This window comes from Trachinotus anak, unplaced genomic scaffold (assembly GCF_046630095.1).
Source record: "Trachinotus anak isolate AG129_WGS33_773 ecotype Australia unplaced genomic scaffold, CSIRO_AGI_Tana_v1 ptg000002l, whole genome shotgun sequence".
In the NCBI taxonomy this organism is placed as follows: Eukaryota; Metazoa; Chordata; class Actinopteri; order Carangiformes; family Carangidae; genus Trachinotus; species Trachinotus anak.
The window spans coordinates 21,074,153-21,180,000 of record NW_027273853.1 but is presented as its reverse complement, the minus strand read 5'-3'; the positions used below and the strand labels follow the sequence as shown (position 1 = coordinate 21,180,000).

At 40.3% G+C, this 105,848-nt stretch overlaps 12 protein-coding genes and 1 pseudogene across 14 annotated transcripts; 9 read left to right on the top strand and 4 right to left on the bottom strand.

Annotated features, from left to right (window-relative positions):
* The first annotated feature begins 916 nt into the window (after positions 1-916).
* On the top strand, positions 917-7,602 carry pllp (plasmolipin). Its single transcript, XM_071505621.1, has 4 exons — positions 917-1,539; positions 3,952-4,125; positions 4,692-4,808; positions 5,850-7,602. Exons 1-4 carry the CDS (start codon positions 1,375-1,377, stop codon positions 5,955-5,957), a joined length of 564 nt encoding a protein of 187 aa, XP_071361722.1. The 5' UTR covers positions 917-1,374; the 3' UTR covers positions 5,958-7,602.
* On the bottom strand, positions 7,596-11,438 carry arl2bp (ADP-ribosylation factor-like 2 binding protein). Of its 2 annotated transcripts, none has more exons than XM_071505645.1 (7): positions 11,368-11,438; positions 10,869-10,938; positions 10,216-10,277; positions 9,777-9,883; positions 9,455-9,540; positions 9,112-9,208; positions 7,596-8,555 (listed from the first exon to the last, which is right to left on the bottom strand). In XM_071505645.1, exons 2-7 carry the CDS (start codon positions 10,904-10,906, stop codon positions 8,457-8,459), a joined length of 489 nt encoding a protein of 162 aa, XP_071361746.1. In that variant the 5' UTR covers positions 10,907-10,938; positions 11,368-11,438; the 3' UTR covers positions 7,596-8,456. The 2 variants fall into 2 exon arrangements, with proteins under 2 accessions (XP_071361746.1, XP_071361735.1); XM_071505634.1 differs by having other exon boundaries at positions 11,294-11,406.
* A 358-nt stretch (positions 11,439-11,796) lies between these two features.
* rspry1 (ring finger and SPRY domain containing 1) lies at positions 11,797-26,719 on the bottom strand. Its single transcript, XM_071505590.1, has 15 exons — positions 26,306-26,719; positions 25,247-25,845; positions 22,084-22,136; positions 19,232-19,344; positions 18,181-18,307; positions 17,630-17,688; positions 17,454-17,520; positions 16,902-17,033; positions 16,634-16,749; positions 16,332-16,475; positions 16,128-16,239; positions 15,714-15,816; positions 15,334-15,486; positions 14,204-14,308; positions 11,797-14,099 (listed from the first exon to the last, which is right to left on the bottom strand). Exons 2-15 carry the CDS (start codon positions 25,642-25,644, stop codon positions 14,003-14,005), a joined length of 1,779 nt encoding a protein of 592 aa, XP_071361691.1. The 5' UTR covers positions 25,645-25,845; positions 26,306-26,719; the 3' UTR covers positions 11,797-14,002.
* A 908-nt stretch (positions 26,720-27,627) lies between these two features.
* Positions 27,628-28,502, bottom strand: LOC139637105 (piercer of microtubule wall 2 protein-like). The gene is made up of 2 exons (XM_071505658.1): positions 28,321-28,502; positions 27,628-28,103 (listed from the first exon to the last, which is right to left on the bottom strand). The coding sequence occupies exons 1-2, from the start codon at positions 28,427-28,429 to the stop codon at positions 27,763-27,765; spliced, it is 450 nt and encodes a 149-aa protein (XP_071361759.1). The 5' UTR covers positions 28,430-28,502; the 3' UTR covers positions 27,628-27,762.
* A 327-nt stretch (positions 28,503-28,829) lies between these two features.
* anapc13 (anaphase promoting complex subunit 13) lies at positions 28,830-29,890 on the top strand. Its single transcript, XM_071505666.1, has 2 exons — positions 28,830-29,076; positions 29,616-29,890. Exons 1-2 carry the CDS (start codon positions 28,978-28,980, stop codon positions 29,739-29,741), a joined length of 225 nt encoding a protein of 74 aa, XP_071361767.1. The 5' UTR covers positions 28,830-28,977; the 3' UTR covers positions 29,742-29,890.
* On the bottom strand, positions 29,221-34,106 carry LOC139637078 (lathosterol oxidase-like). 2 transcript variants are annotated; one of them, XM_071505611.1, is made up of 6 exons: positions 33,997-34,106; positions 32,063-32,280; positions 31,743-31,875; positions 31,407-31,507; positions 30,686-30,814; positions 29,221-30,419 (listed from the first exon to the last, which is right to left on the bottom strand). In XM_071505611.1, the coding sequence occupies exons 2-6, from the start codon at positions 32,270-32,272 to the stop codon at positions 30,156-30,158; spliced, it is 837 nt and encodes a 278-aa protein (XP_071361712.1). In that variant the 5' UTR covers positions 32,273-32,280; positions 33,997-34,106; the 3' UTR covers positions 29,221-30,155. The 2 variants fall into 2 exon arrangements, with proteins under 2 accessions (XP_071361712.1, XP_071361704.1); XM_071505603.1 differs by lacking the exon at positions 33,997-34,106 and adding an exon at positions 33,824-33,948 and having other exon boundaries at positions 30,023-30,419.
* Positions 34,107-38,078: 3,972 nt separating this feature from the next.
* On the top strand, positions 38,079-38,916 carry LOC139637208 (metallothionein A). Its single transcript, XM_071505783.1, has 3 exons — positions 38,079-38,199; positions 38,312-38,377; positions 38,682-38,916. The coding sequence occupies exons 1-3, from the start codon at positions 38,175-38,177 to the stop codon at positions 38,771-38,773; spliced, it is 183 nt and encodes a 60-aa protein (XP_071361884.1). The 5' UTR covers positions 38,079-38,174; the 3' UTR covers positions 38,774-38,916.
* Positions 38,917-41,682: 2,766 nt separating this feature from the next.
* On the top strand, positions 41,683-42,558 carry LOC139637070 (metallothionein A). Its single transcript, XM_071505574.1, has 3 exons — positions 41,683-41,844; positions 41,957-42,022; positions 42,324-42,558. Exons 1-3 carry the CDS (start codon positions 41,820-41,822, stop codon positions 42,413-42,415), a joined length of 183 nt encoding a protein of 60 aa, XP_071361675.1. The 5' UTR covers positions 41,683-41,819; the 3' UTR covers positions 42,416-42,558.
* Positions 42,559-45,470: 2,912 nt separating this feature from the next.
* Positions 45,471-46,346, top strand: mt2 (metallothionein 2). The gene is made up of 3 exons (XM_071505564.1): positions 45,471-45,631; positions 45,744-45,809; positions 46,113-46,346. Exons 1-3 carry the CDS (start codon positions 45,607-45,609, stop codon positions 46,202-46,204), a joined length of 183 nt encoding a protein of 60 aa, XP_071361665.1. The 5' UTR covers positions 45,471-45,606; the 3' UTR covers positions 46,205-46,346.
* A 1,088-nt stretch (positions 46,347-47,434) lies between these two features.
* steep1 (STING1 ER exit protein 1) lies at positions 47,435-48,578 on the top strand. The gene has a single exon (XM_071505550.1). The coding sequence runs from the start codon at positions 47,569-47,571 to the stop codon at positions 48,244-48,246; it is 678 nt and encodes a 225-aa protein (XP_071361651.1). The 5' UTR covers positions 47,435-47,568; the 3' UTR covers positions 48,247-48,578.
* Positions 48,579-51,174: 2,596 nt separating this feature from the next.
* nup93 (nucleoporin 93) lies at positions 51,175-80,710 on the top strand. Its single transcript, XM_071505536.1, has 22 exons — positions 51,175-51,335; positions 52,599-52,781; positions 54,182-54,299; positions 65,828-65,890; positions 67,497-67,625; positions 68,330-68,404; positions 69,542-69,634; positions 69,761-69,900; positions 70,069-70,201; positions 71,256-71,413; positions 71,516-71,681; positions 71,921-72,014; positions 75,473-75,664; positions 75,759-75,885; positions 76,070-76,142; positions 77,083-77,127; positions 78,692-78,808; positions 78,932-79,050; positions 79,144-79,261; positions 79,420-79,503; positions 79,606-79,734; positions 80,316-80,710. Exons 2-22 carry the CDS (start codon positions 52,603-52,605, stop codon positions 80,424-80,426), a joined length of 2,463 nt encoding a protein of 820 aa, XP_071361637.1. The 5' UTR covers positions 51,175-51,335; positions 52,599-52,602; the 3' UTR covers positions 80,427-80,710.
* Positions 80,711-84,739: 4,029 nt separating this feature from the next.
* LOC139637047 (pancreatic secretory granule membrane major glycoprotein GP2-like) lies at positions 84,740-87,989 on the top strand (annotated as a pseudogene).
* A 758-nt stretch (positions 87,990-88,747) lies between these two features.
* On the top strand, positions 88,748-103,649 carry LOC139637042 (matrix metalloproteinase-15-like). The gene is made up of 10 exons (XM_071505513.1): positions 88,748-89,561; positions 91,178-91,326; positions 92,336-92,458; positions 92,543-92,865; positions 93,452-93,613; positions 96,466-96,890; positions 97,174-97,312; positions 98,822-98,972; positions 99,080-99,195; positions 100,789-103,649. The coding sequence occupies exons 1-10, from the start codon at positions 89,439-89,441 to the stop codon at positions 101,268-101,270; spliced, it is 2,193 nt and encodes a 730-aa protein (XP_071361614.1). The 5' UTR covers positions 88,748-89,438; the 3' UTR covers positions 101,271-103,649.
* The last annotated feature ends 2,199 nt before the right edge of the window (positions 103,650-105,848 follow it).

The window sequence follows — 105,848 nt, the reverse complement described above, 5'->3', positions numbered from 1 at the left end:
TATCTGTTTGTAAATGTTTTACAGGGTTTGAAAAAGCATACACATACACATGTAATACAGAATGTTTCATGGTAGTTAAACTTTTGATACTAAGTCATATTTTATGAACTGATAATTCATTTGAGTGTTATATCTTAGTCTGAAAAGTTACTACAGCTGTGAAATAAATGCAGTGGCATAAAAGTACCTTATTTGCCACTGAAATGTAGTAAAATTGAAGTATAAATGAACGTAAAATGGAAATACTCAAAAAAAGTACAAATATTTCAAGATTGTACTTAAAGTACAGTATTTAAGTAAATATACCAAGTTACTTTCAACTACTGACGTTTGTTATGTATGCTATATGCACTATAAATGCTTTACTACAAGTTTAGGACATAATACAAGACATATTGTGTGTTTAATAAATGTGATGGGGGAATGATGGTTGTTGTTATTTTCATTTACAATTTAAATGTTTTGTTATTATTCTATTTTTAACTTTCAGTGTTTGAAATTGGAATGAAAAACAACATTTGTGCTTAAAAGTTTCCGCCTCCTGAGAGCAGTGTAATAGCATCTTTCTCCTTTTGTTATTCTGGGTTACTTAACGAATCAAGTGTAACAGTGAACTTGTTTTACTTTGACACAGCAGCACACAAACCTTTCCCTCACTGACTGTTTGCACCAGTTCTTTTGTAGGTTTCTGCTTTTGAGTTAAACATTTACAGCATCCTCTCAGATCCTACATGTCATTTATTAAACCCGCTGCAGCAGGACATCACCCCTTTGTCTTATCAAGACACCTGTGAAGGACAGGTATGCATGTACTGAGCCCTTTATTACTCCCTCCACCTCCTTCCTCCTCCCACTTTTCAAACATGTTAATGAGCCACTCAGGTAAAAGACCTCAGAGCCACATGGGAGGTGCCAGGGGGAGATAGAGGTAAAAGAGGGAGAGAAACATCCACTGCGTGTGTGTGTGTGAGAGAGAGAGAGAGAGAGTGAGAGAGTGAGAGAGCAAGGTGTCGAGAGACTCACACACCACCACCATTAGACACCTGTCAGTGCAGGTGGAGACAACAGAATATCAGAACCTGGAGATTTTGCTGGAGGGCTCCTCTTCGTTTCTTTGTACTGTTTAAATGAAGATTTTGTACATTTTTGCTTTTGAAATGGAACTTTAATTTGAAGATTCACTCTTTGCTTTTGCCACCAGTGGATGCACTCATTGTTTACTGAATCCCAACATTGAGGTATGTTCTGAAGAGGAAAACTGAGAAAAATTTTCTATTGAAAACTTTTGTTCTAAGGCTTCATCACCGCCGGAAGGAGTTTGTTGTCCAGCACGGCTGTTTCTGAGACACCCAACTTCAAATAAGCTGCGAGATCATGGCAGACTTCCCGTCCAAAGTTACCACAGAGACGAGCCCCCCCAACTCCCACAGCTCTCAGCACGGGGGCAACAGCCTCCGAGGGCTGACCACTAATGTCACCAACATGATGGACAGGTCTTTTATCCGAAGCATCCCAGCCATCCTCATGATTGCTGAAATAGTACGTAACAGATCCAGAGCTGCTCTGTTTTTACTCTATTCAGGACAAACTAGTTTTCAGTTCTACTCTGTTCTGTGGACCAAACTTCTACTCTGTTCTTTTCTATTCTTTCTGTTGAGCCCATGTTCATTATAATGAAGGAATGGGTTCCCCAGTGTATCAATGTAGCTCACTGAAGTGTTTTTAATAGTTTTTGAACAACAGTGAAACTCTATGGCACAGAGGAATGAGATATATCAGGTTTTGGTCACACTTTTTCAGTTTTTTTCCTTTTTTATTTGTTGACAGTAAAAATATTGACTTATAATTTAACTCTTTGATGGCAGTATTTGCTTGCTATCTTGTGCATTTGTACTGATTTCATACCAATAGCCTTTAGCATTTGTCATATTTTACTCTCACGTAAGAGCAATACCAGTATGTTTAAAAAAATAAAATAAAATAAAAATTGAGTAGATAGAGTATGGGTAATCTAGATTCAGTCATAGACCAGTTTGCTTAATACACATCATGTTACATTCATTATCAAGGACAAGTTGAAGGCAAACCACACTGTGATAAACTCATGGCACTGCAGTCAACATTACAGAAGCACCAGATAAAGATATCTGTATATTTGCATTCTTAATCTCGTGCCACAGGAATTTGAATTTGAACAAGCTTCAGTCTGTGCATAAATGTCACCGGTTATCCACCAACAAAAACACGCCTGTCACTGGTCAGTGCCTCTGCCTTTTTGCTCTGCTGTGTCCGCACAGCCATGTCTGGCCGGTCCAGGGACTGGCATGGAGCTAAAAGCTGAAAATGAAATTTGACCATGAGATTCAGCAGGGCAGGTTTGTGATGTTTGCTCTGATACTTGGTTGTTGGATTGAATGTAGTACTGAGTACTGTGGTACAGAGCTTTTTTCCCCCTTCAGTCATGTATTTGCACTAGACTGTCCACGCAGAGGGCATGTGACTGGCTGAGTGACAGGTGCAGATGACCTTTGCCCCTGAAGACCCTGTCCCTTCCTGACTATCCCATTATAAACTGAAACTATACAGCCTTCAAGCACAGAGGGACTGCTGTTAATGGTTATTCTGTATATATCTGTTAAACATTTGCCACCCAGTCATGCTTTATGAGTTGCAAGCTTTATTGGCTTTTGATGGTGTTGTAGTAGTATGGCCAGCTCGGTGAAAGTCAGTAATAATGTACTCCTGTTGTATTCAAAAGGGTTATAAAATCTTTTAGTGTTGATGAAGTGTGGCAGGTAAAGCTCAAGAATAAAACAATGATTTACCTCCTTTTTTAAAGAAGCTATTCGTAGGTTTTGCTATTGCTACATAGCTAGCGTTAGCACGAACAGGTGTTTACTTACCAGTCAAAAAAAAAAAACAGTTCAGCATCAAACTTAAATGGCTTTAAACTTGTCTCACATAAACTAAAAGTCATAAACCACAACACAGGTCTTGTTTAATTTTTGTCTGATGCAACCACCGAAAAAGAAAGAATGGAGAAAAGTCACTAAGCTTAGTTAGTTATATACACAATATTTTTTATTGCATTATCTGAAGTTTGCTAATTTTAGTTAACCTTAGCCACCATACACTGCAAGTCATACCAGACAAAGTAAGGCTGTAGCAACAAAACCTCTGGGAGTATTGATGGAGCAAGACCGCAGTCTGAGTGGCTGTTACTATTATCATTATTTATGCTTATTGAGATTGAATCAGATAAATAAATAAAGGTTGAAAACCATACTGTGCCTCTGGCTCTCATTAGGGCTCTTTTGTGTTTCAGTTTGATGTCTGACTGTTTTGTGCAGATTTGGTTCTGGTGGTAGTGTTAGAAATGTCTTACCCTGCTCATCAGTCAAACTTAATTCCAAGCAAAGTCTTATCCGAAGTGATTGAGAGGACTGTTTCATTTCAATTACACAATAACAGTTTAGTAAATAAAACTCTATAGCAATTGTGAAAAATGGGCAACACACATCAGCTTTCCTTCCATGATATTAAACTTCAAACATAACTGTGCTGAAAACAATCAAGGCCTCCACTGACAATATTGTTCATCTCTAAATTTAACACTTTATAGGAAGTGCAGTTTTGTTTAAAGGATTCAAAGGAGGAATCTCACCTGGTGGAGTGTGTACCATTAAGGTTTAGTCCTAACCGCAGTGGCCCAGGGTTCGAATCCGACTCACGGCCCCTTGCTGTATGTCACCCCCTCTCTCTCTCTCTCCTCAACTTTGCTGTCTCTCTCTCACTGTAACCATAAACAAAGACATAAAAAGACTGAAAAGAAAAAAAAATGATTGGTATGATTTTTTTTTTTTTTTTTTTTTTTTACCTCCAGCACCTGTAAGTGGCTTCCTCATTTCACCATTGATGGTGTTTTCTGTTTTCTCTCTGTCACCTCTGTAGTTTTTTGGGCTGCTCCAGTGGGCATTGATTGCCAGCGCCCCTTACATGGTGCTGCCTGCATACGGCTGGGTGTTGTTTGTGGCTGTCACCCTGTGGATCCTCACCACCATCCTCTTCTTCGTGATCCTGTTCAGCGTCCAGCGAAAACTCACTGCTGTCCCCTGGCCTCTGACGGTAGGGTCGGGGGTGGGGAGTGAGATTTGTTGTTTATTTTATTTGTTTATTTCAGGATATGCATAAAGAAGATTCAATGTGCCCTCAATTTCTGGCCTTTAGGTCCCTGTATAAACATGATTTCAGGGACTAAGTCTTAAAGTATAGCAACAATCAAAGTTTGTAAAAGATATCCTTGGCATCCATTATTATTTATGAAGATTTTGATACTTTGAAAATTCTTACCCCTTCAAAGCTGTGAGAATAACAATGACAAAGCAGCACAAACACAAATTTGCTATGTGCAAAAATGCTCTCAAAAAACATGTTCACATTGCAGCTCATCATAGTAAAAATCTATGTTTTCAGGGCCTGATGCTTTTCCCTTCGTGTTTTCCTGTGCAGTTGATATTAGTTGTATCCAGGTGCAGACACACTGATTAGACATAAACTCTCTGCTGTTTCGAGAAGGGAAGGTTGAGCAAAAGTGCAAGCGAAAGATAGGGAACAATTAACAAGGACGCCAGGATAGAAAGGAAAAGCTCTGAGGAAATGTGGCTAATGTAATGTTTCTCCCCTTGTGCTAGGTGATGGTGTATAATGGCGTAGCCGCAGTCCTCTATCTAACTGCCTTCCTGACCAACGCAGCATCTGTCCATCCTTTCCGCCTCTCCTATTTCTACGGACATATGGCAGCCGCTGCAGTAAGACGCCCGACACTGGTCACACTGACTCACATACAAAGAACTGGTTAGGGATGCAAGAAACACTCTAAGATCACACTCTGATATGTCTGCTGATACAGTATGTATGTTGTCAACAGACAAAAATGTAGGCCTGGACAGTCATCTATTCATATATTCACTCAATCAGCCAGTGTTTGAACACTGGGTGCATTTTATATGTTTTACCCTCCCTTTTTCTCTCTCACTGCTCTCACTGTTTGGCTAGGTCTATTTCTGCATGTTTACTTATCAGGCTGTGGCAAGTACAAACACCCAGAACTTGGGTGTTTGTACTTGAAGTGGGAGAAGCTTGGAGGAGGAGGTTGAGGCTTTCTTATCATTAAAATTCCTTATCATCTAATTTCTCACATGGCTGGAAAGTATGTCATGTGCCTTTGTTACCTTTGTACCACAGTCGCCACTCCTCCCTGCTGCTGTTTAAAGGTGTCAGTGTTCAATTAAAAATAGTATTTGAGGTGTGAAGTCGATGCACAGGAGTAATGTGTGTGTGTGTGTGTGTGTGTGTGTGTGTGTGTGTGTGTGTGTGTGTGTGTGTGTGTGTGAGAACGAAAATCACATACTATAGAATCTACAGTATCTGACACCGACCATCTATAGTACAGATCATGCAGGCTGAATATGCTGTTTTATAGTCTCTTCCACAGGCTAAAGTCCATGCTTGTTTACAGCTACAGTAGCATTTACCACATGATTTCACACACACACACACAGCCCTGCCCTGTCCTATAACACACTCTTATCAGTTGCATTTTACTGCCTTTGAGGCACACCAGTCTAGATGCATTTACCATGGATAATGCTCCATTAGTGCATTGTTAAGGCTGTTCAAATCACAACTACCTGGAATCTTTATAGATGTGAACAGATAAAGATGTAAATTGATATTTGATTTATGTCAACTACATAAGATATCACACCTTTGCTGTGCTTCATGAAGTCATTTAAGAGGTGTAATTGTCTCTCCTCTCCCCTTTTGTCTCTTTCTGTCTGTTTGCCCAGTTCTTTGGTGCTTTGGTGACCCTGGCGTACGGTGCCAGTGCTTTCTTCTCCTATTTGGACTGGAAGGGAGATGGAGGAAACGCTGCCACCAGCACAGTGCCGACCTAGGACTCAAACATGTGATGCTGCTCCAGGGAGCAGTTTGTTTCCTTTCCCTAGAGATACTGTAGTTGTTTGGATAGTGTCGACACTGTTGCTTGACTATTACTGCTGACTCTGGTAACCCAAACCCTGACCTCAGCCTAACCCCAGTATTAACAATAAGATGAAATCTAATCCAGACAGAAGATATCCACACATTGCTTTTCAGTCTAACTCAATAGACTTCTACCTTCACATTTCAAAAATAGGTTAAATATCAACACTGGATTATCTGCATAAATATGAATATTGATACTGTATCTCAGCAACACAATATCAACACAATATTTCTTCGAAGGGGCTCTGAAGGACTGCACTGAGGCCTCTAATCCAGGCCTTCCTAAAATAATATATTTGATACCACTATTGTAAATAGTATTAATAATAGCAATTAGTAATAGTATTAGTATCAGTATATTAGTAATAGTTTCATATTCTGAGAACATATTAACATATAACATTGTTAATACTGGAGAATGTTGTAAAATATACAAATGCTTTACACTATGGTACCAACTTTTATATGACATTAGTTTGGCAAAATTACCTCATTTCTATAAGCAGGAAAGAACATGCGTGCAAGGACTTTTCATATGTCTGAGTGTAAAAGTCACATAATAATTTCTGTGTTACTTGCTTAAAATAGGACTTAGCTTAAAATTGCAATGTTAAGCATTTTTGAATATATATAGGTTTCAAAGATTTAAATTTTAAGCCAGCGGATAATGTCAAAATTACTAAAGGGAAAACAGATTCATCAGGGACAAACTTTGTAACTGCTAACGTCATGACAACAACTATTTTTGGGTCACTGCCGCAAAAGGGGAAGAAAACATGATGCGTGCGTGGATAGTCTGTGACATATAAATCAGATTTGCACCATGAAATGGAAAATGATTCTGTTCCCTTTTGAATGTGGGGTTTGAAAGGACAATCCAACAAGATGCTGGTTACAAGAACTTACAGCAAACTTGACAGCCCAAACTCTGATACCAAAGACTTTGATTCTAAACATTTCTAGTGTGGACTCCTCAGTAGTGTATTATGTCTAGGATTGGTTATCCATCAAGGAGATACACAAAGAAACTACATTATTAATTATTAAAGGTTAGTTTGCATTTTTTTGTTTACAGAGTATGGAGTTGCTCTCTCAAACTGACATTTCAGTGGAGGAAAGTGTGAAGAATGTAGTTTCTGTAGTGTCTGTTTTGATTTTCCCTACTGAATATACAGACTATAATTATGCGCTCAGATAGAACCTTAATAATTTCATAGAGGAAACCAAAAATACAAAAAGAAACACACATAATGTTGTACATAGCAAAATATACAGTATGAATCAAATATTTCCCAAAGTCGATATTCTGAAGATGCAGTGTTACTGCAGGACATTAATGCATTTGCTCCTTTAATGACTCAAGTGTTATCCCACTAGTGAAAGTGTGCAACATATTTTTTTTGATTCATATTACACACTGCTCAGCTCATATTGTACTGTATGTACCTTTATGAAATATGTTGTGTTTTTGTACCAAGAATTTGAATGCTAGTGAAATCCGGTGGTTAGTGCTGGGACTCAAGCACTTGTTCTAATACAACACTTGATTTGTGATTTCGGTGAACGGATTTTACCTGTTTATTTGGAAATATCTTTTTACTAACAAATGGGACATCAACAGTACTTCAGCAGTAACATGAATATACTCTTACAGTTAGATCTGTCATGTTAAGACAAGTAGAAAACACTTTGAAATTGTACTGAAAGCTATACTGTAGATCTTATTTCTGATTGCCGACACATAAACACTCACACACGCACACACACACAATCACTATGTACATTAAAAATCACTTTCACAGACACAAAACTTGAACCAATGAGTCTTCAAAAACATATTAGTTCTGCTATATTCTTTCCTTATGAAAAAAATAAACATACTATGCAAAGAGAGCAGAATAACATTGGCCTGGTACAAGCACCAGAATTCTGGGTTGCTACTCCCCAATCAGGCAGGACTCATAAATGCTTCATCTTAGTAAAAATGCATGTGAATAAGAGGATGGTTGTGAAATTAGGATTAGGCCTCAATCACTTGCAAATCCCACTTCAAGAGATGTGAATATTTCAAGTAGTCATTATGTCCAGTGCAATTGTTGGGGAGTAGAAAGAAGCCAAAATCTTCCATCTTCACTCTTTAACTATGGAGAGGCTCTTGAACACATATACCATGCCACCCACCACATAAAACAGAGGAATGCATATATGAATTTGCCATTAGGGGCTGCTTGTGCAGAGACTGCTGACTTAGATTTCGGCGAAGAATGTATCCTGAAGCTCGCCATCAGAGTAAAAAAGTCACAAACACAGCTGATCACAAGCTAACAACTTTCTGAAGGCCCAAAACTTTACATGAACACATGAAGGAAGAGGCAACGCCAGTGTTTGACTTTTTGATTGTGTGAGTGTCACTGTGATTCAGTGGAGCTGGTGTGTTTGGAGCCTGCAGGAATCAGAGATGTGACCACCAGGCCCTGACTCAGGTCCAGACCTCGGCCCTCCTTCTCCTAGAAACACACAGATGCATAGAGCTGGTATTAAAACAAAGCACTACACACAAACACACACACACACACAGTGGGCTTAATTTTAAATGACATATCTGAGAGAGTAAATTGCCATTAGGGTTAAACGCCCAGGAAGCGTAAAACATAAATTGTTTATGTTGTACAGTACAGTACATATATTTTTCTTACAATGACAAGTGATTGTGCCTTAAGGTGGTCTGGTGCTCGTGTGGTGTAAAAAAGTTTAGGACATCATCATCAAATCAAATCATCAATCAATATAAAGTAATTCACTGCCATTGTTGTCTTTGCCTCCTGGACCTGTAAGTACATTGGTTTAATCCACGAGCACATTGTATGTTATTAGTCAAAACTAAGACCCCACAGAGACTAGTTCAAAATTCTGAAATATTGCATCAACTGTTAATATCCCGATTTGATGTGAGAGAAAATTCTATTTAATACATTTTAAAATCTGTTGCTGCTGCGCATAAATTATGTTGGGATGCTCAGCAAAATGAGGTCTAAAGATTTTCCAAACTTCCAGACAACTCACAGCTCTGTATTCCAGAAACATCTCTTTGAAGGCCATGAAGTCAGTGAATGTCAGCAGCATGTCAAAGATGTCACCTGGGACCTCCTCTTTGTGCTGCCTGCAGATGAAACAGAGACATACTGTGAATCTCAACATGTGCACTGGTTTGCCACCTAGTGGCCTGCTGCAAAACAATATTTGTAAAGACCAACATGTGCATCAAACAAACTACTGTGTGAGCTGACTGGTTCCTGTCAGTGACATCGTTAATGGCACCGACTGAATTTAAGTGACTGAGCTGCTTTGAGGGGAAAACACACAGAATGAAATGGCTTCAGGAGAGAGTTGTGATGTAACATCTTACATGAGCAGCTCTATGAAAGTGTTCATGTTAAAGCCGGGGATCCTCTCTATCAGCTGATGCTCCAGGTGTTTCTCCAGCAAGTTGACCTATACAACATACATGAGTTATTATGAATTTAACTTAGTTCATCTCCCCCAGTATTACAGATTTTCATTAAAAAGTTATAATCTTGGACAGAGTAGTTGAATTATGTTTGAGATGATATACTGTCATACTGCTGAGGGTAACTGTGTACTATACTTAGACAAGGATATGTAAATCAGATAATCATAGGTCATAGTCCTTGAAGACAAGTATGTTACATTAGGTCACAGGGACGCACATATTCATTGAAGATGGGTGTGTAACTGAGTTTGTTCTCATCAGAGTCATCAAACTCAAGGTAGTGTTTCTCCATGAAGCTCTGCTGAAGCTGCTGAAACTCCTCCTCTAAAAAAGTAATGGACAGGTAGAGCATCACATATCTTCACTATTAACTGGTGAAACACTGGCCTAGCATACTGGCCTTTAAAAAATTCCAGGATCAAATTTTTAAATGTTTTACCTTGATAGTGCACTTTTATGTCATACCCACATAAAATAAATACTGTATATCATAGTTTGAGACATGTTTTACAAAATAAGACGATGACAATCCCAATTTTTCAGGTTGCTGAGAAATTTAAATCAAAACTACGACTCAAACTCTGTATAACTGTTTAGAAAAGACTTACAAAATACAATAAAACATAAAAAAAGAGTAGTTTCATATCTAGTCCTACCCATGATGATGTCCTCTATGCAGCCAATAACAGCATCAAAAGCGGCATCTGCAGCTGAGGAACTGAAGGGATAAATTCGAGATAAAGATCATATCACTTAAAAGTAGAATCCATGCATTTGACTCACAGCAGCAGTAAGAATTGTTATTACATTAACAAAGAGCCAAGGTGGATATGTTGCACTCAAAAGCTAAACTCTTTATGGTTAACAGCACCACAAACTGGTGTTTAGTATATGCTATAAGACATACGATCACAGCTATGGATTCATTCTGCTTTCTCCTGCTGTTGACAGGAGACCTGGACTTCAGTCTCAAAAACGAGAACTTGAGACTTGACTTGGACTTGACTGCCATAAGATTTCTCTTGGGCCTTGAAAGCACAGACTCTAGTCTCAACGTTTGACATAGTACAGTCAAAAAATAAATAAAAAATAAAGTAATTGTTGTGCTTTAACCTCAAACCCTCTGGTCCATTCAAATGATGCACCAGCGTTAGGAATTCCAAAAGATTTGAAATGAACCTTGAATTGCAATATGCTTATGAAAGCTAGTCACTTACACTTGCCCTATAGCACTCTGGACCTGACTTGAGACTTGTTTTGACAGATTTACGACTCGACACAGGCTTCAGAGAATATTTCGACAACCCACCTGGAAAGAGCAAAGTTTTCTTCGTCCATGTCAACCATTTCTACGATGTTCTCTCCACAGCTCCGGACATCTGGAGAACGAGGGGAAGTAACATCTGAACACGCATGTTTTAGTAGCGTCGCCGTTAAACAAAACCATCGACTATATAGAAAACAAAACAGCTACATTTGACAACAGGCGTTATACTGATGTTCAGTGACAAAGCTGCCCTTGAGACATCACAAGTTTTGGTTGTTACTGAACAATAACTTTAGTTAGCTGAGTGGTGAAGTAAATGTTAGCTAACATTAGCTAAACACATTAGGCGTTAAATGACTACGGACTGTGCAGTATTAGCTACATTTCGTATTTTTCCTCGTAAAAGTATTAATTTACACATTTCTTAAGCTGCATCAATGTTAGTTAGTTAAATCTAATCTCATTACTTCGTTCCTGGATGTCCATGTTGTCCAAATGAATCGTTAACGCCGATGGTAAATAGTGCACGTAATGTTGTTACCAAGGAAACAGTGAACGTGTGTGCGCCTTTCCGTCCCATCCGGTAGAACAAATTCTGTGCCCGTTGGTTCCTATCTAAGGAAAGATTTTAGGAATTGAATGAGACAAAGTACTTTGTAGACCAATTACTCAAGTTCCATTGGTTTTTGTGCTAGAGCTTCACTCAACGGGGAGGGAACAATTTAACTAGTACCAGTGTAAGGTGATATTTAAAGGTCTGTGTAGATATAGTCAAATAGTCAAGTAAAAACAATAGTGCACAGAACAAAGAGATTTAAGGATTTATGTAGGTTATAAAAGGATATTTGAGATGTAAATAAGCACAACTCAGTCATTCAAAAAAAAAAAAAAAATCACATGACCATACATTTATTACAAATATCACAATCCAGGAAACAACAATTCTTCAATAAATCACATCTTTGGGAACTCTGGGGCAAAATTCCTTTATAGATGTTTTAAATACAGCTCACAACTTATTCTTTACAATCATGAAGCTCATCTCCAACCATAGGGACAACCATATAATGTCTCTCACCTAAATGTATAAGGTGCTCCAGGAAATACAAGGTAGCAAAGGGGAAACAGACCAGTCATTTGTCATTCTGAGAGATGCATGTTATCTTTAATAAATTATTCCAGCATAGTCTGAATGATTTTACAGATCTTGTTCATGCAGTTTAAGAACTCTTTCATAAACAATTTGGCCAAAACAAATTCAAAATTGTTGTCATTGTTTTGTTTTGGGGTTTTTTTTCATTGTGCAAATATAATTTTCTCTTGAATTGCAATCTCTCATATGTTCATTTTGTCACCTGTTTCCAATAGACAAATATCATTCATTCAACCCAGAGATGCTTCAAGTAAAGGATAGACAGAGAGACAGGTGGAAAACACAAGGTTGAAGACATAGGGAGAAAGATGGAGAAAGGGCAACATGAGTGCAGAGGGATGTGCTGTGTTAAATAAGCACAGAAGGAAACCACATTTCTCAGTCTGAACCAATTATCTAGATGGTACACCTTCAACCTGACAAACTCGTTTTGACATGATCAATACTGTGTCCAATAAATCTCAATAAGAATGCTGTGATTTGTTTTAAATGAAATATAAACCCTTTTTCTGTACTGAAGCCCACACGGGTCATGTCATTGTGCTGTGGGTAGTTTCTCTGCTTATTTGTGTCAAATATTTAATTGCCAAAATAGACCCAAAATGGCATCATCTTAAGAGAGCCCCTGGGATATTTAGTAAACCGATACTGAAGAACATTTCGCATATGTTTTAAAAGATTTACTGATCAGCTGATGAAACAATGTTAATCAACAAAAGCTGTGGTACTTCCCAGCCAAGTTTCTATATCAGTGTTCACCATCATTTACAATGCATAATTAAATCACATCTTGTGGATTGAAAATAGGTATCTTAATACAGACGTGTGTGTTTGTACTCACAAACAAAAATTAAGACTTAATTTTACTGCTGTAATCAAGCAATCCAAAATAGACTCAAGAAATTGTGTTGTATACTTCCCCCTCACTGGTTCCTCAAAGATAAGCACTTCCAATAAATTTTCATGTAAATCTTAATCCCTGTGTATTTGTTACATACATGACTGAGACTGAGGAAAGATCAACATCTGAGCAAAGACAATACAGCACAAAAAGCAGCAGGGTTGGCCATGCTGAAAATCAGTTAGTCCTAATACAGATTCAAGTATGTCATTTTTTAATGGTTCTGAAACAAGAATTGTCATTAACTTTCTCTCCTGAATGGCATTCAATTTTATTTTTAGCATCTTTTGTAAATCGAATCAGAAAACTAAACTCTAGGAATAATCCAGCAATTTTTAAGTTCTCTGACACCAAGAGCAAACTCTGGCATCTTTTTCTGATGGCAAATCCTACCACTGGGCGATCAATCAGTACAGACTGTGAAGCTGATCAAAGTATAGGTTTTGATACAACCTTGAGAAAAGAGAATGAAAATGCTACCTCAAGAACAACAATTCATATATCTATACCCGAAAACATGACAGTGTGATACATTTCAAATTTATCTGTACCTTGAGTTTAATACTGTACTACAGGCTGTGTTCTCTTCAGCTACCCAGCCCTTTTAAATCTGCAGACATTTGCATGAAAGTGATGGGATTAAATAGTAGAAGCCTCTGGGCTGAAAGCACAGTGGGATCCTCTTTTCTGAAAGGACGTTTGATAACTCTACGCAGGGGCTTGCAGATAAGAAGCTGGTTCTGTCTGTAATCGGGTAACATTTTTCCTGCTCCTCACATCTGCTCCTTTTGTCTGAAAAACACACTGTCTGTAGAAAGTTGATGATTCTTGGCCCAGCTTCTGCAGTGAGTTGTCAGAAGGATACAAAAGAGGAGATATAGGTAAATGAGGGAATGCTCCTGGGGATCAAGCTGTGGTTTGATTCCCCTCCTCTCATTTCCTCTCTTTCTTCTCTCCACCCCTCCATCGTCGCCTCTTCCGACCAGAACTCACACTTCTGGCATCATCACAGCATTGTGGCACTGTCCTCACAGCCCTGCTGGGTGAGAGGGGATTAGAGGAGGAGGAAGAGGCTGTAGGGCTTGTGTGTCTCTCCTTACTAGAGGAGGGGCAGGAAGTGTGTCAGGAGACATGTGCAATGAGTCTGACTCGGGTCTGGATGTCCTGGCGGCACAGGGGGCACGTCTCTAACTGTAAGGCACACTCCATACACATACCACTGGAAGAAGATGGATGAAAACACAACATATAGAAAGATTTTATTATCCATTCATAGAAAATGCTGGACTAATTTCTAAAAACATAAATCTGCTGCACACGTACCCATGTCCACAGGGCCGCAGCTCCGTGTCAGCCATGACGTCACAACACAGTGTGCAGCAGTTGTCTCGGATGCTAACCTGCTTTAGTAAGGCCAGACGCCGGTGTCTGGGAAACATACACATTTAAAAAAAAAAAAGAATACACACAAAAACATAAATATATTTCAATTTGTAGACATGTATTTAAATCGTGTTTTCTTCTCTGTACAGAAATGACAGGATGTACTTGTACTGTGGCAAGTCCATACTTAATGAGTTTTGTTGAAAACTTCAACATATCACACTGGTTTCTGATTTCTAGAAAGTAAAGTTAGTTTTTATACCTAGTAAAACTATGACAAAGCCTTGACTGCTTTACAAGGTTCACTCATATGTCACACAATTCAAATTTTTATACTGTATGTCATAATTTTATAGTTCAATGACTACCTTTCAATAAGTAAATAAATATCAGGAATCGAGATTCAAAAGCCAGGATGCATGTGCATGATGTTCAGCAGTAACTTTTCTGTCAGTGCCAGTTCACTGCACACGAACAAGTGCACGTTTTCTGAAGTACAAACAACACTGCAATATTTTCTTTCTTTGTCAAAAATTATATTCATTAATTTTGTCTTGTTAAACACAGGTATGATGAGTAACATTAATAGGTGCAATTCATGTTGGTAGAGTATTGTGGATGCTGGGTCACTGCCGTGGTTTAATGGAAACTCTAAACTGAAAGGACATCACCGAGTGTCTCCGACAAGAAAGGTTTGTGGCATAGTAGGTAATAAGACTATAAAGGTGATACACGTACCCCAATGCATATTAGTCTGTTGATCCTAACACATCTAACTGTTCTAAAAAATTCTTTTAACTGGTCATTACATTTACAAAAAGGCTAAAGAGCTGCTTTAATGTAGCCAAAAAAAACTAAGAGGCATTGTACTCTAGGTACACTGAAGTAACCCCAGCAATGAGTCATCTTTGTGTAATGTCATACCTACGTGTTGAACACTTTGTGCAAACAAATGATTCACTGCTCAGAGGACAATTGGGTAGGACAACGCATTACCTACGACCTTCCCAGTGTTGGCTATTTTAGACACGGTCATTAAAGTCACGTCAAGGACTAGTTTCACTTCATACCTGGGTAGGATGATTTTTTCACTGGGCAGCAGTGAAGCAAAGTCATTGAAGGTGCTGAACTTGACAGAGGGTGGGTGACGGAAAGGCTTGGCCCCGAAGTTAAACTCACACTGCTGGTATGACATGAAGCTGGCTGCAGCGAAGAAACCCGACCTGCCAGAGACATAGGTGAAGAAAAAATGGCGTTAAGTTGAGAGCAGACGGACAGACAGAAGAAAGAACAAAAAGTTAAGCAAAGCAGGAAAGGAAAGAGGGGAAAATAAAGGACAGAAAGAGAGGATGGAAATGAATGAGGGGGTCTTGCCACTGACACCAGAGGCACAAAACAAAACCTTTAGAAGTAGTAGAAATTCAGAAGGTGACCTTGTGTATGGACTTACGTGGCTGATGAGAAGACCTGTTTCTCTGGTGGCAGCTGATGTCCGTTCAGATAGAAGATCATCTGCTTCTTGCTGAGGTCCAACAGGAAGCCAATGGCATCTCCTGAGCAGGACACAAACACACAGCAGAATAAAGGCCTGACATGCTATTATTTCTATTATCCCTGCATGTGGGAGGTAAATCATGTGTGAGTGTGAATGCTGGTGATGACAGCACTATGTGGGCACCAAAATCACAAAACAATATCTCTCTCTAAACAAATGCACCTGACATTTAAAGCATGGTGTCCCCTCTCTTGCACTGTTCAAAGTGACAACAATTTCAAAATTTCTTCCTAGTGTATTATTAATAAATACAAAAAAATAGTAGGCTTAAATAATAACAGTGTGTGTTTATGTGTGTTTAGTGCATACCCTCTTTCCAGCAGGGGTGAGAGTGAGGTTTACTGCGAGCATTGTACCAGATGAGCTGCCTGCAGCCATCATAGGCACATGAGTATTCATCATCTCCTATTCCATAACCCTCCTGTAACACACGTACACAAAATGCTTAAGTATATGTCTGCAGAGAACCACAATGTGCAAAGGTTGAACAGTAAACACATGGAAGAGGATTACATAGTTGAGAAACTTGCTGTCCTTGGTGGCCCATCCAATTTGCATCACGCCTGATGTAATGACGGTCACCTCGTAGTACCAAACGCCTGAGTCCACACAGAAAGTACAACGCACGCTCTCAAAGGATGAGGCATCACATCTTGCCTGATGACAAGAGATAAAGGAGGGAGAAAGATTTATGAGTTATTCAGATTATAAATACTTAAGAAAAACGTTTACATTAGTGATAATTGTATAATAACACTGTACATCCCTGAATTCTAATAAATGTAGCTATTCTCATAGACTGCACACAGACTAACCTCTAGTCCAGTGGGGGAAATCTTGAGATACTCGCTGACATCATTGCTGTTGAGCATGGCGTTGATATTAGTGAGGTTGACCTTCTCATAGGTGAACTGACGACCATCCTTAAGAACTGGACGGGGGACGACAGAGCAAATATTATCACATTTCCTTTTCACTGACTAACATATATACACATATTTAACTAATTAAAGAGACTGGCCCTGTCTCTTCAACCTGTGACCCTACACAAACATACAGTGTTGAAAATACGGGGCTACTCACACAGGTTGTCAAGGCTCCACTGTGAACAGAATCCAACCTGTCTCTTTAGGTAGTCGGGATGCTCTGCCCATGACTCCAGAACAGCGAGTCGATTGCTGATACAAGACTCGGACACCGTCAGTTTGTTCTCACCTGAGGGCAAGAAGTGAGTGTGAGGAAGAATGGCTAAATAAACAAACACGATACAACAAACACTGTAAGGAAACAGTTACAGCAGTGTGAGCTAAACTGACAGAAACACCTATTTAGTGTCAACTCAAAAGACTAACTTGTTAGGTCAGAAGTGCAGCCCATCCTGTCTTTATCTCACAGCATAATATTTAATATGTAAAACTAATCAATGAGCCACCAGGAAGTAGAACAACATTAAAGCTGAGACACTGGACAGGCCTGTTGTCATGGAAACAGTAAACAACATCTCAAGTGCATGCTTTGATAAGGTCACTTTCAATCTTACTTATGTATTGTTTAGCAAGGAAGTCACTAGTGTTCAACTGTCTCATCATTACTCTTTATTTTGAAATGGCTTTATGATAGAGTGAGTGAACCTACTGGTCTGGGAGAACTTCTCCAAAGCGATGAGAGCAAAAAGCATGACAGTAGGGTGGGCCTCAGAACTCTGGAGGAAAGAAGTGGTCATGAGTGTGTGGACTTTATCTGAAATTGAATCTGCTGAGGATCGACAAAGCAACAGTCACAATTGGGCGTGTGTGTATCTGTTTGCTCACCAGGCTCTCGAGAAGGTACTCAAGGGTTCCAGGGCTCAATAGTCCGATACTGGCTGGTCCTGTCATGAGGACAAAGTATTCTCAGTTCTCAGTAAGCTCAGTGTTCAGGAAGGAGTTTTTTCCTGACTTTGAGATGAGCTGCTCACTGATTCCAAGAATATTGAGTAACTGAGCTAAAATAATTTAATCCATATGTAGAGAATCCATAAAATATAATGTTTGTGATGTGGATGTCATGGTGTCTAGAAATGATGTTGCCATTCTGTGCTATTGTTTTTGGCCGCATGAACGAATAGGTCTTACTCTGGGTAAGAAGTAAAAATAGTAAAAATGACCCCCAAAAAACCTATCCCTTTAACAAAGGGTTAGGAATTGAGCAAAAGTTGATGTAAAGTCCTCGTAAGATGACTAACACACATTTTGTGTTCCTATAATCAGTTGTTCACAACCAGTGTGTGAGTGTGTGTTGATTGTCTATATGACCATAGTGAACAAATAACATGCCAATGGAAGCTCAAGATCAAGAATATGTGTGTAAACGTGGACTGTACCAGCCAGTTTCTCTGCCAGGCATCCTAGAACAGCTGTGGTGTTTCTGTGTTTAGCAGGGTTTAGAGCATCCTGTTGTGCTACAGCCGAACTCAGACTCAACATATCAGAGAGTTTCTGGAGAGCATCCTGGAGAGAGGATATGGGCCAGTTACTCGACTGACAGTCACATACACACACAGTTTCTCTGTGACAATCCAAAGGTTGTAAAAGACGGAGAGATTAAATATCTTAAGTTTCAAAATCTACATGTTTGTGATGGATAAATCTACCGAACAGGTCAAAAACAAGGTAATTAAGTCAAGTGTGGGTTAGGGTTAGTGAGGCATACACACCGATGCACCTGCATGCACACACACACGCATGCACACGCTATTGCTGGCGGGGAAAGACAGAGGCGACTTTAAGTACCAACAGCTGGGGAAAGCATATGAAGAAAATTAAATTTACTTAAATTTAATAGGGACACAGTGTCACTGATGCACCAGAAACCTGAATCAGCTGGTATCAACCAGCTGCAGAGTGCAAGTCCTGCCTGTACACAAGACAAGTAACAGCAGCTGCAGTTTAGGTTTGCTGATGTAAAAATGTCAATTTTGGTGAAGGATGATAAATTTAAGAAATTTGCACCACCTGGAGGAACGGGTTGTTATAAGTGCAGTTTTATATGTTCTGTGGCTGCTGTTGATGTATGTGTTTAAGCTTTACATTTCAGATTTGAAACCCGAAAAATATATTTTGTTAAATGCTGCATATATTTTGCTTATTACTGGGAACAATAGAGTTCATAGTGTTCACATTGTTATGTTGTGTCCAGTTGCTTTGGACAGGGAGGCAGGGGGGTTGCAAACCAGATTTTATTTGTCCAAAGGGAAAAAAAACAAGTGGGGTGAAAGAAAGGAGGAGGGTGGAAAGCAGAGGCCAGAATTTCTAGCTATGGCCCTGTATACACACACACACACACACAAGCACACACGGGTGCACACGCACACACGCATGCATGCACACACAACTGATCTTTGTCTCAAATACACACATACAAAAGACACAAACCTTGGTGGGCAGGGGACACTCATCCAATAGAAGGGTGATCACTGCAGGGCCAAGTGGATCGTCCAATGGAATTACTCGAATCAGGGACTGGACGACCTCCAGCCAACCATCATCTAAGAGAGGAAAGAAGAAAGGTGTTGATCTGAGATTTAATTGATTGAATTCTTCTGACCATTCATATGAATCTGTGAAATACAGCTGTATGAAAGACCACTCTGGCTGGCTGCATAATGCATTAAGAAAACTTGACTTACTTATCAGCATGTGTTTATCCTTTAATGCATTTCAATGGACAAGATCACACTTGGGAGTGGCATACACTATGTAATGGTTTCAATTTTAAAGACACATATATGTAGTCTATTTTTTGAAATATTTTATATATTGACCATATTGCAGTCATAAGGTAAAGGTCGGTTTCTCTGTACAGTTGATTTCATGATAATTACAGTCCAGTCATCCTTTGGCTGTTTTTGCAGGTTTGGCTGCACCCATTTCCATGTGATGGCTTTGTTTCTAGCAGCCAGGAGTATTTCAAACAGATATTCATCCTGGGCCATGAGTTCGTCTGGTATTTTGCCCTGGTATAATGTGATAAAAGAGCAGTAAGTCTGACTCACCAGATATAGACTGTGGGTATTAGCTTGCCATTGGGCACCTATCCCAGGCAGCATTCTGCTCCTTTCTGCTTCCTCTGCCTGTTACTGTTTTCAAAATTCCCTTTGCTACGGGAAACGGCTAGCTACCTACATACTGAAAATGGCAAGTTTCGATGAGGATTTGGATCATGCAATCACAGTCAACATATGCATCAGCTGTTTTTTGATGCGTTTTCTCCGCACGTGCAAATGTTCCACCAAAAGAAGTTCCCCTCCGACACTATTTTGCACTGTGGCGGACTGTCACCCCATTCTGGGCTAACTGACACCCAAGATGATTGTGACTGGTTTAAAGAAATGCAAACAAGCCTGTGTTTATTTTCCCTATAGGAGATTGATAATGGGTGCAACCAGACCATTCTCCAGCACTGGCACAGCACTGTGGAGATAAAGTCAAATTCTTTTCCAAAAATGTTGTTTATTTCTTTAGCAATCACTTGCCAATATGGAACAATTAAAGATCAGGGAGAGAAAATATAAAAATAATTGGCCATTTTTTAACAACACTGCCTCTTACATTACTCTGGACCCTAATAGTCCCTTTGAATAAATTCTAATTTTGGGGTCACAAATTAGCATATTATGTTCTTCAAACAGAATAATGACCGAGACCAGGAGTTGGGAGTCTTAATTACCATTTCAATCATCTTCAGATATCCCAATTCTTTCTCGCATTGCTGTTTGACATTGACAGTAGTTTAGTTTTTGGAACTGGATTACCTACTGGTTATATAGTTATGATATTAGATCATAAGACATCTATAAATTCATATGCATTGGTGAATATGTTGACCAAGTTAATTTCCCAATCCTCCATTTTCTTTAATTTCAGTACTAAAATAATTTCTGACCTCGAGACATCTTAAGAAATCTTTATCATCAAAGTTGTGTTGTTTCTGAATGGTCTTTAAAAGCCATTATCACTAGTTAAAGTGCAGTAAGATATTATAATTTTATTAACCCAATGCCTAAACTGCATATCAATACTACCCTTGCATGCTTTTCAAGGTGAAACTTTTGCAAGACTTAAACCAAACCTCTGAGTCTGTTATGTTATTTTCCTGAATTATCAGACTTGGGTGCTGCACAAATGCAAAAATACTCATTTCATGTCCATTAGATGACTCAGTAACAAAGACTCTCTCCCTAACCCTATCACGGATGAAAGCCAATTGGCTCATGAATAATGTAACGTGATAACACATGTCAAACAGAAAGTGACTGGCTGGCTGGCTGACTTGCTGCTTGGCTGCCTTCAGGGTTCAGTATCTGCAAGCTAATACCCAACTTGGCTGTTGTCAAGCCACACAACACCACACCATGTGAGCATCAAACACCATATGTGCATGGCACAGGCTACCACATAAGCATACAGACAACCACTCTCTTACACACACAGCATGAGAGCATCATTCACCATGTGCATGAGAAAGCACACACAACAAACCAAAAACACAGAATAGAAAAAAAAAAACAAATAAGAATCGGACTTGATGTTCAGACTGTGATTTTGTTAATTTGTAGCTTAAATTAGCAAAAATGTAGAGAAAAATTTAGACAAAGTTTACATGCAGTGACCAACACATGATGTCAGCAGTGTAAGGTGTGACCATGTTTCTTTCCCAGGTGATGTAATGTTCCCCTGAGTCAAGTGGATGTGTTGGAGAAATGCTGAGGCAACAATATCACAGCAAGATTTTGAGACCAGAAGGCAGGTAGTGTTGCAGCCCCCTCCTCTGTTCAATGAAGGTTTCTCTAGTTTGGCCTCTTTTACATCTCTTTTAAATTCACCCATCGTACTTTACTGCTCAACCAAACCAAATACGCCTACTGTTAGACCTGCTTTTGAACACAAAATATTTCAAATGTATGTATGTGCATATCCTAAAGAGGAGAGGTATGTTTAGTTTTGAAATGCCTGTCAGAAGGTTTACATATGTCATAAGTGAGGGAGTTTTATTTCAACCTCATGTCTGGAGTTGTGCAGTGACTAAAAGCCAGTCAAAACATGGTTATGTTGGTCGAGACAACATTAGCCACCTTGTCAAATTACTGTTTTTGAGTAGAGCTAATGTCCCTACCTTTTCCCATTTTAAAAATGCAGATTTTCAAAATATGTTTCATTTGCTAGATGGACAAAATGCTGTCTGGTAAGTGCACACTCAGCATGTGAATCTGTATTTTTTTCCTTACCTGTCTCTGCCATCTCATGCAAAGTAATCATGGAGTAAGGGGGCTCTTGGTCACTGAAAAACAAAAGAAACCACAGCATATTATAACAGCCTGGATCCGTTATGCGAGTTCATTAGCGTGCATGCTTTACAGAAATGAATGTGGTGCTTCTCAGTAAGACCATTCAAACAGAAAACAGATCTCAAATGTCTATAAACCTGTGATCACTGCATCTGAAAACGAACGACTCAGCCTTGGGGTTTCCGTTATTCCAGTAATGGCTATGGACAGTAATGTTATCCCACAGAGAGGAATGCAAGCATATAATTGTGATGGATTCACTTCACCGGGTGGTGTTGATGATGCTCCTGCTATTACTGTTGCTTGTCAAGGCTCATCCCAAGCTGAAAACTGCTTTCATTTTGACAAACATAAGTACAGTAACAAGTAATACTCTAACTGAATTTTCTTTCACTCATAAATCAAACTGTGAACAAAGTTTTGAAAATGTACGTGCATGCTGAATACACATGCATAAGAAAATGGTCAAGAAGAAATTGCAATTGTGATATCTATCGGTATTCTAATTAAGTGATATTTCTGTTATATGTTGCAGCAAGTGTTTTTAGTATCTTGAGGTACATTTCATATGCAATATTACGTGGCCATCTTCCATAACATTACATTCACAATATAAACCAATGTAGTAACTCTTCACATTTGAAAAGATTTAACAAAATGTATTGTGTTATTTTTTGACTAAATAAATAGTTCTGGGAAATTAGTTTCCAGTTGATCAACTGATTCAAAAGCTAAATGTTTAAATCAACACATCTCTCTAACAGAAGGTCAATCAAAACTGAACATGAGAAGTTGCACAAAGGTTTTAATTTTTGCAGGGTTAGTTGTACTGCACTGTATTTTACTCCCAGATGTTTCTGTTTCTATCCACTGCTTTTTTTCCTCCACCAGCCTTTCAAACTGGCAAGACAAGGGCATTGTATGACAGCCACAAGACCAGAATATACAGAACAAAGAGGCTTTAACACACTAAATAGATCAATTCAGTCACACAACTATAATACAGTTTAAATTGTAGTTCATAACTTTTCCTTAATACACTGTGAGGTTGGAGCACAGGAATTGAGGTTTTAGCATTTAGCTGATATCTCACCAATACACAGTCCCGCTCACCCAGGAAACAACTACAGGGACCTGGCATGTTTTAACACACCTCTGCTAGCACATCTGTGACCAAATGTACACTATATTAATGTTACATCAAACAAGAGCTACAGGCCTTGCTGAAGAAAGTTTCTAGTTTATCTGAAATATAAACTATAAAATATAAACTCCATTGGTGTCTAGATCTGGTGAAGATGGATGTAGAATTTCTCTGCAGGTACAATTTTCACATTTAACTGAATGAATTCAAGAAATACAACTCCACACTAATCTGGGAGATTAGAGATGTTCTTGTGACCAGTTTCATAAAGGTAGGCTGAGAAACCTACTAGGCTCCTGCTGTCCCTAATAGGATCAAGCTATTAACTGAAAACAAACAACAGACTACACTGCCTATAATTTACATTGACCTATTCTAACATTCATTTATTCATTTTAATTTTTCATGTCAATTATGACATGAAACCATGCCTGAACCATGTAACACCTGTCGATCCTGACCGTATTTTGTTCTCAAAACCAACCAAACTCATGCTGATGAAAACCCCCAAAGGCTCACAGTGAACAGCTTTTCTCAGAAGACAATGATAGCTTGGTGGAAGAGGAGGATAAGCACTGAAGCGCGCAACACATCACAACATGCTGCATCGATGCAGCAACACTTCACCATGTCAAGAAGAAAAAACTGACTCGCATAAAGTTCTCTCTTAAGGGTTCTACCTGTCTGAAACCTCAGATACAAAAACAAATACCTGCAGCAGCTGTTTGGAGTACTTATCACCATTCTCATCACCTCCATATTCAGTGATAAAGTTTTTCAGTCTGCTGAATTTCATAAGAAATTCACCAATTTACTAAGAAAGAGAAGTCCTCTTAAAGGAAAAATTTTGCTCGTTATTTTTTGTTAGTTCAGGCGAAGAAAAGTCAGTTATAGTAATTTATTTTGTCCCCTTGATTTATTTTTTTTGCCACAGCCTTATATTTCTGTTTTAGGTAGGCATTTTGGGAAGTTACTGAATTATTACATTAATAATCTGAAATTATGCTTTTTGGTATAATCTTTCAGTTATACGAGAAATCCTGGCTATGAACATGGATATAATTTTTAATGATGCAGTGAGGTTTGATGGCATTAACGTTATTAAGCAGACAGATGCCACCCAGCCACACATGGAAGCAAAAAGTATGGAGTGTGTCCCTTATAACACTGATTGTACTGTTCCCACACTCCAAATACTACAGATATAATGACACATTTAATTAAAAGGGAATATTTGATATTTCAGCTTTAATAATTTTGGTTCATGTTTTGTATTATTGGCAGTTCCTAAATAACTGTGAAAATCAATGTGAAAGTAGAACAACTTTGTGATTTTCCCTGTTTCCAGGCATGACTTTACTTTGTACCCACAACTCCTTCAACCATCCTTTCAAACTTGTGCATGTGACGTTTATGTGTCTGGGACGTAAAAAACCTCGTTATACTTCCTCTGGAAGACATCAACCTCCATGTTTTTCTGATTTGTGTGGGCATGAGTTTGACTGAGTTTGAGTTTCATGGGCAACTAATGTGGAGGGTGTGATTGTGGCATTTGGTCCCCACTGCTCTAGATGACAAAATTACGTCCTTCATGTTCAACAAAGAACAGAATCAAGAAGGTTCAAATATTCCGAGACAACTTCTTTAAGAGTAGTATTTTAAGGAAGTATCTACATGTAAATGACAATAATATTTTTTGAAGTATTGAAACTTTTAATGAACAGAACATCTTTAATCAAAGATCAGGATGTTCATGCGTTTGCTCACTGTGGTCCATCACTCTGCAACATGTACTCATGAGCCTGATTCAAGAATTTTTTAATTAACTTAGACATTGTCAGAACTCACAACAGGCACTGGATTTGAAAGTTTAGTACAGTAATTTAAAAACTGTACAAACCACTCTGACTCGTCATTCCCTCCTCCACTTCATACAATTAATAACATTAATGTACTTACTTGTCTACAAGTGTCCTGATGACAGCCAGTGTGTCCAGCACCAGGCCATCCACATTCTGCTTCTTCCGTCGTGGCTCATGGGGCCCTCGTCCTCGGCGTGGTGGCCTGACTGGGTCCCTGGGCCGACTGCTACGAGCATCTCCAGCATCAGCGCCTACACCTGTACCATGATCTACCCGCCTAGCTTGTCCTCGGGTTGCCCTTGACGACCCATGGTGATGGTCTTCCAAGTCACTATCCTCCCGGCACACACAACTGTTACCCATTGTTCCAGTGCTGGAGACCACACTAGCAAGGGTCTCCCAGAATGAAGGAAGGGAGTTTGAGGAGGAAGGGAAGAGCAGAACCCTTGCAAGGCTCCTGCAGGCACAGAAAGTGATCCAGGCAGCTACTATCATATCATTGGGAGAGCTTGATTTTGGGGGACTCTTGCCCCAGTGGGCTGGGTGGGGTCAGCGTAAATGATCATACTGTTGCCAAGCACAGATGTGGGAGGATTGAGGGTAATAATAAATGGCTTGTTAAATGAACCAGGAGGGATCAGGTGATGAAACGAGAAAGGCTCTGGGCATCACAGGCAGCACAAGATTCAGGTCCAGCTGGAAGCAACAAACAAACAACAACAAAACAGAAAAAGTAAAACTCAGCCCCTTCATCTCATTTATAAGTCTAACAGCTGATATTCTTCTGCCAAGCTAAACTCAAAACTGGCGGAAGTGATACGTGTGATAAAATATTGAAAACTAGGGAGAAACCCAACATTAGCTGTTCATCTCTTAAGCAAAGTAGCTACTACATAGTGTCTTGCTGTTTCAGTCTAAAGTTGTGCTGTAGGAGGAAGTCACAGTGTATTAACAATGATCTCATTATACTAAATGTACAAGACATTATTGTATTGTTGACAAACAAGGGCTTTTCGGTTAGCTGGCTAGGAACCTAGCCACCCACCAAACACTGTAACGTTAGTAGTTCCAAATGAAAACCAAGTCTCACAAACTCGCATGTATCATTTCATTAGAACAATATAATGGTTAAATTTTAACCTAGATTCATACTTACGATGTTACAACTTGAAAAAACAACAGCATTCAAACGTATGCGAACCAGAAAAAAGTAGCTGACAGAACAGGTAGCTAACTGGCTACGTTGTGTGGTAGCTAACTAGCTTACGCTAGCTGTTAGCCGGTTAGCTGGACACTCCTCTGATTCCACTGTCAAACGACACACAAGTTAGCTAACATGACTAGCCCTGAACTAAACGTGCTACCAAAACACCAGTGGATTACAGGGGCACATTTGTATGACCCGCCTACATTCCGCAACACACCTTTGATGAAGTCTAAAATATCACATTCATATGACGGTTAGCTGGGACCTTTTACACATTTTAACGACGCGACACCGCTAGCAGCCTGCTAAGTTCCGTAGCGTTAGAAGCTAACGTTAAAAGGCTGGCCATCATTAGCTGTAGATGCGGAGGCGAGGCTGTCGGAGGAGGAGGGAGGATGTCTGATGAAGACGTCAACATTCAGTAAAGAGCCCTTATAATTAAAACTAAAACTTTCTCTCTCTGTGTCTGTCAGTGCGTTATTGAAATCTGTCTGAATTGTTTTTGTTTTGATTTGTACTGACTTATGTTTCTGTACCATGTGCATGTATTGTTTTGTGACAGAAAAAAATCAACACACATTCAAGTAAATTAGCTCTACAACCCCTGAGAGGGCTAAGATTATGAGAAGCAATAACAAAATCAACAACAACAACATGATATGAGGTAAAAATGCAACATGAAGCAGAAAATATCTACATTACACTACAGTGCCAACAACATGAACACTCCAAACGATTTTTTAAGGTTACAAAAAAAAATAGCTGAATAGTTGAAATACCAACAATAGATGAATCACCAACAAAAACGTCAGTGTAAGGCAGAAGGCAACTAGATCTGCCCTGAAGCCGAACTGTCCCACAAGTACTTGAACGCAATCCACAGTCACGGGATAAGAAAAAAAATGTTTTCATGAACTGTGAGGAATTATTTATAAAACGACTAGAAATATAAAACTGCTCCTATAAAATACATGTTGTCATGATTTAAGAATCATAGTCTACTGATGTGCTATAACAATAAAATACAGAATAAAGTAATACTATCTTGCAGTGGGGATTATTCAATGGGATAACCAAGGATCAAGAGAATCAATTGCTCAGATTTCTCAAGTGAATCTGCACTGTGCCACTGAATGATTGAAAAGGGCTTTGAGAATCAGTTTGTTGGTCATCAAAATATTTATTAACATTCATTAACGCTGAGATAATAACATAATTCGTGGTCTTTTAGGTCGGGGAATCAGAATAATACAGCAGAGAGGAAATGAAGGTGGGCTGAGTGACAGCAAGGTCGAAGGCCATGTTCCAGGCCGGGTTGTTTTTCTGTCCACTGTTCAACTCCAAGAGACCTCAGGAGGATTAAAACATCACACCACCAAAGGTTTTTCACTAAATCAACTATGCATTTAGATGGTGTGCTGTAAATTGGGACAGTCATACACTCTGCTTCGGTCTAGGGCTGTGTTGAAGGAGTTGTCACAATACATCCCACTCTTGCGCAGGTCCTCAGAGAATCTTTGGGATTTAGGGTGGAAAGTACACGGTGAGCTTTCAAAGGTTGGAGAGCGAAGACCATAGTCACTGGAAGTGGTCCTGTACAGGGGATTCTGGGTCTTTGCCCACACAGCTGACAGTACACCTGTAACTGCTGGAGTCATCCTGCAGGAGAAAACTGGGTTTCCAGGGCTGGCACATGTTTTTGTATTTTCTACCTGCTGCTCCTGAGAGGCAGACATTCCTGCAGCACCTATAAAAAGAAACCACTATCAGAATTAATGAATCAGCTCAGCTTTGGAACAAGATTACACAAAAACCAGCTAATTATTTAGGAAATGTCTACAGTGAATCAACAATGTTATGTTAAGATATTTTACCTAAACTAAGGTAAGGTAATTATCTACCTATCGAATTAAATTTAGCTGAGGTTAGATCTCCCCAATCTGTTAGCAGTTTCATATAATTACCTTCAAATCCAATAAACAAACGAAACAATCTGCGCTGTCTTTGTGTGGTTGTGTTAGCCAGAGTACTGCTCGGAGAGGAAGCCTGGTCACTATGGAAACTGTAAAACATTAGGTGGGATGACCAGCTGGTTTTATTCTTAACCTTGCAAACACTGGTTCGATAATAATCCTATCCAGGTTCTTTCCCCTTGCTCGGTTGTCGTGGACTCAACATTCACTATGTACAAGAATACATTAACAACATTGATTGATTGATTGATTGATTGATTGATTGATTGATTGATTGATTACAATCCACGGTTGCTTTTACAAATCCTGACTTTTATAGAGCTCTCTGTACACTGGTTATAACTCACATAAACCGACACAACTGAGTCGCGTTTATGTGTCATCCAGAATGTTCCCACAGCACTTTAAGGTATCATCGGTTACGTCATCAACAAGCGTCAGTCGGTTGCGTACAACTGCCGCGTCTACTCATTTCAAACGGCTGAAAAATTGTGAACAGAGCCAAACCTTGACCGTGTTGCTTGTAGACTTTAGCAGGCAGGCTGTCGCCACTTTCTTCCACGGTGTGTGGAGGGTCGCAGTTAGCTTGAGGCTAACTTGGTCCGAAGAGAAGACGCGAGCGCCTTGACCCGGGGTCCTGCTCAGAAGATGGACAGTGAAATCCAAAGAGATGGGAGAGTCCTTGACCTCACTGATGATGCCTGGAGGGAAGACAAGCTGCCATATGAAGATGTCACCATCCCTCTGGTACATGTTACACAGATAGTTAGCATCAGCAGGAACCAGCGTTCACAGTTTGTTTACAGTCAGGTGCAGGGATTTCTCATCGACATTTTGAACAGAGATTTGGTTTTCACGAAGGAAGAGATGTTCCTTAAAAACGACTGCTAGTTCAGATTATATGTAAGTTTATTGGTCATAACAATGTCGAGTCAGCACAAAAGAAACCCAATCTGTATTCGGTTTGTTAATCAGTTTTGAGTACACGAATCCATATATTGTTTTCTAACTGGTATGACAGTTCCCGAGCAGTGGAGGTTGTGGGGTGGCACTCCCTAACGTTTTAGGCTAAAAGGCTTTAATAGGCCACAGTACAGAACTTTAGACAAATGACAAATCATCCATCATCATCCGCATCCATGACTCTTGTGATCCTGGCTATACATGCTTTGGGTTTTTCTCTCAATAACATATTGATATAAATTAGAGTGAACTGAGATGGATGTAACTCGTGAGTTTCCTGCTCCTCATATTCGTGGCATCTTGTCTTCCCTGTACTCTTTTAGAGTGAACTGCCTGAGGCTGAGCAGGACAATGGAGGGTCCACAGAGTCTGTGAAAGAACAAGAGATGAAGTGGACAGACCTTGCCCTGCAGAGCCTTCATGAAAACACACCGAGCACTGGAAGCTGAAAGACCTACAACACAAGTGCAGCCGCTTCCAGACAACTCTACAGTTCATCTTATGACTACCAAGACTGCATTACAACAGGACAAACAGGCCTACAAAATCAATTGCTACTCAACTATACCTCACCTAAACATGGATTATTTTGACCTTGTTCCCAGCCTTGTTATTTCTAGGCAGTGCAATTAATCATATTATTCTGGACACTCAAAGGAAAATGCCATTACGTCCACAGCTCTGCTCTGAAAATTACATACAAGGAAGAGATGTGTAATGTCTCTTCCTTGTTATGGCTTTTAAATGTATTCTTAGATGACTGTTGGTGTAACTAAAGCTATGGTGTCTTAACTCAGACCTCTCTGGGCACCTCCCTGAGAGGTTGTAATGAGAAAAGAATATCCTGACTGTGGCTCCCAACATTACTGTACAGCCTCTGCCATGAGCTTGCGGACGTGGTCATGTGGCCCTTTCCCCAGAAGAGCTGAGGGGTGTCGGTAGGAGCCCCCAAGACGATCCCAGAGTGTGAAATATTGTCCATAGTTGTAGTTGAAGTAGAGGTGATGGTCTACGTGGTGAGCAGCACCGTTGATGAGATGTATCAGAGGGCTGGGTATGCGGTAGTCTCCATCGTGTATGGAAATGGTCCAGATGTTGACAAAGACAAAAAGTGAGAGGTAGACCACCTGTAATGTTAATATTCCAAATGTCATCTTAAAACATTTTAACAGCAAAGTGACAGAGTTTATACCATGTTAAGAATGTACTTTTTGAGATGTGCTTTTCAGGCATGAGCATCATCAAAATGTGTTTGTCCTCACAATCATTCAATTAAAGTTAAGGTCAGTGCAGTGAGTACTGATTCTGTACTCATATTTTGCAATATTGTTATTCCTAAAACCTCAAATCTATCATGATAGTATGTAGTAAAGAATGACAGTCAGACCACCACCTTGTGGAGGGGGAAGATGAAAGGGTAGACGTGATAGGGTAAGCTCTGCAGGAAGCCGTCAAGTGGGTGGAAGGCATGGCTGGCAAATGGCGTAGGGATCTTGAATATGTGATGCTGCTTATGTAAGTGCTGAGGGGGAGAAACACAAATGGTCTGAATTTTAGTGACAGAAAAACACCATGCAATCAAGGGACTCATAGCTGAGCACGGAATTTAGAGTAAATTAACATCAGTAATTATGATGGAGGGGAAGTGTACTTCAGTAACTTTTATGAAATTTGAGCATCCTATGTGATCCATCTAACAAATAGTTATCTTAGAAATCTACAGTTGGAGATTTCATATGTTGATTTGTAGCTCAGATGTTGAGCCCTGACTTGCCACAAATACTCCTAAATTTACCCCCACCACCAACATTACTTTTGTTAAACCTCTTAACTTAAACCCACATTAAAAGATTTTTGCACGCATACTATCAGCTTGTATCAAACAGTGTCTCATATACATGTTACAGATACAGAGCAAAACTGTCATTCATTTGTGGTCTTGTTTAGGCCACCTAATGAATGTCAGCCCAAACTTTACTTTGTCTTCTCTGTTCTGATCTTTGTCTGATCTGTTTTGGTTTCCACCAACTCCTGAGGAAAATATCTGGCTCTTTAGCTGCTTTTTGGTGCTGAGCAGATAGGGTACAGACAAAGCTTCTTTTCCTGAAGCTCACCTTGTAAATGCTCTTATGATGCATGCACCGGTGTATCCAGTAGATACACATGTCAGTAAAGAACAAGAAACCAGAAATGCTCTGGAACACTCCAAACCAACCTGAAACAGAAAGGGACCAGTACACACATGAGTCTCATGAGGAATCATTATATTTCAAAATGTTAATCACATAAGAAATGTTGACTTCATGGCTGGATTCAGTTAGTTAAGTCAGTTAATCACATTTAGTTTCTAGCATTAGACAAACTTTTGTGTAACTTTAATTTTGAATTTAAATCAAAGTTTACATGAACCCTGGCCTGGCTTTTATGATTTTAAGTAAGAGTTTTCTCACCTAGTGAAGATTCACTGATGTTGTCATAAAGTTTGCTGTGTCCCCTGACCTCCCAGAAGAAAAGGGCTACTGTGGGGAAGCTCATCCAGAAGATAGAGACAGTTCCTAGTTGGATCTCTTTTCTTACCTGGTTCTGTCATTGGATCAAAGAAATAAAGTTTTGGATTTGGAAAAGGTTTGCTTTGGAATTGTTAGGACATCTAATGTTATCTCAAATAACAACGACAGAACAGTCAGTTACTACTAGTTCAAACCCCACAGTCAGTTAATTAACTTTAACTGGTCTATGAATACAGAGCCTCATCCATAAAACAGCCTACCTTAATAAACTGTGGATGTCTCATGAGCTTATGGTCAAACACATAGTAGAAGCTAAGAGCACCAAAGCCCAGATAAATCAGCTCTGCTCCCAGGCTGGTCACCACCCACAGGCTGATAATCTGACGCAGAGCTTCATCCTCAGGCCACGAGGCCGGGTAAACATACGGAGTGAAGATGTAATGGTCAGCGATGCTCAGCACGTGATCCATGGCACAGTCTGTGAGATAAAAGCAGTTAAAAGATCAATCTCACCCCTCACCACCATGACAAAGTCTACTATAGATGTGTGTGAGAAACACAAACTAATCACTGTTTGGTGAAAACGAATTGGCTGAACGTTCCTTGAATTTTAGTTGTGTGACAAAAAACTACAACACATAAAGGTGCAGAGATGGTTCTCTCTGAGAGGAGACTTTCACATGATTTTGAATCCTTATAAACTGAATCTAAAGGCTTTGCAGCTATGTGTGTCCAACATGCCTGAGGTTAAGGTTTATCCTGTACATGAACTATTTTAAAAATGTAATCTTGCATTTTTGCCTTAATTTATTTTTATTGATAAATTTCCCTTAGATAAACCTGGCCAAGAGAGTGGCTTCTGCAGACATGGACAGAAAACCTAAAAGCACACAAAGAAGAGAAACAAAGCATCTGTCTAAGACAATCAAATGAAAGTAGCGGGAACTTCTGGTTAAAGTTGTATCCTAACCTAAATTAGCCAGTTCCTAACTCTACAGGACAGAGGACCACTCAAAGAGACAGAGATGACTGACATCTCTCTCCACCATGAACCAAAATCAGACGGCTGTCTATAAATGAAAATAGTCTCATTGTTAAGTCTGGTACAATTTGAAAACAAATAGTCTAAAAACATTACTACAAACTACTACTACTATTACTACAAACTATACATGACATATTACTCAGTGAGCAAAACTAGCATGTACTCTACTGCAATTTATAAAAGACATGTAGTACCTGTACCTGTACAAATGGCCACTGTCCAAATGCAGGCCGCTATCCCAGTGCCATAATACTGAAGCTCAAAAGACTCTAATTTCACTTCTATTAATATAACTGTGCTTGTTCCAGTGAATCCTGTCTGAACAGTTGGCTGTAGGTTGGCTGACTGATGATTAGACCAAAGTCCTGACTTTGTTTTCCTGGTTATCCAAGCTGCTTCTGATGCATTGTTTAACTTAGTTGATTAAATGTTCTCACTCCCAATCAGACTATATTCAACCATACGTCTCCACACCTCTGCTGTAGAATCACCACACACAATTACAATCAGTGTGAAAACAGAGAAACTGTAAATAATGGAACTGTTGTTAAGACTCAACGTATATGTACAGTAGTGTTTGTACAGGAATCTTCTCGCTCAGTTGCTTAAGGATGCTGTGCATTTTGGGATGTAGCTCATCAGTGTTTCAAGTGATGCAGATTCTTTTTTAGTCTTTTAAAAGTTTACACAAAATTTTATTAGATTTGTATGCCCAAGTCATTGCTTCATATTTGTGTGCATTGTAATACACACAAATATTATTGGTATTAGCTGAAAACAAATAGGTGCGAGAGCAAAAGGAAAACCGCCTTTACTGAAAAGAAAATCATAAGTTCCACGAGCATCTTTAACATGTATTCAGGTTTATTAATTTAAATTGTTTCAGTATAAATCTATGTGGTCTTTCAAACACCTGTTTCATGCTTTTAAAGCATTATTTTGTTAGGATTTTCCAAAGAGTTGCTGCTGAACTGACCTTCAACACCAGGGCCCGACGTCAGATTTGTGTGAACCTTCCTAGAAAGTGGACGAGCCTCCTTTCCTCCACGCACAGTGTGAGCACCAGCATATGATTTGTGACAGAAAGCATTTGGCCTTAAGTTGCAAATTGTTTATTGGTGGGAAAAGCACACGCAAATATGAACTGACCTTGTATTCCAATAAGTTATCCAGAAATGTAAACAACTTTCCCTAGAGGGTGGAAAAGATTTAAAAGGAGGCTCTTGCTTGCTTCATTTTGTTGAAACAGTGAGTGTGTTGACAGGAGTGAGAGAGACGCAAATGTGAGTCCTGATGGAACAAGATCCTAGCATGCTCAGCAAATAACAAGGAGCTCAGTGACGGCAAGACCATCAATCTTCCAGTCATTTTTTGCTCATTTCAGAGCAGTTTTGTGGCACATAGTTCATTTGAGTCAAAGTAATGGAATGTGATGCATCATAATATGAGTTAATCTCCAATCTGATGTCTTTATATAGTATAGAAGCACATTCATGAAACATTTGAAATGGCATTATAGCCTTTAAGCCATGCATTGAAAGTTTTGAACCACCTGCATATCTGTTTTAATGCAAGATGAAATCTCTTGCAGGGGTAAGCATGTCATTTTTTGCAGAGCATGTGCCCTGTCCCATGGTGGGCTGTAGGATCAAATTCCCCTTGAACTGTCTGCCCTTTACACACACACACACACACACACACACACACACACACACACACACACACACACACACACACACACACACACACACACACCATGTACGCATCTCATAGGCGTCTCATACATATGCACACAGCAAAAGTAAAATGTGAGAGTTTGATCAGGAGGAAAAACTATTTAACACCTCATGATCGTAAAACATCCTATCAGACCTGAAGAGTCTGTGTGTCAGCTTTTCCAACATGTCACACACAAATATGTCACAGGCAACACCACGGTTACTGTCACTCAGCAAGAAATACAAGCGTATAATGTTATCTTTTACTGTCAGACCAAGCAGGATGACGCTTGCGCAGACAATCTGAAGAGGATAGTTAATGTTTTCACACAAAGAGCTTCACTTTCCACTCCATCTTTGTCTGGAGCTGATGTTATTTTTTAACCATTATCAATTACATGATCACCCCTTTTATGTCCACACAACATTTCTTTAATGTATGCCTACTGTATAGTTCTCTAGATTGAGAACAGATAAAAATGAATATGTGTGTCAGTGTTTTACATATGTAGATCATGTCTGGACTGTGTGCTCCTTCAAAGTAAAAGTACAACCTATATTACATATCTTGCTTACACTTGTGTTTTGCCTCCATATTGTAGTATTTGGTATCTTTCACCTCTCCGATCACTAGCATTTAATTACTACAATAAATGATACAAGTAATTATTACTTGCACTCATTGTATAGTAGTTTCACTGGTAATAATGAGGAAAGGATGAGGAAATTTAGACCAGACCATTCAAAAAGCTCTCCTACAAGGGAAGCTCTCTCTCTACAAAACTGTAGATGTCTCCCTCTTGAGCTTTCTGACACAAACACCACCTCTCTGTGCAGTGCACAGTGCCTCCATGTATTGTTAATCTTTACTGCACATCCTTTCCTGTCCTTCCATTTTTACCCCCATATCCCTGAATAAGAGAGTAAATCATTGCTATTTGAACTGTGGCTTTAGAAAAACTTAAGCTGAAATTTACTATTAACCCTGTAATGCCTGGCCCCAGAAATAATGCACAGAAAATTCTGATTTCTTGAATCTGGAACCTTTATTTGGCCCTTTCACAAAATTTGAAAAAAAAAAAAATTAAATTATTTGCATATAGGTTTTTCCAAATTTTATACACAATTTAATACATACTAAAATGCAAAAAATATGTAATTATAACTTGCTTCAACAGATTAAGTGTTCATGTTAGAATATTACTAAAAATTTCAAAGAAAATGTCACTGGAAAATCGTAAAAATCGCAATTTTCTTTACCTTGATCCAGTGAGTTGGGAACTACAGGTGCTGGTCATATAATTAGAATATCATGACAAAGTTGATTTATTTCAGTAATTCCATTCAAAAAGTGAAACTTGTATATTATATTCATTCATTACACACAGGCTGATATATTTCAAATGTTTATTTCTTTTAATTGTGATGATTATAACTGATGAAAACCACAAATTCAGTATCTCAGAAAATTAGATTATTACTTAAGACCAATACCAAAAAAAAAGGATTTTTAGAAATGTTGGCCAACTGAAAAGTATGAACATGAAAAGTACGAGCATGTACAGCACTCAATACTTGGTCGGGGCTTCTTTTGCCTGAATTACTGCAGCAATGCGGCGTGGCATGGAGTCGATCAGTCTGTGGCACTGCTCAGGTGTTATGAGAGCCCAGGTTGCTGATAGTGATAGTGGCCTTCAGCTCTTCTGCATTGTTGGGTCTGGCGTATCGCATCTTCCTCTTCACAATACCCCATAGATTTTCTATGGGTTTAAGGTCAGGCGAGTTTGCTGGCCAATTAAGAACAGGGATACCATGGTCCTTAAACCAGGTACTGGTAGCTTTGGCACTGTGTGCAGGTCCCAAGTCCTGTTGGAGAATGAACTCTGCATCTCCATAAAGTTGGTCAGCAGCAGGAAGCATGAAGCGCTCTAAAACTTCTTGGTAGACGGCTGCGTTGACCTTGGACCTCAGAAAACACAGTGGACCAACACCAGCAGATGACACGGCACCCCAACCATCACTGACTGTGGAAACTTTACACTGGACCTCGAGCAACATGGATTCTGTGCCTCTCCTCTCTTCCTCCAGACTCTGGGACCTTGATTTCCAAAGGAAATGCAAAATGTACTTTGATCAGAGAACATAACTTTGGACCACTCAGCAGTAGTCCAGTCCTTTTTGTCTTTAGCCCAGGCGAGACGCTTCTGACGCTGTCTCTTGTTCAAGAGTGGCTTGACACGAGGAATGCGACAGCTGAAACCCATGTCTTGCATACGTCTGTGCGTGGTGGTTCTTGAAGCGCTGACTCCAGCTGCAGTCCGCTCTTTGTGAATCTCCCCCACATTTTTGAATGGGTTTTGTTTCACAATCCTCTTCAGGGTGCGGTTATCCCTATTGCTCATACACTTTTTTCTACCACATCTTTTCCTTCCCTTCGCCTCTCTATTAATGCGCTTGGACACAGAGCCCTGTGAACAGCCAGCCTCTTTAGCAATGACCTTTTGTGTCTTGCCCTCCTTGTGCAAGGTGTCGATGGTCGTCTTTTGGACAACTGTCAGGTCAGCAGTCTTCCCCATGATTGTGTAGCTACAGAACTAGACTGAGACCAGTTAAAGGCCTTTGCAGGTGTTTTGAGTGAATTAGCTGATTAGAGTGTGGCACCAGGTGTATTCAATATTGAACCTTTTCACAATATTCTAATTTTCTGAGATACTGAATTTGTGGTTTTCATTAGTTGTCAGTTATAATCATCAAAAATAAAAGAAATAAACACTTATCAAACAAGTATCAGATTGGATACAAGAGGGTTTTGAGTGAAGTTTTTACCATAAGGTGATGCAATAGGTCTCAGAAATGCTTGTATCAAATTTGATGCATTTGGCATTATAGGGTTAAATCAAAACCACATATGTAAATATTATATAGACATAATGAGGAATCAGGGCTCACTGAGCTTCATTAACTCTCTAGATGTGAAGTTTTTTTTGTATTAGGGTACCTCACTTTCACCTTTACTCTCAAGCATTGTGTTTAAATAATCACTAGGCCTACAGATGAGACAGTGAATAATCCCACCTTTTGTAATAATGTCTCTGCACACAATCAAATAGCTGATTGTGCAATCAGAAATTACAGAAACTGAGCTCAGGCTAACCACAGGAAATGTTCCTGTGAACAATAAATTGTTAACATTCATTAATACTTAAAGTTCCATCTCATGGACACTTATTACAATTGAATGATTTGATTTTTCATCACAGCATCACATATTCTCTGGGATCTTAAATTGTATTTTGAAATGAAGCTCTAGTATTTGGACAACACAATAAAAATGTGTATGGGCTTGGTTCCTAAGTGGAGGCTATATTTTCTCCCTGAGACTCAATAAGATATCAACATAAACAATACACCAGGTCTTTATGAATATATGTTTGCAATGATCCCCTACGTGCCGGCGTGACAGGCGCATTTTGCACCCGGTCCTGTTGTCCCCGGACTCTGCTATAAAAGAGCCGCCCATTCAACTCCAAATCACAACACTGACTCAACCGAGACAGACAGCACAACCACTTCACTCGCTGAAGAGAATCCAGACGCCAGCTGTGAAACATGGACCCCTGCGAGTGCTCCAAGAGTAAGTATAGCTGTTAATGGCTGTGTCTGATCATAATGTTTGACATGACCACTGTTTAATTAGACTTTACCGGAGAAAACAGAGCTAATCTGCCTTGTGTTTTTCTGTTCAGCTGGAACCTGCAGCTGTGGAGAATCCTGTACCTGCACAAACTGCTCCTGCACCACCTGCAAGAAGAGTGAGTCCTTAGCAGTTCAGTGGCGTCGTAACCTTACCCCGACCAGAATGACATTGGATGCAATATGAGGCTTAGACTTTTTTTTTTTTCAATCCACGAATTTGACGCCTACGTCTTTAGCTATTTGTAGTCCAATGATATCTTTAAACTCTGATTTTATTTCATTTCTGAGTCACTTTAACGTGAAACGCAGGGAACTTCCCAGGTGGCTCTGATTGGCTTAATGAGCAGCGATGTAAAGGTGTAAATGCATCCACGTTCCACGCTGCTGCTCTGTCACTAATGAACTCTGACCTTTCTGCAGGCTGCTGCCCATGCTGCCCATCTGGCTGCACCAAGTGCGCCTCTGGCTGCGTGTGCAAAGGGAAGACATGCGACACCAGCTGCTGTCAGTGAGGAGCCTGCAGCATCTGCGCCAGAGCTGCTCCATGTGATGGCGCCTGTGTTGAACCACTTTGACTTCATTACTGTTTATGTCGAAAGAGTAATTGTGTTGTACTTGGCTTTCAATGATCAAATAAATGCATTTCCTGAACGTGGCTGTGTCTTGGTTCGGCTTTAATGTTTTGTGCGATGTGTAGGGTTTCAAATGTCAATATAAAATGAGCTAACTGAGGTGTGGTGATGTAGGTGTGCTGCTGCAGCGCGGTCATCCAACAAAGGTCAGACTCTCAGGGAGCTGGCCTACATTCTTAGATCCTAAAGTGTTGCTGACTTGAATAACCTGGGGGAAAGTCCCTTGCTATGTGGAAGGTCAAGTGCTAACTGTCACACAATGTTTAGTATTGTGGCACTAAAAATGGCTTTGTTTTGCTGGATCAGCTGACTTTAAGTATGGAAATGCATTCATCAGTACACTCTAGGTTCATCATAACTTGGACCTGAGTCAAAAGTTAATATTTTGGTATATACCCTGTTTTTTTGGGGTTTTTTTTTTTTTTAATACCTGCAGTTGAGAAACTTCACTAGAACACACCAAAATTAAACATGATGCATCCCTGAAAGGTCTACAGTAGAAAAATTAATGGGTATGCGTTGCTCAGGGATGGGTTTAATATCCAAAATGTATAAATGCCTAGTAAATGGAAGCACAGAAACACCAGGACGACTGGGGGCATGGAGAGAAGATCTACAGGAGGACATCCCAATAGAAAAGTGGGGGGAGGCATGCTCTCAAGCACAATCAAGAACCACTAACACCCGCCTGAAATTACTACAATACAACTGTTTGATGCGAACATATATCACTCCAGAAAAACTTCACAAATATGACAGCGCTATACCTGATATTTGTGTTAAATGTGCAAAGGAAAAAGGTACATTTTTTCACTGTATCTGGCAATGTACAAAAATACGAAAATTCTGGCAAGAAATAAAACAATGTATTCAAAATATTTTACAGATTCAAATACCCTTAGTCCCACATTTGTTTATATTTGGTCTATATCCAGACAATTTGAAGTTTAAAAAACATCAACGAATATTTGTAGACTTTATAAATATAGCAGCTAGGCTGTTTTTCCTATTTTATATACTGGTACATTTCATGTTGTACACTGTGGAATCTGATTTATGTGATTTATGTATTGTAATTCTTTTTCAGTCTATACATTTACATTTTGTTGTTTCTAAAACTAACAAAAAAAGCACTCGGCTCCCATGTGTTTCACTCGTCACACTTTGTTTACAATGGGCACATCTTGTAATGACTCAGCTCCATGGATGTGCTCTGTCATTGCCAGTCACTGTGTGAGAAACTTTCCAAAAAAGCATCAAAGGTAGCGGGCGCAAAAAACTATGTTGCCTTCAGGCTCCCAACACAAGCTCCTACATCCGAGGCAGTGAATTGAACTCGTCTCCCAGCAGTCGAATTGACCTTAGCGAAAAGGAAATAAAAAACTAAAACAAACAAACAAAAAAAACAACAACAACAAATATGTCAACACGTAAACATACAGCCATTCACATAAGAATACTGTGGCGTTATGTGCTTGTTGAGGTGAGAGAACTAACAATCTCCACAGGATTCAAACCAACAGAGACTCACCTAACTTCGTTGTCACAAACTAGCCAGGTCAGTCTCATTGTAAAACTGTGACAGCGCTTAGTGCGCTGCTTTAACTAAAGAATGAGTTTGTATGTTTGTTTTTGCACTCATTTACGCTCTCCTCTTAAAAGTGACATTTCCTGCAGCACACGGCACTTGAAGGCAGCATCTTTTCCTTCCCTTCGCCTCTCTATTAATGCGCTTGGACACAGAGCCCTGTGAACAGCCAGCCTCTTTAGCAATGACCTTTTGTGTCTTGCCCTCCTTGTGCAAGGTGTCGATGGTCGTCTTTTGGACAACTGTCAGGTCAGCAGTCTTCCCCATGATTGTGTAGCTACAGAACTAGACTGAGACCAGTTAAAGGCCTTTGCAGGTGTTTTGAGTGAATTAGCTGATCAGAGTGTGGCGCCAGGTCTCTTCATTATTGAACCTTTTCACAATATTCTAATTTTCTGAGATACTGAATTTGTGGTTTTCATTAGTTGTCAGTTATAATCATCAAAATTAAAAGAAATAAACACTTGAAATATATCAGTCTGTGTGGAATGAATGTATACATTATACAAGTTTCACTTTCTGAATGGAATTACTGAAATAAATCAACTTTTCTATGATATTCTAATTATATGACCAGCACCTGTATCTGAAGGTGGCCAACTTGGATTGTCCCATGTGCTGTGTCTGAATTGTTGTAGTGATAAAGGTATCCACCAGGGGTTGGAAGACAAGCATCAGATTGGATACAAGAGGGTTTTGAGTGAAGTTTTTACCATAAGGTAAATAATCACTAGGCCTACAGATGAGACAGTGAATAATCCCACCTTTTGTAATAACGTCTCTGCACACAATCAAATAGCTGATTGTGCAATCAGAAATTACAGAAACTGAGCTCAGGCTAACCACAGGAAATGTTCCTGTGAACAATAAATTGTTAACATTCATTAAAGTTCCATCTCATGGACACTAATTACAATTGAATGAGATTTTTCATCACAGCATCACATATTCTTTGTCATTTATAGGCCAACACGTTTGTGTCATTTGGTATTCTTGGAAAATTTGGGATCTTAAATTGTACTTTGAAATGAAGCTCTAGTATTTGGACAACACAATAAAAATGTGTATGGGCTTGGTTCCTAAGTGGAGGCTATATTTTCTCCCTGAGACTCAATAAGATATCAACATAAACAATACACCAGGTCTTTATGAATATATGTTTGCAATGATCCCCTACGTGCCGGCGTGACAGGCGCATTTTGCACCCGGTCCTGTTGTTCCCGGACTCTGCTATAAAAGAGCCGCCCATTCAACTCCAAATCACAACACTGACTCAACCGAGACAGACAGCACAACCACTTCACTCTCTGAAGAGAATCCAGACGCCAGCTGTGAAACATGGACCCCTGCGAGTGCTCCAAGAGTAAGTATAGCTGTTAATGGCTGTGTCTGATCATAATGTTTGACATGACCACTGTTTAATTAGACTTTACCAGAGAAGGCAAAGTTAATCTGCCTTGTGTTTTTCTGTTCAGCTGGAACCTGCAGCTGTGGAGAATCCTGTACCTGCACAAACTGCTCCTGCACCACCTGCAAGAAGAGTGAGTCCTTAGCAGTTCAGTGGCGTCGTAACCTTACCCCGACCAGAATGACATTGGATGCAATATGAGGCTTAGACTTTTTTTTTCAATCCACGAATTTGACGCCTACGTCTTAATCTATTTGTAGTCCAATGATATCTTTAAACTCTGATTTTATTTCATTTCTGAGTCACTTTAACGTGAAACGCAGGGAACTTCCCAGGTGGCTCTGATTGGCTTAATGAGCAGCGATGTAAAGGTGTAAATGCATCCACGTTCCACGCTGCTGCTCTGTCACTAATGAACTCTGACCTTTCTGCAGGCTGCTGCCCATGCTGCCCATCTGGCTGCACCAAGTGCGCCTCTGGCTGCGTGTGCAAAGGGAAGACATGCGACACCAGCTGCTGTCAGTGAGGAGCCTGCAGCATCTGCGCCAGAGCTGCCCCATGTGATGGCGCCTGTGTTGAACCACTTTGACTTCATTACTGTTTATGTCGAAAGAGTAATTGTGTTGTACTTGGCTTTCAATGATCAAATAAATGCATTTCCTGAACGTGGCTGTGTCTTGGTTCGGCTTTAATGTTTTGTGCGATGTGTAGGGTTTCAAATGTCAATATAAAATGAGCTGACTGAGGTGTGGTGATGTAGGTGTGCTGCTGCAGCGCGGTCATCTAACAAAGGTCAGACTCTCAGGGAGCTGGCCTACATTCTTAGATCCTAAAGTGTTGCTGACTTGAATAACCTGGGGGAAAGTCCCTTGCTATGTGGAAGGTCAAGTGCTAACTGTCACACAATGTTTAGTATTGTGGCACTAAAAATGGCTTTGTTTTGCTGGATCAGCTGACTTTAAGTATGGAAATGCATTCATCAGTACACTCTAGGTTCATCATAACTTGGACCTGAGTCAAAAGTTAATATTTTGGTATATACCCTGTTTTTTTGGGGGGGTTTTTTTTTAATACCTGCAGTTGAGAAACTTCACTAGAACACACCAAAATCAAACATGATGCATCCCTGAAAGGTCTACAGTAGAAAAATTAATGGGTATGCGTTGCTCAGGGATGGGTTTAATATCCAAAATGTATAAATGCCTAGTAAATGGAAGCACAGAAACACCAGGACGACTGGGGGCATGGAGAGAAGATCTACAGGAGGACATCCCAACAGAAAAGTGGGGGGAGGCATGCTCTCAAGCACAATCAAGAACCACTAACACCCGCCTGAAATTACTACAATACAACTGGTTGATGCGAACATATATCACTCCAGAAAAACTTCACAAATATGACAGCGCTATACCTGATATTTGTGTTAAATGTGCAAAGGAAAAAGGTACATTTTTTCACTGTATCTGGCAATGTACAAAAATACAAAAATTCTGGCAAGAAATAAAACAATGTATTCAAAATATTTTACAGATTCAAATACCCTTAGTCCCACATTTGTTTATATTTGGTCTATATCCAGACAATTTGAAGTTTAAAAAACATCAACGAATATTTGTAGACTTTATAAATATAGCAGCTAGGCTGTTTTTCCTATTTTATATACTGGTACATTTCATGTTGTACACTGTGGAATCTGATTTATGTGATTTATGTATTGTAATTCTTTTTCAGTCTATACATTTACATTTTGTTGTTTCTAAAACTAACAAAAAAAGCACTCGGCTCCCATGTGTTTCACTCGTCACACTTTGTTTACAATGGGCACATCTTGTAATGACTCAGCTCCATGGATGTGCTCTGTCATTGCCAGTCACTGTGTGAGAAACTTTCCAAAAAAGCATCAACGGTAGCGGGCGCAAAAAACTATGTTGCCTTCAGGCTCCCAACACAAGCTCCTACATCCGAGGCAGTGAATTGAACTTGTCTCCCAGCAGTCGAATTGACCTTAGCGAAAAGGAAATAAAAAACTAAAACAAACAAACAAAAAAAACAACAACAACAAATATGTCAACACGTAAACATACAGCCATTCACATAAGAATACTGTGGCGTTATGTGCTTGTTGAGGTGAGAGAACTAACAATCTCCACAGGATTCAAACCAACAGAGACTCACCTAACTTCGTTGTCACAAACTAGCCAGGTCAGTCTCATTGTAAAACTGTGACAGCGCTTAGTGCGCTGCTTTAACTAAAGAATGAGTTTGTATGTTTGTTTGTTTGTTTTTGCACTCATTCGCGCTCTCCTCTTGAAAGTGATATTTCCTGCAGCACACGGCACTTGAAGGCAGCATATTACAATAAGCCTTGTTACCTCGGTTCGCTCGCAGGCGCCGAGCGGAGCGGCCGGGTGCAGAGCTGCGGGAGGGAGCGCAGCAATGAAAACAGACAGGAGACGGTGTGGGCCGTGTGCACGGTGCCGAAAACACAGGGAAGCGTGACAGAAGAATGATCGCTTACATGTGATGGGTGAATAAAAATGATCCCTGAGCTGAAGCCACACGTCAGCACTTATTTTTGTCTATTATTGAACCTCAGCATGAAACTGACTATCAATTATAGAGACCAAATTACAATTGGCTTTTTTGGTAAATGATGGATTAAACGATTTAATATTAGTAAATAGTAAAGACATATACTGTTGGTAGGCTATACATTGTGTATTTTTAAAACTTTTTTTATATATATATTTTTGAAGCAAGGGTTCTTGCTTCAACTGGCCCTCAGAATAAAATAAGTGAACTGTAATTTTGTGAAAAAGGAAATAAACACAATGTAAGTGATGTAATTCTGTAATTATCACAGCTACACTAAAGCACAGCCTAATGAATGTCATTTGATATCTTGTAATCTGTACATTAAATTCATCTTACACTGACAATAAGGCAAATATGGCAGGATAAACTAGGCTAGAACCTATATTGGCCACTGCCCAATTTATTGATTTTCTTAAGTTAATGGTATATCTCAACATAGTTCTACTTGAATTAAAATAGAAAACAAACATGACATAACTTACAATATTTAAATTAATTTCAAAGAGCCTGTATATATCGGAGGTTTTAATGGTGCCAATGAAAGTACAAGCCTGAATAATTCCCCCCTCGTCTATTAAACCGTGTGCAAAATAAATGTTAACCGAGTGCAAACTGATTTGATCATTTTCCTCTCATATAACCCGTATTTATCCACATTATCCACTACTGGCTACACAAATATAAAAAAAGAGGAAATTATAATATCCTAGTAGACGATATAGGTGGCATTTCATGTCCCCCATGAATGTATATACTTCTTTATATAATTACTTTTTTCTCCGTGTAAACACGTTAATTATTTTGGGGTCTGGTGTGTCCCCTGGGGGGATGGGGGGCTCGGGGAGTCTTATGTAAGTTTCAGACGACACAACATCTCCTCCCGGCCTGGGAATCTCTCTGCTCCCGCTGGGAAGCGCTCGCCCAGCCCGTGTGCACAAACCTCTTGGCAATGATCCCCTACGTGCCGGCGTGACAGGCGCATTTTGCACCCGGTCCTGTTGTTCCCGGACACTGCTATAAAAGAGCCGCCCATTCAACTCCAAATCACAACACTGGCTCAACCGAGACAGACAGCACAACCACTTCACTCTCTGAAGAGAATCCAGACGCCAGCTGTGAAACATGGACCCCTGCGAGTGCTCCAAGAGTAAGTATAGCTGTTAATGGCTGTGTCTGGTCATAATGTTTGACATGACCACTGTTTAATTAGACTTTACCGGAGAAAACAGAGCTAATCTGCCTTGTGTTTTTCTGTTCAGCTGGAACCTGCAACTGTGGAGGATCCTGTACCTGCACAAACTGCTCCTGCACCACCTGCAAGAAGAGTGAGTCCTTAGCAGTTTAGTGGCGTCGTAACCTTACCCCGACCAGAATGACATTGGATGCAATATGAGGCTTAGACTTTTTTTTTTTCAATCCACGAATTTGACGCCTACGTCTTTAGCTATTTGTAGTCCAATGATATCTTTAAACTCTGATTTTATTTCATTTCTGAGTCACTTTAACGTGAAACGCAGGGAACTTCCCAGGTGGCTCTGATTGGCTTAATGAGCAGCGATGTAAAGGTGTAAATGCATCCACGTTCCACGCTGCTGCTCTGTCACTAATGAACTCTGACCTTTCTGCAGGCTGCTGCCCATGCTGCCCATCTGGCTGCACCAAGTGCGCCTCTGGCTGCGTGTGCAAAGGGAAGACATGCGACACCAGCTGCTGTCAGTGAGGAGCCTGCAGCATCTGCGCCAGAGCTGCTCCATGTGATGGCGCCTGTGTTGAACCACTTTGACTTAATTACTGTTGATTATGTCTAAAGAGTAATTGTTTTGTACTTGTCTTTCAATGATCAAATAAATGACATAAATTCATCAATGTGGCTGTATCTTGGTTTGGCTTTAATGTTTGGTGCAATATGTAGGATTTCAAATGTCAGTGGTGTCAATGGTCACCTAACAAAGGTCAGACTCACAAGTGTTCCTGACTTGAATAACCTGGGGGAAAGTCCTTTTCTATGTGGAAGGTCAAGTGCTAACTGTCACACAATGTTTAGTATTGTGGCACTAAAAATAGCTTAATGTCTTTGCTGGATCAGCTGACTTTAAGTATGGAAATGCATTCATCAGTACACTCTAGGTTAATCACAACTTGGACCTGAGTCAAAAGTTCATATTTGAGTCATGCATAGAAATCTCTAGTTAAAGGTGGCTTGCTCTGCATTAACTATTTAACTGTTCCCAGCTGCTTACTATCTTAAATACTAAAACCTTTTTTTTTTTTTTTACTTTAGATACATGCAACATAATGCTAAATGGTCACTTATTTTCAAACTTTCAAAAATAAGATGACTGATCTTAAATCTAAGTTACTGGGTAACTCAAGCTTTATCACAGCAGAAACAGCTTTATTATACATAAGAAATACCCAGAGGAACTAATTTGATCATCAAAATCTGTTTTAAACTACTGGATGACAACAGGTGTGTTTTTCAAAACTGTTCAGCCTCCTCCAAACAAGAAACATGCGGACATCCCACCAACAACAGGAGGATGGAAGAGGGCCCTGAACAGAGGCCGAGTAAAGATAAAGCTCTCTGAGCAGGACCAGCAGGTGGAGGCCAATGAGCTCATCAGCTGTGTAAATGGACAATTAAACGGACTGCACTTGTAAAAAACCTTTTCCAGTCTTATCAACCGTACTGAGACCAAACTTGTCTGTGCTCATTGCCAACGTTTGCCACTGTCTATCTAGGGTGCCTATTTTATTATTTTTCTTGTCACTTAACTTATTTTCTACCCAATTTTGCCACTTTCTGGCCTTGATTTGCTCCAATATGAGTTCATTTCGAGTCCAGTGCTCATGACATGATAAAAGAAATAACGCACACAAGGGGCGACAAGACGCCAAGTCGGAACCCCCGAACCAGGAGGAACTACATGTTTCTGGTAGGAACAGTAACGGTGACGCACACAGGAAGCGTTGCGTTGTTTCTCTGTTCAGGGCGAAATTCTAAACCTCTATCTTGTTCTGTCGTCTCAGCAGTAGCGTTTTTACTAAACCGTACTTTTAAAAAGCCCGTTTAAGTGGCCCAGCATGCCGAAGGTCGTGTCCAGAAGCGTCGTGTGCTCGGACACCAGAGACAGAGAGGAGTACGACGACGGAGAAAAGCCGCTGCATGTCTACTACTGCCTGTGTGGACAAATGGTTTTGGTGCTGGACTGCCAACTCGAGAAGCTGCCCATGAGACCCCGGGACCGAGCAAGGGTGATCGACGGGGCCAAACACGCCCACAAGTTCTGCAACGTGGAGGAAGACGAGAACACGTACATCAAGAGAGCCGAGGGCATCGAGAAGCAGCACCGCAAGAAGTGCGGCAAGTGCGGCCTGCTGCTCTTCTACCAGCACCAGGAGAAGAACAACCCGGCTACCTTCATTGTGGACGGAGCCGTGGTCAAGTTCGGGCAGGGCTTCGGCAACACCAGCGTCTACAGCCAGAAGCAGCCGGAGGCTCCCAAGAAAGTCCGTGTGATGATGACCAAGCGGACGAAAGACATGGGCAAGTTCAGCTCTGTCACGGTGTCCACCATAGACGAGGAGGAGGAGGAGATCGAGGCCAGGGAGGTGGCGGACTCGTACGCCCAAAACGCCAAAGTGATCGAGAAGCAGCTGGAGAGGAAAGGCATGAGCAAGAGAAGGCTCCAGGAGCTGGCTGAGCTGGAGGCCAAGAAGGCGAAGATGAAGGGCACACTCATCGACAATCAGTTCAAGTAGAGAAGTCTCACTGGAGGCCAAAGACTTGCTGTGACTGTCTTCACTTGCACGGTGGATTCTGCAGTTCTACTGATCTGATCTGTCCAGTACTGGCCCAGCAGTTTGTCTTGGGCAACAGCTCTCCAGTGGACAAATGGGATTTCATATATTTGTGTGTATATATATATATATATAGGAACAGGACCTATGATGTGTGTGGGTTTTGCATATTAAGAAGGAGGTCTCTGGGATCACCATCTTAATATAGACCTGTAAGATATAGAACAAGTATAGACCTTTAAGTTTGTTTAAAATGTTATTTTGTACAAAATAAACCTGTTTGGTATTTTTAAGGCTCTTGGTGTAATAGTATTGGTATCTGCAAGTCTTGGGAAAAGTCTTCAAGGCCATTGGTAGTCTTAAATACTGTCAAATATTGTGTAGAGGTCTTGAAAATGTGTATTGGTGCAGATTTCTTAAACCCCTTAAGTAAGACTCTGAATCAGAAAAATAATTGGCAGCTTTTGTGATAACTGACAAATCGTTTAAGTCATTTGTCAGGAAAAATGACCAAACATTCTCTGGTTTCATCTTCAAATGTGAGGATTTAGGATTCAGAATTGTTTATTTGTGGGTGTTGGACCATTGGCTGAACAAAGCAAGTCACTGGAAGATATAGCCTATTTTTACTATTTCTGACACATTGTAGACTAAATAATAAACAAATGAATAGAAAAATTGATCACAATAATTAATCAATGATGAACATATTTATTTACTACAACCATAACAACAGGATTTCGAAGCTACTATGCACCTTCCCCCAGAGTAAATACTTTGGCATGACACAGAAGGAGAAGTGCAGGTGTAAATATGAATATAAATAATGGCTGAAAACGTCTGGACTTAAGTCATTAGACAGCAGTGAATGAAGTATCCGTACTGGACTTATTATGTTTCGAAAGGTTTTTTCCACATCAAATTCAAATCTTTTATTTGTTCACAGACAATGATTTATTTGTGTGAATGTACCACCCCATATTTGCATACATAGTACTCATTGGGCAATTAAGAATACTTAGAGTATATATATATTTTTTTAATGTATATTGCATGTTTTCATCCTTTGGTATCAAAATATTATCATGTGCAATGCTTAAATGATTTATATAGACAGATATTTGAGGCTTTCTGTGTCAGACAGGGATTTATGAGAAGATGGGTAAATGTAGGCCAGTGTCTAACTGGCAGGTCAGAACCTCAATGTGGGTCACAAAAATAGAGAACAGATTAGGAGAACAATGTGTTTTGTAGACTGGAGCACAATTTGGCCACAGTTGATAAATTAAAAGTATTTAGGGCTTGCAGATGTACGCTTTTCTGTCCTGTGGTAAAGAATAGAGCTGTAAAAAAAAAAGATGTAATGGTCATACAAAAATACAGCTACAAAATGTTAACTTTACAGTAATTTTACTGAACTTTGCAGGGAAACACTAATATAAATGTTTATAAGGCACCTGTAGGGTTTTATTATAAGACATCCAGAGACAATTTCTCTTTCTTTCTTTCTTTTTTCTTATTTTTTGGAGCATTTTGTTCGATCTTTTGCTATCCAAAAGCACAAGAGTAAGATCGGCTCATCACAAGATTGACTTATGATCACAGACACCCTGGAACCTAGAGGTCCGGCCAATTTAGGTGAAAGATCTCTGTTTTGCTAGTAAAGTCACACAAGCACTCTTGTTGTGTGCTTTCTGTGTTGTGTAACAGTTGTACATATTGTGTTATATAATGATATAACTCCAGGGGGTTGTACTCAAAATGACCAGATCTGTTTTTACAAAGCAAGACTGTTGCATGGAAGCAGACATTCATCAACCATCTCAGCTTTGTTATCCAAGCTACGGCCAGTGGTTTCTTCTTATGGGGCAACAGCAAGGGTGAAAGCAAAAGGGCAAAAGATGTCAGCGTTTTCTACATTCAGGCCTGACATTGGTATGACAGCAGATCAGCAAAGACCCCTCTTACATACTGAGTGTGCAGGGCATTATCAGGCTGTCATGTTGACACCAATTTCCAACTGTTACCAGACATGAAACAAGATGGTGGTTTTATCGTGGATTACAAACAACTTTCTCATTAGAGAAGCCTGGAGAGAGGGACAAACATCAAGAGAGCAACAAACATTTGAATAATCTATGTCACCTTTTGCAAGTAGACACTCTGTTCAACAGAGGTAAAGTCTCTCTACTTATTTACTAACTTACATTGCACTTAAGTCCAATGACCTCAGTAAGTTTGGTGTAATAGCCTGCACTACATGAAGTTGTTAGTTTATATGACCTAGTTAACCTCAAGGGGGTAGTGCAGTGTTGCTTCACATGCTGGTCAACAACTTTTAAAGGGTAAACAGTAAATATTTAGGATAGCCGTGAAGTGATACAGAAATAAATACATCAACAATATAACTAATTTACAATGTAAAACAGTTTTAAGACAATTATGAGATTCATTACAAGCTCAGTAGAAAGTGAGTGTGAAAGAGAATATATATCTCAACCTTGGAAAAAACTGCTGTATTTCCTGCCTTCAGCACAGTGTATACCATGCCATCCATCCATTCATATAAGGTACCTGGTAGAGTACTATTATAATTTTCCTAAGAAAAATATATCATGTCACTTCTTTTACTACTCTACAACCAACCTTCACATAATAAGAGAGAAGGAAGGCTTGGAATTAAACCAAAAAATAAGCTGCTTTGGTGTGTAAGTAACCTGGACTTTGTGATGTGGTGTCATGTTAATCTTTCTGCTGATTGACAGGATTTTTAGGTTTGACACCACTGTTGTTTCGGTAAGTTTCCAGTCCTCCTGTCCAACAGGCAGAGCAGCGGGGTTTGTCGCGTCCTGATAATAAGCGAGCAAGAATGACATCCGGTTCGGACCGGGAATCGTCCAATCAGCGCCGACTCCAGAAGTGCCGGGGCAAATCATATACTTTGATGCATGTTGTATTACTGAACAAAACCAAATAAGAGGTAATAACTGGAAATACAATCACCCGAAGAATACAGACGGGACCATACGTCCATTCGGCCCATACAACGGGTATGAAGTTTGTCTCCTTCCAGCAGTGTGAAGTATAATATTAGCAATTTAAGATGACTCAACTGCGAGCATGCGTGTGAACGTTAGCCATTTAGCCTGCTAGCTAACTCAAGCGCCATTCATTTTGACAAGTGAACTATACTAACAAACCTAGGACAGAAAAGAAAAGTAGGTTGTCGTGAAGTTTGTCACTTTGGCATCTAATGTCCCCTTCTCAGCAACTTAAACTACCGTTCGGGCGATGTCCTGCTGTTGTTACAATTAAGCTGAATTTCTGAAGTAACATGGTTAGCCGAGGTGTTAGCACTGTGCTAACGATATGCTATTCTGACAAACACGGCACTCAATGCGCGGGCTGCAGGTGTCTGTCTGTTTATGTCAGCTGTCAAAAGGTGTTTTTATAAATGTATGTCCCTTTGACTCTTTCCAATATGTATTTTATTCACAGTTTGTTTGGCATGTGCTCAGTGCTTGATACTTTTATTGTAAAGGTTTATGACAGTAGCGAAGTGGTGAAACCCTGAAACGTGTAGCGAAACAGACCCTTTAGGGGATGGTAGGTTGAGATATAAATGGTCTTTGTGATAAGTAATCTTGAAATTAGATTAAAAGTAAGTAATATTTTAGATTTTAGTCAGGGACTGCTTAAAGACAACGACCCTCAAACATTATCTAGGTACAGTATCTGGTAATGCTCTGTAAAATTCTGCTGCAAAGTGGATGTTCTTAAAGTATTCTGGACACATCTGGTGTTCTGTGCTCTGAGTTGCTAATACTTATGCCCTTGCTTCTCAACTGACCCCGATACACCTGGTTATAAGGGATGACAATATTGGTTAAACCCTCAATCATGTTGTATTTAACAATATATATAATATATAAATAGTAAATTAGGTTGAGAAGCTGTTTGTAGATAAAAAAAGGAAAAAAATATGGTAAAGCCTGTTTTTGGCTCATCCAGGGAATTAAATACCTGACCAATAATGATGTTTCATCACATAAATGCATCACAGTTCTGCCCACTGATAAGATACAATGCTGTCAGTGGCCAAATATAATCAGAGATATTGAAGACATGGACGATTGACAAAATAAAGGAAAAACCAACAATAAAATGTCTTAGTGAGGTGTTGGGACATGATTTGGCACCGTTTCACTGCTCCTTATTCACTGTATCCTGTATCTTCCACCCATATTTAGCTGTAGTCCAAAAATGTTGTTGTTGTATTCACTTATTTAAACTCTCTTCCTCTCTCTGTGTAGAGGTATGGATGCAGAGGGTTTTGGGGAGCTGCTCCAGCAGGCAGAGCAGCTGGCTGCAGAGACAGAAGCAGTGTCAGAGCTGCCACACGTTGAGAGGAACCTCCAGGAGATCCAGCAGGCGGGAGAGAGGCTTCGATCCCGCACATTGACGCGCACCTCACAAGATGCGGCAGACGTAAAAGCGTAAGAAAAATCATAAATCTGCATGTAAATAAAAGACCTGCAAAACTTACAAGGGTTTCATCATTATACTTATTATTAAATAATGAAACGCTACCCCATACAGCTACACATGGACTGTCAGCATCAGATGGTTCAGCTAAGAATAGATATACACTTTAATGATGACTTTGAGCACAAATAGGGCCTAAACTAAAAGTCTGCTCACTAATTCCTCTGCACTGCTTTTGTTGACAAGACTTCAGCCTGATATCAGCAGACAGTTGGATAGCTAGCGTTAGCTTCCCAGCAGGGACAGACTAAATAAAGTAGAATCCAAACACTGTTCACTCAACTTCCACTGCCTCAGATCTCATATCCAGAGACCATATCCCTTCAGCAAACACAAGTTGATAGCTCAGATCAGTGTGCAGAGTCTTTTTCAGCCTATCCCTCTCATAGTTGTGACACTACAAGAGTCAGCTAACCATCCTGATTCACAACAATCTCCTAAACTGTGAGATGAACAGTTACAATCTATGTGGTCTCACCACGATTTACAGGACTGTCATGACTCAAAGCAGTTCATATTAGCATATATTAACAATATTGACAATTACTTTTTAACCCAAAACCTACTTTTTTTTACAAGTTGTAATCACTTCATTTCCATATTTTTCATATCATGCAGCTCTAACTGAACCACAAGAAACCACTGCATGCACATAACATTTAGTGCAGTTGTTGTTCACTGGAAAGAAACCAAAATACAAAGATCAATCTCAGGATCTTAAGAATTGATATTGGCCCATTCAAATACAAATCATAATTAAATCCAGCCCTATTCATTCTAGAGTAATAGACTCTTGCATATTTAAAATCCAAAAAATTGTGATACCTTTCCATTGTTGTGCTGGACTCTGTCCCATCTGTCTGAAGATTATACATTTTTTAAACATTTAATATTGACACATATCCTCAAAGTGGCTGTGAATAATTAAGTATTTAGTACAGTTAGCTGCCAAATTGTTAATATGTATTAAAAGAAATGTAAAATACAATAGCATTTACTAAAGTAATTGTCAGTGATCCTCTCACATCTGCATGTTATTATTGGGTATGGGCTTGTTATTTTAAGAAATTTCTATAATGGTTGTATTGAGTCATTTTTCAGCCATTAAAGATTCTATAAATACTATTATTTTATAATTTGTTTTGTTTTCCTCATAAGTGTCTGAACATAAACCCAGAGTAATTCTTATGGAGCTGGCATAATGTGATCTTTATAGTGCTGCAATGGTTGCAAAGCCTTGTGTGCCCTCGAGTGGATGTCAAGCATAACTACAGTTCTTTAAAAGTCTGGTTTCATTTAAGTCCTTCAGTCACATTAATTCATTCTCACCACCTCTTTATCTCACTCTCAGGTCAATCCTCCTCGGTTCCAGAGGCTTAGACATCTTCCACATTTCTCAGAGGCTGGAAAGTCTAAGTGCTGCCACCACTTTTGAGCCCCTGGAGCCAGTCAAAGACACTGACATACAGGTATGAATAACATAACAGGCCAGCTAGCTGCAAGCTTTGCAAGCTTTCTCAGCCATCTTTGGCTGAGCATACATAATTCAAATGCTGGCCTGCGGAGAGCACATTAACCAGATAACAACCAAGTATTATTAGTAGTATTGATGTTAATTAGCTATAGCTGAGGAAGTGGTAACAAAGTGTCTGAGTTTAGGTCTGGAGGATAAAATGAAATGTTACTGAATGTTACTAGGAGACCCTTCGCGGAGTAAAACATTCCCAATGAGGAAAATGCTGCAGCGTGTTTGTTGTTGTTGATAGTGGAGAAAGGTCATTGTAGTTGTTAAAGATGTGGTGATTTGCACATCAAAACCACACTGTACTGTATCTGTAGAGTTGCAGCAAATATAGAAATCTTTATTGATCATCTAGTAGGGGTGTAACAATACATATATTGTAATCAACACATTAACACAGGTTATCACAGGAATGTATTAGTCTAATATACATATTGTACATACAGAAACATGAGAAGTGTGCAGTAAAATATTGAGCATTTGTAGTACACAAAGTGTTTTTTTCTTGGTCATGTTTTGTCAGGTACAAGGAGGAAGAAGAGTTGTGTATTGAGAACTGGTTCTGAATTGAAATGGTTGGCTTTGGAAAGCTTGAATTGTGTAGCAGGGAGAGGAGGAAGTGTGACATTTGCATTAACGGACACTTAATTATCGTGACTTAATTACAGAGGATGAAAAACCAGTGAGTTTGCTTCCTGTAGAAATATTACCTGATTATGGACCGAGATTGATGGGCACTTGGTGGAGATAATGTAGGAGAAACAGTCATACAGCCAATGTGTGTTGGCCTTAAATCTGGAAAAAAGGCAGCATTTGCTTTCAACAACTTTTGGTTTCTTTACTTCAGTTAACATACCAGGAAACTGAAGCAGGATTGATTAAGATCAGTGGATTTTGAAAAAGATTCTACACAAAATCCAACTACAGGAGGTCCTAAACCCGTAATGACAGAAAAGTAGCAGTTGCATAAAGAAGTTTCCTCTGTGCCACTAAATCTTTTCCTATAACCTTATTTAGGTGAAATCTTATGTGTATTGAAATAAGAATACACAATTTGTTTATATACTGTATAGTTTTTTTGCTTATATATTTTGAAGATGAATCGTGTAGCATAATTTCATAGTAAAAACATGATTCTAGTGTAAGTTGCAAATATGATCAGCTGAAGCACATATGGGACCAGCCAGTGTTTCTTTGTGTTGAATATTGTAGGTTCCAGTTTAACTCCGTGTCACACAGTTTATTTTTTCCACTCATCCACTTATTTCTCTTTCTCTCTTTCCTTCTTTTACATTTACTCATCTGTTTTCATTCCTCTTGGTCAACTGGATGTATGCTACTGACTGACTGATTGACTGACTGGAAGAGCACTTACACACACACAGACACGCACTCTCCCTCCCTCTCTGCACTTGCTTTTATTGCCCTTATTGGTTTATAAGGAGACAGTGCATTACAGTTTCATTTCAGTAGAAATGTGCAATATCTTCTTCAGCGTTACAAACCACAGCTCCATTTGATCGACCAGATTCCAGGAAGGTGGTGAAAACAAGAGAAAAGTCAGCACAGATGGTAGCACTGTATTGGCAATCATCTTAAAGCCCATATGTTCAGTAATAGTATATGTTAAGTATTGATAAAACAAATGACACTGTTTTATCAACGATAAAAGACAATTTGAGAGAAATAGAAAAAAACAACACTACCATAAACACAATGACAACTACTCACGCGATCATTGGGTCAGAGTCTAAATGCATAATGGGCTTCAACAAAGACTCCAACATCTCCATCAAATCCGCAGTGCTATAATGAGCCTTTTGTCCTAACAGTATTTTGAACCTAGGCTAAATTAGAGTATATCGATACTTCCTTTGAAATGGACTCCATTATACTAAAGGTGTTTTACCACCTCATCTACATCTCTGCCCGTTCAGTCTGAAATACCCGAACAACAGGGAAAGCTTGTGGTGTGAAATTGTGTTTGAAAGTAAGACCACTGAAAGAAACCTGAGCCAAGTTCTCAACAATGTTGCACTGCATCACAGCCCACTTTTTCCTCTCCTACAGATAGGCATTCATCATTGTGCTGGCAGAGTCTCAGTCACTTTACATCACAAAGTACACTGAGAGGAGAAGAGGTCAAGTGGTACTGAGATATTACGAGACAGCAGCACAATACAGGATTGACATACTAGGAGTAGGACAAAAGACAGCAGCATCACTCTCAGTAAAAGCAAGCTGTGTTCCAGTAGACTAAACAAACATTCCCTGCTTTCTAAGACTCATTAAACTGTAAAAAGGCACTGGTCTATTAGTTAAATATTGAATATCAAAGAAAATGCCCACGCACTGTATCATACTGATACACGGCAGCTGGAAGGTAACCAGAAAAAAATAAACAACTAGACAAAAACTTCTTGAATGACATCCTTACATTTCAAAGAGGCAGCAGTAAAGATCCTGGTGTCAGATATTTGGGCTTCTGGCCTGTAAAACAGGCCTGTATCAGATACTTGAAAAATTAGAGCCCGACCAATTGGTTGATTTTATCGGCTGTTATTGGCACCATCACATAACATATGTCAGTATTATCATATCGTTTTTTGTTTTGCTTTGTTACTTTTTTTTGTTTTTTAAACAGAATAATATGCAGAAAGTAATGTTCAGGGTAATTTTAAACATGGTGTCATCACATAGTTTGTCTCTGCAATTTGTGTAGAAAATGAGTCCACATCACAGCTTGGCAGTCGGTGGTGCAAATTTAAGTGGTGTCTTCACCACTGTTGCTAATTAGTTTGTGAAATACACTGCTGAAAAGTTAATAAACACGAACCTCATCCTTTTTCCTTTTCAAAATATCTCTAAAATACACAGAATATATTTAAATATTATCTACCAATAAACTGATATCAGATTTGCATGGCAAAATAATAAAAGCAAGAGAGAGGGAGGGTTACCCAAATCTGCCTAATTACGTCAGTATCGGGACCAATACTGACCCTGCGTATCAGATGTTGCAATCCTACCATGCATAGGATCTTATTTTTTGAGTATTTGAACTTCATTGTGTAGCAGCACCTGTATCTGTGAGAAACTGTGGAAGGAGGTGACACAAAGTAGCTGCAATCATGCTGTCAATGTTTGTGAATATGCATGTGTATAAATGTGTGTGTGTGTGTGTGTGTGTGTGTGTGTGTATTTGCACATCAGTGAGCTGATAAATTCCTCTGCACCTCCTGTGTGGAACACACACAAACACACACACACATAGTTCTGAGGGCACTGGTGTGTGAGTGAAGTGTCTGAATGTATGGTTGAAGGCAGATTAGTCTGGATCTTACTATGGAGGCCAATATAAGACACACAGCCCAAGATTTAGGGCTTCATAGACCACAGTTTTCATCCACATATACACACTACACATTTATTAAGATGGTTTTTGCTTCTTTTTTTTTTAATTCGTTTTTTTTCCCATTTCTCTACAAGACATTTATTTCTGACCCTATTGTCAGATATTTAAGATCGTTTTAAGTTTAAGATTTATTTAAGTTCTTCCAGAAAGTCCTTCAGAAAATGTAAATCATTTTATAGCCCAAACACTGCAGAAATAATATTGTACATTTCATCGTTATCACTCTTGTGGCTAGGCAGTATATAAGACTTCATGACTCGTGGTGCACACTTATGTGGTACTAATCAACATTTGGGTCATTACTAAGTCATATTTTCACACAATCTAAAGGGATGGACATGAATTATATAAAAAAAAAAACAACAACTTTTTTTTGTAAATACACAAATGGATACATGATGTGTTATCAATTGACAGAATAATGATTTATCAACCTGGTTCATCATTTAAGTCATTTATCAGGTAAAATTGCCAAACATTTAACATTTATTCAACTTCTTAAATGCAAGAATTTGATGCTCGTTCTTGTCATTGCACTCTACTTAACTCAGTGATCCAATGACATCAGCTTGGACTGTAGGAATTTTTACTTTCGTTTCAATCATTCAAAAAAGAAAGAAAATGGAAAATAATGTTATTAATATGTATTGGAAGAAGATTTTTCAGTTATTGATTGGCTCCACAGTGTCTAATGCCAGACAGTTTGGAGGCGTCTTCTTGTCACAACTTCAGGAACTAATAACAAAATTAAATGGACAGCCAATTCACGACACCTCTTCTTACGCAACACATCTGTCTGTACCACCAGCCATCACCACATTTTAGATGATTTTACAATGAATCCTTGTTTTATTGTCTTTCAGTATGGCATCAGTGCTTTATGTTCTGTGTGTTTGTAACTGTCATGGAGGAAACACTGTGTTTGCTCCATGACGAGCGGTGCTTATCTGTTCTAGTGTCATGCATACAAAGGCAAAGGAGGATGACAAAGAGAAACAGAGAATCTGAAACAAAGAGAAAGTAGATCACATGGAAAAAATGGACAGAAAAAATGAAACTGTAGAAGTGGAAGGCGGAGAGCGATACTGGTAGAAAAATGGCGACTGGCTGCAATTTTTTTTCATCTCTGTGTCCTCGTCTCACTTTTCACTGTTCCATCTTTCTCTGCCAGGGCTCGCTCTCTCTCTCTCTCTGTGCTTTTCCTCACCTCGCTTTCACTGCTGTCTCTACTCACTCTCCCTCTCTCTTCCACATTACCTTCTTTTCTGTCAGATTTTTCCTCTTTCTCCCATTTACATCCTTTCTCTCTCTCTCTCCCCCTTTTCTCTTCTGTTGCCCTCCCCCAACCCTGCACATACACACACATATCCCTCAGCAGTGATGGCATGCGTTCAGCGGATGCAGTTGGCTAAGCCCAGAGCATCTGCTGAGATAGACGAACAGTACTGACATTGCTTCACAAGATATATGTGTGTTGTGGTGTGTTTGCATGTCTGTATCTGTGTCAGCCCCGATCGATCGCTGGCATATACAGTGTATCTCCATGTGCTTATGAATGAGCGTGTGTGTGTGTGTGTGTGTGTGTGTGTGTGTGTGTGTGTGTGTGTGTGTGTGTGTGTGTGTGTGTGTGTGTGTGTGTGTGTGTGTGTGTGTGTGTGTGTGTGTGTGTGTGCGTGCGCGCGTGCGTGCGTGCGTGCGCGCGTGCGTGTGTAGCGTAGATTAGCCTGCACGTGGGGCATGCATTGTCATCCTTGTCTGTGCTGCACATATGAATGCAGCTTTATGGCGTGTGTGAATGAGTGTATGCTGTGTGCTCAAGACTACAAGTGTGTATTAACACGCCTGCTTTGTGTGTGCTGTGATAGTCAACCAGCACATAGGAATGCCCCCCCACCCCCACCCATCCCACCCCCCACCCACATGTGCCTCCCAAACCCTTCATTAACTAAACATGACCCTTAAGAGCATGATTAGCCTCATTTCAAGACAGGATGTCGGAAGCCATCAACCGAGGGGGAGAAAATCCATTACTATAATTGCATTGAGCTGGGGGAGGGAAGAAAGGAAGGATGCATAGATGGATAAAAAAGGAAGAAAATGAGTGGGACTGAGGGAGGGAGGAGGCGGAGGGCCATCAGAGATGCTGGGATGAAGTGAAGGAGAGAGAGAGAGAGAGATGGAGAGAGAGAGAGAGAGAGAGGGTGGAGGATGAGGGTTGGGGGGGGGGTGTCAGCTGATGGTTGGAACTGATATTCTATATGAATCCATAGTTCCTTCTCATGGATCCCCCCTGTGTCTAAGCACTCAGTTGGTACAGCCCTCCGACAATAAAACCACCTCCAGTGAGCCTTGATGTGGCACTTCCACTTGGTTCTCCTGCTCACGCACAAGAGTCACTGGCCTGCTTTTGAACGGGGAAAGGCTGCAAGCGGACCGCCATGCCGGCTCGACAAGGCACAGGGAACACGCCCCAGCATGGCGGCCACTGCTACTCCCCTGGCACAGCGACACAGAGGGATGGACAGGCAGAGGGGCGATGCAGGTGTCCTGGGCTGTCAAAGCCCAGATACCTGGGCAGACAAAGAAATGAAAAACTATTTTTTTTTTACTTTCTTGTCTCATCCTTCTCGTCTGTCTGTCTGTCTGCCAGACTGGCCGGTGCTCAGCATGAGTGAGTATTGCCTATACACATGAACACGCACACACATACACTCACAGACAGACAGGCATGTGCTTTGTCTGTCAGACTTTTCTGTCACCTGTCTGTCCTTCTCAACCTCTTCTCTGGTTATGCTACATTGTGTATGGCGATGATGATGATGGTGATGATGATAATGATGACGACTGTATAAATCGATTGTAAACGATTACAATCGTCACAGTGTCAAATATACCTATGCGCATATGTGTGAAAATATGCCGTAGTATTTTATGTGTATATTTTTGCTACACAGGAAGCGAAGGAGTAAAGGGTGGGGTTTCTCTCTGACACACACACACACACACACACACACACACACACACACACACACACACACACACACACACACACACACACACACACACGCACACACTCACTCACTCTCACTCTCACTAGGGCAGTGGACAGCTCATTGTGTCATGGCAAATGAGGACAGAAAGCCTCCTACTCTCACTTTCATGATGACTGGCACAGAAAACAAGGTTTCCTACATTCATGTCCTCTTTAACTGCTCTTCGTCTCTGTCCCCATGTAGCCTTTAGATTCCTCGTGACCCTGTGTCTCTGTAACATACTGTAGTGTGTGTGATAAGCATAAAGCCATATTGAATGAGTGAAAAAACCAGACTCCCAGAAGGAGGGCCTGTGTGTGTTGGCACAGAGAATGAGCACATGCGTGTGGGTATTTAGAAACACACATGCTCACATTCACCAAATTCATAAATTTAAAGGAGTACTTATGTTACAGCAAAAAAAATGGTCACGCATGTTCTTTGGCCTACAATAGTGTATATTTTTAGAGACGCAGTCAGGCGTCCACTGATAATTTGAAATACCTGAGACAAAGATTGAAACTCCTATCAACTGCATTTTTAAATTGATGGCAGATTATTCCTCGGTTTTATCGTCCTTCCCACTTCAATATCTGGTAATTGTATTTCCTGATTTTTGAACATTTATTAAATTATTTTTTTGTGGCTGTGTTCCTGTTCCTGTCGAAGCTTCTGGGCTGTCTGGCCAGCAGGCTGTGGGTGTTCACAGTGGGTTGCAGATCTCTGAGGATACATAATACAGGGGTGGGGCAACAGAAAATGTACATCTTTAGATACACCCATTGCCCAGTACTGAATTGATCATTGAAAGTGATGAGCAGGCATTAGTTGTCTGCTAAAATGTCTAAAATGACACCTTTCCTCTATTTTAGGTTATTATTATCAAGGAGGGATTGAAGTGTCACTTTAGTCTCGGGAAAAATTTTAGGTACAGTTCATTTCGGACTGAAAGTCTTGCACATATTTAGTGCTAATCAAAATTACACTACAGTTGTGAACTTGGCAACAATGATTTCATGCCTGTCTGTGATAAAGCTTTAAAATCTTCTCAGGACTTAGTAAAACTGGTTAGCTTCTCCACTGAAACATGATCCCTGGAGAGAGGGGGGGGCAAGATCCAAATTTTAGTATTCGTTTAAAAAAACTTTTGTTCATTTTTATGAGCAGTAATATTATCCCAACACTTAACATTTCAAGGCAGATAGACATGATGAGTGAAGAGCATCTGTCTCAGAAAAATGGGAATTTTGGCCACTGCTGTTGGCTAAGTTGTCGGTTTACATTTGGCACAAAAAATGTTGTATAGGCAAAGTCACTGGCAGTGCAAGTGTGGCTGGCAACAGGCGCCAAAATGTCAGCGATGAAAAATTGTTGCCTCCTGTACCCCAGTTAAAACAAAAATGCTGAGCCAACAGCCGAGCAGAGTCATCCTCTGTTGCCCAATGTGCCGCCATTGCTTTAGAGCCGTTTGGGAAGATCATGCCCCCCCTGTCTGTTTCTGGAAAAGATGTCTGTCTCATTTTCCGTCCTCCAATTTACTGGAATAACAGAGTCATCACCAGTATGTCTCCTCTTGTACTATAGTAGATATAAACCACCATAAGTCCTTGTTACAACTATTCTATTCTATTTTATTCTATTCTATTCTATTTTGTCCCTTTTTCCAGTGCAGCTCTCCAGTGAGCATTGACCTGAGTTCTTCTCTGGTTAGAGTGGTTAAATATAAACCCATTGTCAGCCTCTCCTGGGAAGAGAGAGAGAGAGAGCGAGAGAGACGGGTGTGGGAGGGGTGTCAGGGTATGAGGGATGGACCAGAGGGGTAAAAAGGCAGGTTGGACGACGCAACTTATTTTCCTCCTTAATAGGTTCAAATAGACTTAATACAGTTAAGCATTTCACCAAGACAGTTAGACTGTTCCAGTTAATGTTACACTATGCAACTGAAACACTTTTGTCTGTCGGGTTATCAGCAGATTACCTAGAAACTACTACTATTACTACTATTATCACTAACCCGCTTACATCTAGAGATCCGCTGTCTGCTACGACTGAGCAAGACACGGTTTTCTTCCTGTGAAGGAGCGTGAAGACAAACATATAATGCGAAACAAACTGCCGTTGCCGTTGTTCGAAATGGACACAAGTGCAGTGCGACATGAAAAAAGAGCCACCAGTTATTTTCCATGTAAATCCACACACCTGCAGTAACCATGCTGCAACAGAGAGCATCAGTGTCCTATTTTTACGCAGTAGAATACCAAGCTTGGTTGACACATCCCCACAACTGCTACTTTGAGCACCTCTCTTTTCAGGTGATAGCACCTCTTCTTCTGTGGTTTTGTAGATGTCATCATAGACAAGATTAAACCTATTGCTATAGATAGATAGAGGATTACCTGGTTGGATCTGTGCGAGCCCCGGATCCACCTTTTATTAAAGTGCAGTATTAAAAAGACACAGTTTGACGAGCTGTAGCTGGTTCATTTGTCTCTTCAGGTGAGCAATCAAGTGAAACTAAACACAATAGGCGTCACTCCAAATTTACTTTACAAGCTACACATAACGATTAACATTCTGCTCAGCCCTGGTCATCAGTCCTGCTACTGCAGCAGTGAGGGAGGTTGGACTTAACATGTCCTGACCTGCAAAACTATATGATAATGTTTGGATGTTTTTCCCCAGGAAAGCACTGGGGTATTTAGGACAGCACATGTAAAAACTTTTCATTATTTCATTAGTATTAGTATCAGTTTCAGTTGTTGATCCAGTTTAAGAGTAGCTTTTAATTGAATATTGATAGCATAATTCATGACGGCCAGATTAATTGACCCAGCCAGATCATACATTGTCCTCATAATTTTCCACTTTCATAAGGTTTAGTTTTCAATGCAGTAATTATCAGTCACCCTATTGTATTCTGATATTGGCCTTTCTCCTTCCACATTTGCCCTGATTTTTCAGGATAAAGGGATGAAAGTGAAGGAGGAGGAGAGGAATGCAATGACAGACAGAGGTGAAGGCTGAGAGCTTGGAAAGAAAGGAAGGGGTGGAAATGGGACTGAAGTAGGCAGAGCACAATCAGGTGGGGGAATGGAGGTGCAAGCGAGAGGTGATGAGAAAGGAGAGGAGAGATACAAGGAGGAGGGAGCACCCACATCCAAGAGCACCCACATCCCTGTAGAGCAGAATAACCTCGAGGCGACTCTCGAGGTTCTACAAGCTAAAAGGATCCTACATGCTCAAGAGGGAAAGACATATGGTGCCAGAAATGTCACCAATAAATTAATATGCCATTATCTGACAAAGGGAACAACTTTCCACCAACTTAAGAGGCTGTTATGTCACAAGCAGAAGCACATCTTTCTTGCATTGTAAGGAGTGGCACTACTTAACATCATAGAAATGCAAATTTTCACACAGCAGTTCCTAGTCGTTTGTTCTTGCGCTGTAAGTCAACAATAGAATTAAATCTAGTTCTAAATGTCATAAACCAAGCAAAAGCATCTTAGGCAGTGAAATGTCCTTGTAATAAGTAAAGAAAAGAATGAGCCAAATGGGCCAAATGAAAAACCAAATTTAATTAATTGGTTTCTTTAATTGAACTAATTAATTTGTTTTCCTTTTTGTATATTTTCTGCAGCCACGTAAGTGCTCCCATTCACACTGTATGTAGGCTGGCTAATTGTGCTAAAACAGTTTTTTGATAAATTAATTATGAATAATTAATTCTATACAAATTATTAGTATTTTGTTATTATCATTATTAATTAGTCAGTGGCACGAAATGAAAGCTGCAATTTTGATAAATGATGTTTTCTCCATTAATTTTGTAAATTGAATACTTAAAATCTTTTGATCGTTATTAAGGTAAAATAAGCTGTTTTAAGACATCAGCTGGGTCTTATATATTGTGATGAGTACTTGTCATTATTTTTGACATTTTGACTGAATGATAAATTGAAAAAAAGATTAGATTGATGGATAATGAAAATAATTATTTAGTCAGTGAATTTCACTGTATAACATTTTCAGTGAAATGTATTGATCTTGTCATTCTGACATGTGGGACAATGCAGTTGCATTGGTGATGTTACTGAATGTGAATCTCGCTCCCGATGCAAGATAATCAATCAGTTTTATTGACACTTTTTTCCCTCAAAGCATTAAAACATATTTTTATGTTTGACCTAATCAGTCTAGGCAGGGCCATACGACTGAGGTGTATAATATTAACTGAATAAGATGTTGTTTGGCTTTTTCCTCCGTGCAGTTAAACAACCTTGATGCTCTTTTTTTTCCCAGTTAGACAGAAACTGATGATTATAACAAGTATAGTAACAGATATATAAAGATATAGGTATATGAAAGGATTCAATGTTGATTTTTCTGAATGTAGAGGAGAGGCAATTCGATCATGTTCTCTCCTGTATACTCCAGCTGTTACATAAGCACCACTTGCTCACTTGACAGCTCAGATCTTGTGTATAAGATAAGTAGTTCTATTATGAGTCGCACAAAATATGAATAATTACCCTGTTCATACAACAGGGCCAGAACAGCGGGGTGTATGTATGCAGCGGCAGCCATCTTGAGTTGACATCAAAATGGAGGCTATGATGACTGCTGTCTCATAGCAAAATGGTGTGTGAAAAGCATCGACACTTCTCTGCCCTGCCTATACAACTGAATAAAAATGGCAACCATATGTTTGACTAATCCTGACAGTGCATGGGACTGTACACGTTTGAGAAGGGCAAAAAAAATAGGATGGAAAATTGAGACGTTGCTTTTGTCTCCCGTAGAGCAAATGATGGTGCACCTGCTAAATCTGTCCCCCTAGCACTTGCTGCAGTTTATCGCTGTTTCATTTTGTCCTCACCAGTTGAACTAATATCTCCTGCTTTCTCTCTCTGTTCCTGTCTCTTCTCCCTCTTTCTTTGTTTCTGTGTATCGTCCCCTCTCTCTCTCTCTCTCTCTCTCTCTCTCACCGTCTCCCTGTCTGTCTGTCTGCCTCCACCTCATCCACAGGGCTTCTTGAAGAACGAGAGGGACAACGCCCTCCTGTCAGCCATTGAGGAATCTCGCCGCAGGGTCAGTATTTTGTCTCATGACGAAAAATAGATACAGATGGTTTACAGAATCTAAATCCTGCAGTGTAGGAAAGCTGTTCAGATTCATACAGGCCTGCAAAGCCCACATTTTAGTATTATTCCCATTATTTTTCATTCTTTACTAGTGATATTGTTTAAATCCTATAGGAGAAGATACAGTAATTAGACCCTAGTCACATACAGTGTTGTGTGACTCACATTCAGATTAGCATTGTAGTGCACATGATCATTAGCACATCACAATATAGGAACACTTAAAAACCAAATTTGTAGTAATTTCTGCGTGCTGTGATCTCAAAGTCCTTCTGGTGTGAACCTTTAGGGAATAGTTTTGAAATGGCTTCCCTGATGTGCAGAGCTAATAGGCCCTGTGTTTAATTAGCTGCTGTTCCCATTATCTCTCTCCGCTCCCTGAGAGAGGGAAAAGGACTTGTGTGCATGACTGGAAAAACCAAATGCACTGAAGATTTAAAATAAAGTGGATGTTAAATGTTCTTGCAGATTTCTGTCTGACTGCTGTAGCGTTTACACGACGAGAAATGACAAATTTTGTCCAAGTTGTCAAGTCTCACAACAACCATTTAACATATATGATCTCATTTGAGTTTAAAGCCTTTTTATCACTGTCACTAGATGTTTAAGGCAGATGCCACTGTTGATATATTAGCCAAAGCTGATAATAATATATCAGCCTCTCTTCTTTTTTTTTTTATTATTAAGTAACATAAAATATGTGACCATGACATGTATGTACTGACCAGGGCATTTTCCTGTTGAAAAATAAACATTTGTGCTCACAAAAAACGAACTATAAATGTAATAAAAATACTACTTAATAATTCTTTTTTTTTTTAAAGTGTTCATTATATTTTGACCTATTCTACCTTTTTATCTCAAACATTTAAAGCTATGACATCCAGGCAGTGACCAAGTTAACCCAGTAAATGGTGGCTTTAGTCTAGATTTGTGTCTCCCTGAGCTGGAGATTCAATTATCTCACATTCCCATTACCTCACGTTGAGTCTCTGTGGAGAGTTAAAATAGGCTGCAGTGTGTCCTGGTGGAAAAGTGCAATCTTGACTGAGGTCTGCTGCTAAATCTGGTGTGTGTGCGTGCGTGTCATAGGTAGGCCCAATTAACATCAATTGCTACAATCTACTTTGCCAGTCGGCTGATGTCAGTACACCCACTGCGTGTGTGTAGGGAACACGATTAAATGTTTAACTTGGTAGCATTTATACTCAGCAAGTTAACATCACCAGGAAATACAGGCACATCCCAAAACATTTGAAGATGTTTGAGGTGCATAAATTCATCTATCATGTAAGGCAAGGTATTATGTTATGCATAACGTACAAGAGTTTATCTACAGCAACACACCGCTAAAGTGTCTTGTTCTCTCATTTACAAAGCTTACAAGTCTGTCTTCAGAGTCAGACCTGCTGCCTCACAATGATTGCAGCACTGAAAGTGTCATTTCCAGTCTGCTGTGATTTGCAAACACAAAATGTAAGAATACCCTAACTCATGTGCTGTAATGTATTGATTACGACTGGGTACCTGCCTCCCACCTTCATGTGTTTCAGACGTTCCTGCTGGCCGAGGAGTACCATCGTGAGTCCATGCTGGTCCAGTGGGAGCAGGTGAAGCAGAGAGTTCTGCACACACTACTCGGCGCAGGAGAGGACGCACTGGACTTCAGTCAAGATGTGGAGGTACAGGACACATGATGCAGATCTGCTTTAGGATGAAGAACATCCACAGCAACAAGGGGAGACAACTAAAGAAAAGAATGTCTTTACCAAGAAAGATAAATTGACTCAGTCTGCTAGACACCTCAGGACAAGAGCTAATTTAGATTTTGTAGAATACTTGCCACAGGGATTTTTGGAGGCTAAACTCATTGCTCAAGGCAACATAGCTTCTGTTGTTGAGAGGATACTTCATCAATAAGTTGGCTAATTTGAGGTTGTAGAAATTACTGCCTCCTGGACCCAGCCATGCACAACCCCGCCTCTGGTTAACAAGATCTGCCATAAAAAATGAATATGTTTTCTAAAAGAAAATGGAAGGTCCACCACTGTTGCTGTTTAATAATGAAAAGAGCGGAAGAAATGTTCTCCCTGAGTTAAGTAAAAGGCTTCCGCTATGTGTATCATCCTGTGGGAACATATGCCAGCATGCATTGGGCAATAGACAAGGAAACACTGTGGACAGGTTGTTGGTCCGTCTGGGCTGGAAAGATTTTCAAAATGCAGAATATTCAGCATGAAAAAAGAAAATGATTTACTAATTTCTATTGGATGTTAATAGATATTGTCACATTAGACACAACTGACAGTGTCACTGATGTTCCTAAATGTATTTAATTGGCTAGTTCCTGGTGTATTAAGTCATCTGTGGCGTCTGTCTATGATAGCCCAGCTTTGTGAGTGAAGTGACAGCTCCAGGAAGGAGTGCGTTGGACAGCGTGGAGGTGGCCTACGGACGACAGGTGAGTCACCTTCAGTCTAATCATTTTGATGTTCATTGAAAGTCCAAGGAAGGGACAGGAAATTTCACCATCACTGGGGAGTCAGAAATATATTTATACATTTGTTTTACATGAAAATGTAAAATAAAGATTTTAAAGTTTTATGCACTGAGTGGGAAATTGAAACAATAAACTTATGTCAGTGCTCTCTGGTGGACAAACTATGTAATGGCCACAGACATATCTGCATTTCTGTACTGCTATTCCTTGTAACTTCAGCCTGCATGTATGCTAATACTAATATATCTGTAATAAGCTAATAATATCCATATCCAGCTAATATTAATACTGTGCACTGATGTATCAGTCAGGATCTGTTATAAACATCAGAATTTTTTTATTATTTTGTTAAAAATAATCATCTGTGACAAAATGTGGAAATTAAGGGAAAACATGGCCTCAGTTAATATAGTAAAAGAGATGATATATCTGGTCGTGACGGTTTCCTGTTCACCTCTGAAGGTTTTTCATACCAACATAACTGTTGCTGCTTAGATCTAAAGAAAATCCACCTCTTGAATTTAAGTTAAAGGGAATTTAACACGAGTAAATTCTGTCGTACTGTTTGTGATGCCCTGTTTGATTGTTTAGTTACAATGAGGTCACAGCAAGCCAGGAAGTGACAGATCAAACATATTGATTGATTGGGTGTTACAGTGGGACTCTCTCACTCACTTTGGCTCTGTGTGTCTCCACCATCCCTCCCTCCTCCTCATCCTGTCTGACCTTCTCTTTTTGCTCTCTCTCTTTGTCTCTGATCTGCTACGTGACGCAGTACTTTAAATGTGGCTTTTCCTCTGACCATGTGTCGACACATTGCGTGCGGAGTCATTTGTCTGGTTTTTGTCATCCTCTTTGATGACCTCTTAAACATTTTGATTCTTTTCTTCTTGTTCTTTGTTGTGAACCATTTCACCCGATGGTCGTAGCATTTTGCTTTTACTTTTGAAGGTGAGGATGGGGTTTTAGGCAGGTTTTAAAATTTTCTTTTAAATGTTCATACTAACCCTGAAACCTTTGGGAGCTACAGTAATCAACTCTGACCTTTTTAATTTTTTTGTCTTTCTCTTCTTTTATCACCATCAATGCCTCCTACAGATCTACATTTTCAATGAGAAGATAGTGAACGGTCACATTCAGCCTAATCTGGGAGATTTATGTGCGTCTGTAGCAGAAAGCCTGGATGACAAGGTGAGAACATTGACTGTCACATCTGCTATTAACATGGAATTAACTGTTGTTTTCAGATGTAACAGTTTTGCTCCTGCAGAGAATATTGGATAGTTTTACTCCATGTGTCGTCTTTCCTCATTTCAGAACGTATCAGACATGTGGCTGATGGTGAAGCAGATGACGGATGTGTTGCTGGTTCCAGCTAAAGACACGCTCAAGAGTCGCACTTCACTTGAAATGCAAATGGCCTTTGTACATCAGGCGCTCAGCTTCCTTGAGAACAGGTAACCATGCTTGTTTTTGTTTTCCTCAAGCCTGAAGTCCAGTGGTCAGCCTTCTCTTTTAGTGGATCCAAATTAGTGCTGGATATAAAGTAGTCTGAAATGAAGCTGCACTGCACCATGGTGATGAACTCTATATATGTGTGTGTGTGTGTGTGTTCTTTCTCACAGTTACAAAAACTACACCATGGTTACAGTATTTGGGAACCTCCATCAGGCCCAATTAGGAGGGGTGCCAGGAACATACCAACTAGTCCGCAGTTTCCTCAACATTAAACTACCAGGACCCCTGCCAGGCATGCAGGTAACACACACAAACAACACACACACACACACACATTTGAATGCTTATGGGTAAGCTGAAATACACCAAAAGTTTGCTAGCTGTCAAGTTCTTTGGTAAACCTGCCAGTTGTAACCCACTAACAGTGAGACTGAGAACATACCAGAGGCTGCTAATTATCAAGATCCTAATCTACAATCATGCCCCAGCTCACTGATACATGTGATCTTGACTTGATTAATTTATCAGAAAAGTTCAGTCCACGAACAGGACAGAAATATAACCAAGATTAAACATTTTCTTCTGCATTCATCTACAAAAACAACAATAAGTCAGCCATTTCCATCATAGTGCCTCCTCTGATTGAACAATGGCTCTGTAACAGATGAGATGTTTGTTAAATCAGCAGCAGACTGTCTTGGCTGTGTGGTGTGGTTTCCAGCGTGACCGTGGCATCTCAGCACACACACCCTTGATACATTCTTATTGTATGGACACATTTATTCTCTGTCCCAATGATTAACTGACGGTCACTGGAGAAAAGTCACTTAGCAGTGGCAGTGTTTTGACCACAGGGTCACATGGTTTACCAAAGCATAGCTGCTTGTGTTTTCAAATTCAACAATGCGAATTACCAGATGATCACGTCATTATGAAGTAGTAAACTGCAGGTGAATGCAAAGTGCTCTAGAAGTTATACTGGTCAGCTGTAGACAAGGGGAAGCATCTAGGCTTAATTCACACACACTTGTACAGAGCCAAGGATGTAGCTAAAATGCCTGTATACGACAACATTTTAACTACATTCTTGGCTCAGTGCAAGTGCAAGTGTGCCTGAAGCAGACCCAGAGGCTTCTCTTTGTCCATAGCTGCTTGCATGTTACTGCTGAATCCCTGTAGAGGCCAATTACTGGACTAGTTGTGTAACTGGCATAATAATCCTGGTCATGGCCTGTTTGCAACCAAAAGTACAGAATGAGGAGACAGAATGTTTATTTGACATTTATCCTCAGAAACTAAGAATGAGTCAGTGGAATATTCCCACCACTGAATTAAATGGCTGTGTATGTAACAGGATGGGGAGATAGAGGGCCACCCAGTGTGGGCTGTGATCTACTACTGTCTGCGCTGTGGAGACCTGAACGCAGCCATGCAGGTGGTGAACAGAGTGCAGCATCAGCTAGGAGACTTCAAGACCTGGTTCCAGGAGTACATGAACAGCCCTGACAGACGGTGAAAACAGTTATTATAGTTTTGAAGTTTTATTCATTTTAAGTTCAAACTGTATTTAAATCTCTTCCTCCTCCTGACGTCTGTTTTGTCTCTTCACTTCAGCCTTTCCCCAGCTTCAGAGAACAAGCTTCGTCTTCACTACCGCAGAGTGCTGAGGAACAGCGCTGACCCCTACAAGAGAGCTGTCTACTGCCTGATCGGAAAATGTGACATCAGTGATAACCACGGAGAGGTGGCAGACAAGACCGAAGACTACCTCTGGCTTAAGGTGCAGTAAACTGCTTTTCACAGTTTTTCTTTTTGCCTTGTTTTGTGAGGTTCAGGTATTAGCATATTGGCCAGAGCAGTTTTTTTTAAAGCATTAAAATCATAGGTAGCTCCAAAGCATCACAGTTGGTAATCCCTAGACTTGTGTAGGTCATCTACTGTTTTGTTTTTTTTAATTAAAGCAGTCCTTCTTTGAGTTGTTGTTTCTTTCCAATGTTTTTACGTGTTTTGTCCCTGCAGTTGAATCAGGTGTGTTTTGATGATGACGGCAGCAGCTCTCCTCAGGACAGACTGACCCTGCCACAGCTACAGAAACAGCTGCTGGAGGACTACGGTATGGAACTACTCCCGTCTCAGTCTTTTTCTTTTGTGTCTGTTTACTTTAACAACTTCACTGGTTTGACAGTTATTAAACAATCACATCGCTTTACCTCCACTCTTTTTTACTACCTTTTTCTTTAAATGATCCAAAAAAGCTTTTAGCAGTGCAAGTACAGAGCAAGTAAATGTACATCCTTTCAAGTTTTTCACAAATTATAACTTAAGAATGCACTGAGCTTTTTCTCTCCTGATACTGATTTTGCTACCTCAGGTCAGGATATCTGCCAATACAGAGTACAGATCAGATACCAGGGCTCTCTTGTCCCAGGTTTAAAATCTCTACACCTCACTATGTAGAATCATTGGAATCATTACAATGTTAAGGTAACAAGAGGACAGGGAATGCTGTGCCTGCCATCACTGAATGACCATTAGCTGTAACCCTTAATCTTATATTGACAGTTATAGAAAAACTGTATTTCATGTGGATCAGCCACATTGTGGTTCATAATCTGATTTGCTTATTATATACTTGATCATATCAGTACATTTGCATCCTCTTTTCTGACATTTGTTTTATTTACTTCATTTTTTTTCTATATCCCCAGCTTCAAACATTCTCAACATTACCATTTTAAAAACCTGCTGTCTCAGTGTTTGTTCTCCTTATCTCTTTAGAACATGAAAGTGGAAGAGAAAATTGGGACCGTCTGGTAGAAAACTTACCTACTGTAAATTCTCATATGAGACATTTCCTCAACAGGGATCCACAGGAGTCTCCTGGCTAATTTAACAGCACTTAAGCAAACAACTATGAAAATTTCAGCTTTGTTTTGAAAAATCATTTCTTTCTTCGGTTTGGTATGAAGAACAGCCCTAAATACTACATAACCCATGAGCCTCAGCAGCTGTTGCTATGGACAACAAGCTAGCCAGAGCTGTAGCAAATTCAGAGCACCTCGTCATAGTAAGCAAGAACAAAAGTTCATGAGTTTGGAAAACTGAGCTGAAATTTGTTTGTGATTGATTTTAAACTGTCAAATGTAGAAATAGCAACACAGTTCTTTTCTACTTATGATTCAGCTGGGTGCTACGACTGCCAGTCACCTGCTGCCTCCCACTCTGTCTCTCTGTAGCCCTTATGAAATACCTTCAGTAAAGTAAGGGAAACAAAAGCAAGGAAACAGCTATAGGTGAAACTCATGTGAGACTGAGGGTGGATAAAAATCTAAATGATGAGAGTCCAGTTTGTTTGAAACAAACTTGGACGTACAATGTATCATCTGACCTTGCCTCCTCCTGGCTGCAGCTCGCTGCCTTTCTGATCTCTCTCTCTCGGAGAGTTCACTGTGAACACTATGAATATTACAAGATGGGACATTCTTGAATAGTCCCTCCTTGAAGTCAGTCATGGTGCTGCACACAAGAAAAGTGACGGAAATACTTGTATGACAGTTGAAATTTCTGAAATATTTCCCAATGAGTAAAGGCAAAGGAAGAGGGAAAATGGGAGAGGGTGAGGGCAACAGAGAGAGAGAGAGAGAGAGAGAGGCTCAAATGCAGTTTAAGTTTTTACTTCTGCATACGTGGGCGATCACTACGTGAATGAGAAAGCCTGTCACATTGTTTCGAAAACATAAATAACTTAAAAAAAAAAAAAAAAAAAAGGCTCCCACCTGATTTAAATGACAGAAAACTTAAGTGAAGCCTGAGCTGTCAGACTCTGACTCTTCACCTCACTTCATTTCAAAATAAAACTACTCACTTAAATCACCACATACCCCCCCAACACATACAAAGGAGAGCATAAGGGCATTAGGCCTTCTCTCCCACAGATTCAGAAAGCATAGTTTTCTCCCCTGGGTGCTGTCCTCTCCACAGGCCAATCCTGCTCCGTTCAGATAAGACTGCACTCCTCTCCTCTCTCTCTCTCTCCCTGTTGCCCTCACCCTCTCCCATTTTCCCTCTCCCATTGCCTTTGCTCAGTGGGAAATACAGCCTGAAGCCTCATTCTGTTTCCTCCCTGCTGCGCAGCTCCCTCAGTTGTCTGGCACAGTGTCCCTCTGCTGTCCTCCATCTTGCTTCACAGCAGGATGTAAAGCCCAAAACCTCTCTTTTATTTCTCTTACATACAGCCAACGCTCCCCAGCCTCGTCTGTTCCCTTTCTCTCTGTATCTCGTTCGCTGCATCCTGGTCTTCTCCTCTTATTCTTTATCCCTCTTTTTCATCACACCTGCACCACCGTTTTCCTTCCTTGCTCCCACTGATTTTTGTCCCCTTTCGCATGTTGTCACTTCTCATGAGCATTTGTTCTTTTTCATTTCTAGTTTGTGCCCTTTGCTGCAACACCCCCTCACACCCACACTCTTATCTCTCCTCCTTCGTCCTTTTTCCCTCTCTTCAGTTCTCTCTCTCTCTCTCTCTTCTTCTCTCATACGCTCTCGTTTTTTGAACTAAAGTGCTGTAAGTCTGAGATAAGGCTATAAAATGGCTGACATGGTCCACCCTGTTCTGCCACCCAAAGTTTCAGCCTGCAAGAGGATTAAGAATTATAATTAAAAAGTAAACTTGATGACTAAGTACCTGCACTAGACAAAATGTTTTCTAAATAATTCTTAAATGTAAGTTGCCATAGAAACTGTCTAAATTCGACAGGGTATGTCCTGACCCAGAGGGAAACTAGCGTCATTAAATGGCATTAAATCAATAATGACATTACAAGAGGTCAAGGTCACTGTGACCTCACGTCCTTCCCTTTCTGGTGAACGCGCTATATCAAGAACACCTCGAGGGGATTTCATTACATCTGCCGCAAATGTTCACTTGGACTCCAGGATGAACTGATGAGAATTTGGTGGTCAAAGCTCAAGGTCACTGTGACCTTGCAAAACACGTTTTTGGCCAAGAGCAGAATGTAACAGGTGATATTTAATGTCATAACATACTTAACATTGGGTTGAATACTGAATTGGTGACGCTAATCTTGGGTGCCAGCCCTGAAACTGTAGTGATTGTATAGAGCAAGAACAACGAGCTCAACAAAGCCAAGTCAAATCAATTTATTTATATATTCCTCCATCACAAATCAAAAAATACACTTAATACCTTTTATAGCATTTCTTTTAAAGTCTACACTATATATATTTTATGAGGCGGGACAGACATGGATGAAAATTGCAACATGAGAGTGCCTTATTAATTTTTATTCAAAGTGGTAGAACGACTTTACTATTTCACAATTATTCAAAAGAAAAATATACATGTTTGCTCTTGGAAGCCAAAGATGAGCGAGAGAGGACATCAGTGTCTCAAATGCTTCTCAAAAGTGAAACATACAGAAACTCATTTGGTATTAGAGGTGTGATCCCTTCCCTCCTGAAATCACGTGCATGTTTAAGTAATACAGAAATAAAATGTTATTGACAGTTTTCCCCACTAAATTTTTTCCTTTCTCATCTTTTGTCCAACAGGAGAGTCCCATTTCTCTGCGAGCCAGCAGCCCTTCCTGTATTTCCAGGTGTTGTTCCTGACAGCTCAGTTTGAGGCGGCGGTGGCTTTCTTGTTTCGCGTCGAGAGACTGCGGAGTCACGCCGTGCACATTGCCTTGGTCCTGTACGAGCTACGGCTGCTGCTGAAGTCATCTGGCCAAAGTGCTCAGCTGTGTGAGTGTAATCGCCTTCAAATTGTATGGTAATGCAGAAGCTTGAGGCAGACATTTTGGTTAAGAAAATTTGTGTGCACCTCTTCTATGTGTAGTGAGTCAGGAGCCCGGAGACCCTCCCATGGTGCGCCGCCTTAACTTTATCCGTCTGCTCATGCTTTACACTCGCAAGTTTGAGTCCACTGATCCACGGGAAGCCCTGCAGTACTTCTACTTCTTACGGTAAATAATCCTACACTCGCTCTCACAGGCTCATCCTGCTTGGTGATTTTCTTTTTTTCACCCCATACTATACAGATAGTTGGTGAAGAGAGAGGCAATAATGTGATAAACGTTATCGCCCAGATTCAACTATTGCTTGTATTAAACTCTGTTTGTAATTCATATTCTATGTGTCTTCCTGCAGCAATGAGAAGGACAGCCAGGGAGAAAACATGTTCATGCGTTGCGTCAGTGAACTTGTTATTGAGAGTCGAGAGGTGAGTGACCCACGTTCACACCCAGGCCTCCTGGAGAAAATGCTTATGCGGTCTTTTAATCCCTTTGAGCACAGTTAACACAGCTAGAATTAAGACCAATGGCACACTGGATGACAGTTATACCCCAGCAGAGAGCTATTATAGAGCCTTATTTCTTTTACGAAGGTCAGAGCATCCCCGTTTAATCGCTCTATTGTGCTCCTTGATTTGTCCAATACATCAGGCATGTACAGTTATTTCATTTCTGTTCTTGTGAGCAGTCACATAGTCATTTTGGCCAACATCAGGATGTAGATTACATAAATTAATAAGAGGTGTCATCTGATGAAACAACATTTGTGGCTTAAAACAAAACTAGATAGAGACTGAGACTTTATGTAAAACCACAACCAATTTATTCCATTTATATCTACTGCAGCAGTTTTTAGTTGGTTTAAACTAATAGAGTAAAAATACCTATTTTGAAACGATCCCGTTATTTTTAACATTTAAAGGGGTGTAGAAAGGTGGCAGAAATTGATACACCTACCAGTAATAAATGTTTCAATACTTTTTGCACCATTTCTGCACTCACCGGGCTTAGACCATTGTTAAACACAGGTTGATGAGGACGTTTCGTTCTTTATCTGCGTAAATATAAGTGGACAAAATGAGGGTTTGGAAAGAGCTTTAAGTTTTATGCTGTACAGTAAAACGTCACAACAAACATGATTCTCCAAAATGACCACAGTTGAATCTAAACCTCATTTTGACACAATGTCAAAAGTAACAGACTATGATAAACTTCATGACTGGGGATATTATTTCAGGGCTGTTGTCTTAGTTTGCATTTTATAATACAGGGGTCTGAGTGTATTATACAGTACAGTATTTCTCTGGTGTCACAGTGTAAACTTTACATGTTTTTGATATGTTGGCTTTGACTTTGTCTCCTTTACAGTTCGACATGCTGTTGGGGAGATTAGAGAAGGACGGCAGCAGGAAGGTAATATCCTTGATCTCTCGATGTCCCCCTCTCGTCTCTCCTGTGGTTGTTGTGTGTCTGTTGCTTTTCTTTACCCCTCACCTGCTCTTCAGCCACACCTTTCTCCTCTTCTCTTTGCTTCACATTTCTCCTCTGTCAGTCTTGGTCTTCACTCTATTTGATAGTTTCAGTCAGACAGACGTGGTCAGAAATCTTCCTTTTGTTCAGCATGTCTCCTACATGTTTTGACGCTCCCCATTTAGCGGTGCTCTGTTCCACTGTCATGGATCAAAAAGCTCTTCACAAAGCTTCATTGTAGCTTGTGCTTCCAAAGTTTCTTGACATTTCTCAGAGTGTTTGCAGCACTCTGCAGGATGTGATGTTTGAGGGTCCTTTTTTGCCCCCTCAAATTCACATCGCTGCATGTTTCATCCTACCCGCACGACAGGCTTGACATTGTTAAAGTCTTGTGAATGCTCTTCAGTCGAGGGGGAGCTCTACAGTACATTAACTGCAGAACTGCTGTGGTGGTTTATGTTACATTCATAGGCTTTTTGGGGTGATTATATTTTACAGTATATGACTCAAAGATTGCTATGTACCTAACTACAGATGACAGCATCATGAGGGCAAGTCATACCTTTTTTATTTGTGCATTACTTGCAAGGACTATACTATATATGAGACCTTTCTTTCTGCTTGTGCCTAAGAACGATGTACTGGTTATGCAGCTCAGAAATTCAGACCTTACTGGGGAGTCCAACAGTCCAACCTAGTTTTCTAGTCTGTCTTGTTGTGTAATCTGATTAATGTGGCAGTTCTGAGGAGGTTCTAAGAAAACCAGCAATCAAATGTGGTCAGAATCAGTGTTTAGAAAAAGTGCTGCGGGGGTGGAAACACAGATAGGAAGGTGTCACATTAAAAATGAAAAAATGAGATTTTAAAAGTGCATATTTTCAGCGATTTTGTTAATGAATTGCAGTTTTGACATGCTGTGGGTTTGTTGTTAGTAACTGCAAAAGTGTCCATGCTGCACTTCTAAATAGATCAATTAGAGGAAAATTATTTGATAGAAGAAATCTATGAATTCTTTGCAGTGAATCCATCACCAGTCAGTCAGTTTGACTCAGTGGATGTGGTCATGATGAGCTTTATGTTGGATAAGTGTTACATTGTGCTTCCGTTATTTCTCCTCCTGACCTTTATATTTAGGCTAGTCCTCAAATATTTAAATTTTTTAAATTTTTACTTCATTTATACTTAGTGGTTAAATTGCTTTTGTCGGCAGAAACAAACTACACGGCGGCCGAACGGTTAATCAACCTGTCACTTACAGCTAATCAAGTTCATGCTTTATTTCAAACACCTTCTCTAAAATGAACAAATTCACAGGCATGTAATTCTGACTTAAAGGCTAACAGGTCCCTATTTTAGTCTGTTAAAATTTCCATGAGAGATAATTTCTCCTCTTTGCTGAAATCAAACCAACAACCAAGTAGCAGTTACTCTCAGCTGATCCTCAGCTTCTACCATCAGAAGTAGAGCAGTATTCTCAGTCTCACTCTGATCTTCCTCCTCTCTTTAGCCTGGAGTCATAGATAAGTTTGCCGGGGACACCAGAGCTATCATCAGTAAAGTGGCTCTAGAGGCAGAGAACAAGGGCTTGTTTGAGGAGGCAGTCAGACTCTACGAGCTGGCCAAGGTGAGCGGACATTTCAGCATCCACAATGCCGCCCCACAGTATTTGTGACAAACTGCTGTGGAATCTTTTCACTTTCCCCTCATTCTGTCTTGTCCTTTTCTCTTTTTGTTTGCGTCTGTGTAGAACCCAGATAAGGTGCTGGAGCTGATGAACAGACTGTTGAGTCCGGTCATTGCCCAGGTCAGCGCTCCTCAGTCCAACAAGGAGAGGCTAAAAAACACTGCAGTGGCCATTGCTGAGAGGTAAGAACACAAACACACCAAGGACTCGTCTAAATCTAGTCAAGAGCATCATATAAAGGCATAAAACTGAACGATTTTCTTTTTCCACTGCAGGTATCGTTCTCAAGGCATAGCAGGAGAGAAATCGGTCGATAGTACTTTCTACCTGCTCTTAGACCTGATGACATTCTTTGATGAGTACCACGCAGGTCATGTGGACAGAGCCTATGACGTGAGTTCAGCTGTGAGAGGAATGATGGGATGAAATGTCCCAAAGTCCCTCTGTTAAGTATACGTTGTTCATTTAGTCATTCCACCTCCAAGTGATGATGCTGTGTTGAATACGTGCAGCTCCTCTGATGATGTTGTCCGTCTCTGTTTCTCCGTCAGGTGATGGAGCGTTTAAAGCTTCTCCCTCTCAGCCAGGACAGTGTAGAGGAGAGAGTGGCTGCTTTCAGGAACTTCAGTGATGAGGTGAGATCAGTTTCCGAACACTCGAGGGACGTTCAGACTGTTCTCACGACATGCAGCATTTGTCCTTTATTCTCGTTCTGTAAATTTCTTCTGTGTCTCCAGGTGCGGCACAACCTGTCCGAGGTGCTGCTGGCCACCATGAACATCCTGTTCACCCAGCACAAACGCCTGAAGGGGGCACCAGCAGGCACACCAGGACGACCACAGAGGACCATAGAGGACAGAGACATGGTGAGAAGCCAGACTCTGTTTATTTTAAGCACGTTTAATGTTATTTTAGGATTGAATTGTGCTTTATGAACAAGAGTTCACCCAAAACTTGACTTTTGGGGCAGGTTTCAATATTTGTGAGTTGATTTATGTCCTCTAATGTTTTTTCAACAAACACATAAAATGTTATTTTATAGAGATCCCTCCATGTCCCCTTCATGGGACATTTTAAAGTGGAAAAATAAACATATTTTTGTATTGCATATTGTAGTTGTATTGCAGTTTCTTGTTACTCACAAACTGACATACACACTGATAACAAAGGATAAAACAAACACTAAAAATCTGACTTTGCTTCATAAATGATTGTTTTATTTTCAGTATCTGTTACATTTATAACATGAATGTACATATTATATGTAAGATAATTAAAGGTAAACAGTCCTGTGATTTTTACCCAGTGCTGTTTTTTCTAAATGTAAAATAGATGCTATAGATACTTACAATCAATCACTGTTGTCAAAAACAATACGGTGTACAGAAGCAGTCTGTTCTTGTAGTGGCAATATGTTAATGCTTCAAATGTTTTCTTCGTTAAACAGCAACTGCGCAGCCAGGCCAGAGCCCTGATCACCTTTGCTGGTATGATTCCCTACAACATGGCCGGGGACACCAACGCAAGACTGGTGCAGATGGAATTACTCATGAACTGAGACATTATCAAGACATACACACACAGACACGCACATACACACACACACACACACAGACACGCACACACCTTTCTCATAACCTTTTGGATACACAATCATACTCAAACACACTCATTTGTCTGCCATTTTGTTTTGTATAGGTTACCATATTCATCAGTGTGTGAACAGATACATCTTTATATCACCCATTCCCCTTGTCAGTTCCTGTTTTTGTTCTGTTCTTTTTCCCATTTTGTTGTTTCATATTTGTATCTTTGATGATTTGGAATAAAAAAATAAGTGTACTTTTCAGTTGCCTTTTTATTTGAAAACCCCATTTTTTCATTCAGCCTTTGTGAAAATTCATTTGTATCATTTTCCCAGTTTATGGGAACAGTTATTACCATAACTGTTGCACACACACAGAGCGGTCAGCCATTTTTTAAAAAATCAACACAGTATCAGTTCTCAGTTTTATAATGATTTCCCACAGCTGTTCAGATTTGTTTTCTCAGTCCAGGTATTTTCACTGGTGGATTTATTCCATTTGAACTTGTTAGTCATTTATTGTGAAAGGGTGTTTTGCTCTACATTTACTGTGACTGAAGCCTGTAGGGTAACGGATGTCCTCAGTGTGAGCGTCTTATACAACACCTCATAACAAGGTGTTAAGAATTGATATCCATGATCACACCTGCCAGTGTGTTTTCAGCTCACAGGTTTATTCAGAGTCACATTTTCCTCCAGAGTCTGCCTTATTTTGTGCACTAAACTGAACTAGAATATTCAAACCGCAGCTAAAGTGATACATGAGTACATCTGAAAAGACACCATGAATTCACGTGGGATTATTTATTAATCCCACGTGAATTCAACAGAATTAAAACACTGTTCATGTCATTGTAAAAGAAGCTGCAGATACTTCTTGTCAGACACTAAGAAGAGGGGTCTTGTTGGAACATTTGGGTCAATAATTTACACAGCAGACTCTTAAAATCGTTCTCTTGAGCTCACGTATCCACAGAGCGAGGTGATGATGAAATGTAATTGAGGATTGTCAGTTTTAGATATTTCACTTCCCCCTAGTTTAACATAAGCAAGTCACTGTCTACAGTTGATGCTCCTGAGCGTTGTAGGCCTGAGCCTTGTTGTTGTCCACAGGCTGTAGTACGGTATCTGTGACACGTCCGCTCCCCTGGCAGATGGTTGGCTTGCCTGAAGTCGACCACAGGATTAGAGGGATATTAGTGTCTCTGTATCAGAGGGGTATGTTCTGGGGTAACGAGGGGAGAAGACATGTTTTAACACTGAATGCAGAGCACACCTCTTGGCTAGTCATATTAAGTTTCACAGCATTTTACTTGGTTTAAAAAAGCCTGTTTTAATGTAATGTATGGCTAGGATGGTCTTGCAGTTTTGACACTACATGTCTTTCCCTTTGAGAACAATAGAAAAAGGTTGTGAAAAATGTTCATGCCGCTCTTATTTAAAGTTCGCTGGACCTTCACAATATTTGATTCACAAATGAAATTTAAACCTCATTACACTTTGAATGTTTTTGGATTAAACTAGTAGTTTTTTTCCCCTTTTAACTTCCATGCAACACTTTTGCAATCAACATGAACACCAAAGAAAGTATCCAGCAACAGCCTACCAATGTCCTGTCCAGCATTTAGCAGCAAAAACTGACTTCTACTGAGATTTAAGAGGCACTATACACATGTAAATCTTCAGACACAATCCCCCCCACCCTCTGCTAAATTTGTGGCCCACACTCTCTGTCCTTCAGTCTGGCCTGAGAGAACACAGATGGAGGCTCATTCTGTCTTGGCTGCTCCACATAACTGTACAGAGATGTGAAGTTCATCCACGGCCACAGACAGAGCTGAGCCAGTTACTATGGGATCCATGCCGTTGTACTCCAGACCTATCTAGACCCTGCAAAGCCCTCTAACACTTAAAGCATTACCTGATAATGTGAAAATCTCCTGGTTTATAAATGACACTGGAGTAGATTCACTCAACTAAAATCTGATTCTGATTAGCCATTCAAACACAAGTCTGCTGCAGAGACTCCCGACCATTCACGCTGTGGCTTTTGTACAAACTGCTTTGTGTGTGTGTGTGTGTGTGTCTCTGTTCTAATTCTTCAAACAGCAGAAGACCTGCGTCTCAGGTGTGTGTGCTGCAGCTGGTGTTGTGAATCAGGCCGATGAAAAACACCTCCTATAACCCGGCTATTTCACAACACCAGGGTGGCACTGCACCACTGCCGACGAGACCAAGAATCACTACGTGATGCTGCCGAGGGAGATGATGCAAAATAAAGTGTTTTTTATTTTACCAAACTAAAGTACAACATACACTTAAAACTGCAGGAAAATGACTTCAGTGCCCTGTAAACTGCTACTGATACTGATATTTGCTCTTACAATGTGTTTTTCTGTGTAACATGACTGTAGATTTTGTCAGTTTAAATTGCTGTCCTGACATTAAGGCTTTTCCATCCCTTCAAAACATAAATTTTTGTTTTTGTTTTTTTTCCCACTTCATAAATTTGACTCCTATTCAGAACCACATATACATACATACATACATATATACATACATACATATCATGTATATCACTGACACAATTTCTAAACCCATCGCAACATCCTGTAAAGCACAAACCTGTAAAATCCTTTTTACCTCTTTGGTCTGTTAATAAATAGTATTACCAATGTTTCTGCTGCAGATTTGTTCTGTTGTTGCACAGTTTTAGAGTCTTGGTGTATGAACTGAAACCCTCCTCACCACATGTTTTTGTCATGCATAATGGGACGCTTCCAAACTTTACTGCCATCATTTAAAAAAATATTGAATAGCCTTTGGTTTGAAATTTTGTATCATTCTGGCTGGCCTTAAACGGATTACTAACAATTTGGGCATAAAAAAGCCATCATGGTCATTTGTTTCTAAAGAAGGTCACAATGATGTTTCACAGACTTTATTTTACACAGCTATGGCAGGAATACTTTGCAAAACTAGATAGAATATAGTTTGTCACTTTTCAGTGGTTTAATGTGAATCATGTTTGTAGATCTGAACAACTGTCCCATAGGACCAATGCAAGGCTGTAGCAGATCTGGTGGCATGAAAACCTTAAACAATGTGAAGGACTAGTTGGATGATTAGTGGATTACACTTTGAGAAGCCATTCGAATGATGCTAAACATCCAGGCTAGTCAGCTTAAGGAGTTTGACCTAGACCTCTTTAAGTCTTTTTTTGTGTAGGAGTTCAGTCAATGTATTAGAACATTAATTAATGTTAAAAAAAAATAAACTTTGCCTGTAAGCAGTACATTTGTTCCAATTAGGTATGGTCAGCCAGTTGTAACTGCTTCCCGACCCCTAAGGCAAAAATTTCCCATCATTTTTATTTCTCACCATCTATCAGAGGAGATCAACTTGAAAGTGGAGACATTGTTATTATCTCAGACTGTGTGATCTGTCACTATATATGGACTGCTGCAAGCCTGCCTCATCAATCATGGTGCTTCTCTCATCAACAACTTGTTCTGGCTCTGATATGTCCCAACAAGACCAGATGGTCTGTACCCAAAGAGGAGGGAAGCCCGCCTGATGATGTCTGAAAATATGGACTCCAGCCTCCGGGTGAGATGAGTTGGCACTGTGGGAAATACAGTGACCCAATTATGGTGTTCCCTATAGACACTGTATACAACCATCATGCCAGAGCCCTCTACTATTTTGATCTGGTGAATCTAAAAACATGATTTCTTTGCCTTTTCTACCAGATATTTCTCTGTTTAGGTTTATTAAATATGGGATCTGAAGGAATTAATCTCTGAGATTTTCCACAGGTTTTAGGCAGAGAATATGGAATAATATTTCCTGTTATGGTGACTGGTGATGGGGTAAACTTGCCTCAGCACTGAACCACTTTGTGCTGACAATAGTGACACCTAGTGGACATTCACTTTAATTGTACATAAAAGTAGGTGGGTAAAGTGTGTTTTTTTATATTATTACTATCAGGACTGCACCTATTTACTTTTATTTTCGTCATTTTTAATCGATAAAATATGATAGAATAGCAGAACAGCGAAAATACCAAATCACAAGTCTTCCAGAATCCATAAGGACGTCCTCAAATTGATTATTTCCGGGTTTACCGTTTCCATTGTTTTTTTTTTTTAGTTTTTAGAAATGTATTGAAATTGTTTTATTTCACCAATGACTATGACTGACAGAGCATATATGGTACATATGTATGCAATGATGAATAAATACGGATTCATTCTCCTGGTGGAGAAACTGGTTGACTTTTAGGAGCACACCAGGTGTTCATAATTGGAGAGCAGCAGGTGCCGGCAGCGACGACAACAGAGAGAACGACTAGTTTGACTGCTTGTATTGTATTTAAAAAAATAATAATATTGCTGTAAAAAAAATTTTTTTTTTTTACAGCAATGATCCTTATCGGCTTGAAGGTGGGTGTAAAACTAAAGTTTACAGAGAAATATTGTCCATTAACGAGAAAACCAAGCTCATTGTTTGTGTTGCTCAGAAGTGTTGTTGATTCTTTTTCATGAGGTAGGCTAACCTGATAATGTAGCCTATAATGATTTAAAACCTTACACAGTTAAAGCGGAAATATTTATCCTTCACACCAGCTGATCGTGGTATTGGCGCTCCTCCTCGGCTTCACGAGCCATGGTGTTGAGGGTGAGGTTGTCTTCTTGGCTACACATATCAGATGTGTTGTAGCTTCACCAATCATGAAGTCATTTCTTTGCTTTATCTGTAGGGATCTGCAGTGTGGAACATTGCACTGACCCCAACAGATGTGTTCTGTCGAAAGACCAAAGACGCTGCAAATGTGCCGTGGGATATTATTCTGACCAGTGCGACAAAAGTAGGTAAAGTTTTTATTTTAAGAAGTTTTCTTTTAAACTCAGTTGAGTATTGCACTTACATGCAGTTGGGGGGCTTGTCAGACACAGTTTAAATGATATCAAAACTGACTGATTCAACAGAGGTCAAGACTACCTCATTATTGCATTGAATCCTACATTTCCCATATTGGAGCCAATAGCATCTTTTTATTTGATCTTCCCTACCTGGTAAGTGTCCACATCTTTCAAGCTGCATGCCATTACTCCTGATGGCATCATCATTTTGTTCAGACTTTTGAAAGCTCTCTCCAGAGTCAGAGTTGTACTCTTAATGCTAAATCAATTTAACGTATAAAGTCATTGGAGTGCCCATTTAATGGCTAGTTCTACAAGTAATTCAAAAACCTGCAAGAGATGAGAATTTGTTTGACAGTACACATCTATCATATTGGTAAAATAGAGTTCTTATTTACATGTGTACACCATGCTTAAACTTAACAAATGAAAGTTAATGTGGTGTAGGAAATTCCTAATTTTCCAGTCCATGTATTTTTCTCTGTTTTTTGATGTGGAGACTAAGCAGTGCAGCTTCTGCAGTAAAATAAAGGTATTTTATATGTATCCCCACTGACTTTTACAGATGCCCACATTAAAGTTATGTGTGGCAGGGACTACATAGCAGTCAGAGCAGTGGAGGATTTCTTCAAATATCATAACGTGCCGCTGGAGTCCCTGCACTTGCCCAACAAATCTTGTCGTGCTCAGAGAGAAGTCATTGATGGTGTGCCATACTACATATCCAGGATATCCAAAGACAAATATGTGACTTGTGGAGGCAAGCCGCTGGAGGTACAAGTGCAATATTATCCATTTACATCCACATAAATAATTTTATGTAAAGGTCTACCTTCAGTGGTGAGTTTAAGCTGAGAGTGCAGACCATCTAAACCAATGTCACTTTTGTTGAGCTATAGAAACAAATATCACATAAGTAGTCCCAACCAATAGCAATGATTTTTATGTTTTGTTTTTTCTTTCCCTCTGACAGAAAAACTTTACTCACGTCTCATACACTCTGAGTCTGCTGTCAGACCCTCAAGTTATTGGAAACATCATTAGAAATCCAGTCATTAAGTTGGACTACACGTGTGTCTATCCATACATCAGAAGAGTCAGTCTGCCTTTCCCAGTCGTCCCATTTTCCAGGTAAGCAAGCAGAAGGCAACATATAAAAAACCATTTGCCAAGAGTAATGACATTGATGGTATTTTTTTAGATTAAATTATATACTTGGTTTCCATGAAAACACCCATTTCTATGGCAACTGAGCATATCCATCAGCAAGGGATGCCCACATTAGTACGAAATTACTCGGTATGCATTGAAATGACTCTCCTCTGCACTCGGACAGTGAGACGGTGATGCGTGTAGATGAACTTGATGCCACGATACAGATGATGCTGTACACAGACCACACTTACACTAAGGCTTTCAGCAGTGCCCCAACCATTGAGCTCAGAGACAAGGTAGGTCAATGTTCAGGCTCTTATCGATCAGTTCAACCAAATATTAATCAGTACTTGGTCAGGCAAGTTGTACTGTGTCAGTGATGGCTTTAAAAAATGTGTCCAGGTGTATGTGGAGGTGACAGTGACAGAGCCTGCTGATTTTTTCCTGCTCCGGGTCAATGAGTGTTGGGCCACACAGTCTCCCCAGCCGAACACAACAGAGGGATCAGTTCATACTCTGCTTCTGAACGGGTTCGGTCACCTCTCAATATTGACAGTTCGTCTCAGTTACTATGAATCCAACAAATGCCGCTCCCTTCTCCTCCTTTCCATCTCTTGATTCAGGTGCGTGAACGACCAAACTGTCTCCTTTCTTAATGTGAGCGAGGGACAGTCTGGACGTAATGGAGGGAGTTCCACCATTCGCTACAGCTTCGACATGTTTCGCTTCATAACAGAGCCACACCACCTGTATCTTCACTGCACTGTACAGCTGTGTGAGCCAGACGACCACAAGTCCTGCACACCTGTGAGCGCTCTCGTCTTACTGTCATACTCGGCAGGTTTAAGATGCCGATATGACATTAGGCTTCTTTTTTATGTTCTTGCCTTAACACTGGTAAAGTCTCAAAGTAAACAAAGTCTCAAAAGAACAATGAAAGGATGTGTATGATTTTATAGGATTTATTGGGTTGGCTATTTGGGCTTCATTTTACAGTCTCTTGTGTCTCATTTTTGCTTTCTTTACAGAACTGTAATTCGATTAGTAAGAGAGAAGCAGTGAGAGCAGACCCTGTCCAGGGCCTCCTGTCATATGGACCCATCCGAATCGAAATGCCAGACAGACCTCTGTCCAGTAAGATCCTCCCACTGTTGCCATACTCCTGCCCCATTGAGCTATTGCTGCATTGTCTTTGTTTTCTCTCTGTAGGCCTCATTAGAAGCCCTATTATTCCACTGCATTTGATGTGGGTATGACAGTTATCTCATTTATACATTTGTTTCAGGCATACTGATGACAGTGGTGCTGCCTGTGGCAAGTGTCTGGACTGTGGGCTTCTTCCTCGTCATCCTCATCACTGTGGCAAAGGCAGGCAGCAGGAGGCTTACACAAATGGAGGAGCACTGACAACAACACTGGTGGTTTTGCAGCCTGAATAAAACCTTAAAAAGCGTCCATGCCCTCTTTTATTTGCGTTCTTTGATATGATTGAAATTAAATTGTTAATTAAAAACTAAATTGCAAACTGGGCAAATATGTGACTTCCAAAGTCTGGCTCACGAAGCGACGGTGACCTCTTCTCTTAATGTGCCGAAATTCAGGTCACTTATTAACACTTAATAGTATTTTTTTTTAACTTGAAATGAAGTTCCTTAAATCAGCTTTATGTAGATTTTAATTTTCTCTTGCTTTGCAAATAAATTAACAGCTGTACCGAAGGACCTGGATGTTACCAGTCAAAGATTAGGTTTAAGAGTGTAAAGGGTTATTGCTCACTGTAGATTCAGTTGATGATCTGCAAAGAGTGATAAAACACTATCAAACAATCATAAAAGCAACAGCATTCCTGGAGACAGCTGATGAAACTGTTTTCACATTAATACCACAGGTAGAATAACAGACGTCCACAGGGGGATTTTTACTTGCCATAGAGATAATAGCACAAGTTTTTTTAGTTGAATTAAAGCTTTGATTGATGCATAAAAACAAATGTTCTAACTATTAAATAACCACAGTCTTTAAATATAATATTTCAGTTAAAACACAAAATATTGCCAGCAGTTATTTGGATATATACCTGAACCAGCTGCTGATATTTTGCTGTAGTTTCCCACAGGAACAGCAGATGGCACACTGGCTGTTGCCTCCCCTGGCCTTCTGATGTGGGTCTGCTTTATTAAGAGGGGGGGCGGGGGGGGGAGGGTCCTCTTCATAGGAAATCATTAGAAATCTTTTTATCTGCTACAGAACTGATGGTGGGCTCAAAAGTATGTGAACAACGCGTTTCCGTTCTGTGTTTAAAACCTAGAGTTCAACCGGTACGAGACCTTGCAGAGGGGATGTGACAGTTTCGCTCACTCCTGTATTTATTTATTTATTTTTCTCTGTATACACAAAGTTCACTTCTGGGGAAGTTTCCGTGCACTCGGACGCTTCTCGTGTTTGCAGAGGCTGAAGGAGGCTCGCAGGATTTCTTGCTGTGCTCGCCGCCGCTGATCAGCCATTGTGGACTTGGGGAAAGGGGCAAGGACTTCTGCATTCGCCCGCTGGCTGCAGTAGCTGTGTGCATGAAAGAAACTGCTGTGAACACTTGGATGAACCATGAGGCTGTTGTCCCGGGACAAATCGGACTGCCTGCAACCGGGAATGGATTAGTGTCGTTTTGTTTTTCGGAGGGTTTTTAAATACACCTTCATTTGTGTGATACCCTCCCTTTTTTTTTTTTTTTTTTAAAGATTTCTTTTGTGCCAAGTCCAAAAATGAGCAGATAGCTCACTTGTCTAGGAGCTTGTGATTAAATGTAAGAGGGGGAGAAGAGAATAAACCCTACAACATTTTGTCACCGCGTCTTCGTCTCTCCTCAACCCCCACACTCCCATCTGGGGACCCCAGGCAGCAGATCATGAAGAAGATGGCATCCCAACAACCCTGGACACAGATCATTATCACATTGTTGTCTTTTTCCCCCCTAATCCTGTGTAACACAGTGGCAGATGTCCCAGAGGAAGAAGGCTTCAGTGCTGAGGTACAGTAATGTCTGTGGGTTCAAGGCACTGACCAGATTTCCCATTTAGATGATCACAATCTTCCATTGTAAATAGTTTATGGATTTATAATTGTCATAATATTTCTATAAAGTCATTGTCCATTATATGAGGAAATCCCTCTTCTCTTGTTGTTGAATTATTGTTCTTCATAAGTAAGTGATAAGTTCAAATCGTCCTGTTTGTGGTGCCAAAACATCAAAGTAGCAGGTCAGCTGTGGCACTACAGGGATGTCATGTGACCTTTTGCCCTTTTTCCAAACATCAACACAGCACATGTGGCACACACATGGGAAGAGTGCATATCTATCTATCTATCTATCTATCTAATAATGAATGCTTGACAATATGACATAACACCATTGTAATGGAGTGAGCAAAGTCTATTCACTGATGAAGGTTAATGAGATGCGGCTGAGAGCTCCAGAGGAAATCTAGCAAGTTGACCTTGAGTTAAGAATTCTTTGTCAAGTTGCTGTTTTCAAAGTTAAGATTGAAATCTTCAAACTCAACGTCTTTGTGCCTTTTTTAACAGATTCAAACCGCGTTAAACCCAGCTGTGAATGATTTCCACATCTGTTTAAACAACGGTTTTCTAACTCCCTAAGCATTTGTTATTGTGTGGAGTTTTTTAAATCACTGACTGCATCTTGTTTATGCACCAGTTACAGATGAAAGAAAGCTACGTTATTGTGGGCTGCGCTGCTTATAAATGCTTAACAGGGAGGTTACTATTATTAGAAAAACTTTTATTCATATATTGATTTCAGCTGTATTGCACAGCCTTACTATATGAGGAGTTCTGCTCTACTCCTTCCTTTCTTTAGGCAGTTGTGTGAATATGCCTGCTCTGACATTAGATTGGTTGAGACTTGTCATGCTATGCAGAAGTTGTCTCGAAGGATTTTCTTTCTCTGAGTGTGTGCATTCAGGAAGATTGTGTGTGTTGTGTGTGTATGTATCCCCTGGCCTGTTTTCGTACTGTACATGCATGAAAGTAGAGTCCCATGATCCAGCTGTGTGAGGGGGCCTGTGGTCTTGTGGGCCTGTGGGTAGATCTTAAAACTTAACAGAGGTTTTTCCCCCCAAGGAGCCATCGTCCTGTTTGCCTGGCTACGTGGCTCTACACACTCAATTTCACTGTCAGCAAACATCAAACAAAGAGGGGAAATTCAGCATGTGTCACTACACTGTCAGCGAGACACACACGCAGAAGTGTGTGTTTATCTAGTGTCCCTCTGAACTGACATACTGCTCTCCTCTCCTCTCCTCTCCTCTCCTCTCCTCTCCTCTCCTCTCCTCTCCTCTCCTCTCCTCATTTTGGCTGTCAGTGCAGGAATGAAAAAGCAGGAATGTTATAATGTTAAAAGGAGCCATCTGGTTTGTATCTCTACTTTCTCTTTTCTTTTAACTCCTCAGATGCTCTCTCAAATCATTAGACAGTGGCTTGTAGCAAAACAGTGCCTCCCTCCCAACAGCTGAAGCTGTGATACACATGTCTACACCGTGCATCATTCATACACAAAAACAGGCATGTGTTAAGCAGCTTTCCTCAGGACAGACTAAGCAAAAATAATTTCCTGCTTTCTTCTCGCAGGCATGGCTTCGTGAGTTCGGCTATCTGTCTAAGGCGAGCAGGCAGATGTCCACCATGCAGTCGGCTCAGATTCTGTCCAAAGCCATCAGCGACATGCAGCGCTTCTATGGGCTGGAGGTGACTGGAAAGATGGACCCTGCCACTCTCACGTAAGCTCTATATTGTTTGGTAGCAGTGGTTGTACTCTGCTTGATGTCTGTCTCACACGACATGCTCATTAAACATTTGTGTACAGTGCCCACAAACTGAAACCAGGGATTTTGTGGCCTGTCTTAAAGCATGTAGGAATGTATTTTTCATTTATTTGCATTTTTTAAAATTAAGTGTCTCATTTTTCATGGTATAGAGATTGAGATTGCAGGACGACAAACAAAAACCTCAAAAACCACGCATCCTCAAGCAATTGTGTTATAGGGCACTGGCTGTTCCTCCAACACACAATAATATTGTCAGATTAATGTGTTCACATTACCACTGATGACTGAAACAGTGCCAGCTTAACTTTTTATGATGATAAGGTTCACATTGCAGTTGAGTTTCTTTTTGCTTATATCACCTCTTCACTAATGTGGCCGGCCAGGCTATTGTGTCATATCCTTTTATTCCACAGTGGCCTTGATGCACTGTAGACGGCCATTGTTTTCATCCTGTACACTGGTGAGAGAGACATTATAGAGTTCGACATTTTGGGAAATAGGCTTTGTTGTTTTTTTGCGGATTTTTTTTGCAGAAAATTTGGAGAGAAGATACAGACTGCTGGTTGTAGCTTCATATTTCTTTTCAGATATGTGAGTGGCATCAGTTTTCTTGTCTCAGCAAGTCTCAGCAAGAAAGCAAATATGCATATTTCTCAAAATGTCTTTGTTTAGCTTGACAAATGGAGTTGGTTTTTTCAGTTATCGTTTTCAAAAAGGACTAAATGTTGAGTACCGAAAAAAAAAAAACTTTCAGTTTTGTAAGGATATCAGAAAAAATGATTAGAATTGAACATTTTATTAAATTAACCAAACACTACAGCAAATAGTATAAAAGCTGAGCTGAGCCATGAAAAATGGCCTTTATACTAAGTGAGAACATTCTGGAGCTACTTTTTTAAGCTAACACTTCATTTTGTGTTTGTGTCTGTCTGTGTGTGTGTGTGTGTGTTTGGTTGTGTAGGGCCATGCGTCAACCTCGTTGTGGCCTCCCAGACAGAAAACCAGAGGAGATGGTCGATGGTGCGAGGAAGAAACGCTACACACTCACTGGGCAGCAGTGGGACAAAGACCACATCACATACAGGTTTACTGAAAAGTCCAAGTAAGACAATGCTAAAGCAGCAAGTTTATCATAGAAACCTTAATATGCTTTCTCCTCTGGCTTCAGTTTAATGAACCAGCTCATCCCCTCCTCGCTGGGAGCAGATCGGACATATGATGCCATCCGCAAGGCCTTTGATGTGTGGAGAAAGGTCACCCCGCTCACCTTTGAGGAGCTGCCTGCTGAAAACAACATCAACATCAACAGCAACCAGACAGAGCTCGCTGACATCCTGCTGTTGTTTGCCTCTGGTTTCCACGGTGATATGTCCTTGTTTGATGGTGAGGGGGGGTCGCTCGCACACGCCTACTATCCCGGACCAGGAATCGGTGGGGATACACACTTTGATGCTGATGAGCCCTGGACGCTTGACAACCAAAACCCAGAAGGTTAGTGGGTTGATTTTGTTTTTCTCCTGAAACTGAACCTGAACCTGTTTCTGGTGCAGGAACAATGTCAGCGTAAAGTGTCAATGTCGACAATGTCGGGGACTTATTACTTGTGTGACATCACCAGATGGCCAATTGATTTCTAAACTAGCTTGCTTTGATGCCAAACTAAACTGCTGATTAGCTTGTTAGTGTAATTTATTACCTTATTTCAAAGGTTTTCTTTAGCCTGGGCTAAGTAAAGTATTATTATTAACAATTAACAATTGTCTCTGTTGTGTTGTCAGTGTTCATAAAATGGTGTAAAACACTCATATTGTGTGTTTCAGAAATGTTCCAAGTTGTACAGTGTACGGGGATCACATAGAGAAAAACAGGGTTCACTTAGTTTGGTTTTACAAGCTAATTATTTGAATGCAGCTTTATGTCTGTGCCATTTAATCTAGTAAATATCAATCATCAATTAACACTAAAGCATGTATTTCAGACAAACATATGATGTGAGTGAAATTTTTTTTTTTACAAATTATAGTCACATACTATATTTGTATCACTATCTACGTCCGTGTCACCGTCTGTCTTGCAGGTATAGACCTCTTCCTGGTTGCGGTCCATGAGCTTGGTCATGCTCTGGGGCTGGAGCACTCAGATAACCCCAGAGCCGTAATGGCTCCTTTTTACCAGTGGGTTCACACACACAACTTCACACTGCATGAGGATGACATCAAAGGAATACAGTACATATATGGTGAGAAGCACACACTTTTTCTGATATACCTATTAATAAGTATGTGGACTTAGTAGCGTCACGGTGCTGTAGTACTTTAATGATAGTATTTCACATCAGGTGTTGCAAAGGTCCTTTTCTCATTGTCTGCAGACTGCAAAAAGGGGTCAGATAGGCCTGCAAACAAAATAGTGGGACTTGAATGCATGTGTTCATCAGACAATCAAATGATGCTCAGTACCCTCATAGTAAGTTACACTTGCACACAGATCTTGCATACAGATGTTCGTAGAGGGGAGCAACCGTCTTGGCTGCTTTGTGTGTAATTTAAAAAAAGGTTTTCAGTAACAACTACTCTGAGCTTCTGCATAATATGGGTTTAACTTACTTAACTTTATTTTTTGTCACTCCTAATGACACCGTTCTCCAAACACATGGCGTGGGATACTCACTGTAATTATTATCTATGCTAGCAAAAATATTCTTGTCTGTGAAAGAATTTAGCAGGCCACCTGAACAGCTTCATGAATAATGACCTTGATACTTATTAACTTTGGACTATGCTAACGAAACAGTATGGCTAAGCTGAGCTTTGGCTATGCTTCTGTGACACTGAAATACAGCCAACCCACCCGTTTGCAGCTATCGAGTGTAAACAATCTGTTCTTCTTGACAGTGTATTAGGTCAAGGCCATGGCTACAATTAAAACACCACAGTCGGTCATGTCCTAGTATTTATTTTTCTTTCGTTATATCACACTCACATAATCTGGACCCTTGTCAGAGGAAGACAAGAAGCCTTGTAAAGAAACTGTCTCTCAACCACACACAACACTAGTGGACATCCCTCAGAACAGCATGTCATGCATGCCATTATGATGTTATCATTCTTTCTCTGTGTGAATGAATGGCATTGTTAATTGAAAGATTACATCATTGTGTGTGTGTGTGTGTGTGTGTGTGTGTGTGTGTGTGTGTATTGGTTAAAGAAAGGGCTCATATGTGTATCAAAGTGTGTCATAAGTATGTGTGGCTGTGTTTCTACAGTGGGCCTCTTATTAGAGCTGTAATTACAGGCCTGCAGATGTGAATTCATCACAGACATTGTTTATACTGAATGACTGATTTATAATTTCTTTAGCTTTTGGTAAAAACAAGGAGGTAATGTCTCCCTTTTTACCCATATTCTCTGGTGACATCTGTGGTGTCACATAACAGATCAAAAATCTGATTCAGTTTGGGAATGTTGTCGATGGTTTTAGTTTCCTCAGCAAACCCAAAATCTTTCCACACCCACAGTTCTGGCCTATTGATACGCCTACACTTGAGGTCCACACCAGATTAAACTAGAGTTTTGGCAAAGCAGATGTGAAAAATCTTGCAATTTTTCTGCTGTAAATTCTGTAAGGTAAATGTTTTGACTGAAATTATACAGTAATTTTATTTAATTAAGTAGATCTAAATGACTGTGTGGGAAGAAAGCTTTGACTGGATAAGAAAAAGGATCTAAAGACTCTAAATAGACACCAACAGAGCATAAACTTTGTTGGCATAAATAAACATTTGGTTTCCTTTGTAGACGTTTTTCCTCATCAGCTACTCATCTGTTGCCTGTCCACTCCTGGAGCTTTGTTACTTGCAGTTAAAGATAACAAGTTATATTTCAAACTAACTTGTTAAGTAACAAATATTTTTTTAAGTGTAAAAATACTTGATGTTTAATACATAAATATTGTTTTAAGTCTGGGTTCATCTGTGGCACGAAGTGTCTAACATGTTCCTCTGGAGACAAAACGGAGTGAAAAGGAGAATGAATTTCAGATATTACATTCACCAGGTGTCCAGAAACACCAGCTCCAAATAAACAATAATGTTGCTCTGTATCTGATAAACATGTAAATAAGCAACCCTTTGCTAACATGTTTGCCGTATCAGCTCCATAAGGAGATAATCAGTGTTGTGTTAACATCTTGTTGGATTGCTCCCAAATGGTCAAAGCTTTAAGGGTGAATACATTTGTGATTACACTGTGTAATTAGGGCTGTATTTTTCTTTGTAGCATCAACAGAACTGCCTGTCTCTGTACAGCAGCTTTAATTCTGACGTGGCTGCCCCCTTCAATGTGTGGAGTCACAGACACACTTCCACTCTGGGCTGCTGGTAGCGGTCCTTTTTGCCTGTGATGGAAATAGCCAGCTAATGGATCTTTCCTCACACAGTGAGCTTTCCAAGGCTCTAAAATATAGTATACTATAAATAAAGGAAGAGACCATTATGTGTGGAAGTAAAATGAAAAATAGAATCAAACATATATTTGAGCAAGTAACAAAGACAATAATTACAAAAAATAATAATTAAGTGACCACAAACATTTGTCTGAATATTGCAACAGAACTTGCAGAACATCACTGGGAAAAAAAGAGCCTTGGAAACAAACAAAACACCCTTACTGTCTGTTGACTATTTTGCAGCTTAAATCTTGAATTTCTCCACATACTGAGTCACTGGCCAACATCAGCCTTGATACATTCCTGGCAATATTTTTGGCTCAGAGTAACTCAACGCGTCTCTAAGCCCATCAGCTGTCCATACATATTACATAACTGGCTGTATCTTTGTGTTGTCTTCTCTTAGCAACCAGTGCAGCTCATTTTTCCAAAATCAGCAGCAGCAAATGAACTTATAGCGGCTGCAAAGAATGGAAAATTACATTTTCTTTGTGTGAGGGCGAGATATAGAGGATACTGTGAGGGGAGGGGAGTCAAGGATAAAAGAAATTATTCATGTCTAATGGCTCACAGATCAATTCAGTGTGAAATTCAGCCTTTCCCTTTCCTTTTCTGAGCAAAAGCTGTCCACCTTTTCGTTTCTAGGTCCTCCTCTTATCAGCGATGCCCCACCCACTGCACCTCCCGCCCCTGACGATCAACCCAACGCTGACTCCCCCACCTCCCCTTCTCCTCCTGAAGATGAACCCACTTCCTCTTCCCCCACCGACCCCGTGCCTGAATCACCCGACCCAACCGACGATAACCCGGATCCTCCAACCCATCCAGAGGTGACCCCCAGCCGTACCTCAACTCCCGTCCTCCCCACCTCTACCCCGACCAATTCCCAGCCTGAGCCGGAACCTGTCACCCCGCTGGTGAGAAAAGATGTCCCCCCTCCTTGGCCTCATCCTCCTCGGCCCCCTGCTCCTCCACGTCCCCCCAAGCTGCCGGACAACCAGGCCCCCGACATCTGTGACGGGGACTTTGACACGGTGACCATGCTGAGGGGGGAGATGTTTGTTTTCAAGGTGAGAAGAAAAGACTTATTGATCACAGCTGTGCAGGTGTAGTGTTTAAACCAAGGTTTTGTGCTATAAGCTCTAATTTTCCACATGTTGTGGGTCAAGGGGCATGTCACACCTCCCTGGTATTTATATAGCCCCTGACCTACACAGGAGAGGACTGAACTAACAGGACCTGGTTTAGAGCCACAGCAGCAGCAAGTTGTGCAGGGGGAAGTGACAATAGATATTTTTAATGAAAGATATTTAGATGAAAGAACATCATTATATTGTTTGTTTTATTGTGCAGGGTCGTTGGTTCTGGAGGGTGCGGCGAAACCGCGTCTTGGATAACTACCCCATGCCCATATCTGTCTTCTGGATCGGCCTGCCCAGTGACATCGACGCTGCCTACGAACGCCATGATGGCAAATTTGTTTTCTTTAAAGGTATGTCAAAGCTGTTTATTGACAACACAGCGCCCACATGCTGAGCAGACTGCGTGATATGTTTACGTCAAAACCTTCTTAGAAGAGCATAGTGAGCCTTTTTATAGTTTAGCACTTTGCTTAAAGGCACAACAAAAGGCCATTTCCACAACTGTTCTCAGCTGCTCTTTCCCGAGCTAAGCCGGGGCCAGTGTGGAGCTGGTTAAGAGAGTGTGCCCCATAAACACAAAATGGAGAGCACAACACAAATCTGCGCTTTGATTTGAATTGGTGAGGCTGAAAGGCAACAGTGCAGACTCAGCAGTCTTCCCCCCACTCAGTGTGATTTACAAGGAGATGGTAATAATTCAACACAGCTATAACTCCCCATAGCTGGCACACGCACTCCCTCTCACACACACAGACACACACTCAGAAATATTTAAAACACTAGAAGTTACGTGAAAAAGAAAATAACTCCGCCATCCAAACAATTCACTGTCTAAACAGTCTGACAATATGGCTGCAGGCAAAGACAGAGTATTGAGTTTGTGTGTCTTTGCATGTGTGTATGACTACCTCACTGAGTGTATTAGTGTGTGTCACTGAGTTCACTGGGTGTCTTGAATGAGGTCTGTGCGGCGTGGCAGCTGTTGCTGGCCCGGTACGACTCCAGCCCAGCTGAGCCCCAAAAGGCCTCACGAGAGAGGTGGAGGATTGCATCAGCCTTCTCTGCACTGCTTTGCTCCAGATGTGAACAGCTGCATAGCTTTCACTTTAACAGCAAGGCCATATGGTGATTTGTCATGCATTTTCAGGGTTTTCTGTTCTTTTGATCACAGATTTTCTCTCATTAGCATCCTTAGAGTCGTGTTAATGATTTCTGTTGCTGTCGTTTGTCGTGCTTTTTCATCACATTCTTGAGAGGTTTAGGAAGATCTGCACAAACTGATTTTGAGGAGCACATTTTTGCATCCACTCCAAAGATTCTTGGATAGTATTTGCAACAAAACCTGCAGAAATGAAGGCCAGAATAATAAGTCAAAATGATTTCACTGCTGTAATAGACAAAGCATCAGGTCAAAATGGTTATGTGCACAGACAAGTAAAGTCTCTGTATACAAGCTTAGCTATTAATGTTGTGCTGTGGTGCTGTAGCACCCTGGCAATAGAGGTGGAAAGTGGCTGAAAGTGTGTCCAAAGGTTATGGTTAGGGGAGAAACTGGCTTCCACATACAGAAATCTTGGAAAATCAGTGTTATGCCTACCATTTCTACCTTGCATGTCCTTTCCACTTTTCTTCTGAAGTTAGTAAACCCTGTGACTTGTGCCATATGCTCTCACCATCACTTTCTCTCCCTATGCCCATGCTTTTTGGCCCTGCTTTTCCTTCTCTGTCTTCTCTCCCTCAGGAACTTTCTCACATGTTCCCATTCTCTTAGCCAGGTAACAAACATTACCTGTGCAGGAAGCTTGTAGTGTAAATGCTGTTGTCTCTTTAGAGAAACATTTTCCCTTTTGTCCCTGCAGATGATAGATACTGGGTGTTCAGGGAAGCTGATGTGCTGCCAGGATACCCACAGCCCATACATGAATATGGACAAGGGGTGCCTGCACACAAAATTGACACAGCAATCTGGTGGGAGCCCAATGGATACACGTACTTCTTCACAGGAGACAGGTACATCACAAACACACACAAACATGCAACAAGGTCGACAAAATGAGTCATCATAAAGTCAGCTATTGAACTGTATACTGTATAAATCTTTGTACATCTGTGTGCAGGTACTGGCGATACAATGAGGAAACCCGGACTACAGACCGAGACTTCCCCAAGCCAATCAGCAGATGGGGCAGGATCCCTCCCTCACCCAAAGGAGCCTTCCTCAGTGATGACGGAGGTAAATAATTACTTTAAATAGGGCAAATACAGTTTTTATTTGGAGCAAGGGAACATCAGAGAAGCTGTAAATACAGTGTAGGTCTGTAAAAGACAGAGAAGGAAAAATTACAGTTGAGATTTGTAAGGCTGAAGCAAGCAGAGAAGAGTGAGGAGATGAGAGAGAGAAGGGAGGAATGAGAGCTCTGGTTTGAGGGTTGGCCTGTCCTTCCCTTGGAAATTAGATTTGTGGCAGAGCTGCTCTAAATGCACTCGGCAACAGGCAGATCTTATCTCCACCCACACTGTTTGAATGTTTCTGCAAGCCTGGTTTCCACTACACAGCCACACATCCAAAAAATTTGCCCCAAAAAGATTGTGTGTAGTTCGTTTTGCATCTCATTGCCAAATTTGATTGTATTAAAGCAACCCAGCTTATGTATTTACTGCTTTCTTGAAGTTTGGTATTTTATGTAAATTCTGTTGTTAAAGATTAGAGTCAGCTCTGGCCCTGCAAAAGTGCATTTGGTCTGAAGTGTGGGAATAGTGCAAAGACTGAAGTGGCTCCTAAAGAAACATTCCTGAGTCTGCTTTTTGTTGACACAAAAAAATGAACTTAGTTTTACCTTGTCAACACAAATGTCAAAGTAAATGAGGCGATCATTACAAATGAAATGACAATTTGCAGAATCAGTGCAAGTCTGTTAATTTCATGGTCTTTATGGGATTGCAAATTGTATTAGTTAATATTTATAGGGATTCTTTAATCTATAAAAATAGTTGATCATATGACTGAAGGAATAATAAAATAATCATATTGTAAAATGAACCAGAAATTATTCGGTCTTTGCTCTGTTTTGCCTTTTGTCTAAAAATGCTTCTCCAGCCTTTTCTATAATGTTAGTTATGATAGTTTGACATTTTGGGAGGTGCACTTTGTTTAAAGGAAGACGAGAAGACTGATACCACTCTGTCTTTATACCCATTTTATGATTCTTTCAGTCAGGTAATCATTTGATAATCGTTCGAAAGCCAAGACCATCAGACTGACAGATGTAAAACAAAAGTTAGATATTCTAGAAAGTCAACTTATTTGCTCTCTAGCCAAATAAGATGAGACAGTTGATATCTAGCTACTGTCAGCAGCTGGTTATCTTTGCTTTGCACAAAGACTGGAAATGGATACATTACATTACAGTATAACTCATTTTTTAAATCCTGACACATAACCCTCCATAAAAGGGCAATTTTTTTGTTTTTACATTTCAGTATTTGCACAAATTAAACAGATCAAAAAAAACAAGTCAGTAAGGAAGTTAACCTTTATTAGCTATCCTGATGCTTTTCCCGTTGCTGCTGCCATTGTGGCCGTTCATGTAGCATTTCAATAGCCCCACCTCCACTCCAACATCCACCTATAGACTCTCAACCTTACCCTAGAGGGGAAGTTATCATCTTCATTCCCCACTCCCTGAGCTCCATGTTTCCTAGTGGGGAGTGACGAGGTCAGAGCCTAGATGCCAAACATCAGTTGTGTACATATTCTATATTGATTTAATAATTAATTCTACATGAGTTGTCTGACTGAAATCTCTTTTGTCTCCCACTCATGCAGCGTACACATATTTCTACAAAGGCACTAATTACTGGAGGTTTGACAACCGCCAGACAGAAGCAGAGAAAGGCTACCCCCGCTCCATCCTGAAGGACTTCATGGGCTGCCTGGGAGTCCCTGACCCTAAGCCCGACACTGACACTGAGCAGGAACCAAAAGACAAACCAGTGAAGCCTTCAGACCGAGGCAAAGACGAGCACAAAGAGCCAGACAGAGGCCGGGACAAAGACCCAACAAAACCAGACGAAGACCAAAGCTCCGAGCCTGACAGCGCAGAGGAAGAGGAGGACAAAGAGGTGAATGTGGTCGTGACGATGGCTGATAATGAATCAAAGGTCATGACCCTCATCATGGTGACTGTTCCTCTGGTACTCGTCCTTTGCATCCTCATCCTCATCTACGCCATCCTCAGGACTCTGCAGAACAAGGAGACGCCGAGGGCCTTGGTGCACTGCAAGCGTTCGCTGCAGGACTGGGTGTGATGCACAGAATTAGACAGCATAGAACGGGTATTGATTATTTTTCTGGTGCAGTCGCTGGCATCAAATGTTTACTCATGGTGCTGTGGAAAGAAGCTTTGACTCAGTACTAAAGTCTAAGAAAGCCGAGGATGAGTCACCTTTTTGAGCCCCATTCTTTATGAGAACTTTTATTGCTCATGTGAAATAACCTTCCAGTGGTAAAGTTGGTGCCTGTGGAGCTACAGTGTACATTTCCCTCTATTGGCCTTGAAGTTTTTCTCCTCTGCCTCTCTTTGTGCCTTTCAAATGTCTGAAAAAGTACCTCTGTTTCTTTAAAATCATGCCCATTTCCATCACAACTTTATAAAAAAATAATGTGTCACCGAAAGTGTAGACACAAGACACTCAAGGAATCTCAGTTTCTTTCAACTGTAATTGTACCAAGGAGGGACAGATGGTGTATTTGTAGTATAAATGCAGACAAAGTCGATAATGCACATACATTAACCCTGAGTGCACACACTGTACATACACACAAACATGAGTGCTTACAGCTATTGAAGCAAATACAAATAGATGCATTAATATGAACAAGTCTCTGATACGTTTGACTAAGGTGCCAAGGTGCCAATCTTGACTTTTTCCTCTCTGTTTGGAACAGATAGTTTGCACTTTAGATTCTGTTTTTTTGTTGTTTTTGTTTTGCTGAGGTTGCTTCACCGCAGACGTGTGTGTGTGTGTGTGTGTGTGTTCGTGCAAAGCAGAACTTTCTGTAAACACACAGACCCTCGCAGGAGAAGCTCGTCCTCCGACCAGCACAGGAATGTCAGACAGCTGTGTGCGTCCATGACCGCCCGTCTCCCACTGAGGCCATTATGTCTGCCCTCTCTTTGCTCTCACACACACATGCACACATGCACCAACATCACATGATCTCCAAAAATCTCTAAGTGCTCTGATTTTGGCATGCATGTCGACATATGCAGACTCAAACACATAGAGACCACTTTCCCCAGACAAAGGCACATAGAGTTTTTGCACACAGACACAGGGGCTCCAGCCTCCCCTCCTCCCACCACAGCCACGATAACTGTTCAGACTGCACCACTAAAAACACGATCCCAGCGGAGACATATTGATATATGACCGGTGCCAGGGCAGGAGTGAAAAACCAAGAGGGGGCGATTTAATCATTTTTAACAAATAGAATTGAAAAGTGTTCTGGTTTGTACAAATTCTGTCCATCTCAACTCAACCTGTGAAGAGTAAAAACATAGCAGCAGTATCTATCTCTCTGTATCTCCTCTTCCTTTTCCATGCTAAAGCTAAATAGAGTCGAAGCTAATTAAGTGTACAAGGGAGAAGCCTGCAGGCTGGAGAAGAATGGGTCAGGGTCTGGTTTCCATTAAACCCACATGTTGCTGATTTAGTAGTGTCAGGCATGAGAGGGAGGGGAGAGGGGAGTTGAGAAAAATGCAAAAAGAAGGAGGTATAAAAAAATGGTGGTGGGGATTTATAGGAACATGACAAATGAGAGAGAATGAGGTGAGGAGAAAAAGGAAAAAAAAATGGGGGGAGGCAGAGATTAAGGAGTTGAGAGGGAGAGTTCTGCCAGCATTTCCTTTCTGAGGGAGGGAGGGAGGTTGGATGGATGTGGGGAGGGGCAGCGCTGGCGTTGCGCCTCCTGACCTAGATTGCACCACTAAGTCCGCTCCTCCTTTTCAACTCTGCTTGTTTCTGCTCTGCTTGTTGTCATGAGTTGGAGATGACTTCCTCTGCGACCCCCCTCCTCCTTCCCTCCCCTAACCTTTTCTGTTTCCTCTCTTACTTTTCTTTTTTCCATTCTTAGTCTGTCCTTTCTGTTTAATTGCTGTAACCCACCCCTCGTCTGTGCTCCCAAACGTACTCATTTTCTTCTCCACTCTTGTGGAAAATCAGCTCAAGCATTGAAAAGATAATTCATGCACAGAAACATCTGCAGGATGTGATGTAATCCTGTCACTATCTGTCTCTCTCTACCTTTCTTGTCTCTGTGTAAAGCCACTATGTACATGCTACAATCATTAACCTCTCTGGGTCATATTTCTGCCTAGACGTGCTTGTATTTTGTTTTGGCCTGTGTTTCATGTTTCATTGTGCCTTTTTTCTGTGAATATTTGGGGTGATTTTTTTTTTAACTATAAATAGCATGAGGGACAGTTTTTGAAAATGTGTTTCTTCCCTTTTTTACTCTACTTATCATTTGTAGTTTTGTACATTTTGTTAAGGTTTTCTGTAAGAACAGCAGTAGACTATTACAACAATGTTGATGCATGCAGGGCATGTTCTGTTCAGCCTGTGCACTCCTGTATGGAATACATTAAAGATTTCACAATAAAACTCACAGGTAAAAGCACAGAATGCTGCAGTTCATGGTTTCATGTTAAATATACTCCTTTAACCTGCTGTGCAAATGTCAAGTTCAAGGAGTCTAATCTACTTTTGGCCACAAGAGGGAATCATTGTCTCTGATATGTTGAAAAGTAATCTGTATTGCTGACTTTTTTTTTTTTTAGCACAAAAAAACAATTATTGTTAAATTAAGATAAAGCACAAAGTAACAGTAAAACCTAATTTTAATACATGTCTGTGTATGTGTGATTATACACAGATACAATGCCGTTAAGAAACCTTTACTGAAGCACTGTATGTTAGTAGTTCGGTATTAATAATTATAAGTGTTTCCATTTTGTGCTACTCAACATATTTTAGGTTTTGTAAATGAGATTTTAAATAATATACATCCATGGGTCTAGTGCGACATCTAGTGGCAGTGATCGTTTACAGAGCCTTTAACACTCCTCAAATGCTCCTTAAAATATTTCATACAACTTGGTATATTTCAGAAGCAGAGGTGGAAGAAGTATTCAGATTTTTTAAAGTAGCAATACACAGAAAAAATATATATAGAAAAGGAAAAGTCCTGCGTTACCACCTAAATATAATTGCAGTATAAAAGTAAAAGTGCATGCTATGCAGCATTTTATTACATTGGATGATCATTAATGATGCGTCAGTGTGCATGCAGCATTTTAATGTAGCTGGTTGAGGTGGAGCTGATCCTAGCTACTCTGAATACTGGTGGGTGGTGTAATTTTGTCACAGCACCTCTGCATTGTAGCTTGTAAATACAACTGTCAGTGCAGTAAAATGTTCAGTGCTTTCCTCTGAAATGTAGTGAGGAAGTGCAAAGTAGCATGAAAATTAAATTACTCAAAGTACTTAAAACACTGTTAATAGGGAAGTATGTTGTAATTCTGTTTTTAGTCCTCCATATTTATTGACACCTAGAGTTACTTATTACTTTGCAGATCAAGTATTTCGCTTCAAAACAATTGATTAGCTTATAAGATATCATTATAAAAACATTGCAACACCAAAGAGTGTGTATAGTAATTACAATTAGTTATAGCTATACCAGCTATAACAATATTAATATGATTGCATTAGTCATATAAAGATATAACTCTCCAAAAGGGGCCAAATTTGCATAATAAGAACTTTTACTTGAGTGTTTTCATATTATGGTTTTACTACTTTTACTGAAGTTGAGGATCTGAGTACCACTGCACAGATGTGATATATACAGAGTTTATGTGTGCTACTGTACACAAATGGGGTCTATGCGTGATTGTCTATGTCTGTTGTGAGTGCGTGACAACACTTTCCTGCATGTCTTTATGTCAGAGGTAATCAGGATTAGCCTCCGTCACAGATCATCCACCACAGCTTTACCTCTGCACTCGCTTTCTCTTTCATCTCTTTTCATCGTGTCTCTCTGTTTTTCTTTTCTTCATGTCTTTCTCTTATATGACCTTGAATGTTTAAAGCGCATTGTTCTTTCCCATTCCTACAACTCTCAATTAAATATCAAAACATTTGATAAGAAATAAGTAGCGCATGGACAACTTTGATTTCCCACCAATTTGTAGACAGTTGTTCAGTTTATGCACACACAGCTTCACTCTCTTCCTCCCTCCCTGAGTCTTTGCCTGAACTGCCCCTGTCCTCTGTCTTATCCAGCTGTTCAATTAGGATTGAGGCCAGTGTGGTGCTACATATTCCAGGCAAGGGCCAAGGGTCTGTGTGATCGACCTGTTCTCCCAGCTTATCCACTGCTGAGCTGATAATGGGATCTGTCCACTGCCTCCTGCCTCATCAGCACCATAAAGAGTTCTGTAGTTCTCATTCTCAAACACAACAACAGGCCTCACTGAAGGTGATGTGATCAATCCACCTGTCTGAGAGGGTGACTTTTTCCTACCTCTCAGTGGCTTTCAGATTATCTGCCTGACTGTTAAACATACAGAGTGACTGATGCTGTTTGTTTGGATCCCCATAAACGTGTTTATCACAGGAGATATTCGCTTATTCTTACAATTTGACCCACACCAGCAAGTGGGCCATGTCATGTTTACCAGTCGGACAATAAGTAAGGGAAGCAGCCCTAGATCACTGCTAATGACTTTCAGGCATCATGCCACTCTTTCTCGCCTCATCTTGATCTCTCTTATCCTTCTTCTCCTTCTTTTTTTCTTTCACTGTTTTTTTTAACATGCT

Excerpts from the sequence above, each read along its gene's own strand:
- LOC139637042 (XM_071505513.1), top strand. The coding sequence starts at position 89,439 with ATGAAGAAGATGGCATCCCAACAACCCTGGACACAGATCATTATCACA. Across the intron at positions 91,327-92,335 it reads ATGGACCCTGCCACTCTCAC|GGCCATGCGTCAACCTCGTT; the intron begins GTAAGCTCTATA and ends TTGGTTGTGTAG. Across the intron at positions 92,866-93,451 it reads TGACAACCAAAACCCAGAAG|GTATAGACCTCTTCCTGGTT; the intron begins GTTAGTGGGTTG and ends TCTGTCTTGCAG.
- pllp (XM_071505621.1), top strand. The coding sequence starts at position 1,375 with ATGGCAGACTTCCCGTCCAAAGTTACCACAGAGACGAGCCCCCCCAAC. Across the intron at positions 1,540-3,951 it reads TCCTCATGATTGCTGAAATA|TTTTTTGGGCTGCTCCAGTG; the intron begins GTACGTAACAGA and ends TCACCTCTGTAG. Across the intron at positions 4,809-5,849 it reads GACATATGGCAGCCGCTGCA|TTCTTTGGTGCTTTGGTGAC; the intron begins GTAAGACGCCCG and ends CTGTTTGCCCAG.
- rspry1 (XM_071505590.1), bottom strand. The coding sequence starts at position 25,644 with ATGATAGTAGCTGCCTGGATCACTTTCTGTGCCTGCAGGAGCCTTGCA. Across the intron at positions 22,137-25,246 it reads ATCAGGACACTTGTAGACAA|TGACCAAGAGCCCCCTTACT; the intron begins GTAAGTACATTA and ends TTTGTTTTTCAG. Across the intron at positions 17,689-18,180 it reads CCTGGCAGAGAAACTGGCTG|GACCAGCCAGTATCGGACTA; the intron begins GTACAGTCCACG and ends TCCTCATGACAG.
- mt2 (XM_071505564.1), top strand. The coding sequence starts at position 45,607 with ATGGACCCCTGCGAGTGCTCCAAGA. Across the intron at positions 45,632-45,743 it reads CCCCTGCGAGTGCTCCAAGA|CTGGAACCTGCAACTGTGGA; the intron begins GTAAGTATAGCT and ends TTTTCTGTTCAG. Across the intron at positions 45,810-46,112 it reads CTGCACCACCTGCAAGAAGA|GCTGCTGCCCATGCTGCCCA; the intron begins GTGAGTCCTTAG and ends ACCTTTCTGCAG.
- anapc13 (XM_071505666.1), top strand. The coding sequence starts at position 28,978 with ATGGACAGTGAAATCCAAAGAGATGGGAGAGTCCTTGACCTCACTGAT. Across the intron at positions 29,077-29,615 it reads AAGATGTCACCATCCCTCTG|AGTGAACTGCCTGAGGCTGA; the intron begins GTACATGTTACA and ends GTACTCTTTTAG.
- LOC139637078 (XM_071505611.1), bottom strand. The coding sequence starts at position 32,272 with ATGGATCACGTGCTGAGCATCGCTGACCATTACATCTTCACTCCGTAT. Across the intron at positions 31,508-31,742 it reads CATCAGTGAATCTTCACTAG|GTTGGTTTGGAGTGTTCCAG; the intron begins GTGAGAAAACTC and ends TTTCTGTTTCAG. Across the intron at positions 30,420-30,685 it reads TCATCTTCCCCCTCCACAAG|GTGGTCTACCTCTCACTTTT; the intron begins GTGGTGGTCTGA and ends TTAACATTACAG.
- steep1 (XM_071505550.1), top strand. The coding sequence starts at position 47,569 with ATGCCGAAGGTCGTGTCCAGAAGCGTCGTGTGCTCGGACACCAGAGAC.
- arl2bp (XM_071505634.1), bottom strand. Across the intron at positions 10,278-10,868 it reads GAAAACTTTGCTCTTTCCAG|TTCCTCAGCTGCAGATGCCG; the intron begins GTGGGTTGTCGA and ends TTATCCCTTCAG. Across the intron at positions 9,541-9,776 it reads CACCCATCTTCAATGAATAT|GTCAACTTGCTGGAGAAACA; the intron begins GTGCGTCCCTGT and ends TATGTTGTATAG.
- LOC139637105 (XM_071505658.1), bottom strand. The coding sequence starts at position 28,429 with ATGTTTTACAGTTTCCATAGTGACCAGGCTTCCTCTCCGAGCAGTACT. Across the intron at positions 28,104-28,320 it reads TTTGTTTATTGGATTTGAAG|GTGCTGCAGGAATGTCTGCC; the intron begins GTAATTATATGA and ends TTCTTTTTATAG.
- nup93 (XM_071505536.1), top strand. The coding sequence starts at position 52,603 with ATGGATGCAGAGGGTTTTGGGGAGCTGCTCCAGCAGGCAGAGCAGCTG. Across the intron at positions 52,782-54,181 it reads GATGCGGCAGACGTAAAAGC|GTCAATCCTCCTCGGTTCCA; the intron begins GTAAGAAAAATC and ends TCTCACTCTCAG. Across the intron at positions 75,886-76,069 it reads CAGTACTTCTACTTCTTACG|CAATGAGAAGGACAGCCAGG; the intron begins GTAAATAATCCT and ends GTCTTCCTGCAG.
- LOC139637208 (XM_071505783.1), top strand. The coding sequence starts at position 38,175 with ATGGACCCCTGCGAGTGCTCCAAGA. Across the intron at positions 38,200-38,311 it reads CCCCTGCGAGTGCTCCAAGA|CTGGAACCTGCAGCTGTGGA; the intron begins GTAAGTATAGCT and ends TTTTCTGTTCAG. Across the intron at positions 38,378-38,681 it reads CTGCACCACCTGCAAGAAGA|GCTGCTGCCCATGCTGCCCA; the intron begins GTGAGTCCTTAG and ends ACCTTTCTGCAG.
- LOC139637070 (XM_071505574.1), top strand. The coding sequence starts at position 41,820 with ATGGACCCCTGCGAGTGCTCCAAGA. Across the intron at positions 41,845-41,956 it reads CCCCTGCGAGTGCTCCAAGA|CTGGAACCTGCAGCTGTGGA; the intron begins GTAAGTATAGCT and ends TTTTCTGTTCAG. Across the intron at positions 42,023-42,323 it reads CTGCACCACCTGCAAGAAGA|GCTGCTGCCCATGCTGCCCA; the intron begins GTGAGTCCTTAG and ends ACCTTTCTGCAG.